A 144,179-nucleotide genomic window follows, 5' to 3' on the forward strand; every position below is an offset into this window, starting at 1 on the left:
AAATTCTTTAAGCTCAAAAGGTCAACCTTGTGGAATCTTTCTGCGAACGGCTTTGTGCATTGTGGCCGGCTCTGCTGGCCGCTGCAAATTGCGGCTGCGGGGCTTTAACCTTACCAAGAGTATGGGGTTGGGGGCGCAGCTAACAGTATTTTCTTTGTGTGCGTTGCGTTGCGGTTAGCTGTATTGGAAAGAGGCGGGGCCGTGGTCGGAATTGTGGTTGCGGAGGAATATGCTTTCGATGCTCACCTGCTGCACTTGCGACGCTTGACCAGAAGCACAATAACAATAGAAGGGCAAGAGATGAACGGGAGACGCTGTGCCGGTCGCCAGATACCCTGTAAACAGATTAGGACATTGGCTAACATTATCTAAGCAAGAAATTTAAACTATGATTATATAATAATAAATATGCATTCGATTTTATTGAAATGCATAGCTAACATGCTCACAGTGCTCTCTTATTTACAGGGTAGTTCCAGCCAACATATGACAACACTGGCAGCTGTTGCTGCTCCCACAATCTATTAGCATGCTCAAACATACATTTCGCAGAGAAAGCCCGCCCGCCCCCTCGCTCGCTTGCTTCAATGCTGTATGAACATTTAAAGTGCAAATGCAAATTTTGTTTGCTGTGAGTGTGGACTGCAACTAGGGCTATAATTAGATTAGAAAACATTAGCAACTAACTGGGCTTTAACAGAATTATAGTGTTGCAAAATATTTGCTGTGCGCCGTGAGCGCCTGCAAGTGTCAACATGCAGCAGACGGGGCCAGCGACGCGGGGATGCAACGTGGTTGCAAGCGTGAAATTAAATGATGGCTACTGAGCATAGCGATACAGACACACACACGCACACACACACACACACACACCCTTGCACTCACACTCACACCTACACCCACACTCATTCACATGGCAGTTGCGGCATCTGATATAAGCAACGTGGGTCGCACACTGTGCAACAAATATGAAAACATGATGCAAATTCATGTCTCAGCTCAGGCCCCGACAGTCGCTGGGGCGTGTGTCCACTGTACAGTGGGCGCTAGACTGGCAGGCTGGTGACACTCTGGCTGCCTGCGAAAGGGATTGGTTGCCCAGCCGCAGCAACCGCAGTCGCCTCTCATGAATGTGACACGCACGCGACACACGGCCCACGGCCCACGGCCCACGGCCCACGGCACACGGCACCGGGTCGAGGCCGAGGCCGAGGCCTCAGCGCAGTTCACCCAGAGCTGCGGCTTTTGTCTTCTGTGCTTGTCATGCGACAGCGATGCTAGCAGATAAATGCGATGGATATGGGCAGGGCTGTCGCCGGCAGCACTGATGGGAGTAGCATATCGATAGACGATTGTTTGCTGTCGATAAGCGAATAATGTCAGCAGGACTGCAGCAGGAGCAGCAGCGATAGTAACATATGAATAGATGAAAATAATGAATACATGCGGGATTATGTCAGCCAACTGCTACTAAATCAGTATATCGATAGGAAACTGATTGTTATCGATAAGCGATTAGTATACATTTGGCACTGCTATAGATAGATTATAAGTCGCAGGTAATAATTTTAGCAGTATATAGATAGACGTTTATTTGCTATCGATAGCCGATATATTTTGACATGAATTTTCCAACTGCGATGACTGCTTGTCATAGATTAACGATGAATATTCGAATAACTATTGCTGGCAAATATGATTATATCAGCATTCCGATAGACAACTACTGACTATCGATAACAAATCGAATAAATGTCAGCTGGGTTTTCACACGCAGCTCCAATAGTAACAGCAATATCAACAGGCAACTTCTCATAATAGATAAGCAATAGATATCGACCGTAATATTAGGCAACAGCGATGATACCAGCATGTCGATTAAAGACTGAGTTATCGATAGGTGACGATTGGCTATCGACAAACGACAGACATTGGCCTAAGCAACAGCGATGATGGAGGCAACGTCGATAGATGACTGCTTGAAATCGATAAATGACAAATATAGACAGGGTTGTCCCAGACGACAAGTGCCTAGGGCACTCGACCTGCTGCACTACTGGGCCCGGCCGACTAACTTTTAATGAATCACTAATTAATTGATAGCTGATATTACCTCAAGTATTTTTGCAAATTGACGCAAATTGCATGCATGGTTTTGCCCTGAATAAAAATAGCCCAGGCGCACGAAATGATGGCAAGGGATGGAACAGGAGGGGAGGAGCACATACTCAAGGATATGTGTATATAAATATATATACGAGTGTTAATATGTAATGTGTGCTGGCATTGCTTTCGCCTTTAGCTCAAGTTTCGGGGTCTTAGTTTTCATTACGTGGCTGCAAAACTTTATTACACTTAACATTGAGCATTACACATTACACATTACACATTACGCATTACAAATTACTCATACGCCATGTAGTCAGGGCAACGAGCTGGGGCAAGTTGTTTTCTTGCAAATTACTTGCAACACTCGAAGCCTCGAGTAATTATTATCTGTTTTGTATCGCCCGTTGGCATAATGAAGGATGTCAACAACTTTGCCGAGCTGCCTAGCCACTGAGCCACTGAGCCACCGAGCCACCGATTTCTCCTTGACAAAGTAATTTTTCGTTATTTGATTTTGTTTTTTTGTTTTTTTTGTTTCTGTAAAAATAGGTAAATTGAATTTCGTTTTAATTAAAAGACTTTCGGCGTCTTATTGAATTCTTGGCTATTAATAAATTTGATGGTATATCGTATATTCGTTACCAAGGTATTGCTTCTGTTCCGGCCCTCGTGCATATCGCAGGCATTTCAGAGTCACGGCGTGCGCTAACAATCGATCACGATATGCCATCAATCACGACTTTGCTTATCTATTCGAATCTCTGCCTGCTGCGCTCTTAATGAATATGAATAATAAATTTCTGCCCCAGCCAGACAGCAGCACGCGCCCATATTTTAGTCCAAGCACACACACACATACATACGCACACATACACACATTCACACATATGCGCTGCTAATTTACTCTGTCCGGCAGCATATTATTAAAGCTAATTATGTTGATTCATAAATTAGAAACACCTTTTGATTGTACAACAACTCGTGTGACAAATGCGAGTCGGAGTCGTCCTGGCTGACGTTCTCATTGCGTGTGAGTGAAATGGACGGGCGCTCACACCTGCGCGAGGCGCTATTTTTGTCGACCCAGTTGCCAGCTAGGCGAATACACAAATTGAGCCGCAAATTTGAATATGACAATCTGCAGGCATATAAGATATATAAATATGTAAAAATATGTACATGCATATATAGATGTATAAATTTATGGCTTTGGTAAACTCCAGCGCTTGCAGGAAATTAGTGTGATTGAAGCTCTGTTCAATAGATGAAAATAATATGGCTTGCGTAAGCCAACATTCAAGACTTTCCTAAGAATTCACTTTGGTGCAAGTTACATAGGAAATCATAATTATATATGCATATTGCCAATTAAATTCGAAAAACAATTTCAATTTGGGTAAACCGCAGAAATTATGCGCATATGATGTCAAGTAAGAGCACTCTAATCGGGGCTTTCCGACTAGCAGATACCCTGAGCTAAGCTGATGTACCGAGAATTTTATGCTTCTTTTACACAGACGGACAGACAGATAGTCGGACAGACGGATAGTCAGACAGACGGATAGTCGGATAGACGGATAGTCGGACAGATGAATAGTCGAATAGACGGGCTGACGGGCAGACGGGCAGACGGGCAGACGGGCAGTAGGATAGTCGGATAGACAAATAGTTTGACAGACGGATAGTCGGACAAGTGAACAGTAAGATAGACGGATAGACGGATAGTCGGACGGACGGGCAGATGGGCAGACGGGCAGACGGACACTGGATAGTCGGACAGATGGATAGTAGGACAGACGGATAGTCGGATAGTCGGTCAAGTGAACAATCGGACAGACGGACAGTCGGAGGGACGGATAGTCGGACAAGTGAACAGTGAAACAGACGGATAGACGGACAGACGAATAAATGGATAGGCGGACAGACGAATAGTCGGACAGACGGATAGTCGGACAGACGGATAGTCGGACAGACGGATAGCCGAACAGATGAATAGTCGGTTAGACGCATAGTCGGAGAGACGGATAGTTGATTAGACGGATAGTCGGAGAGACGGATAGTCGGATAGTCGGACCAGTGAACAGTCGGAGAGACGGATAGTCAAACAGATGAATAGTCGGATAGATGAATAGACGGATAGCCGGACAGACGGATAGTCGGACAGTACGGTAGTCAGACACGGGTAGACGGACATACGGACAGACGGATGCATAGCTCTTAATCGACTGACTTGGCGTCAGCTGTTTATGAGTATATGTTTACGCCTACGCCCTCTTCTGCCATTTTTACCAAACCAATTTACTTAAATTTCCCATTTTTAATGGACTTGAGTTGGGTATATTAAGTAATGTGAATTGGGAAAATTTGTGTAGCAAAATTATAGAGCAAAAGCTGAAGTAATATTTGCGTCTTCATTGCTGGCCAAAATGAGCTCTCGGGGCTCTGTTGTTTTTGGCCAAATGCATTAGCCAAGCACAAAAGGGCCGAATGTGCTGGTCATCGTTTAACATTATTTGGTAATGTCATGCCCGCCAAGAGTTGAATATAAATGATTGTAATCAAAGGATCTGACCCACTTATCAACCACTTGACATGGCAAGTGTTCCAGCAGCAGGAATATTAAATATGAAGTCTGACCAGCAAATGGCGACAGACCTATTAATATGGCGCAATAAAGTAAAAAAAAGGTGAAATCATATTTTAAGTTGTTAAAGAAATTTATGAAGGGGCTAAGTGTGGGAGAGAGCAAAGCAAAGTGAGGAGTGAGAATAACTAATTAGACTGGTTTTGGTAGGGAGCAGATATCCTGCAGTGCGTGTTTTGATTATTGATTTAGAGGATTGCTCAGCTCTGGCTAAAGTTTTTGTGCTCTACTGAAAAGAGTGAGAGAGAGAGAGAGAGAGAGAGAGAGAGAGAGAGAGAGAGAGAGAGAGAGAGAGAGAGAGAGAGAGAGAATCAATGAACGAATGAGCAGAAGAATGGAACAAGCTTCTACAGACTCAGCTATTGACGATGTAGTTTAAGGGATCGAGCGCGTTTGTCACTGCTTGAGCTCGATATATTATTAAAGGGAACATTTTAAAGACTTATCTGGGCTAGTCGTCCAGACCGATCATAGTTGACCGTTAGATTCATTACGCTCTCCTCGCTCTGAGCAAGTGCCTTCGGTTCTATTCGTTTTTATTTTCAGTTGAGCGTCCTCAGCTAAACTTTTCGCGTGACGCTCCATTTACGAACTTCATTTAGGGAGAGAAATGCTTGACGATCGCGCAATGAGACTCAAAAGTCCAATGGAAAAGGTCTTCACATACACATACACATGCACACACTGAATTCACTTATGCCATCGATGTGTTTAGCGAGCCTAACCACACCAAACGGCTTTTGGCTCAGCAACAATAAAATTTAAATTATTAGATTTTATGCGCTCAAATTATTTGCAGCTAAAATAAATAATGAAAACCACAGACTCTTACCAAGCCATAGTTCAGAGCCAGAAAACGACTTTTTAAGTTTTCGGCAAAATGAAATGGACACACAGACAAACTTGGCCTGGCCATTACACTATAAACTTCATATAATTCTAATAAATTTCATTCTAGGGCCAAATTAGATGAGAGCTAACCAAAATTTTGCGGATGGCACTCTTTGAAGTCCTTCCGTCTGCTCCACTGCCTCGGCATGTCGTTGCGGCAACTATTGATGGCTCTTTGGGTGCCAGAGAGAGACACAATGGCAAAGCCGCAAAATGTGCTACTGACCCTTTGGCCACACATTGTCGGTTGGACTCGAATTGGTGTCTTCTGGAACTGAACTGAACTGAACTAAACTGAACTGAACTAAACTGAGCTGCGTCAGCTGCAACGGGAGCTACTACATATCTGGTTGGACTTGAAGTGAGTTCTGTGTTAGGTTCAAATCGTTTCCATCATCCGCAGCTAATTATGTGCCAAAAGGTCATCCAAAGCACAACCGCATTTCACAATTGATAGTTCAGTGTGTTGGTGTGTGTGTGAGTGTGTGTGCTCCCTTTATGTTTGCCATGGCGGTTGCTGTTCGTATCGGGTTTTGGGGCTTTTGCAATTAGGGACAGCTGGACCAGGGTCAGGCGCAGCGCACCAACAACAAAGGGTCAGACAAAGCCTTCGCCCGACGCCCGACGGACGACGCCCGACGGACGACGCCCGGCAACATTTTAATTTAAATGCATGTTGCCATTTTATATACATTTGAGAATACATATACTATATACACATACATATACACACATACATTCACTCTTGTTGTTGTTGTTGTTGCGCCTTGCCATTTGTCTGCGGTTTGTCTGAGCGTTTTTGGGTCCTTGGGCTTTATGTTTAATTGCAAGGGAATTTTTGCCATTTGGCGTCTTTTTGGCATCCGTTTTTCCTTTTTTTCCCATTTTTTTGTGTTTTTTCGTTTTGATTATATTTTATTTAGATGATGTTAACGTTCGCTCGTTTTGTAATTTTTGTAATTTGCGCTAATAGCCCGGAGCGCAGATATAAAACCTATTAACACAAATGAAAGGCAGTTGAAGCTTTCATTATGCTTCAGCATCAGAGATATCAACTAAACAAAGCGAAAGCCCCAACTAAATTTTATTCATTAATTAGCTTTAAGACAGCAATTAGAGCTGGCTTTGCAGTACTCTAGAAATAGTCATGGAATGTGTCCAAAATGTGTCTTTGCTATTTTCGCTTGTATTTGCACAAAACATTTCTGCAAAGTGAAGATAGGCCTTTTTTTTTTTTTTTTTTTTTTTTTTTAAATTGGGCTAGCGGTTAATTGTTTGTGATAATTGAATTTTAGTGGCTGTTAAAAGAAATTGTTGTTTTTTTTTTTTTTTTTATTTATTTTATTTTATTTAATTTTTTATAAAATTTGAAGATTCAATTTAATTAAAAGAAATTGATTTTTTTTTTTTTTTTAATTTTATTATTATTATTATTTGTCATATTTTTTAGATTTGTATTAATTTTTACTAATACACGGGCCTAGATGCTAATAATATATCAACTTTAATTACAGACTTATTTAGCCTTAATTTGAGTCCTTTCTATAGTTTACTGTAGTCCAAGTTTGTTTCATTGCCCGACCGGAAAAGTGGATGTTAGAATTTCAGTCATAGGACGTCCATTTGTTATTTGCTCACATTTGTCATGCGGATGCACAAATGTCTACACTTTACACTTGTTTCTCTGTTTAACATTTTAAGCCGTTCCCGAGGCTCATTTGTCATGCTTATGGGCTGCAGCTGAAGGATGACATTTTTCATTGCTAAAGAGCGAATGGATAATCGGATCTGTTGGAATATTTTTGTCAAGGGCTTATGCTTGAATACTTCGCTATTGAAATATTTCGTTATGCAGTGACTTATATCACCTTCAAGATTGCGGAACTATTGAAAACTTAGAGCATGAGTACATGGTCAGAGGGTGTTTGGTAGGAAGTAAAGCTAGCATTGATTGAGAGAAGCCAAAGCCGATTCGCAGCAGATCAACTTAATAGAGAAGTGGCAGAGAGTCAGGCTGGTGCATCAGGCAGCTGGATGTGGGCTAATAGCTATTTTATTTTATTTTATAATTATTATTATTTATTTTATTTTTTTTTTTAATTTGCATATTTTATTAAATTTTTCTCTTACCTTTGGTGACATTTCAATTCAGTTTTATATTAAGAGAACTAGCAAATATATATGTATATGGAATTATATTAACATACATATGTATATAGACAAAGATTCTTTGTCCAAAATTAAATTAAATAATTTATTATTAATACATATATATGTATATTAATAAAAGCTATTGATTGAGCAATAATTTAGTGTGAGGAAATGCATAAACCTAAGTAGAATTTCACTGGAATTTCAACTGGTTAATAAATATCTGCCACAATCGACCTGAGCGAGCATATCTGAATGCCAAATAAACAATGCCGAGAGCTCTAAGTTCCTTAATGAATAGCTGGCAGCTGGTATTACTGTTACCAGCTGTGAGCGTGTGTGCGTGTGCGTGTGTGTGTTAGCGAGGCACCTAAATTCAATTCAAAATTAATTAGATACCTTTGCCGCTTGCCTGCCGGAGTGCAAAAACAATACTCAAAAGCCTAATTGCCTTTGATTATGTACGTTTATCGATGCTTGGACATTGCTGTGGGCTTAGGCGGAGACACACACACACACGCACACATACACACGCGCACAGGCAGAGATAGACACACAAAGCCACACACAGCATTAAATTGGCATTAGGTGTCGGCAAACAAGCAGCTCTGTGGGTTCTCTAGCCTTGGACACGGCTTATTTGTTAGGTTCGGCCTTTCGCCTGAGGCTGAAGCTGAAGCTGAAGCTGCTGCTGGGCGTGGCAGGCGTTTAGGTGTACCTTTCCTTTTTTTTTTTTTTTGTTGCTTCTCTCCTTTTGGCAACGGCTGTGGCAGCCTAACATGCCACATTGTCGCTTCGACTTTTATTTATTTTGTTAGACGCATTTTGAAAAGCCAATAAGCAGCTCCTGATTGATTATCTGCTGCCGCCCGTATCAATGTTGTTATTGTTGACTTTAATATGAAACTTTGCCGCTCACGCACTCATTGCGTGTGACCGTGTGTGCTTGTGTGTGTGCGTGTGCCTCAATCAATTCGGAGCGAAATAAATGGGGCATGTGCAGCATATTTGTTGCCTACTTTTTGGGGCCGGCTGCGTGCAAAGGCTTAAAACTTATCAGCTGGCGCTATTCTGGCTCGATTCGCTCCATCTTATAGCACATATATATCTATAAATATATACATATATTTTTTTTATGGCTCGGCTTACGCGCACACAAAACTGCAGCCATTATAAATAGCTCACGTCTAACGAAAGCCCGACTGCGGTTAGCCTTGCCACAGGAGCAGTAGCAGAAGCAGGAGTCGAGCAGGCCGCATGCCACATGCACAGCTGCTGGCCTAAGTTGAGTGGCAGTTGAGTTTGTGTGTGTGTGTGGGCGCATGTGTATATGTATGTGTGGCAACTGCACTTTGCTGGTTTTTCCATCAGATGCTAAGGACATTTTCTGGCTACGCACTGCCACCAGTACACACAAACACACACATACGCATGCACATAGGCACGCCCACACAAATATGCCAAAGGCTAAAAGCCAACAAAATCTCATGACTTTGATGAGAACTTTCAAGTGCAGCCAGCAGCTAGCACAATAAACCCAACCCACAGAACCACCCCAACCACCCAAACCACCCCAGCAACCAATAAACCACACAGCCATCCAACTTAGTGAAAAGTGCATTAAATTTGAATGAAGAAACGACATTGCATTTTGCTCATGTGACTCTGCTTAACTCTCTCTCTCTCGCTCCCTCTCCCTCCCTCTCTGTCTCTCTGTTGCAATTTTACTTGATAGTTGCCCATTTTTGGAACGCTTGCCCCGCCCTGCTCGTTGCATATCTCGCCTGCATTTTGTATAGCCCACACAGCTAAATGGCCCAGCCGCCCACATGGGCGTGGCGGCCATAAAGTAGCTAAGCCATTCAGCCAGAGCAGTCTATGCAAATGAGCTGAAGTCGCCATCAATTTGACACACGCTTTAGAACTTTCGCCTTATCATAGAAATGGCAGATAATGCTGACTGACTCCATAGATAATGAAATGAATGAGACGAAAGGCTTCGCGTCTACATTGTCCCTCGTCAAATGAAGGGCTTACAATTGGCCTGCTGGCCTTGGCTATTGTTGGGCCGAAGACAAAGGTTTGGGCTAATAGTTTGCCTTGGCTTATCATCAATATAAGCTCACACAAACACACACACACACACACACACACACATATACTTATATATAAATATCTTTGGCTGGCTTCTAAATTCCTTCATCAGGTGCTTAGACAACTAGTCCGAACAAATTTTTAGCTGCCTTCTGCATATTTAATGTATTCAACTATAAAGAGAGAACAACTTTGATTGCTGTAGCCAAGGGTCGGCAAGCGGCTTAAAGCTGACTCAAATCGAAAGTTTTATTTTGCACACACCACGGAATTTGGTTAACAAGCTTCAGATAAGTAAACGTAAACTGAAACTGAAATAAGTACAGTGGTTCAAGTCTTATTTCAAGCAACCCTATTTGAGCATCTTTAAAATCTGAAATCGAAATCATATAAATGTTAATACATGTTTAAATGTTTAACTCATTTATTTTGAAAGTATTTTTAAAATATTTTAGAATGTTAAGAAATTAAAAAATAAGAAAAAATTAAAATTATTAATCTGGTAATTAAAATAATTTAATCTAAGAATGTTATCATAACATTTTTTATGCAAGTTGTTATTAAAATATTTTAGCTTATAAAAAATTAAGTCGTTAATTTGAAATAAAAGATACAAAAATAAAATAAATAGATAAAAAAAAATAAAAATATAAATGCAAGTTTTAAATATTATCTAAAAGCGATATTAATGAAATTTGTATGTAACTTGTTAATAAAATCTTTAAGCTTATAAAAAATTAAGCAAATGAAGTTAAAAGGAAAACATTTTAAAAATATTTGAGAGTGTTTTAAAATAAAAAAAAAAAAAAAAAATTAGTATGCATGCCAAATTTCAGCTCTCTAGCTCTTATATCTTCTGAGATCCTTTTGCTCATACGGACGGACGGACGGACGGACGGACGGACGGACAGACGGACAGAGCTATATCGACTCAGCTCGTCATCCTGATCAAGAATATATATACTTTATGGGGTCTGCGATGATTCCTTCTGCCTGTTACATACTTTTCACAAAACCATTATACCCTGACTTCCCATTTTCAATGGGTTCAGGGTATAAAAATCGAACTAGTTCTTTTAAAATCCGATAACGAAAGCTCGCTTGCGCACCTCTGAAATATGTTCGTGCCTTGCTCAGCATCAAACAATCTAGTAGTCTGCGTGGTTGATGTCACACTTGTATGTCAACTCAAATATGCTGATATAGCTTCAAATATATTGTAAAAGTTAACCGTCTTACAATAAAATGGGAAAACGAAATTTAAAAGCTCAATTGGTAATTTTGTATATTTTTTACCTTTTTACATTTTCGAATATTAACGAAATGTAAACTAATTAATTAATTTAAATGTGAATTACTTAGATACTCGGCGGAAGGGTTTCTCCCGACAAGAATATGCAACGTAAGTGTTAAGTGTTTGGATATTTAATTAATATGTATACATTTATATAATATATGGATACATTTTACATATTTTGTCTTCCAACAGCGGTTTCTGCTGCCAGTGCTACTAGCGCTGCTGCGGCTCCATCTATTGCAGGAGCAGACTCCGAACCACCAGAACGTACTCTACCGCGTCGGCGGGTAAGTTTTCCTTTTTGTGTCAATGCGCCAGCTACCATTGATTCTTATTGCAGGGACGTCCACGTAACAGTCAGTTGAACTCGGTGGTTATGGGAGAAGACAGTGTCGGTCTCAAGCCAGAAATGATCTTAGCCGCATTTCCTTACGAAAATGAGCTTATGTTTGCCGTAAAATTTAAGAATCGTAAGCTGCCAGAGTTGATAACTGCCCAGCAGTTGAAGGTGCTTGACAAAACTCTGCTAATTCAATATTACGTAAACAATCTACGTTATCCACATAATGAGAAGCCTACGATGTAATATTGTTTAAATTGGCCGAAAATAAAAATATTAATAAAATACCAAACTCATTTAATAAAATATAAAAATATTTCGAAACAATTAAAAAAGTTAACATCAGTTGCATCGATCGGGAGATCGGGATTCGAACCGCGACTTCTCGATCGAGCGTCATGCAGCTAACACACTACGCCACCTCACTTCTGCTAGTGGCGCTGGCAAAACTCAAATAGATTCACTGATGTGATTCAACGAATGTTTCTAGAAGTTTGAATGTATGTGTGCACACGCATACGATGCTGTTGAAGCTGCTGCACGTGCGTTTGTTAATTGGCCAAATATTTGATTATTTTTTATTAATTTTTGACTGAACGGAATTTAATGAAACTTTCAGCATATGATCTACATATTATATTGAATATTTGAGAAATTAAAAAAAAAAAGAAAAATTCACAATTACCTATAGTGGCATCTGATTTGAACTTGAATGTTTTTACTCGATAAAAACATAACGGGATGATTTATCGAATTTTAATAGCAAACTCGACGTCCGCGCTTTATATACGGTCATTTAAAAAAAATAAAAAAAATTCAAGTCTCTAGCTCTTATATCTTCGGAAATCGACGCGTTCAAACATACGGACAGACGGACAGACGGACGGACGGACAGACGGACAGACGTACAGACGGACAGACAGACAGACAGACAGACAGACGGAATATATATACTTTGTGGGGTCTGCCACGCCTCCTTCTGCCTGTTACATACATTTCAACAAAACCATTATACCCTGATTTCCCATTGAAAATGGGTTCAGGGTATAAAAACTAGAAAATCAATTATAAGTAGTACTGTTATCCTAAATTATTAGTATACGAAGGGTTAAGAGAACACTCTATCAAAAGTTAATCATAAAATTCTCAGATCTCTCCGATTTGCCATGCCAAACATTAGGCAAGTGCAGTCTCTCGTTCCCTCTCTCTCTCTCTCGCTCTCTCTCTCTCTCTTTCTCTCTCTCTCTCCCTCTCTCTCTTTCTCTCACTCACTCACTTTCTCTCTCTTGGCAATGTGGTCTGCCCATTAAGTCACGTCAGATCGTGTAACACCTCAACAAACGGCGCTCACGGAATTGGGTCGATGACGTCATCGTCTGGCCGTGCTATCAAGCGGGCCATCTGTGTCAGCGTGAGCTGAGCTGCTTAGCTTTTCGCTCGCTATCAGCGCGTCGATCGCCAAACGATTTAGCGCAGTTCTCACGCGAATTCCATGTTCAACGTACGTGAACTGTGCAAGCTGCAGCTGTGGCTACCGCTTGGCCTGAGTCTGTGCCTGAGCCAGTGCCTCTGGCGGCCAATCCTCGCCAGCCATGCCCGGCTGCCCGTCTACATTCAGCGCCACATGAATGCCAGCGCCGATGCCTGCGTGGACTTCTATGAGCACGCCTGCGGGGGCTGGTCGCTGGCGCATGCCGATGACGTCTATGCCAGCCAGCTGGAGCAGCTGGACTACGAGTATCATGCAAGCCTGTCGGAGCTGCTGGAGCAGCAGCCCGGGCCGCAGGAGCCGCGCTTCGTGCAGCTGCTGCGCGACAACTATGTTGCCTGCCGGCGCCTCGACAAGCGCTACGATGCGGCGCAGTTTGTGCGCTGGCTCGCCGAGTGGAGCAGGGGAGAGACTGAGAGTGAGACTGAAAGTGCGAGTGCGAGCGAGAGAGGGAATGGCAGTGCGTTGATACACCTGCTGAAGGCCTACGGCTTGGGCGAGCTGCTGCAGTACGAGAACGAAGAGGAGGAGGAGGAGGCGGAGGCGGAGGCGCTCAGCGATGCAGAGCAGCGGCTGCTGCAGCTGCAGTTTCCGTGGCCCAATCCGGAGGATTACCTGAGCGATGCAGGTGACTATGAGATGCTGACGCACGCGAGCTTCAGGCAGTTGTACCGTGAGCTGCAGCCGCTGGGCGTGGCCGAGCGCAGGCTGTGGAAGCAGCTGCACCGGCTGGAGCAGCAGCTCTGCCGCTGTGCGCAGCAGCAGGAGCAGGAGCAGGAGCAGAGAAGGCCACTGATGCTCTGGCTACTGCCGTTGCCAGCTGCCAGTGCTAGGCCCAGTGCCACACGTCGGCCGGCCTATCTGAGCTGCGTGTCCGCGCTGCTGGCCGAGCAGCCGGCGCCGCTGCTGGCGGCCTATCTGCAGCTGCGGCTGCTGCGACTGCTGCAGCAGCTGCCCGCGCCGGCGTTCGGGCGGCAGCAGTGCGCGGCTCAGTCGCGCCAGCTGCTGACGCATGCGGCCGTGTGGCTGCTGCAGCAGCAAGTGTCGCACGCGCAGCGACACCACACGAACGACACAATGCACCAGCTGTTCGAGCAGCTGCGCCAGCAGTTCAAGCTGCAGCTGCAGGCCAATCGCAATCGGTTCGACAATGCCACGCAGAGCTTCCTGCTGCAGAAGCTGCAGCGCATGCGGCTGCGTGTGGGCGTGCTGCCCGGCGGCAGCCCGGAGCAGCAGCAGCAGCAGCTGGAGGCGCACTACGCCCAGCTGCAGCTGAGGGCCAACGACTACTACGGCAATCTGTTGGCCCTATTGAGGCAGACGCAGCGCTGGGCGGCGGGGGCTGAGGGCGAGGCAGCTGACGGGCTGTTTGTGGTGCAGTTGGACGGCTTTGGCAGCTATGCCTCGTGCTTCTTTCTCTTCTCGCGCAATCTGGTGGTGCTGCCGCACTCGCTGCTGTCGGCCAACCTGTACAGGTCGCATCAGCCGAAGGTGCTTACGCACAGCGGCCTCGGCTTCCTGCTGGCGCACGAGCTCTCCCACGGCTTCGATCTGAGTGGAGTGGTGTACGATGGGCGTGGCAAGCTGGCCAGCAGGCAGCAGAGGCAGCGCCTGTCCTCGAATGCGCGTTTCGCAAGCCAGAAGAGCTGCCTGAAGCGACGCCACGCCGAAATCGCCGACGAGAAGTTCGCCGACCTGAACGGACTTTCCTTGGCCTACGACAGCTACTTCACGGCCCATTGCCAGCACAAAGAGGCAACCGGCGCCAGGTGTGGCACGGCGGTGCAGCAGCACTTCTTCCTCAACTTTGCCCAGTTCTTCTGCCGCGACGATCTGCAGCCTGAGGACACCAGCGAGCACGGCAGCAGTCGGCAGCGGGTCAACGATGCCGTCGCCAGCTCCCAGCACTTTGCGCGTGCTTTCGGCTGCGAGCGCAGTCGCCACAAGCAGCCGCTCTGTCAGCTCTACTAACTTGTGATAGACTGTAGAGCACATTACTAATATAAATATATATTGTATATCATATTAATTATAAAAAACAAGTAAGAACGTTGCAGTCGGGCGATACCGATTGCAGAAGACTCATTCACAGCCCAAACGCTGTCAACCAGAGTATATAGTGCAATTTTCAAGTCTAGTGCGCAACAAAAAACAGGGCATGATCCCATTTAAAATGGGAAAATCATCGATAGCTATTGCTATGATCATTGCATAATTGCATTCAAATTACATGCATATGTATATAATTTATACAATTTTGACTTTTAATAATATACATGTATTTATATCCATATATTGGATACCGGCTTCAAGCTAGCAGCAGATCAGCGCGATTTTACTATACATGTGCACACACTCATCGTCTATTCTATGCGTACAGACAGAAGCGCGCCTTTTCTCACATTCTTAGAATTTCGATTGATTTCTGGACTTTCTAGCCGTTACTGTAGTTTTGTCTGATGACGCTCTCTTATTAAGCTATTCTATTTTAGCAGCTGAGTGCTCGAGCAAAGCAATGGCGCGGGTGCTAAGGGCGACGCAAGTAACGTTAGAGTAGGGAGGTTCGAACCTCTACTATGTTTTTTTTTTTTTTTTTTCATACATTTTTCGTTTTTTATAAAATAGATATTTTATTGGGAAGGTGCGAGCTTGACTGAATGGCACTTAATACTTTTCATTTTCTTAGTCGAATAATTTTATAAGTTTAAATTTGTTTCTTCTTAAATAGCCCTCAAATACATATATGCAAATACATACATATGTATATATGTAAGTCTGCACGCATAGCATCAAGCATTCCAGCCTTATACACGTGCTCATTTGTATGTGTGTATGTATGCACACATAAATGCGTACTCTAGCATATTCTAAGAATCTCGTTGCGATTGATTTGTCTTTGCATTGTTTTTGAATTTCCTCTGGCTTTTCTTTGCTATGTGGCGTCATAACAATAATGTGATTTCGTTTTAACTTCTATTGATCGAAACGACGCGGTGGTGCTGTAGGCTGAAGCGCCGACGACCATTATTTTAGCTATTTTGACAAACATGCTGTTTGGGTTGGGTGCGAGTTCAAATCCCGCGGAAAACACTTTTTTGTAAATTGCAAATTTTTGTTATTTTAGCTTCTTTTAAATTTTTTTAAATTCATAAAAATGTTTCCTTTTGTATTATGAATATCTATTAAGCTTATTTATATGTACAAATGCATAAATAGATGGCTGACGCATATAAATGTCGCGATACGGGCACTGTAAATGCCGATTGCCACGCCCCTAGTCGCCGTCGACTCCTCAATTTTAGCCAGTTCTTAGAACGAGTAACCGGTTACCTAAATGCAAAATTTGAATTCTTACGCTCAAAAAATGTGAAAATTACAGGGTATTTTTCGATATGCCACGCCCCTAAAGAGGCTTAAAAATTATTTTTGGGGCATCGATAGAGGAGGCTACCAGTAACTTAACTATCCAAATTTGAAGCTTCTAGCTCTTAAATTGTAGGAGATATAAACTTTTGCGGTTTGCCACGCCCCCTATGGGCGGACATATATCTACCATAGCTCGTTGGACTTGGGTGATCAACCCGCGTATATATACCAAATTTCAGATCTCTAGCATCAATAGTGCCTAAAATATAGCAGAATTCGAAAAATCACTATATCTTCAGGTCCGATTTGCCACGCCCCTAAGGGACGTAGATATATAATTTTTTCATCCATCTTCATAGAATTAAAACATTAGCTTACGTGCAAAATTTCAGCATTCTAGGTTTATAACTTTAGGAGATACAGTTTTGTCCGATTTGCCACGCCCCTAATGGGCGGAGATATATCCGCCATAGCTTGTGATCTTGGGTGGTTGGCGCCGACCTACATACCAAATTTCAGCTTTCTAGCTCTTCAACAAACATGATTTCTGGTATATCGGAAAATGCATTTTCCGATTTGCCACGCCCCTAGTGGGCGGATCGGGAAAATTTTAACACTTTATAAATCGGAGATATACACGAGTATGTGTTCCAAATTTCAAGTCTCTAGCTTCAATAGCGCCGAAATAGATTGCGTTCATACGGACAGACGGACAGACGGACAGACGGACAGACGGACAGACGGACAGACGGACAGACGGACGGACAGCAAGACGGACATTGCACAAAACCAATATACTCATTTCACTTTCGTGAATGAGTCTAACAAGATGAAGTAAAAGAAGTGTGATGAAAGTGGCAGGGGCAAAGCTAGGTACTTGAGTCGCTTAATGAGCTTTGCAGAGAGTCTTGCGATAATTTTAGCCCTCATTGCATCACTTGGATTCTAGTTGATATTTTCAGAGCTTGATTGAGGCGTTTATGTATTTAAATATAGTTTTTATATCATATATGTATATTTAAGGTAGAGTGGACGAAGGTATCTGATATTAAAAATATTATTCATCTGTGAACATGAATCTACGTTTGTTTTCTGTTGCTCTTAGGGTCCTCAAGTTGACCTTAAAAAATATTTAAAATATTTAGAATATTAAGCTAATATTAACAAAGGAATATCTCAAATCTCTCGAAAACTGGTGAGTGAATTGGACCATTCATAAAGGCGTTATAGTCATAAGAAAAAGTACGTTGACACGATGTCCGAGCGGAATTCATTTCTATAATTATATGTATATAGTCTCTAAAAACACATTGAGTTGATCAGAACAAGAATGGAGAACAAGCTGAGATTAATATTTAAGGGTTTATGTTAAAAAGCATCTTCCAGCCGGAGTCATCGATCAGCTACAGAGTCTAAGCTGTGCACCCAGCCTTACTTACTTGACAAAATAATATAGTCTAGCGCAAATGTAAATGGCAATTAGAAAACCATTTAAAATTAAAAATGAGTTTCAAAAATTAAAAAAAAAAAAAATAAAAAAAAATAAATAAATAAATAAATAATAATAAATAATAAATAAATAGACAATATTATAAAACAAAAAATTGGTTACTTATCAGCAAAAAAAAAAAAAATAAATAAATAAATAAATATATAAATAAATTATAAACAAACTAAAAAAATAAATAAATAACTTTACAAAAATATAAAAAAAAAAACAAGTAATAAGGCTCCAGTCGAGACTGCTCGACTAGGAGATACCCTGAACCCTCCAAGCTAATATTCTAATCATTCTGGACTTCTTTTATGCACACATACCTACACATGCACTTATAAGCACGCGCTCTGCTGACTGCGCAGTTAGCAGCGGCTGCGCTTGGGCTGCGCTGCAATGTGAGGAATATTATGAGAATTTATTTCTTGAATAATTTCTTTTATAGACATACAATCTTATTGAAACTTCAGAGCGTAATCATATGGTTAAATATGGTGTGCACATTCCAAAGCACAAGTCTCTAGTACTTTTTACAAATTGGTGGCGAAGGGGGCGTGGTATATAAACTCTGTAGATTGCAAAATCTTTGTATCCATTAACTTTATATACAACGCAAATTTGAAGTCTCCAGGTCTAAAAGTGTTCAAATTAGGCTGAACAAACAATGTCGATTTTTCGATTATTCTCGATAAAAAAGTTATTAGACGAGTTATCGAAAAATAAGATAAACTTGTACTGCCTATGGTATACATGAGTATGCATGCCAAATTTCAGCTCTCTAGCTCTTATATCTTCTGAGATCCTTTTGCTCATACGGACGGACGGACGGACAGACGGACAGGGCTATATCGACTCAGCTCGTCATCCTGATCAAGAATATATATACTTTATGGGGTCTGCGATGATTCCTTCTGCCTGTTACATACTTTTCACAAAACCATTATACCCTGACTTCCCATTTTCAATGGGTTCAGGGTATAAAAATCTAGTACTAGTTCTTTTAAAATCCGATAACGAAAGTTCGCTTGCGCACCTCTGAAATATGTTCGTGCCTTGCTCAGCATCAAACAATCTAGTAGTCTGCGTGGTTGATGTCACACTTGTATGTCAACTCAAATATGCTGATATAGCTTCAAATATATTGTAAAAATTAACTCTCTTACAATAAAATGGAAAAACGAAATTTAAAAGCTCAATCGGTAATTTTTTATATTTTTTACATTTTTACATTTTCGAATATTAACTAAATGTAAATTAATTAATTAATTTAAATGTGAATTAATTTAGATACTCGGCGGAAGGGTTTCTCCCGACAAGAATATGCAACGTAAGTGTTAAATTTAGATATTTAATTAATATGTATACATTTATTTAATATATGGATACATTTTACATATTTTGTCTTCCAACAGCGGTTTCTGCTGCCAGTGCTACTAGCGCTGAACCGGCTCCATCTATTGCAGGAGCAGTTTCCGAACCACCAGAACGTACTCTACCGCGTCGGCGGGTAAGTTTTCCTTTTTATGTCAATGCGCCAGCTACCATTGATTCTTATTGCAGGGACGTCCACGTAACAGTCAGCTGAACTCGGTGGTTATGGGAGAAGACAGCGTCAATAACACGAATGTCACAAAAAAAGTAATGCTGCGTTCGATAAAGAAACACAAAAAGCTTGTTCCCACTGTCAATAATGGCTTCGAACGCGGTCTCAAGCCAGAAATGATCTTAGCCGCATTTCCTTACGAAAACGATCTTATGTTTGCCGTAAAATTTAAGAATCGTAAACTGCCAGAGTTGATAACTGCCCAGCAGTTGAAGGTTCTTGACAAAAATCTGCTAATTCAATATTATGTAAACAATCTACGTTATCCACATAATGAGAAGCCTACGATGTAATATTGTTTAAATTGGCTTTAATTATTGCCCGAAAATAAAAATATAAATAAAACTCATTTAATAAAATGTAAAAATATTTCGAAACAATTAAAAAAGTTAACATCAGTTGCATCGATCGGGAGATCGGGATTCGAACCGCGACTTCTCGATCGAGCGTCATGCAGCTAACACACTACGCCACCTCACTTCTGCTAGTGGCGCTGGCAAAACTCAAATAGATTCACTGCTGCTGCGCCATCTACCAAAACTAAACGAAACTAACAGCTGATGTGATTCAACGAATGTTTCTAGAAGAAGTTTGAATGTATGTGTGCACACGCATACGATGCTGTTGAAGCTGCTGCACGTGCGTTTGTTAATTGGCCAAATATTTGATTATGTTTTATTAATTTTTGACTGAACGGAATTTAATGAAACTTTCAGCATGTGATCTACATATTGTATTGAATATTTGAGAAATTAAAAAAAAAAAGAAAAATCATTCACAATTACCTATAGTGGCATCTGATTTGAACTTGAATGTTTTTACTCGATAATGATTTTTTACTCGGGATGATTTATCGAATTTTAAAAGCAAACTCGACGTCCGCGCTGTATATACGGTCATTTAAAAAAAATTCAAGTCTCTAGCTCTTATATCTTCGGAAATCGACGCGTTCAAACATACGGACAGACGGACGGACGGACAGACGGACAGGCGGACAGACAGACAGACAGACAGACGGAATATATATACTTTGTGGGGTCTGCCACGCCTCCTTCTGCCTGTTACATACATTTCAACAAAACCATTATACCCTGATTTCCCATTTTCAATGGGTTCAGGGTATAAAAAGTAAATAAATAAATAAAGCTAATTAAAAACCATTTAAAAATGAAAATAAGGCTTAATAGAACTAATAAGAAAATACAAATATAAATAAAAACACAAAAATGCTTATTCAACAGCAAAAAAGAAAAAATAGTTAATTAATTAAAAAATAAATAAATAAAATTAAAATACAAAAATTAAAAAAAAAAAAAAAAAAAAAAAACGACCATACCACCTCAGCTCATCCGCCTTCTGATCAGGATTAAATATTTAGCTCAAGGTGCCACAGCTTCTGCTGCCTGCTATATAATCTGAGTAGTCTTTCCTGTCTACTCAGCTTTGGCATGAGAGCATCATCAATATGTTCTGCTATTTTCTATAAATTCAGTACTGGCTGGATATCTGTGAGTAGGTGAGCATAATCCTCGGTAACAGGCTAGCTGTGGGCTAATATCTTATTTTAAGTGCAGGAGAATTCTTTTTGGCTAGGTAAGTGCCCTCCCGATTATTTCAATGAGGCATACAAAACAATTTAAAGTTTACACAGATTTTTTATTTATTTCCATTCAGACAGAAAACTTGAAGTTTTTTTTTTTTTATTTTTTTTATTTATACTTTCTCTTACACCGCTAATACATACATTTAAAACATTTAAACTTGAAATTTGTTGTTTTATTTGTTGTTGTTTAAAATAAGTACTTGTACACAGACATATCAACATTGAATCGCTTTTTTACTTACACAAATGTATATATGTATATAGGTATGTATGTATTTGTGTATATATGTATATGTATCTAGGCAAAAAAAAAAAAAAAATTACTATAACTATTAAATATCAATGAATACATATATGTATATGCATACATATGTTTGGATATTCATATATGTACACATACATATATCTTTAATTTATATTTCATATATATATATATATTATTTTTTTCCATACCTTCTTTCATCCATTTTGTATTCGTGAAACTTATTGTTTGTCAAATTTCGAAATTCGTTTTTCTTTGAAAATATTTTGACTGTCATTTAAATTCGTGAAACTTTGGGGCTCAAAAGGTTTACGAATTTAAATGAGTTTCAGCGAAATATTTTCGTTCGTTGGTTTTTTTGTTTTGTATTTAATTATTTATTTATTTATTTATTTTTTTTTAACTTAGTTCAGATTAGTGCTTAAACTTTAATTAGATTCTCGTTTTGTTTGGACAACAACTCGCACAAAAATAAACTTTATCGGATGTAAATACATTAGAGCTATGTATATATAGGTCAGTTTGTTTTCCTTTTTGGTTTCTCCTCCATCTTCCGTGTCAATTAATTCCTGTATTTCATTTTTGTTTTCTATTTATTACAATAATTTAACTTAATTTTAAATATTTATTTTGTTCTCTATTTTTGAAGAATTTCAAAAGATTTCTGATAAGCTATACGTATATACACATATGTATATGTTTGTATGTAAGTACATAGCTAAGGTTTGTGTATATATGTATATAAGTAGATCAGTTTTTATTTCGTAAACATTTTTATTTCAATTTATTTTTCATTTCTAGTAGAGTGAAATGCATTGTGAAACATTTACAGTTTTATTCGCTTTGTAGTATTATAAATATTTTTGTTTTAATTTTTATTTTATTATTTATTTAGTTATATTTAAAGTTAATTTTATTTTCTTGATTTTTTATTTGATTATTTTAGTTTTAATTTATTAGACTCATTCACGAAAGTGAAATGAGTATATTGGTTTTGTGCAATGTCCGTCTTGCTGTCCGTCCGTCTGTCCGTCTGTCCGTCTGTCCGTCTGTCCGTCTGTCCGTCTGTCCGTCTGTCCGTATGAACGCAATCTATTTCGGCGCTATTGAAGCTAGAGACTTGAAATTTGGAACACATACTCGTGTATATCTCCGATTTATAAAGTGTTAAAATTTTCCCGATCCGCCCACTAGGGGCGTGGCAAATCGGAAAATGCATTTTCCGATATACCAGAAATCATGTTTGTTGAAGAGCTAGAAAGCTGAAATTTGGTATGTAGGTCGGCGCCAACCACCCAAGATCACAAGCTATGGCGGATATATCTCCGCCCATTAGGGGCGTGGCAAATCGGACAAAACTGTATCTCCTAAAGTTATAAACCTAGAATGCTGAAATTTTGCACGTAAGCTAATGTTTTAATTCTATGAAGATGGATGAAAAAATTATATATCTACGTCCCTTAGGGGCGTGGCAAATCGGACCTGAAGATATAGTGATTTTTCGAATTCTGCTATATTTTAGGCACTATTGATGCTAGAGATCTGAAATTTGGTATATATACGCGGGTTGATCACCCAAGTCCAACGAGCTATGGTAGATATATGTCCGCCCATAGGGGGCGTGGCAAACCGCAAAAGTTTATATCTCCTACAATTTAAGAGCTAGAAGCTTCAAATTTGGATAGTTAAGTTACTGGTAGCCTCCTCTATCGATGCCCCAAAAATAATTTTTAAGCCTCTTTAGGGGCGTGGCATATCGAAAAATACCCTGTAATTTTCACATTTTTTGAGCGTAAGAATTCAAATTTTGCATTTAGGTAACCGGTTACTCGTTCTAAGAACTGGCTAAAATTGAGGAGTCGACGGCGACTAGGGGCGTGGCAATCGGCATTTACAGTGCCCGTATCGCGACATTTATATGCGTCAGCCATCTATTTATGCATTTGTACATATAAATAAGCTTAATAGATATTCATAATACAAAAGGAAACATTTTTATGAATTTAAAAAAATTTAAAAGAAGCTAAAATAACAAAAATTTGCAATTTACAAAAAAGTGTTTTCCGCGGGATTTGAACTCGCACCCAACCCAAACAGCATGTTTGTCAAAATAGCTAAAATAATGGTCGTCGGCGCTTCAGCCTACAGCACCACCGCGTCGTTTCGATCAATAGAAGTTAAAACGAAATCACATTATTGTTATGACGCCACATAGCAAAGAAAAGCCAGAGGAAATTCAAAAACAATGCAAAGACAAATCAATCGCAACGAGATTCTTAGAATATGCTAGAGTACGCATTTATGTGTGCATACATACACACATACAAATGAGCACGTGTATAAGGCTGGAATGCTTGATGCTATGCGTGCAGACTTACATATATACATATGTATGTATTTGCATATATGTATTTGAGGGCTATTTAAGAAGAAACAAATTTAAACTTATAAAATTATTCGACTAAGAAAATGAAAAGTATTAAGTGCCATTCAGTCAAGCTCGCACCTTCCCAATAAAATATCTATTTTATAAAAAACGAAAAATGTATGAAAAAAAAAAAAAAAAACATAGTAGAGGTTCGAACCTCCCTACTCTAACGTTACTTGCGTCGCCCTTAGCACCCGCGCCATTGCTTTGCTCGAGCACTCAGCTGCTAAAATAGAATAGCTTAATAAGAGAGCGTCATCAGACAAAACTACAGTAACGGCTAGAAAGTCCAGAAATCAATCGAAATTCTAAGAATGTGAGAAAAGGCGCGCTTCTGTCTGTACGCATAGAATAGACGATGAGTGTGTGCACATGTATAGTAAAATCGCGCTGATCTGCTGCTAGCTTGAAGCCGGTATCCAATATATGGATATAAATACATGTATATTATTAAAAGTCAAAATTGTATAAATTATATACATATGCATGTAATTTGAATGCAATTATGCAATGATCATAGCAATAGCTATCGATGATTTTCCCATTTTAAATGGGATCATGCCCTGTTTTTTGTTGCGCACTAGACTTGAAAATTGCACTATATACTCTGGTTGACAGCGTTTGGGCTGTGAATGAGTCTTCTGCAATCGGTATCGCCCGACTGCAACGTTCTTACTTGTTTTTATTTTTTATTTTTATACGTGATACACATTCAATAATACACACGGCAATAGGTTTCTAACTTAATTATTTTCATTTTTATTTTTATCCCTATGTCAACTAGAACAAACATTGAACGTCTATAAGATCTGTACTTGTTGCACTTGAATAGTAGAAATTTTCTTTTTGTATTAAACAGTGATCAAAATTGTTTATGGCATTAGTATTGGTATTTAGTTTAGCTGGTTATCCCATCAGTAGAGTCCATTCCATTTCCCATAGTCAGATATCTCGCTGCTGCTGTTCGGTTGGCTCAACTAGTACCTAACTAACCAAATGGTACTTTATCGCTTTTATTTGTTATTAGAGTTGGTTTGAAACCAGAGTATTCGCACTTTTTGTTTATTTATTTTCCCTCTCTCTCTCCCCCTCTCTATATTTTCACAAATCTCATTTTTCTTAGACAATTCGCTCCTCGGCTATGATTTCCATGTTGCTCGTGCGACGCTGCTGAAAATGATGATGATGATGTTGATGATGTAGATGCTGATGCTGATGCTGCGGCGCTTTGCTGATTGCCTCCGACGCGCTTAAGCCGGAGCCATCGGCAGCGGCTGCGGCTGCGACTGCGGCAGAGGCAGCGGCGGCGGCGGCGTTGCACGTACAGACCGCTGCGCTGCGATGCTGATCGCTGCTGCCACGCCGCGGCACCAACATCACCAATTACTAGAGGACAGTCTCGTTGGTGTTGGTGCAGGTGCGTGGGCCATTCACGATCGAGTACTTCGACGAGCTGTCCTTCTTGCCGGCCATGCGACCCATGAAGATCTCCTTGAAGGTCTCGCGAAACTGGCGCGACATGCCGCAGTAGATGCCAAAGTTGATCGGATAGCTGAGCACCAGAAAGAAGTTGGTCAGCAGAATGAATACGTTGGCGATGCCATAGTCGAGGAACTCGATGATCAGCGAGCTGACGATGTGCATGGAGGTGACCACGGCAATGGGTATTTCGGCAATCAGAAAGACAGACACAACCACAATCAGCATGAGGGTGGTGCAGTTGGAGTCTCTCAGCTTTTTGCACTCCTTCTTGCGGTTCTCGCGGAAGAGCAGCTTGCGCCGCTCCTGCGCCTGCCGCAGCGCCGCAAACAACAAAATGTTCAGGGTCACCAAAATGATGCACGGCAGCAGATTCACGAATAGCACCCGGAACAGATAGTAGCTGGTGTAGTACAGATCGACGCCGATGTAATCGTGCACCCAGAGCGACGTCTCCAGGTGGCACACCTCTGTCTCGTTGCCGTTCCACTCGATCTGAACGGGTATATAGGTGCGGTCGAAGAAGCGCGGCAGCTGGTGCAGAAATGCCAGCAACGCAATGTAGAAGGTGCACCGCTTCACGCGCGGCATCGTGCACCAGGTGCGTGCCATCGGTGCATGGCACACGTAGATGTACCTGAAATGCAATTGATTGTGATGAGCATACATGAGATTTTCTTATAGATGTCGACAACTTAAGCTAGAATGTGGTGTGGCTGTATTACGGCCAAGCATTTCAAGGATACTCAAGAGAGCACTCAAATGGGTTTATATTTACAGTATTTATTTATTATTTATTAGAGATTGAAGATATCTAAAACTGAGATTAACTTAAGAACTAAGCACAGGCAATTGAGGTCTTCGGCTTGGCGTCTATATAAAACTGAGTTTCAAAGAAAGGTAACTCTAGTAGATTTATTAATGATAGACGAATTTGAAGTCTGTAATTGTTCAGCTTTAGCAAGATATATTGAAAGTTAAATTGTAAAGTACAGCAGTATCCGGTTATGACGACTTAAGAGACCTTTACGGTTATAGCGTCTTCCGTGTGTAACGACGGTCCCTTGAGCGTCCCTATAACAGGATTCCACTGTGTTTGATTTTGCCTGAAATGACCTGTTCGCCCTTCTTAAGTGTTGCCTGTATCTGTGATAATAGAAACTAATAGCTAATAATAGATATTTGCCAGCTATGGTGCTATAGCATTCGTATGCCGTTTTTCTGGTTATTTTCCAGTTTATAGAAACAGCAGAAAAACGAAGACTTATCCTTATCAAGTTATATACAATATAATATATGTATTTAACTAAGTGATATATAATATATATATGTATATATATTTCTTAGCTTTTCAGTACAAATACATATAAGGCTTATACTAAGTACAAGTATCTCATGCTTCAAGCTTGCTCCAGCTTATTGGCTAATCAAGTAAATAATCTGTAATGGCCATCGAAATTGAGCTGGAAAGTGCGTGAATGAAATTATCTTCAGGCTTCAATTATCGATTTAAGAGCTCCGTTTCGCATAATGATCAATGCCTATCGATTATTCCCTGCCATAAACCTGCATGGAATGGAGCTGAGTTAACAGACTCTAAAATCTAAATGCGATGCACAGATGCTTATTAAGTGCTTCAAGTGCTATTCTTCAGCTCTTGGCCAAATTTCGGGAGACGCTTTCAGAGCTGTGAGCTAGTCGCATGCAAATTTGATACATTACATTCGTAGCAACACGCACACACCCACACACTCAGACACGTGCATATATGTATGGTGCTTGAATGTGAAATGGTGTGTGGCGCATGCATCATGTTGGACTTTATCTGACGGCCATTAGAGTGTCTGGCAATGGATTTTATTCATGAAATGTTATCCGAGCTGAGGCATAAAAGCGCCAGGACTGCCTCTGCACATTTGCCTAATATAATTTGATGGCCCAGCCAGCGCCAGCGCCGACGCCGAGGCCGAGGCAGAGGCCGAGGCAGAGCACTAACCCAATTTGGTTCGCCTCGGATTTATGATGGCAACGTGTTGACAATGTTCCCACGCAGCCCCCACGCAGCCCCCACCAGGCCAGGCCCCATCAATTGACAGCCAATTGACTTGGCAGGTGAGACCGCACCGGGCAATCAAAGCCAGATCTAAGGCCAAACCTAATCAACTCTTGGCGCTTTCTAATTTCATAATTTCGTAATTTCCTAATTTTAATCATTTTAATAATTCGCGTAATTTTCGCAAAGTACTCTCGCTCGCTCGCCATGCCAACGATGAGCGCGCATGTTGCCGAGATTAAGAAAACTTTCGGTCGCGACTTTTGGGCAGCTTTTTAGTTTTAGTACTTGAAGGTCGTCCCCCCGCACCTACCTCCCCATTCCCACCCCCCCTCTCTTTCTTGTAAGTTATTGTTGTGAGAGTATGGCTGCGCTGAGCTGCCACAGCTTAAGCTAGACTCTGTCTCTAAATGCTCTGCCTTTCGACTAATTTATGCGCATAATTATGGGCACGCCCATGCCCACGCCCACACCCACACCCACACCCACACCCACACCCACGTCCATGTCCATGTCCATGCCCACGCAGTCTCCTTTGCCGGTGCCCGTCTCGTTCTGGCTGCCATTTCAAAATGGTTTTCAATCAATCTTGCATTGAACCTTTGTCAAGCGGGGATTTCATTAAAGTTGAAAGCAATCGTAAACAAAGGACGAAACGATTGCGAGGCGTTTAGCCCTAAATGGAATTGATATTAATAATTGAATGAACAGCATTTAGCCACGCCCCACAGCCACGCTTGTGCCTCTTCGCTTGCCGCACAAAAGGCTTGGCCCGGGCATTCATCTGCGATGCGGAATAATAAATCAACAGAGTAAACGCAATTCATCCAGCCAAATAATTAGTATGAGTAATTAGCATATTCCATTGAAGATGGATGAGCACAAATGTATTTAAAATGTGCCACGATAAACTAACACAGGACAGTTTCTCTCACAAAACGCCTGGCAGCCGGAGTAATTACTCAACTGATTTACGTTCAATGCGTCCTGATTGCGAGCGCTCAATGGGTACTTCGAAGCACTCGGAGCTGTGCTCATTTGATTGAAACTTGAATTCGTTTCGTGATTTAGTCAACGACTCAGCTGAAATGGCTGTGAATGATGGCTTGCCACGCTCAACAGCCAGCAGTTCATAAGCCTTCCACTCTATTGAGTTGCTCGCGATTTTACGAGCCAGCAGCCAACATTGTTTCTAGCTCGACTATAAAATAATGTTGCTGCTTTTATTTTGACAACGATAAAAACAATATTAAAGAACTTTCACTCCGGATGCACTTTTTTAATACAAAATTCAGTAGAGTCTAATATATGTAGATATATGTTTGCACATACATATATAGTAGGTAATGTCTATCCTTCCGATATCAGAAGTAATCTGTGCTATCATCATAGAAATGCTAGGAATGTGGTATGATATCTACAGCTTTTGTGTTCCCCTAGAGAATGAGGACCTGAATATGCTTGAGTATATTCAGTATTTAATATACAGGTATGTGTATTTAAAAATATATGTATTTTGAATACATATTTCAATTTTTGAAGGGGTTTACTTTTGTAGCTTAAGAGATCACAGCATTCATACGGATTGATATGCGGGTGACCACTTTACGTGTCTTAAAATCACTTTTATTTGAGGAGTTCAGGCAATGAGAATTATATTTTATTAAACTCTACTCGCATTTTAAGTCTATAGCTAAGCTTTTAGAGCTTTCAGTTAAATCCGAAATTCACTATTATTACTTACTACTGCAAATACTACTATTTCTACTACTATTTAACCAAACTACTACTATTTAGTGGTGCAAACCCTTCTAATTCTATTACTATTTTTGATTGCCCTAAGTATAGTTTACTACTACAACTAGTATTATTTGTGCTAATATTTCTATTTTACTTACTACTATTAAGCAGCACTACTTTTACTACTATTTCAATATTATTAACTACTATTCACCACCACCGTTTCTACTATTATTTCTATATTATTAATTACTGCAAAGACTACTATTTCTACTACTTTTTAGTAGTGCAAACCCTTGTAATAGTACTACCATTCAAACTAGTACTACTTCTACCACCATCACTTCTACTACTATTTTAATATTATTAGCTACTATTTACCACCACTATTTCTACTACTTTTTCAATATTATTTACTACTTTTTACCACTACCAAGTCGACTACAATTTCCATATTATTTACTACTGCAAGTAGTACTACTTCTACTTCTATTCACTAGCGAGACTACTAATATTTAGTACTGCAGTCACCTCTAAGCGTATCAATGTGTTCTACTACCCTTACTAATGCCTACTACTGCAACTACTTCTACTTCTATACTTCTTCTACTATATTATTTACTACCACCACTTGTACTACTATATCTTTATTATAGACTACTGCAACTACTACTAGATCAATAATATTGTCTACTACATTTATCTATTATTTACTACTGCAACTATTACTTTTTCTACTACTATTGCTACTACTACTACTAGACTATATACTTCTACTACTATTTATTCGACTAATAATATTCATACTACTGCCAAATTATGTGCGCTGTTTTTATTTTTATGAGCGCCTAATGCCATTAATAATGCTACTACTATATCTTCTACTTATATTACTACATACATATTTTCCTTTATATGGCTAAAGCTTCCATATTAACTTTGCTGTTAATCAATTTATCTTATCTCACATACTTACATACACACTTAAGGACACACACACACATACACTTAGCTGGTTGTCACAGCGTTCAAATTGTTCTATGATTCTTAGTTCTTTCAGTTAGCACACAAAAATCAAGTGGAATACCAAAAAGTTGACAGCAACGCAGCTGGACAACAAAAATAGCAACAACAACAACATTAACAACAACACCTACAATAACAACAATACTAACAGCAATAATAACAATAAACGTTGACTGTTTTATCGCGCTATTTGTCCTCGGGCAATTTTCAACGCATTTTACAAAATGTGAGCTGAGGGATGTCAGCTGAATGTGTCCCCAGCTACCATAGCGAATTATTTAGCTATTTGCTGCACACACACACACACATACACACTCACACACATGCACACTCACACCGCCAGACACAGCGACCACTTGAAGCGGTCCACATCGCATAATGGCACAAATATTTATGACTATTTTTATATTGTAGAACATTTTCTTTTCTTTCTGTTGTTGTTTTTCTATTTTTTTTACTTCATTTTTTTTTCTGCTGCTGCTCAAAGTCCGTTTTTTTTTGTGTGGCTCCAAAATTTTCGGTGCTTTTTTTTTTTGTTATTTATTTACAGGCTGTAAAATTTATGATCCCACACATGAGTTAATAGAACAATGCGCCAGCCTTCAAGTGGCCCTTGCGCCGCGCTCGAGAGTTTTTAGATGTGAATCCGAATGGTTTTATACACAATTCACAGAGGTGCCTGGAAGGGGGCGTAGTGGGTGGGGTACACATTCACGATTTATGTTGCCAATTTAATACATATTAGTTTATTGTTTTTCATTCGTTTTTTGTTTTTAATATACATAGAGGCAATATGCATATAAAACATTTACAGCATTGACTGACCCTCGCACACGGGCTGAGTTTATTTATGGCTTTGCATCCAAAACAATTTGAGCAGCCTAAGCCCAGTTGACACTTGGCTTTGAGCAGCCAAAATATAAAGAACTTTTTCTTGATTGCATTATGTGACAGTCAGATGTCATAAATTTGCAAAATTAAATTATAGACTTCACATTTTAGTCGTAGAACGTTTGCTGTTGCCTGCACTATCCAAAAGCTATATGAAATTGGCCCATGGACATTGGCCAACAGTTTATAGCATGCAAATTAGAGGCAATTAACTGTTGGCAAAATAATATTTACACATTTTTGATGGGGATGCAAAAATATGTTGCGCTATATCAAATGCCATTTAGTATTGTGCTGTGCTTGGGTTGAACATATTCATTGGCATATATTAAATTATGGAAAAAATAAAAAATAAATAAAATAAAAAATTGGTAGCTGAAAGTGTTAAGACACTGTAATCAATCAGAAGAAAAAAGGGTACAAATATCAAGTAGGCCGAAATTTGTAGCTAATAAATTTGAAAGTTACTTTTCTCAACTGCTCGCTTTAAATTTCTGCTTTCACTTTGACTAGAGAGCAGAAATTCGAAGCGAGAAATTGGGAAAATATATTTAAGTAGGATTAAATAAAAAATAAAAATTTGCTAATAAAATATATTGTTAAATTTATTTAATAATACTTCAGAAAAAAAAACAAGTAAGAAGGCTCCAGTCGAGACTGCTCGACTAGGAGATACCCTGAACCGGCTGCGCTTGGGCTGCGCTGCAATGTGAGGAATATTATGAGAATTTATTTCTTGAATAATTTCTTTTATAGACATACAATCTTATTGAAACTTTCAGAGCGTAATCATATGGTTAAAATGTGTGCTCATTCCAAAGCACAAGTCTCTAGTACTTGAAATGCGTTTTTTGCAAATTGAAGGCGAAGGGGGCGTGGTATATAAACTCTGTAGATTGAAAAATCTTTGTATCCATTAACTTTATATACAACGCAAATTTTAAGTCTCCAGGTCTAAAAGTGTTCAAATTAGGCTGAAAAACAATGTCGATTTTTCGATTATTCTCGATAAAAAAGTTATTGGACGAGTTATCGAAAAAATAAGATAAACTTGTACTGCCTATAGTATGCATGCCAAATTTCAGCTCTCTAGCTCTTATATCTTCTGAGATCCTTTTGCTCATACGGACGGACGGACGGACGGACGGACAGACGGACAGGGCTACATCGACTCAGCTCGTCATCCTGATCAAGAATATACATATATACTTTATGGGGTCTGCGATGATTCCTTCTGCCTGTTACATACTTTTCACAAAACCATTATACCCTGACTTCCCATTTTCAATGGGTTCAGGGTATAAAAATCGAACTAGTTCTTTTAAAATCCGATAACGAAATTTCGCTTGCGCACCTCTGAAATATGTTCGTGCCTTGCTCAGCATCAAACAATCTAGTAGTCTGCGTGGTTGATGTCACACTTGTATGTCAACTCAAATATGCTGATATAGCTTCAAATATATTGTAAAAGTTAACCGTCTTACAATAAAATGGGAAAACGAAATTTAAAAGCTCAATCGGTAATTTTTTATATTTTTTACATTTTTACATTTTCGAATATTAACTAAATGTAAATGTGAATTAATTTAGATACTCGACGGAAGGGTTTCTCCCGCCCAAAATATGCAACGTAAGTGTTAAATTTAGAGATTTAATTAATATGTATACATTTATTGAATATATGGATACATTTTACATATTTTGTCTCCCAACAGCGGTTTCTGCTGCCAGTGCTACTAGCGCTGAACCGGCTCCATCTATTGCAGGAGCAGTTTCCGAACCACCAGAACGTACTCTACCGCGTCGGCGGGTAAGTTTTCCTTTTTGTGTCAATGCGCCAGCTACCATTGATTCTTATTGCAGGGACGTCCACGTAACAGTGAGTTGAACTCGGTGGTTATGGGAGAAGACAGTGTCAATAACACGAACGTCACAAAAAAAGTAATGCTGCGTTCGATAAAGAAACACAAGAAGCTTGTTGCCACTGTCAATAATGGCTTCGAACGCGGTCTCAAGCCAGAAATGATCTTAGCCGCATTTCCCTACGAAAATGATCTTATGTTTGCCGTAAAATTTAAGAATCGTAAGCTGCCAGAGTTGATAACTGCCCAGCAGTTGAAGGTGCTTGACAAAACTCTGCTAATTCAATATTACGTAACCAATCTACGTTATCCACATAATGAGAAGCCTACGATGGAATATTGTTTAAATTGGCTTTAATTATTGCCCGAAAATAAAAATATAAATAAAATATAAAAATATTTTGAAACAATTAAAAAAGTTAACATCAGTTGCATCGATCGGGAGATCGGGATTCGAACCGCGACTTCTCGATCGAGCGTCATGCAGCTAACACACTACGCCACCTCACTTCTGCTAGTGGCGCTGGCAAAACTCAAATAGATTCACTGCTGCTGCGCCATCTACCAAAACTAAACGAAACTAACAGCTGATGTGATTCAGCGAATGTTTCTAGAAGAAGTTTGAATGTATGTGTGCACACGCATACGATGCTGTTGAAGCTGCTGCACGTGCGTTTGTTAATTGGCCAAATATTTGATTATTTTTTATTAATTTTTGACTAAACGGAATTCAATGAAACTTTCAGCAAATGATCTACATATTATATTGAATATTTGAGAAATTAAAAAAAAAAAAAAAATCATTCACAATTACCTATAGTGGCATCTGATTTGAACTTGAATGTTTTTACTCGATAAAAACATAACGGGATGATTTATCGAATTTTAAAAGCAAACTCGAGGTCCGCGCTGTATATACGGTCATTTAGAAAAAAAAAAAAATTGAAGTCTCTAGCTATTATATCTTCGGAAATCGACGCGTTCAAACATACGGACAGACGGACGGACGGACAGACGGACAGACAGACAGACGGACAGGGCCAAATCGACTCAGCTCGTCGCCCTGATCAAGAATATATATACTTTGTGGGGTCTGCCACGCCTCCTTCTGCCTGTTACATACATTTCAACAAAACCATTATAACCTGATTTCCCATTGAATATATTCAGGGTATAAAAATAAATAAATAAAAAACCTTTAAAATTTTAATTTAAATCTACATATATAGTAATAATATTTTTAAAATAAATTGTGTAATTAATTTGTAAAATATTTCAGAAATATATATACAAAAAAATTATATTTACGAATGTCTCAGAGTTATTTAAAAAATTAAAAAAAATATTATTTATATTTAATATATACAATAATTTCTTTGATTAATATTCTATCGCTTTTTCCTTCTTTTTTTTTAATCGTGTAAGCTGATGAGCAAAAAAGTAGGCAACAAAGGCAAGTTAAAAGAGATTTGTAAAACAAATGCGATTGATTGACAGACACCCACCCACATACACACACACACACACACCCACATACATGTAGAGGAGTATATGTCATGTTTATAGCCATTGGCAGCGACAACACGCACATTACTCATACGACGCGTTAACTGGACGAAAGACGTCTCTAGCGAGTCAGGCCGGATTTTCTTATATTTCGTTCGTTCATTTTTTGTTGTCTCGCGCATAATTTGTATGGCAAAGACAGCGCTGAGTGTATTGGCAACACGACAGCCAACGTGACCGACTGAGCACAGCTGATTTATTATCCCCTTGACAAGTCAAGAGCTCTCACAGTCAGTCAGTCAGTCCGTTCGTCCGTCCGTCCGGCCGGCAGTCAGTGAGCCAGAGTAAGTCAGTTGTTGGATGGCCCGCACCAGAGTATGAGCACGAGCATGACCGACGACAGTTGATGAGCGAGTGATATTTAAACATGTGCGAGTGAAGGAAAGAAAGTCAAAGTAAAAGTATTTATTACATATTTACCTTTGCACGGCCAGGGCCAGAGTCAGCCAGACGGAGATGGTGTGACACATGGCGGGCATGATCTGTAAATAAAGATAAGAGAATAAAGCCTTAAGAACTGGCAGCAATTAGGCTGAATACATAAAGCTGGTCATGCTGGGGAATATGAAAGTAATTCATTTGAAGTAAAGTCGTTTGCAAAATTATAATTTTATGATAGAACATTATAAAAGTTTCTTGTTTTATGCATCATTATCATGTATTTAAAAAACTCTTGACTGGCTTTGCTGGTAATATTTCATTTATTTATAAGTTAGCTCCACATATCGCGATTTTCATTATTCGTATTCATTTATTCACATTAAATTAAACATTTCTTATAGAATATTTGGAATATGAGACTCGGACTTTATTGCTTTTTCTATTGTACTATGTATATACTATATTTATATGTATTGTATACATATTTGTATCCCGATAATATCCCCGATAAAATCCCGAAATAGCAAGGGGAACAGTTTTCTCTCGAGAATTATTGAAAATGAATTACATTCGATTTATCGAAATTTTCGATATAGTGGTGTACAAATTATCGAAAATCGACTGTATATGGTTTGCAGTTTCAAAACAGTCTGCATTGGAGGAAAAGTGTAATAAAAAATACAATTAATGAAAATAAGTAGGGAAATCTTTATCTTCTATAAATCCATTGCAGACAGCTTAAAGCCAAAGCGATTTATTTGTATCAAATGTCGATAATAATATTCAAGTGCAGTTTCTATATTCCACCTGCATATCTAGGAGTCATTGAGTTACCATGAGGATGCCAAAGCAGGAATTTTCATTAATGATCTAAATACATTTTCGGGCTTAGATATCTGATAATCAATTGGCAAATCCTGCTGAATATTTCACGCACCAACTGTTATTGATAACTGAAAAAAGTTTTGATGTATGTGTAGTTATGGGAAATAGTATCAATCCTTCTATCTGTTCAGGCCAAATTTCAACTTTTACATTTCTCTATGAATTGAGCTCTAAATCGCGTTAATTAAATTGCATCAAGTTCAGTGCGCGAGCATTTGAAATGCTCTTAAAGCAGTACAGCACTATTCTCCGTCTCTGTCTCTCAGTCTCTCGGTCTGTCGGCATAAAGTGCTGGCAGCGAAAAGCTGCTGTTAGTCAATGCATGTTGCAGCTTACATGTTGTTCAACACGCACATAACTGAGTGCATTCTGTGCAGCAAACTGTGGCCTAATCCGATTTATGTGGATTTAGCCAACAACTCGGCGAGAGATAAACACAAGCGCAACTGCAATTACAGCTGCCAGCGAGTCTAGTATCAGTTGTTGCTGTTGTTGTTGTTGTTGCTGTTATTGCTGTTGTTGTTGTTGTTGCTGTTGCTGTTGCTGCTGTTTGTGAGAGCTTGTTAAAGAGACGAAGCAGCACTCGGCTGGCACATTAACATGACCATTAAAACGCGCCGTCCGTGCCTTTTTCGAGGGGCACATAAATTGCGAGGGAAATGTAACGAAGATGTCTTCAAGTTTAGCTGCAATGGTCGCCTGGCGGTTATTACAGCCTTTGTGTATGTGAGCTGAATTTTATGGCCGTCATACGCAGATAGCCGGAGACATGGCCGGAGACACACGGCCACTCCAAGTCGACGCCGCCAACTACTCAAGTCAACCCCGAATCCCGAGCCCCGAACCCCAAAACGCCTCCGTCACATGCTCATTCCTATGCTGTTTGGCTGGGGCAGAGCATGGGATTTTGGCTGCTACAAATCCCCTGGGAGTCAAGTCACAGCACGTAGCAGCAGGAGCAGCAGCAGGAGCAGCAGCAGCAACAGCAACGGCGACAACAATGGGACACATCTTATCAGCTCGACACTACTCCATTGAAATGAGTAAACAGTTTTGCTTTATGCCGCCATCTTTCAGCATCTCGGGGCCCAACCCCTTTAGCCGGCGACACACCTTCATCAGCTGCTGCTGCTCTAAACGAGCGCCATAAATTGAAAATGTTGATTAATCAAGGCAAACGTGCGACAACGGCAACTTCGCGGGCGAAAAGGAAAAAAAAAAAGAGAAGTGAAATGAGCGAAAGCGTGAGCACGGAGAGTGCAAACGAAGGAATGAGGGAATGAATGAATGACTGAATACTTTGAATGAGCGGGTGGCTGGCTGGCTGACTGACTGAGTGGGTGAGTGGGTGGGTGGGTGGCTGACTGGCTTGGTTAGTTTGTTTGGTACTCTGCCCACTCGCTTTTGACACTTCAGTTAGTTTGTGGCAGTTGGCAGCTTGCATAAAAACTTGCGCCTCTATCAACTTTTGGTCTTTCATTATGCTGACAGAAATGACACGAACGAGCACACACACACAAACACACACACACAGTGAGAGAAACAAACATAAACAAAGTGCAAACGTAACGTAGCAGCAAATGCGATAACGATAACGATAACGATACAACTAAGGGTGGCTGGCTATAATAACGGTATTCGCAGCACTGAGAATGCCTACGCGTCATACATCAGCAACATCTACAGCAGCAACAGCAGCAGCAGCAGCAGCAGAGACAAAGGACGCCAACTTGCAGTCAAGCATTTTATTTAGGTCAATGAGCGTCTATATGAGCCCCTCTCATTGCCCCGCCGCTGCCCCGCCCCACCACTGTTAGCCAACCTGCCATCCTGCCGAGGGGTCACCTTTCGCTGCCGCCCTAAACAAACCCCACGCGTTCTACTCCAAAAGTAACCCTCTTGAACTTGCCCAAGCAATTAAAAGATGCTGCTCTTCTTCTTCGAGCTCCTCTTCTTCTTCATCTTCATGCCCATCTTCGTCTTCTTCTTCAGTTTCATCTTCATCTTTTTCTAGTTCTATGGTAAACAACACGAAACTGAGCCGCGTGCCCATTCCGTGTTGTCGTTGAGGTTTTTGTTTTTATGTTTTTTTCTTTTTTTTCTATTTGTTCTATTTTTTTTTTTTATGTTTTTTTTTTTGTTTTGTTTACCTCATTGAAAATGCTGTAGACCAGACACATGGAGGCCGGATGCATGGGCTTGTAATGATTGCCAAATGTGTACATATACCAGAGGCCAGGAGCGGGAAATGCCACCGTCAGCAGATCGCAAATGGCCATGCCTGCAAAGGAGAGAGAGAGAGAGAGGGAGTGAGTGAGAGTGAGAACAAACAACAATGTGACAAATTGGATTAGAGTGTGGATAAATGAACAATGACCAACCCATAGTTTGGTTTAAAAACACGTTTGGCCTTTCCTAATTTGACCCCTTGGCCAGGGTTCCATTTAAGCCATTTACTGTCCGCTTTCTGCTTAAGTTAACTAATTTAGTTTTGATGTTGGCCATCGGGCAGCTTTGTTTTGCGAATAATCAGATACTTAATTGCGTAGAAGAGCAGAGCAACATTAATAATAGACCATAGACTCTGTTTATTGATATCATAATTTATGAACTTTTCGGCATTAGTTTGATCCGATACTCCATCTCCAAATGTGAGAGGAGTATATTGGCTTTATGGTATGTGTGCTCTGCTCCATCAACTTGCTTCTCTTAAAGCTAGACACTTGAAGTTTCAATTATATTATTGTTTATCTAAGCCCAGGCTTGTATACATTACAGAATATACATACATATATACATATGTGTGGGGCATGGCAAGTTAAGTGAGGTTATGCTGCATCTGCCACAGCTTACGAGCTTAACTCGAGTACGTTATTGTTCAAGAAACTACTATATTGAATAGAACTGCAGCTTGCAGCTTACTGCTGCTTCTTCCTTTATATTTGACAACGCCCCACCGCCTCGAGTTACAAACTCAAACTGATTTTATTGCAGTTGACGAGGAGAGCAGGAGAAGCAGGAGGAGCAGGAGGCGCTTATATGCATGCTCTTTCTCTCTTTTACTTATTCTATAAGCAATGCAGTAATTGAATTGACTTAAAAGTTAGTTTAGACTTCTATTGATTAGCTCAAGCTGGAAAATTTAGCTCCTTCATTGGGGCTTCAATTATTAAACCTTTTACATTTTATCATTAACATTCCTTTAACATTTCAGTCATCTATAACAGTTTTGCTCCTCCGAATTTTAAATAAAATATTTCTATAATTTTATAATTTCAGAGTTGTTTCATTAAATTATGCCGACCAACTTGAATCTTTCTTATTTTCTTCCGTTTACTTTCCTTCAACTTTTAACTATAACATTTTATCTACAAGTGTTTCTCTCTCTCTCTCTCTCTCTCTCTCTCTCTCTCTCTCTCTGTCCCTTTGTCACCCTCTAATTTCGAAGTACTTGTTCTACAATTTAGAGCCTTACTGGCCGTCTATCCGCATGGAGCACTTGAATAACAGACTTATCGCACAAGTGAATTGACCGCAAAACAAGTTTTTAATGCCATGTTGTGACAGTTACAGGAACCAAAAAAAAAAAAAAAAAAAAAAAAAAAAACTAAGGAAACTAAAAATAAGTTAGTTTTGCAACTAAAAAGCTGCTGACAAGGCAAACGTGACGCGATAAACAAAGAGTCGCATAACTGAATAATAGAATAAAAGACTCGCTTTTAGCATTTTCTTGGCAAGGTTGGCCAAAAGTGCTCGACGACTGCATTCATGCTTGGTTATTCCATGCATACATAGTTACATCATTTTGTCGAGAGTTGAAATAGTTTTCTGTAAGCTGCTTGTGAAGTAGTTTATGAAAAAATCGCATTATATAGCAGGTAAAACTCTTTATTTTTGTAGGGAAACTTTCGAACGCAGATTTTTTATATATTTTAAGTATGCTGAGTGCTGATTTATTTTGATATTTTTTTTTAATTCAACAACGAGTTCTCTCTTTAGAACAGACTCTGTTCAGCTTTTCACATTGTGAGTTGTCAAGTCATTTGGGAAGCATCTAATTTGCCATGAAGTAATTTTATGAAGTAAAATTATGAAGTAACGTGTAAGAGTGACACATGGAGCATTAATTTGCTGACCCTACACTCACCCTCACTTATTGTTAATATGCTCTCCCTGCCTTCAGCCTTCCTCATGGTACGCTCACTGCAGCTGAGTGGTTGAGCAATAAAACCACTGTGAAATTGAATGAGCGAGAGCTCAAGCTGCTATAAATACCTTCAGAGGTTTGATTGCCACTCTAACAGCTGGGCTAGATAGGCGACTTGGTATTTTTCTGCCCGTAACGGTACTTAGAGAAGACTTAGACGCCTTCAAGACGTGGTCAAGGCATGGTCAAATAAATAAATTATGTTAAATAAAAATATCTCAAATATAACAATTAAAAAATTAATTTAATAAACAAATAAAAAAAAACAAGTAAGAAGGCTCCAGTCGAGACTGCTCGAATAAGAGATACCCTGAACCCTCCAAGCTAATATTCTAATCATTCTGGACTTCTTTTATGCATACACATGCACTTATAAGCACGCGCTCTGCTGACTGCGCAGTTAGCAGCGGCTGCGCTTGGGCTGCGCTGCAATGTGAGGAATATTATGAGAATTTATTTCTTGAATAATTTCTTTTATAGACATACAATCTTATTGAAACTTTCAGAGCGTAATCATATGGTTAAAATGTGTGCTCATTCCAAAGCACAAGTCTCTAGTACTTGAAATGGTTTGCAAATTGAGGGCGAAGGGGGCGTGGTATATAAACTCTGTAGATTGCAAAATCTTTGTATCCATAAACTTTATATACAACGCAAATTTGAAATCTCCAGGTCTAAAAGTGTTCAAATTAGGCTGAAAAAACCATGCCGATTTTTCGATTATTCTCGATAAAAAAGTTATTGGACGAGTTATCGAAAAAATAAGATAAACTTGTTCTGCCTATGGTATACACGAGTATGCATGCCAAATTTCAGCTCTCTAGCTCTTATATCTTCTGAGATCCTTTTGCTCATACGGACGGACGGACGGACGGACGGACGGACAGACGGACTGGGCTATATCGACTCAGCTCGCCATCCTGATCAAGAATATATATACTTTATGGGGTCTGCGATGATTCCTTCTGCCTGTTACATACTTTTCACAAAACCATTATACCCTGACTTCCCATTTTCAATGGGTTCAGGGTATAAAAATCGAACTAGTTCTTTTAAAATCCGATAACGAAAGTTCGCTTGCGCAGCTCTGAAATATGTTCGTGCCTTGCTCAGCATCAAACAATCTAGTAGTCTGCGTGGTTGATGTCACACTTGTATGTCAAGTCAAATATGCTGATATAGCTTCAACATTGTAAAAATTAACCGTCTTACAATAAAATGGGAAGACGAAATTTAAAAGCTCAATTGGTAATTTTTTATATTTTTTACATTTTTACATATTCGAATATTAACTAAATGTAAATTAATTAATTAATTTAAATGAGAATTAATTTAGATACTCGACGGAAGGGTTTCTCCCGCCAAGAATATGCAACGTAAGTGTTAAATTTAGATATTTAATTAATATGTATACATATATATAATATATGGATACATTTTACATATTTTGTCTTCCAACAGCGGTTTCTGCTGCCAGTGCTACTAGCGCTGCTGCGGCTCCATCTATTGCAGGAGCAGACTCCCATCTAGACTCCGAACCACCAGAACGTACTCTACCGCGTCGGCGGGTAAGTTTTCCTTTTTATGTCAATGCGCCAGCTACCATTGATTCTTATTGCAGGGACGTCCACGTAAAAGTCAGTTGAACTCGGTGGTTATGGGAGAAGACAGTGTCAATAACACGAATGTCACAATAAAAGTAATGCTGCGTTCTATAAAGCAACACAAGAAGCTTGTTGCCACTGTCAATAATGGCTTTGCACGCGGTCTCAAGCCAGAACATATCTTAGCCGCATTTCCTTACGAAAATGATCTTAATGTTTGCCGCTAAAATTTAAGAAATCGTAAGCTGCCAGAATTGATAACTGCCCAGCAGTTGAAGGTGCTTGACATAAGTCTGCTAATTCAATATTACGTAATCAATCTACGTTATCCACATAATGAGAAGCCTACGATGTAATATTGTTTAAATTGGCTTTAATTATTGCCCGAAAATAAAAATATAAATAAAATATAAAAATATTTTGAAACAATTAAAACAGTTAACATCAGTTGCATCGATCGGGAGATCGGGATTCGAACCGCGACTTCTCGATCGAGCGTCATGCAGCTAACACACTACGCCACCTCACTTCTGCTAGTGGCGCTGGCAAAACTCAAATAGATTCACTGCTGCTGCGCCATCTACCAAAACGATGCTGTTGAAGCTGCTGCACGTGCGTTTGTTAATTGGCCAAATATTTGATTATTTTTTATTAATTTTTGACTGAACGGAATTTAATGAAACTTTCAGCAAATGATCTACATATTATATTGAATATTTGAGAAATTTAAGAAAAAGGAAAATCATTCACAATTACCTATAGTGGCATCTGATTTGAACTTGAATGTTTTTACTCGATAAAAACATAACGGGATGATTTATCGAATTTTAAAAGCAAACTCGACGTCCGCGCTGTATATACGGTCATTTAAAAAAAAATTCAAGTCTCTAGCTCTTATATCTTCGGAAATCGACGCGTTCAAACATACGGACAGACAAACAGACGGACGGACGGACAGACGGACAGACAGACAGACAGACAGACGGGCCAAATCGACTCAGCTCGTCGCCCTGATCAAGAATATATATACTTTGTGGGGTCTGCCACGCCTCCTTCTGCCTGTTACATGCATTTCAACAAAACCATTATACCCTGATTTCATGGTATAAAAATAAAAATATTTCCAGTACACATTTATTTTAAAATTAAATAATAAATTAAATAATACAAAAGCATTAATTTAGCATTAATTAAATTATTTAATAAACTAATGGAATGCAAAAAAACTAAAATATAAATAAAATAAATTAAATTAATAATAATTTGTAATTGAATTTATATAAAAATATTTTAAGTATATATATAAATAATAAATACATAAATAATTTAAAGTGAATAAAATATAAAAAAATAATGTTAATAATAAATTTATAACTAAATTTATATAAAAATATTTCAAATAAAATAAAATAAACAAAATTGCCTCAAATTTGTAAATAATTTAAATAAATACAAACATTCCATTTTTTAATCATAAATATCATATTTACATATGTATATTGGCAAAAAGTTTCAGAATGCAGTGGAATCAAATATTTTCCACGGAAGCCGAATGACAGTGTTTGCGTGGCTAAATAGTGGAATCTGTAATTCAATAAGAAAATTGTCAACTAACAGTGTTCTAAAGGTGTCAATTAAATAAATAGATGCTTTAATTGGTTGCAGCCACCCTTCAGCAACAGCAGCAGCAGTCGCCACGATGGGCTAATCAACTTTGTGTTTTATTTGTATTACATTCTACTTGGCTGCTGCATTAAAGTTCAAGTTCATCATACGCCCCGTGTGACGGGAACGTTAACGACAAAGTCGCTCCGCTGCCACTTCAACTGCTCACGAACGGCGTGACTGACTGCGTGACTGACTGACTGCGTGACTGACGGACATTGTCTCTCGACTATTCTGCAACGGCGACCTTTGCTCCACGGGGGGTTTCATGTTCAATTCCAGTCAACTTCTTGTTGCCGTTGCCGTTGCCGTTGCTGTTGCTCTGCAGCTAGCTTAAGTCAAAGTTCATTTCATGTTTGGACTGCTGTCATTTATTGTCGCTTAGCTCGCCTCCTGCTTGTCACCATTGCTGGCAGCCAAATGCGATTAGCCGCGTCCGGCTCTGCACAAAATCCCGGCCCTTGCCCCTCAACGCGCATTCAATGCGATTAACCCATTGACAAGCAGCGAGGGATGGCATGCCACAGTTGACAGTTGTTGGTTGTTTATTTTATTTATTTATTTTTTTTTTTTTTTGGTTGTTTTGCTATGAAATGCGGGCATGGACGAATATCAAAAGGCAAATGACACGGCTTATGAGCGGCTGTTTGTGGCTTACATTGTCTTATGCTCAACAGCGAACAAATTTCTTCTCTTTTTCATTTCGCGAACAGTTCTGAGCGCTTACGTAATCTGCGGCTACAAATTGCATTGCACACAGTTCAGGGCCGGAAATTGAATTACCTCGCCACTGATATCTCTTGTGGCCCACACACACACACACACACACACATTCACACTCACAGGCAGGTCCTTAACCCCACTGGCACCCGTTTCGCTGGCCAAGTCAGCGACTTTTCATAAATCAGTGGCAAGTGCCACATAGCACAAAGCTCCCCGATTGCCAGCCAGGCAGACAGGCAGCCAGCCGCCTAGTCAGTCAGCCATTAGCATTACACACGCTATTAGAATATCTCAGCATTACTTGAAGTTGCGGCACGCGGAATGCGTGCCACAGACAGCCAGCTGGCCGTTGAGAGGGGGCGTGGGGGGCGGACCCAAATGTGGCACGCACATTGCCAGCTATTTTGAAATCTCGCAAAACTTCTGCCTGATTTAACATTGTGACGCATTAAATGGATCCGCGCGTGTGCTGGGACAGCGATGAGGGGCCCCAGCACTCCGCACAGATGAAATGACATGGAATAAAAAATAAGTAATAATCATAAATATGTTTAAGAGGCCGAGCGGGGCGAGAGGGCTGCCTGGCTGGCTGGCTGGCTGTCTCACTGGAACGAGCTTGAAGCGATTACACTGGCGCAGGCCTTGTCCTTGAAGGACAATAGCAAGCAAATCCTTTGCAATCACAATATCGATTTATCGATCAGTGTGCGTTAAATGCTTTTTAAGACTCTGCCAAGCCTCGTCGTGCGTAGTGATTAACAATGTATTAAAACTGAATCAAATCAAATAGTAGATCTATATGATTAGGTCTTAGGATGCTGGCCAGGCACAGGGCTGGACATCGTGGTCTGGCTTGTCATGTGAGCCGGCAGTCCAAAACGACTCCATCCAATTATGGCAGGAAGCATTTCAAGTCACTTGAGTTCGATATTATTTACTTCAAATTGTATGCTGTATGAAGAACGATATCAAACTCGTCCTGTTCCGGCTCACAGCTCTCTATAAAGCTCCATTCGTATTCGTACTGTCAGCACCCAGTGCAACTTCCTTTACTTTATGTCAGAATGTAAACACATCAAGAGCATCCGATTGAGACATAACAGAAAAAAGTTTCCTCTCAGGCATGCAAGCAGACATGAATTAAAGATTGACTACCTGACTGAGTCAATTTCTAATTATTTAAGCTGTTTTGCTGGTTCTCGATTTAAATTTCTTTTCTCAAATTCTTTTCTTTGCTATTTTAAAGTAGCTTTAATATTTTTAAGAGCAAAGTTCTTATTTCAAATTTCTTTCTGTGTTAACAAGCTCTTCCCAGTTGTTTTTTTTTTTTTTTTACCTGTAAATTATGCCTCTTTCCCAGCAATTCCCCCTCTTCCTTTAATGATTCACCATTAGCACGCTTTATTAATTTATGTGTACTCACGTTGGCATGTGCTCCATATATTGCATCAGTAAAAAGTCTTGGCAATATTTTTGAGTACATTGCCTTTAAATACGAGTCAAGTAGACGCTTTCTATGCGATTCTCATGAATCTTTATGTGGGTTAAAAATATTGTATATTTTGTAAACTTGAACTCTTATAATCTGTAGCAGATACAAAGCTTCATTCATTCTTGTTAACGGTGTGCCGTTATAAATGGGGTTTCCATGTATTCCTCTTCTATGCGATTCTCATGAATCTTTATGTATACCAAAATTTTTCAATATTTTATATACCTCAGTAGCAACTTTAGTAATTTTTGATAAGGCACTGTCGTTAAAGCATTTCCTCCTTTCTATGTGATTCTCACGAATTTTGATTACTCTAAGAACATTGAATATTCATATGTGTTCACACTATGACTAATTCTTACTCTATGACTAACTCTTCTATGACATTCTCTTACACATCAGCCCTTCTTTCTATGCGATTCTCATAAGGATGATGAGCACTTCATGTATTTTCTATAGACTTCAGCCGTGCTCATAGTTTGAGTATGTTTCTTGCATGCTATTGTCGCTCTATCGCTAGAAATGAATTTAGACCTGTCAGATTTCTATGCGGTTCTCATATATATACCATTGACCTCATACCAATTCTATTACAAACCATCCCTCTACAATTTTTATCGCACGATCTTCAATCTCTTCCTCTCCTCTTTCGCCAATAATTCAATCTATATTTGTTTCTTTCCCATTCCTCGTACTCAGCTGAGACTTGACAACCTGTTTGAATGCCTCTTTGAACTCTAAACGCCAATTACGCTCGCTGATATTAAATAACCCACTCAAAGCGAAAAAAAAGTCAGTTGGCAAAATTCAAGCATTTTGCCGCACTGTAATCAATAATTGAATATCGTGTTTACTTATGAGCGATGATGATGGCTTATAAATTGCTGTGGGTGGCGTGGCACTTACCCATTAGCACAAAGTTGGTGGGCGTGGCCATGCTCTTCTTGCTGAGAACGAGCACAATCAGCGAATTGGATATGATGGTCAAGAAGAGCAGGAAGGGCATGCAATAGCCATAGAGCGGCAGGGCATAGTCCAATGGCGAATCGCAGGTGAGATTCCAGTAGGTTATATTACTGTCCATTTGGCGGCACTCGGTGCTCGCCAGGTGCTGCTGATAGGAGGCATAGTCCAGACTGTCGTTCATGCTGGTCGCATAGTCCACCAGCAGAAATTGCGTCTCATTCAGGCTGCCCGAACCAACACGTTCGGTTGCTGCTGCTGTTGCTGCAGATGTGTCCTGGGCGACGGCACGTGCTCCGCTGGCCGAAGCGCTCCACTGATAGAGCACGTCCGTGGCGGATATATCGTAGGAATAGACGGTATTGTTATCCATGCTGGATGCCATGGCAACAGCTCTTTAGATATGCGCTTGCTGCCGTTGCTGACCTTGCCACTAGTTCAATTAGCAGAGCTCGATCCGCGCTTCTGGCCATATGCTATGGGCCATCATATCGAGTGCTATATCCAACTTATCTCACTCACGCAGAGCAGAGCTGTTCACTGTACTCGTTGTTGTTGCTGTTGCTGCTGCTGCATTCATTGAATGTGGCCAAAAGATGCTTTTATCTTTCTTTTATTTTATTTTATTTTATTTTATTTTATTTTATTTTTGTGAACTGCGCGCTGTTGTTGCTTCCTTTTGTTCGTCTGCAAAGAAAGAAATCAATTTCGGTTGAAAATACTTTTCACAAATAAAACTCGATGTCGAAAGTTTTACATGTACGCATGTCTTTGGATTTGTTTGTGCTCGATGCCATTGCCGCAAGTCTGAGCCTCGCTCTCTTCTTCTTCTTCTTTTTCTTCTTATTCTTTTCTACATCAACTGCTGCTGATTTAATGACCCTTTCAAGCCAAAACTTTTCCCATAACCATGCCATATCGGACGCAGTAGCTTGAAATCTGCGCCCAGTCCAATCAAGTTGATAAAACTAAACCAACAAATTCCGCCTGCCCCGCCCACATTAATTGTTCACATTGTGGTGGATGTCGCTTATAAGTATATTCCTCATTCAAATTATGATTCATGTGGCTAAGGAACACACAGTTTCGTCACAGTAGATTAAATGTGTGGAGTAGAGCCTGCGCTGGCTATAGCTGGGGGCTCTGCTTCACACACAACGCGATGATATCGAAGGGAATTTTTGAATGTGAAAGCTCTGCTCGAATCAGCTGACAAGGTCGTATAGAAAATCTTATAGAATAGAGATCTCAAACATATAGAAGATAGACAATAATAGCTACAAAGTCACACTCAGCCTAGGTTCCAATGGAGTATATATAGCGAGTCGCGGTCTCTCACCAGACTCCATTTATAAGTATGATGTGTCAATGTGCAAGTGCGTAGATTAGATAGAGAAGACTGCGCCGACTGTCAGCCGAACTAAAGCGAGCAGAGCTAGCAGCTAGCCCAAAGTACAGAAATGATACCTATACTCAGCAGACTGTGCTCTCGTGATCAGGGCATTGAAATTCTCTCACTTACAATAAAAGCTAAAAATCTCCGCTCGCTGCAGCAGTCATTCAGGAGTCAATCAGCTGAATTATCCTGGCTATTTGCCAGGCATATTCGCTGGAAAAAATGGTCAAGACCATCCTAGCTCCCTGGCCTGCTCTACGCCATTCAAGTGAAGGGTAGGACCGCCAAGACGCACTTGAATAAACTGCGTGTATTTCAAGCAAGATCTTTGAGAACAAGTAAAAAGGCTCCAGTCGAGACTGCTCGACTAGCAGATACCCTGACCCCTCCAAGCTAATATTCTAATCATTCTGGACTTCTTTTATGCATACACATGCACTTATAAGCACGCGCTCTGCTGACTGCGCAGTTAGCAGCGGCTGCGCTTGGGCTGCGCTGCAATGTGAGGAATATTATGAGAATTTGTTTCTTGAATAATTTCTTTTATAGACATACAATCTTATTGAAACTTTCAGAGCGTAATCATATGGTTAAAATGTGTGCACATTCCAAAGCACATAGTACTTGAAATGCGTTTTTTACAAATTGGGGGCGAAGGGGGCGTGGTATATAAACTCTGTAGATTGCAAAATCTTTGTATCCATTAACTTTATATACAACGCAATTTTGAAGTCTCCAGGTCTAAAAGTGTTCAAATTAGGCTGAAAAAACAAGGCCGATTTTTCGATTATTCTCGTTAAAAATGTTATTGGATGAGTTATCAAAAAAATAAGATAAACTTGTACTGCCTATGGTATACACGAGTATGCATGCCAAATTTCAGCTCTCTAGCTCTTATATCTTCTGAGATCCTTTTGCTCATACGGACGGACGGACGGACGGACGGACGGACAGACGGACAGGGCTATATCGACTCAGCTCGTCATCCTGATCAAGAATATATATACCTTGTGGGGACTGCGATGATTCCTTCCGCCTGTTACATACTTTTCACAAAACCATTATACCCTGACTTCCCATTTTCAATGGGTTCAGGGTATAAAAATCGAACTAGTTCTTTTAAAATCCGATAACGAAAGTTCGCTTGCGCACCTCTGAAATATGTTCGTGCCTTGCTCAGCATCAAACAATCTAGTAGTCTGCGTGGTTGATGTCACACTTTTATGTCAACTCAAATATGCTGATATAGCTTCAAATATATTGTAAAAGTTAACCGTCTTACAATAAAATGGGAAAACGAAATTTAAAAGCTGAATCGGTAATTTTTTTTATTTTTTACATTTTTACATTTTCGAATATTAACTAAATGTAAATTAATTAATTAATTTAAATGTGAATTAATTTAGATACACGGCGGAAGGGTTTCTCCCGACAAGAATATGCAACGTAAGTGTTAAATTTAGATATTTAATTAATATGTATACATTTATATAATATATGGATACATTTCACATATTTTGTCTTCCAACAGCGGTTTCTGCTGCCAGTGCTACTAGCGCTGAACCGGCTCCATCTATTGCAGGAGCAGTTTCCGAACCACCAGAACGTACTCTACCGCGTCGGCGAGTAAGTTTTCCTTTTTGTGTCAATGCGCCAGCTACCATTGATTCTTATTGCAGGGACGTCCACGTAACAGTCAGTTGAACTCGGTGGTTATGGGAGAAGACAGTGTCAATAACACGAATGTCACAAAAAAAGTAATGCAGCGTTCTATAAAGAAACACAAGAAGCTTGTTCCCACTGTCAATAATGGCTTTGAACGCGGTCTCAAGCCAGAAATGATCTTAGCCGCATTTCCTTACGAAAATGATCTTATGTTTGCCGTAAAATTTAAGAATCGTAAGCTGCCAGAATTGATAACTGCCCAGCAGCTGAAGGTGCTTGACAAAACTCTGCTAATTCAATATTACGTAAACAATCTACGTTATCCACATAATGAGAATCCTACGATGTAATATTGTTTAAATTGGCTTTAATTATTGCCCGAAAATAAAAATATAAATAAAATACCAAACTCATTTAATAAAATATAAAAATATTTCGAAACAATTAAAAAAGTTAACATCAGTTGCATCGATCGGGAGATCGGGATTCGAACCGCGACTTCTCGATCGAGCGTCATGCAGCTAACACACTACGCCACCTCACTTCTGCTAGTGGCGCTGGCAAAACTCAAATAGATTCACTGCTGCTGCGCCATCTACCAAAACTAAACGAAACTAACAGCTGATGTGATTCAACGAATGTTTCTAGAAGAAGTTTGAATGTATGTGTGCACACGCATACGATGCTGTTGAAGCTGCTGCACGTGCGTTTGTTAATTGGCCAAATATTTGATTATTTTTTATTAATTTTTGACTGAACGGAATTTAATGAAACTTTCAGCATATGATCTACATATTATATATATATATATATATATATATACTTTGTGGGGTCTGCCACGCCTCCTTCTGCCTGTTACATACATTTCAACAAAACCATTATACCCTGATTTCCCAATTGAAAATGGGTTCGGGGTATAAAAATCACTGGGGCTTTTTGGTACAAAGAGCCATTTATATAGAAAGAGAGCTCAAGATTCCTGAAATTCAAGGCAAAATTCCAGGAGACGGTCAATTATTATCTAAAAATATTTAATTCACATACAAATAGCCTGCCCCGGTACCTTGGCTACAGTAAGCCCAATATCCTCTCAGACTCCGCACTAATATGAGGAAAAGACCTAAGTCCATATCTGCTGGATCATGTCTGGACCTAAACACCGTCCTCATTCTTTTAGTCTTACCCATATTTTCACACTCTAAAAGTCTTCTAAGATTTTTCTCTTAGATATGACTCTTATTTTAGAAATATTATGGATTTTAGTAAATACATATTTAACTTAATAAACTTTTCTTTAGATTGAGTAAGTTAAAATGTAAAAAAAATATTAGTTTAAATAAAATAAAATAAATAAAAAAGAAAACTCAGCTTCAATCAGCCAACTTAAAATCAGCAGAGCGCATTTCTCGACATTTTCTGCATTCAATTGCAAATCACATTCTCTATGTAAGCCACGCCCACTTCTGCCCACCACCAACAGTAGTTGCCTTAAGCGCTGTGTGTGTTTCTGTCGCTCATTTGTTATTGTTTACGTGGTGTTCGCTTAATTTGAAATTGAATTAACATATCTGAATGCGCATTAAGTAGCTGTATGTGGAGGGGGGAGCCTGCAGTGCTGCGGCCTCGATAAGCCGATGGCTCGTCGTGATTGTTGTTCGCGGATTAATGTCCGGCATTAATATTAATGAGAAATATCATTTGTATATCGCATGCTCGGATTAAAATCAACACATGCCATGCCATGCAGTCGTCAGGGACTCTGCAACTATTGAGCTGGCGCAAAGCTGCGATTGGCCATGCAACATGTGGCAACATGTGGCAGGCTTATGAAACGAAACGAACTCCAATCGAAATTAAGCTCTGGCCCATTTAATGCTTTATGTAATCCACGATTAAAGCCATAAGCCCAGCCAAGCTGTCTCCGTTCCGTACTTTCCGTACTCCTTCCCTATACTCGGGCAATTCGTATGTTTATGCTTTTTAATAGCTTTATTTGTCGCAATCGAAATGGCAGACGCGCACAGCGACCAGCATGGCCAAGTTTCGTCCTGGACCCATTAACCCACATAAAAACAGACCCAGAATCGGCGACAGTCGTGGACTTGAAAACAAAATTGAAATCGTAGGCAGGGGCAGATACATTTGCCCGGCCATGTTGTACATGCCTAATGCGATTTAGTTGTCCATTGATAACGAAATGATAAATATAACGCATACGCCGCATTGCCCACTAAACAATATTTAGCTGCCCAGCCGAATTAGGTCAGCATTGAATGAATTTTTAACGATTGAATTTCTATTGCGTGAAAGCATAAATCTTGTCGTCGCGATTGTCTATTCTTTTTGCAAGCGTAGGAAATGTGCTTAAAAGCAACAAAATTGTGTTTTAATTTAAGAAAAAATATATACATATACATACATATATCAACAAAGTAAAGCAAAAATAATGGTGGAATAAATTCTGTTCAAGGCATAAGAGGCATAAGGTATAAGAGATGCCGGTCTGGATATATTTGGACGAGGGGCAGAGGAGAAGGAATTGGGATAGCGCTGAGAAATGCCATAGATTGAACTGTGTAATATTGCTCTCAAAGATAATAGTGATAGCTCCAAGTTATTATTAACTATTTCTTGATATTTTTCTATTTTCATAAACTTATTTATTTAGTTATTCATCCATCCATTTAGGCCAGATGCGACATCTCTGGATACAACTTCTCTGCTGCACTTTGAGTAATTGTTTAACCTCTAAGAATAGCTAATCTCCCATTCAGAAGCGCTGTCTGGGGTAAGGCCCAGCTTAGGCATTCAAAGGATTTGCTTGTCCTAGTCAAGTGTCTCAGAAGTTTCCCCTCATTGTCATTTATATTTATATTATTGCTCTTTGATCGCCCTTCACAAATATTCACATAAAGCTCTCAGCCACTAAGCTCTTCGCCCAAAGAAAAACACGATTTTAACTTATAAATTCGCGTTGAGTTAATCATAAATCTATAAAAAAAAAAAAATAAATAAAAAGGAAAGAGACGCCGTCAGACAGTCGCCCGTCCGTCCGCTCAAGAGACTGAAAACATTTTACCCAACTCAAGCAGCTATTGAGTAGGCCAGGGATAGGGAGTCTATCAATTATGCAATTGACAAGAGCTATGCGCGGGCCATTAACTTGAGAGAAGAAAATGAAAAAAAAAAAAAAAAAGAAATTGAAATTGAAAAAAAAAAAAAACGAAGACAGCTGCATTATGAATTCAAGAGATTTTGTTGCTGTAAAAGTACTGGAATTCCGTGGCTGCCTGATTGGCCTGTCAATCCAGCGAAACCAATTTGCTGTCCTACGACGGCCTGCAGTGTTTGCCTGCGAGTTTTGTTTAGCGGTTAGCGAGCCGCCTTAATTGGCCTTAAAACTGTACAACGTCAATTGGCATAGGCCAAATTACCATGAAGCTCGATTCCCAATTCCGGGAACTTGCCATTTAGCCAAAACAAAACGTCAGCCTGTCAGGCGTCTCTCTGGCTGTTTGTCCGGCAATCGAAGAAGTTGTTTACTCCATTTGTCAAATTGAGGTGAGCAATTGAATGCAATTGTTAGCCATTCAGCAGATAATTTGATATATTGAATATTGATTGAACTAGTTATGAATTGTTGGATTTAGTTGCTTGCTCTATAAGGACTCCAACTGACTTTACATCAGCTGTCGATTGCCGAATATAGTTTCATCAAGATGTTGACGCCTCTGGCGTGTGGGCTTTGGTTGCCATTTTAATTTGTAGTCAACATAAGCCAGCCATTAGCCGACTTTGATCAGGCACTACGTGAGTTGTTTTCACATCAAAACTTTAACTATCGCCCAGCTGTTGGCTGTGCATGCTGGCAGCATCTAAGAGTTGCTCGACAACTAGACCACCTGCTCCACATTCCTGATGTGCTGCAGACACCATAAAGGCAGGCAGACAGACGCACACGCAAACACACACACCCACACACACACACACACACACGCACACGTACACTCAGAATCCGCAGAGAGACATTGTGAAGACATCATCATAAAGCGATTAGCGAAACTAAAAGTGCCACAAACACAGACTTGAATGCAAAAAGGCCTGAAGGACATTTGCCATTCAGTTCGCAGCGTGCTCAAATGAATCTCTGAATGAATATTCAATACTTGACGTTTTGGCATCGTAATATTGTCTATTTGTTGGGACTATATGAGAGACTAGATAGAAGAGAATTTCTGCTGACAGAGCAGGTGACTAAGCATTTTAGACAGGTTTTTAATACACCATATCTAGTCACTTGGAAAACATGTTTTCTTTTGTTTTTTGTGCAGGGTATATTGCAGTCGTGGCTTGTGCGCTTGCTGTATGCCATCAGGCAACGCCCATTTGCCGCCCAGTTTGAAGCGCTTGTTTTCATTCCGGCCGAGCAAAACAAGTGTCAACAGAAACTAGATCAACTGGGACGAGGACAAACGAGGACAACATGAAAACGAAAACAAGTCAGTCAAAGTTTTCGACGTTCGATTGCCGAAGATGGAATACACTTGAGTTGTTTGAAACAATTATCCGATCTTAACCCAAATTTCGAAATGCTGCACAACGAATGAAGAAGACCTTACTCTTAATAATGCTGATGGTAACGGTAATGACGGTAATAGCTGTTTTTTGTTTTGTTCACAATGCTGTTAATAATGATGGCAATGATGACGTAAAGAATTACAGAGAAATTTGTAATGTAGTAATTATTAGAATTTCAAAATTACAATAAATTTTATAAGAATAATATATAAATAATTATTAAAATAATAATAATGATCAGAATAGCGTTGATAGAAAATAGTATTATTATGAGCGATATTAAAAATTAAATGCTAATACCAAATATTACTAATTATTATAGATGAAAGCTTTCATAAAAATACTTATAATAATGCGATAATAACAATAACCATAATGAATGCTAAGCATGATAATAGAAATAAAAATAATAGCACTAAGAAAAACTAACACAAATAATAATGCAAATAATTTTTTTTTTTTTTTTTTTTTAATTTATTAATATTGTCAATAATTCTTTAATTAATTAATATTTATTGAAATGATAATTCTGAAAATATTAATAATATGAATTAACACTACCAGTATTAATAAAAATAACCTATAAAATAAAAAAAAATAAAAAAAAATAAAAACAATTAAATAAATAATAAAAACAATAATACACAATATAAAAAATAAAATCAAATAAAATGTAACTAGTAAAATTTCCAATAATTTATTAATACAATTTTAGAAAATTATGAATATGAATACAAATAATATATGCATAAAAATAATAATAATAAAAAAACAACGATGCTTACAATTTTATTTCTCAATGCTAATGCAGAAGAGAATACAAATTAATATAGAATAGCTGTAATGTGCAATAAAAATGAGAATAAAATTAATAGTAAAAACAATACCATGATTAGGCTATATTCGAAAACTGAAATAAGTATATTAAACAAATGGCAGAAATGCCTTAAATTAACTCAGTTATGAGCTGGTATTTATAGTATATACTGTACAGACAAAACCAATATACAATCTGTATATACATACATATATATCAGCAGCTCTATTAATATAATCTAAACATAAACAACGATACTCTTGACGTTCCAGACAAGATTAAGAAAGTATGCATAAACTTTATTATATCGTTTTTTTTTTTTTTTTTTTTTTTTTTTTTTCTTGAGATAAATTGTTGATGGCAAGATCTGCTGGTAGGGTATACGCAGCTTAAGTGTACTTTTTGCCGCTGAGCCAAAGCGGCGCGACATGGAAGCAGCATTTTAGACACTTCACAGGACTCCGACTTGGCGTAATGCGCCCGGAGGGGTGTCTGGGGGTATGGTAGTGCCCGAACGGCCTGAGCTGGACTGGACTGCACTGAACTGTCTGGGAACTTTTAAGCAGTGGCCATTGAATGGCTTAAGTGAGCGTAATTCGCCGTTTTGGCAACTGTAAAGTAAAAAAAAAAAGAAAAAAGAAAAGAAAAGAAGAAGCCAAAAATATAACCAAAAATTTGAATGCTTCGCGCTTTTGTGGTCCAATGAATAAATTTCACAGCCAGTGGGCGAAGCATAGAGCAGAGCGTATGTGCCGTGGGGGGAGTGAAGGGGAAACGAGTGAATCGCTTGCGTGTGTCTGTCAGGCGAGGCACAGAATTAATTCCCTAAATAATAAATGAAAATGAAGAAAATTTGCTCGGCCCGCCTGGGGAATCGAATGCGGTTAATTTCCATTCTGTTTGCATAGCCCAGGTCAGACAGACAGACAATCAGAGCATGGGTGTTGCCAAGGGGATGCGGGGAGCGGAGGGGGTGGAAGAGGGGAAGAGGGGGGATTGGTAAGTAAGTAGTTGTCCTTTAGTTGCGGCACTGTTGCAGATACAAACGCTCAGATTAGGCCAAATTGCATTTAATGCTCGACGACCCCCAAGCCCCGAGCTACCCGAGTTACCCGAGTTACCCGAGTTACCACGAACAGCTCCGCAGCCCTCGCGATTCAGTTGAGATATGGCAACACGATGCCGAACAAATTTCACGCCAAGTTGTTGACTTAATCATTTGTAATCGTTTAATGCTGCATGCTTATTGCCAGTCAGCCATTCAGCTAAGCCACGCCCACTGCCTACGAAGCGTCCCCAAATGTTCGTGCCGCAACTGCGGCTCACATTTGGCATACGGAATGAGTTCTGAGCTAAGTTGAGCTGGAGTTGGAGCTCGAGCAGGAGTTGGAGCAGGAGTTGGAGGAGCTGGAGCTTTTAGCTGCGGCAATGGCTAAGGAAACTTCCCAGACATGCCAAATTAGTAGTTCACATACGCACCAGCCCCGGCCACGCCCACCGGCAACAGCAACAGCAACAATAACAATAACAGCAGAAAAAAAAATAAATAAATAAAAGGGGCGCTCGAAGCCGATTGCAGAATCTTTTTGGGTTCGGGTCGCTTAGAGCGTTTAGAGTTTTAGTGTAATCGCAATGGCAAACTTTTTCGATTTGGGAATTAAAATAAAAAGCAACAGCCATGGGTAGAGCAGTCTGAATAGAACACCCCAACCTACCCCCATCCCTGCTGTAAGTTTAGCGCGCCGCGCACGTACCCCTGCCCCTGCCCCCGTCCAGAAAAAGTTTTCGCTTGCCGCCCTAAACGCATCGCTGACGCTTTTCGCTTTTCGCTTTCACTTTAATGGGCAAATCCACAGCGTAACCTCCGTAACCTCCGGCAGCTCCCGCTCCGGCTCGAGCTTTGGCTCCGGCTTTAGCTGTGCGCCTTTAAATGTTCATGGAGGCCCTCCCTCGCTGCCGCTAGATAAGTGATAAGCCGCCATACAAATTGCTTGCGCCAGACGCCAAGTTGGCAACACGCAAACGTTGCCTACTTTCGGGCGGCCCTCGCCTCGCCTTGCGTGGCTCGGCCAAATAAAAGGATTGACCAGCTGAACGTGGCGCCCGTAATGCGCTCCGCCAATAAACATTTGAATGCTAGGCCAACACATCAACTGCCACGTATGTACATAGGCGCTGCCTTCGGTGCGCCTCTGCATTATTCACGACATTTGATGGCCACTAAAAACTACATTCTAAACACGAGCTGCACCTACGGCTTATCCTTTGGTAATTTGCCAACAGTTTGTTACTTTTTTGTTGTTGTGGTATTTAGGCTTTGATGCTCAAGGATATTCCATTACAAATAGTTCAAATGAATAGATATGTAAAAATGAATATTTCTAAGGTTCCCAGGCAGCGCTCTCTTTGGAAAGCATATTTTATTGCGAAGTGTCTGAAGCAGAGAGAGTGAAAGACAGAGGGCGATATATATTTATATATATATAGAAAGAATGAGCGAGAGAGAGAGAGAGAGAGAGAGAGAGAGAGAGAGAGAGAGAGAGAGAGAGAGAGAGTGCTTTTTTATTTTTATTCAGTTCATTTGTTGTTATTTTTTGGCTGTATCAGTCTAGACAGGCTCATATGTTTGTCTGCTTGCGCTACTGCTCATTCTTCTCTAAAATCTATAAGCTGCCTGGATGGATCACCTTATCATATATAACAAAAAATCTATCACTCTGTCTTCTTCTTGCTCATAATTTATAACAAGCGTACCCCACTTTTCCTTTGGCTAACATATTGTTTATCCAAGGCCTCGTCTGCTTTAGATGCATGCAACCTTTTATATGAACTGCAAAAAGATGATAGCAGGAACTGTTAACAGCAAGAAAATAACATTAAGTGTTAACTGCAATTCGATAGCATAATATCTTAACAGCCTGATGATAGCATTAAGTGTTAACTGATATTTGTTAGCATAAAATGTTATCAGCTAGATGATAGCCTAATATGTATATATAATAGTAAGATGATAACATAAAATGTTCATAGCAAGAGGATAGCATAAAATGTTAATAGAAATTTTATAGAACAGAATACGAGCCAAAATTGTATAGCATAAAATATTGACAGCCAGATGATAACATAAAATTTTAACACCAAGATAATAGATAACATAAAGTACTTATTAACAGCCAGAAGATAACATAAATTTTAAACATAAAATACATAAAATATTCACAGCCAGATGATAGCATAAAATATTAACAGATAGAGTAAATAGCCAACCGAGCAAGTTAACATAGCGCACACCTGGGCTCACCTGTCTGCCTGCATGCATGCTGGTTCGCGGTGTATTTGCAATGAAAGTTTATTCGCCGTATTTAACCATTAGTTGGCTGACAAATAGCTAAAGTTGTAGGAGGTCAGCCGGTTCATAAGAAATCATGGTTAAAAGTAGAGCGCGTTATGTGGCAACTCGACCAAAGCAAATATATCAGTGGAGATTATAGAGTGGAGCCACGAGTTGGGGTCCTGGCGCAGAGACTGTGCCAACTGCAGCATTTATTGTAAGTAGCTGCAGTGGCATGCGCAGCTATCGTATGCCGCATTAGCAATTCAATTGGAATGCGAAGCTCTGACTGGGGTGAAGATGTGCGCAGATGTGCGCCGGGGGGCGTTGACGGGGTGGGGGCGATGAGTTGAAGTCAGTTAAGGCAGGCGAAGCGCCGGAAATGAAGTCCAAAATGTTCGTTCAACTTAACGTGCCACATAAAATGGGGTTCAACAAACTGACGACAGGTGTGCTAGTGCGTGGCTATAGGTGTGTGGGTGTGCGTGTGTGTATGGGGGGGCTGTGCGTGGTTGTGTCTACGTGGGCGTGCGTGTGCGTGTGCGTGTCCGTGTGGATTTACGTGTCTTGGCAATGCAGGTTTGTTATTTGAAAACTTGGCGCGATTTACATAGCAAAGCGAGCGAGTGAGCGTGCGAGTGAGCTGGCAGGGCCAAGGCATTACTTTTACGGCAACAGTAACAGTTAGTGCAACTAAATATGCAAATTGCCGCCAGACAGAGAGGCAAACAGAGAGCGATAGAGAGAGAGAGGGAGAGGGCGAAAGGGAGAGCGGTAGAGAGAGGCGGGCAACGTTCTAGACAAGCCACGAGCCAAGGCGCTGTGGGTCGCCTTTTAATATTTAATGCGGCGTCGCATTAAATTCCATTCAGCCGCAAAACGAAATTATAAATTGACATAAAACGATAAATAAAGCAATGGCAGCGGTTCGACTGTTCAAGGGGTAATGCAGCCAAACGCAATTTGCTAGATTTATAAATCTATTTAGCCCGAGAAAAGAATAAAATGCTACAAAACACGCGCTCGCTGTGGGGCGAAGGGCATGTCAGCAGATAAGAGACCAAGATGTGAGATTTGAGATTTGAGAAGCAGACTTTCACTTACCGAAAATCGAGCATAATGAAATTGAAAACCGATTTGTTGATGAGATATATAGTGGATAGATAGAGGGGGAGGTGGATATAGGCAGAGATAGATAAAAGAATATGTGGAATATAGGATAGAGAGAGAATTAGAGATATGTAGAGATACTTAAAGGTATGTGAGATATATAGGAAATAAATAGAGAGGGAGTTAGATATAGGTAGAGATAGATAAAGGAATATGAATATGTAGGGAAACGATAGAAGGGAGTTAGATATAGAAAGATATACGATATATATGGGATAGATAGAGATGGAAACAGAGATAGGTAGTGATAGATAAAAGTATATGAGATATATTATGGATAGATAGAGAGGGAGGTAGATATAGGTAGAGATAGATGAAGAAATACGAGATATATAGGAAATAAATAGAGAGGGAGGTGGATATAGGTAGAGATAGATAAAAAATATTAGATATAGAGGGCATAGATAGAGAGAGAATTAGAGATATGTGGAGATATATAAAGGTATATGAGATATATAGGAGATAAATAGAAATGGAGTTAGATAAAGGTAGAGATAGATAAAGGAATATGAGATATATTATCGATAGATAGATAGGGAGGTAGATATGGGTAGAGATAGATGAAGAAATATGAGGTATATAGGGGATAGATAGAGAGTGAGTTAGATAGAGGTAGAGAGAGGTAAAGATATATGAGATATACAGAGAGGAAGTTAGATAAAGATAGATGTAGATAGAGAAAGGTAAATTTGCACACACCTATTTTATGTTTGACATAGCTTTGAATTTAAAACTGATGGGAAATGTTAATTCCTGTTCTTCTATATATGTATATGCGTCCCAACTTAGGCAGTAGCTGAAGAGATCGAAAAAGAATTAAAAATTGCTCACTGAATCCTAGACAAATGAGGGAAGCTTCAGTCTTATGAGAAATTTATGTTGAAAATGAATGAATATATAACTAGAACTAATCTAAGACAGTAAGTACATATCTATTTTATATTAATCCCCTATACAAAAGTGCAGGCCATAACACTTTATTTAACCTGATTAGCCTGTCTAGTTCAAGGCATTTCGAATACAATAATTTAGGCTTTAAAGAGCATACAGCTGGCGGCATTAGTTTAGTCTTCCTGCTGCCTGCGCTTTATGTAACAGAGCGCTGGCATGCTGTCTGGCACCCATATATATATATACATGTATATATATACAAAATTTATATATCTATGTTTGTGTGTCACCAGTACAGAAGAAGCTGGCGGCACGTGCTGGCTGCGCTGTCAAATAAGAAGCAGAGCTCCAACGGCAGCATCAACCATAGGCAATCGCGTCGTTAACATATGTTGTGTTCAAGTTTCTCGACCAACTTGCATGCGTACGTGTGTGTGTGTGTGTGTGCCCATGTGTGTATACGTGTGTGTGTGTGTGTTTTTTTTTTTTTTTTTCTTTAACAATTTGGCAAATGTTTGTTGAAAATATACGAGCTTTTCATGCATACACAGACATTGGCAGGACCGTGAACGGGTAGGCAGCCGAGACACGCTAGCCTCGACTCAAAAGTGACTAAAGTGTTGGGCCCCAAACGAAGCATACAATAAAACACTAGACAACACAGCAGCAAAAAAAAAAAAAATAAATAAATAAATAAAAAAAAAAAATAAAAAATATACACACATATATATATATATAGAGAGAGAGAGAGAGAGAGAGAGAAGACGACAAGAGATGAGTACTCAAAATGAAAACAAAAGTCAATATGTTTAGAGTGTCTGATGCGCAGCTACCCTGTAAACAAATGTAGACAAAGTGCTCGCACACAATGGAGAGATTTTATATGTTTAAATTTGTAGTTTGCAGTACATAAAATGTAATATTCACAAGGGAAAACAACAGGGAGAACGAGAGGGGGAACGACAGAGAGAGAGTGTGAGATAGAAATAGAGAGTGAGCGTAAAAGTAAGCATACCCTGCATATTGTGCAATATTTTGCTCAGGACTTGAACAAATTTTAAGAGCCCGAGCACATGGCTCAGAAAATATATGCCTAAAAGCTATTTACGCTTACAAGCACACACACCCTCACGCACACACACACACACACACACTTAGATAGGTGTACTTGTGTGTGGGCGAAAATATGCTGAAAAACAATTTCATTTGCGGCGCGTCGTGTCAACCATTTGTGGGCAAATTATTTGGCCCATTTTTGTGTTTGGAAAATCGGCACTTGAGCAGCTCAACGAGAACTGGGACGATCTGGCCGTGGTGCAGCAGCTCACCCAGAGCTGACCTTTCGCGAGCTGCCGTCAGCATTGCGGCCAACTTTCTGATTAACACATCAGCAAATCAAACGAAATCGAAATTTAAATTGCCTGAACTTTTGGCCAACTGCAATCGGGCCATAGAGAAGCAATTACTTTGGACGGCCTCTCGTGGCCCAGGGGCAACAATTGAGAATCGAGAGCCGAGAATTGAGAACATGCTCAAAACTTTTGCAGCTACTCAATGCCCATTGAGTTGGCGCTTGAAGTTTGCCTACTAAGCTGGCTGAATGATTGTGAGCAAGTCAAAAGATTTCCGGCAAAATCAATAATAATAAAGCGTCAAACGCAAGTCTCGAGTTTCAAATCAATTTCCAGCCTCAAGATGCGGTTCACGTTTCCAGTTTGGCCAAGTTTCCATGGGTGAGCTGCCTATTTGCCTGTTGGGCTTCCATAATTATCAAGTTTGTGCTAGGTGCGAGTGCGAACTGTGCTTTTGACAGAATCGAATTCATCATAACCGCATTTCACTGTACCAGAAAAGCTGTTAAGCTTTGTAGATGTTGAATGTGACATGCAATCGAATGCCGATGCAGTGAAGAGAGAAACAGAGACAGAGCATTGCTGGCGTCGACAGGTGATTGTGTTTGGAATTGACACTGGCTCTGTCTCTGGCTCTGTCTCTGGCTCTGGCCCTGTGTAAACCGAGTTGACAGCCCAAATAGGCACAGCTGTGGCATTGTCCTGCTCGCCTGTCAAGTGCTTGGATTTCGCATCGATGTGGGGCCCAGCTAGCGCCATGGACACACTGTTGCCAATGGCCAATTGACCATTGTTGGCATACCTCTTAATCTTTGGCCCATGTCGGAGGCAGTCAGTGTGACCTGATAATTGATATTGAAAAATCTACGAGAAACTTAATACCACAAATCGTCTGGCATTTATATTAATATATTGAATCGTCTAACCACTCAGCAGCCACCCCACCCCACACCGCAGCACTTCAGGCCTTTTTATGGGCCACTTGGTGGTTGAGTGGCTTTATTAACGCCTGAGACGTCATTTGCTGTACATGGCCGCAAATTTAATAACAAATAGTGTCCATCAGCCAAATGCCAGAGCAACACAAAAACAAGCATCTGTATGTCTAATGTGACAAACAGCGCTGATATGAGAGCCGAATTGCCAGCTGCTGCTGTCTGCCGATATTTATGGCCCATGTCAGAGATATCGCAGCTGGCCAGCAAGCAGGAGTTCGAACATGCACATGAATTGTGCGAAACTAGCTTATCAATTCCGTAATTATGTTAATAACATTACATATCTATATTACTTGATTGCCGGCCATAGATTACAGCTGGCATGCCCACTCGAATCCATAGAGCTCATAGGTAATACTCGAGTCTGTGGAAAATCTGTCAAAATTAACATTATTTGTTAGCTGTTAACTGCTAACTCTTAACTGCTAACTGTTAACTGCTAACTGATAACTGTTAACTGCCAACTGTTAACTGCTTGCTGTTAGCTGCTAACTGTTCATCAGTGCTGCCATTTTAGCCATTAAGTTGCTAGATCTAGCAATTTTGAATTTGAGTTTGCAATTTTTTTTTTAAATTGCTATTAGCCACAAATATAGCTATTTTTAAAAAAAATTATGCAACTTTTAGCAATTTTGTGATTTTTGTGATCTCACAATAACATCATCTTAAAAAGAACTCAACTTGTTCAAAATCATAACAATATCGATAAATGCACAAACTTGTGAACAATAGTTCAATAGTTGTGAACAATAAGTAGTTTACAAATTCATCGAAAGTGATCGAGTGTCATTAGTGCGCTGAGCTTTAAATTGTATGCTGTTTTGTTAGATTCATTAAAAGTTTTATAAAATGCGCCAAAAACGTATATCCAAAAATTTCGGGATGTGTGGTTGAGTGGCGAGTTTAAAGAGTGGATTCGCAAGGATGACACAGACTCAACAAGGGCCTATTGCGCCTATTGCAAGTGCACTATTGGCGCGAAGCTTTATGATGTGCGCCACCACGCTGCCACAAAAAAATATATAAGAGCGATGGGTGCGTGTACACAAAAAAACAAGTTGCCTTTTGTTGTAAAAAGTGACAAGACGGAGGAGCATGAGGCTGCACTGTGCCTATACATACATTGCAAAACACGCAGCAATAGTGACAAGCGATCATTTGTCGCAATTATGTGCGCACCAATTTGCAGCTTGCCAATCGGCAGCAAACATAAAATTGGGCAGAACAAAGTGCAGTCATATAATAAAAAATGTTCTTGCCGAGCACTTTGCGGAAAATTTGCGGGCTGATATTGGTGACTCGGCATTCAGTCTTTTGCTAGACGAATTGTTTAAATTTTCTTAAATCTTTAGGAGTTGCTATTAACTATTTCAGCAATAGTAAAGGCACAATTGTCTCAACATTTCTAAGCCTTGAGCTTATTGAAGTGGGCGACGCGATATGCATAGCAGATGCAGCTCCAAATATGCTATTAATGATGAAGAAAGTATATTGGAACAATTGGACGACATTTTAACTATCATTTAAAAACTTAATCATAAATAAAAGTAATAAATTTAACATATAAAATTTTAACAAAATTTGGCCATTTCTTTTAGCAATTTTAATAAATTTTTTAGCAATTTTAGCAACTTTTTTTTGAAATTCTAGCAATTCTTGCCTTCAAAATTCTGGCAGCACTGCTGTTCATAGGTAGGGATCAAAGGAAGCATACATTGAATGTTATGTCAGGTCTGAACTCTGTTAAGTTGATATTAAAACTAATAGTAACCGTAACAGTTTGCAGGCACTTAACTATCTTAACAGTAGCTGTTAGCTGTTAAACAGAGAGCACAGGCTTGACTTCTGTTAAGCTAGCTCGCCTAAGATATATAAATATTTTAGCATTATTCTATAAGCAACTGAAATCAGATTTTCTTCCTTTTATGTTTACTATCTAGACATGGAAGCTGACAGAGAACACATTACAGTTTATAATAAGAATGTTAACAGCACTATGTAAGCTGACATAGAGAGTATTACAGATAACTGTTAAACACAGCGCTTGATAGATATCGTTATGTTTTTTATGCTAGCTACAATTCACATAATAAGTTCTGTTTTCCTATAGAGAGTTTACAGTTTACATAATAAGTTTTGTTTTCATATGTGTAGAGAGTTTACAGTAGGCTACAACTATTTTTGTTTTTTTTTTTTTTTTTTTCTGCTAGACCCATTAGCTATTTTAGTTACGTTGCATAGCCTTGAAATCTTGAGTCAAATGATAACATATTGACTTTATTTTGAGAAATCAATCCATTCAGCCTTCTGTCTTTAATGCCGACTACAGGCTGAGCTTAATTATGAGCTGACAGCCTACTGAAACACTTCGAAGTCTAATTTTAGACAGAGAGCTCAACATGAAATTTCCATTAAGAGAGCTAAAAGAAAACAGCCAAATGAAATAAAGCTCAGGCTCAAAACTCAGCTGGCTCAGCCTGACATAGAATTCATTTCACCAGCTCGACAAATTGCAACTGAAAACAAAAAGCAAAGCCATCAACAATTCATAACTCTCTCTGTCTCTCTCTCTCTCTCTATCTCTCTCTCTCTCTCTCTCTCTTTCAGTGCACTGGCCAAGGCCAGTTTCATTATACACAAAGTTAAATTTAAGTGCAAGGCACATAACATTTATTGCATCAGAGCAGAGTTAAGGAAACGAATCGACACAATTGATCAAACTTGTTGTTTTAGTCTAAAAACTACTCGAATTTAAACAAATTGTGTCAATTACTCAACCGCAGGCCAACAGCTCAACTGTTCACTCTGCCATGAGATTTTGGTTTCCCTTTGTTCGTTTTTGTTGTTCATTCAGCTGAATTGTTGTTGTTTACATATTTCACAAATTTTATGGATATATATTTTTCTTTGCCAAAAAAAAATAAAAATAAAAATAAAAAAAAAATAAAAATAAGTACGAAAAATTGAAAACTCAAATACAAAGTGAAAGCTTAAATAAAAGATGCTGAGCCAGCGCATGACATGGATGTCAGCCAATCAGCCAGAGACTAGCCAAAAGCAATGGAACAAATACACAATAAAATAAAAATGAGTAGACAATATATACATATATAATTATGAAATATATCAGAGAGAGAGAGAGAGAGAGAGAGAGAGAGAGAGAGAGAGAGAGAGAGAGAGAGAGAGAGAGAGAGAGAGAGAGAAAGGGAGGCCTTTTGAAGCAAATTTACATTCATTTTAGCTGCATTCCAGGTGCCCCACAAATCAATAAGAGTGAACTGGTCCAAACTAGGAACTAGTTCCAATTGATAGTTTAACAGCTTGTGAATATTATTTAGGAGCAAAGAAAAATAATATTAGCTTATGGCAAAAATTCCATTGAACGAAGATGACAATTGTTTTCTTTTTGGCTGCCAACTGAAGAGCTGAAGTAACTGCACAGCTCAGCTGCAAACGTTGCTGCTAAAATTGTGATACATGACTCATTTTAAGTTCAAATACTCACTAAAATATATATTTTTTTAATGGAAAATAATAATCAAGCATCCGTCTTTATTTTTTGTTAAGCTGAAACTGAGCAAGAACAAGAAGAAGAGCAAGTAACGCTGCTATTTTGTTGTTTTTTTGTTCAGCTGCTGTCATAACTACCCACCCTCTCTCGCTCAAATCAACCTTAAATGAAGACCCCAAAGAGTGCTTAGTACAAACCCTTTTCAAATTTGCTCTTTGAAAAGAGACTCCGGTGCTCAAGTACGAGAGGGCATCTGGGGCAGCTGCTAAGTAAATTCAACAGTTTAAAAAGGGCTGCGCGGTGCGGAGTGGGGTGGGGAGGGCAGTGCTTTAAGCTAGTGTATACATATATATTATTTGGTAATTTGTTGAAGCGCGTTTTAAGTGCGGCTGAGGCTTGCCTGCTGTGGCCGAGCGTAAACCATAATGAGTTGAGATGCAGATTAAAATAATAAAAACAGGTCGGTCTATGAAATATGAACAGGCAAGAGCTTCTTTGAATACTTTAATTAAATAATAATAATAAATTAACAATTTTTATTATTATTATTTTTCTGTTTAAGCTTGAACAACATTTTCATGCGGTTCCTCGACATCTTCATCAGAGATAATCTTGGATTGCAATGACTTAAAGACTTTTGAATGCAAACAAACTGTTAAATCTTTCCGCTTTATATAACTGTATATATATCTATCGCCACATATCTGATGAGCCACGGTCAAATCTTTAATTTCGCATTGTCGCATTGTTGTTAAATTGTTGGAGGAGTTCTCTGATTGTTTATCGCGTTGATTGGGTCAACAATGGAAAGTACATGAAGATGCTTGATTTCATCTAATATTTTTTTTCTTTTTTTGTTAGGAGTGCAGCTAGATTGCGTCACTGAGGAGCGCAAGCAATGGGGAAAAGCGGAAAAATGAAAATGGGTTGCGAATCCAGAAATGAAATTGGGATGCAGAGGGCGCAGTACGTGCGTCGTATAAACAAAACCAAAAACATGTTTTTCTTTATATTCCTTTTTTCTTTTTTTTTTGCCCCATGTGCATACATATCTATATATAATTATATATATATATATATGTATTGTTATATAAACACGCACTCATATCTCTATTTATACGTGTAGAGAAAGCGAAAGAGTGAGGGACAGAGAGCGAATTTGGGTCGGGGGCGCTAAGCGATTTACGATCTTGTCAAAGATATATGCGGCTGGTGAAAGTACATAATTGAATTTAATTAGTTTATGCTTCGTGCGCCAGCTTCCAATTAGTCTTGCTCTTTGGCGCTTCGCTTAGTTATTGTGTGCGTGGGCCATGCCCCAATCTCTGGGCTCCATGCAGCATGCCGCACGCTGTTTGGCTCAAGTTTTGATTGACATTGTGTAAGAATCTGGCAGTGCGACTGGCCTGGCAGTGTGTTTCCTGCTGCTGCCCACAGACAAAAGCTTAAAGTTTTAGCACAAATTGTATTTAATTATGCGTTGCCTCCAACACAGAGAGACAGAGACAGAGACAGAGAGAGAGAGACAGAGAATGTGGTCGGGCAGTGTATCATAACGACAGCGAATTCGTCAACTCTCTAATGCCCATTGCGCTGCCAGTGAAATTGCTTTGTGGCTCGCCATGAGCACTCTACTCAATTATGCACATTTGACGAGAGTTTGGAGTCTGGATGGAAAGACATCAAACTGCAAAAGCAATGGCTGACAATCTCAGCGAAAAATGTGGATAATGCGACAAGCATTAAGCGCAATTACAAACAACATTTCCATTCAAAACTGGGCGTGAATAAATCTGAAAGCAGCCAGAAACAAAAAAGTTCCATCGAAAGAAGTCCACAAATGAGAATTCCTCTCTCTCTCTCTCTCTCTCTCTCTCTCTCTCTCTCTCTCTCTTCCATCTCTTCTCGCCTGCCTTATGACAGCTGACATCTCTGCTGATGTTTATATCTCAATGCTCCAACAACTCTTTGGCTAATCTGATGTGGGTATGCCATGTGCTTGGCATTTCGGTGCTATGCCCCCATAGGGAAGTATAGATCTTGTGAGGTGTGGAGGCCATTAGGCACGTGTCGAATGGCAGGGCTATAATTAAACCCAAAGTAAAAATGCTAAGATGTCAGCCAAATAGAAACGAATCAAAATGCCAGCCAGCCGGACGAGAATCATCCTTGTCGCCAGGACATCCTGGCGACTCTTGTTCTTACAAGGACTTGAGCGGCTGCCGCGCAATGTTTATGATGCGTTCATAAATACCTGGTGCTCGCCTCTGCAAATGGAAATAAACATGAAAATGAAAACGAAAATGAAAATGGAAACGAAAACGAAAACGAAAATAATAATAATAATAATAATAATAATCCAAATACAGTTCAGCAGACACATCAAGCAAACGGCACGTCAAGAAACGGTCAGAGCAGCCCACCCCCCTCCACCCACGCCAAATATCAAATGTCGCCGAACGGCATCGGCATCGCTGTGCTGATAGCTGTGCTTTAGCCTCCGATTCTGGTCGCCCATTGGGGGCTACCAAGTGCTCCAATGGGGCGACGCTTGCTTATTGCGTATGAAATCACTTAAGTCTCGGTAAACAGCTCCCAGTGGCAACATAAATATGAACTTAAAATAGCCAAAGAGCGAGCGGATACATTGGGAGTGAGAAAGAGAAAAAGACAGAGTGAGAGAGAGAAAGAGAGAGGGAGCGAAGCGTTGGCCGTAAGAATATAATAACAATACAGCCCACTTGGCGGGTGTTAGCCAGAATTCGAAGTTCGAGTCGGAGTTCGAGTTTCAGCTGAAGTTTTGGAGCTGTCTATTCATGCCAGCCAAATGTCCAACAGCGGCCATTTGACTGCCAGTCCCACGCCTCCTGCCCCCGCCTGCTGCCAATTGGCCAATGTCAGTGCCATTAACAGTTGCCCGTAGTTGACAATGGCCGCACAGCAGTTGGCCATGGACAGCTTTTGGCCAGGCCAAAGATACAGTTGATAAGCAGAAGCTGCCGACAAAGATCTGGCCAGTTCACTATATATTAGACTGATATCTGGACATGTTAATGGACCGACTGATATCAAGGCATTCGCCTTTATGGCCGAGCATATATAGATGGAAGTATAGTTGCAGCTGAAGAACTTTATCTAACTATATCTTCAGCCCACACCTCGAGGGTGCACAGAGGCGCCTTAATATCTTCCATAAATTTTAAGCCTATCTTGAATACAGTCGAAGGGCTTTAAAAAACAAGTAAGAAAGCTCTAGTCGAGACTGCTCGACTACGAAATCCCCTGAACCCTTCTATGAATTCAATAATTATTCGCGCCTTTCTGCTTACACAAGAAACACACACATAGGCATGAACGCATAAACACGCATGGACTGCAGTGTGGGATTACTATGGGAACTTAATGCATGAAAGTAGATCATAATCATAACATTAAAATGCGCTTATGTGCCAAATTAGATGTCTCTATTACTTGAAATACACCTTTTACAAATATGTGGGTGAGGGGGTGGATATAGAGGTGGAGGTTAATTTGAAATTGTGTAAAATACATATAAGTCTACATTCAAAGTTTGAAGACTGTGGCTCTAAGGGTGTAGGAGATATAATTAAATAACTACTTTTTGATAAGGTTTTTGATCGATGACAAAATATCGGGAGTAGTAATCGATTTTGTGAGAAAAGCTCGATATGCGCGTGATATACACGGACCTAGGAAAAAAAATTGAAGCCTCTAGGTCTTACATCTTCTGAGATCGACGCGTTCATACATATGGACCGACGGACGGACGGACGGACGGACGGGCGGACGGGCGGACGGACGGACGGACGGACAGACGGACAGAGCTATATCGATTCAGCTCTCGTGCTGATCAAGAATATATATACTTTATGGGGTCTGCCACGCCTCCTTCTGTCTGTTACATACTTTTAGCAAAACAATTATACCCAGATTTCCCATTTTCAATGGGTTCAGGGTATAAAAACTGTGTTGCACAAAGAAAGTTTTCTCAACTGGCCCTTTGCCAAGGTCAACTATAAATTCCGATCTGCGTCTAATATATATCTGCATGCTATATACAAAGCGAGCAACTGTTCGGTCTGCTGGTAACGAGCTAATTGAATTGAGCTGAGAGCATCGTTACGGGCTCTCTTGTCAGCCGACATCAGTGTTGGCCATTCTTGGGGCGACGGACACAACCTGCCAGAATCAATCGAAGTGAATCAATTTTGTGGCATTTGGCAGCACTGGCGGCCCCGATGCTGACTTTCGCATATCCCATGGGGTCGTCGAACGTTCGCTTGGGTGTCTTGGGCTACTACGAGGCGGTACGATTATGTCCTGCCATTGCTGCTCCTAATCGAACCCAATTCCCTTGACTGATGGGCACACGCACACACACACGCACACACAAATTCATATACACATGTATATATATACAGATAAAGATACATATATTTATAGCGATTCCACTTCATTGAAGCGTCGCCAAGTGGGCATAATTACGTGTTGTATGTGCCTGTATTTATGTATGTATGCGTGTGTATGTGTATGTGTGTGTGTGTGTGTGTGGGTCCATGAACTCTTAATTTCTGTAGAAATACAATAACCTCCTCTATTTATTGTTCTTTCGGATGTTGGCTTAGAACAAGCACCCTTAAAGCGAACAGGAACTCGAAATTTAGCTGGACTTGACTTGATTTGCATATTTTAGGGAAAGTAAGAGATTAATAAATATGTAAATCTAAGATAAATTCTTTCATTTATGCAGATCACGTAAGTCTAAGACTGATTTTATTAGAAATCGAGAAACCTACTTGAGATAGAGTTGCTAAAGAATATGAAAATTCTATTTTAAAGTGAATTCACTATTGAGAATGTTGAAAGTAGTATTGTAGAGGCCTGTAAGAGTAATACAATTGAGTATTGAAATTTTTGGCATTGTGATATCTATAATCTAATATTATGGAATTGATTTCGTAGTGAATGATGATTAACAGTTAGTATCAAGTAATATAGTCTGTAGTGCCAAGTACCTAGTATTATGGTCTGTAGTATCTAGTTATTGAACCGTAGTATATATTTATTATCTAGTATCTAATATTAGCATCTAATATCGTAGTACCTAACACCTTGTATCTACTATTATATAGAATATTGTAGCTAGTTTTACAGTACCTTACTCCAATTATTGAAGTATTTATTACTAAGTATTGTATCTAGAATCGAGTATAGTATCAAAGCATCTATTATCTAGTATAGTACAGTCGAGTCTCGATAATTAATACCCCGCTAAATCAAAATTCGCGATAAATACAAAAAAAAAAAAAAAAAAACAAGTTTTTATATCTTTGAAAACATTCGTTCTTGACAATTCTCGATAATTTGGATCTCTTATCCCCTTGCCATTTCAAATTATCGAGAATCGACTGTAATAGTTTCTATGCGTGTACTTCGTACACTCTTGTGATTATATTAATAAGTATTGTAGTGCCTATATAATTGCTGGAAACTTGAGCATATTACTTATGGTTGCTATACGAAGTGTCTAATAAATAGTGAAATGCCCTAATACCCAACAGAATGGTAAGTAGTATTGCTGTTCCTGCAATATAACTGTGATTGCAGTCCAGAGTCCTATAATTCCGAGCACTTAACTGTGTCTTGCCTCTACTACTTAATACTGCGGTACCTAGCACCGAGCATAGATATATTAATCTATATATATATATCGATTTGTCGATTTTGTATCGCATTGCCAAATTACCGATAGTGTGGTACGCAGCACCGTATCGCCACGTGCTCCACGTGCGCCATATGCAACTGTTATTCTCGGGCCAGAGCAACTGTTATGCCGGCACCTACGCTAGTTTGTAGGGTATTAATGTAATCAGCTTACGTTCGCCTCTAGTTTAGATGCAGCGTTGACTGTTCTTGACAGCCTCTCGACGAGGACGAGCACAAAGCCCCACAAAGTTGGCGCCCATTAAATTGAGTTTTATATTGAGATGGCTGGCACCCCGGCTAACGGTTATTGAATTAAATGTCTGTCTGTCTATCTGGGCAATTCCTCTGCTCCCTCTCTCCCCATTCTACCATTCTCTCTGTGCCTGCTATGTTGTCTTAGCTGGTCGTTATTTTCGCAGCAATTAAATGAGAATTTGGTAATTCAAATGCCTGCAAACTAGTCCAAAAACTATTGATGGCACATCAAATGAGCAACGCGTGTATATTGTCTATATAATATGAGGCGATAATCCTAAGCGGATGCCAACTAGCCATCAATTGCCACGGGCCATTGGACAGCTGCTCTCTGGGGGTCATTGAATGCTGTGGGTCAACACTCAGGCGTCGGCTTTGTCTCAAGTGCCGGCTAATTAATTAATTATTTAAAAACAAAAGAAACAAGAGCAACCCTCAATGTTTAATCAAATGAAATAAACGTGTCTAAGCTGCCAAAACTGCAAGACGTAAGTCATAAAGCTGATTCATTGCTCGGAAAGTTGTGCACTGTCACCCTGAGACTGTGATTCGAAATCAATTGATGTACTCATTCATCTGTTTTATGCGTTATGTGCACATAAAGATTATGGCTCGTCGTCGACTGTAATCAGTATTTAAGCAAAGTGCGTTAAATATTATGGACAAACAACTTGAATTGAGCTTCAGCTTGCTGGACTTGCTCAAACTTTTGTTAGCAGTTGGCAAAGAAAGTGGGAGGAAATATTTGAGCATGAATACCAAATAGTTATATGAACTTGAGCTGAACTTGCGCTGTTTGTGGCATAATTGAAATACATTTAACAGAGCTCCCAACTATCTTAAATTATTTTGTACATACTTTTTGCTCAACAAATTCTGTTCTTTGCTTCTTTCATTTTGTTGATCGAAACAGCTAGATTAACTATTACAATATAGCGAAATGTTGCCTTTGTGTTGCCCATCACTATCAGCTTTGCACATGGAACAAGTTAACAATACTTGTCTAAACAATTGAGGTCGTGCTAGGCGGAAGTGCACGACTAGAGCATACGCTGTAGTTTTTTTGGAAAAGCTACAAATTAACGCTAAGATAGAAATGAGAAACGTAAAGAGAGAGAGAAGAGATGAAAGAGAGAAAGAGAGTGAGAGGGAGTTATATATATATACAGCTAGAGCATACGCTGCAGTTTTTGGGAGAGTTCTTGCCGAAATTGACTCTAAGATAGAGGCTTAGAAATGAGAAAAGTAAAGAAAGGGAGGGAAAAGAGAGAAAGAAACTGAAAGAGTGAGAGGGAGGCATGTATACACAGTAAAGTCCCGATAATTCGAAATGGCAGTTTCTTCGAATTACTTCGAAATTCAAATTATCGAGAATTATCGAGAATGAATTTTTTTCAAGGGGACAGAATTTATTTTTTCGATTTATCACTATTTTTACTTGATCGGGATAAAAATTAATGAGACTCGACTGTATATAGAGAAAGAGCTAAAGCATACAATGAGAGTGAGAGACAGACATTCTATATGACATTAAATGTGTCTCAAAAATGAGCCCAACGCTCAAATTTCAGGTTTAAATAATTATATAAAATATAAAAATTGATTTTGGGCAGAATTGATAGCTCTTTCAGATATTTAGACATGTATTTCCATTGAAATTATTTTTTTAAATTATTTTCTATATGACTTGAAGTCTGCTCAAAACTCTTGCTGCTCGGTCAAAGCTCCTGGTCAAACACTTCGTCGAAATGCTAATATCGGATGTGGCTTGGAGCACATCAATATCCTTTTTGATTACTTAATCCTGATGGCTCGCGCTAATGGCTAGCCAGTGAGGATGCAGCTTAGTTAGCCTGGACGAGACTTTAAAATTATGATGGCTGGGCAAGGGTATTTAATCTTGCGGAACCTAAAACTGGATATTCTTTTCACTCTTTGGCTTTTGCTGTTGTTGTTGCTGTTGTTGTTGGGTAATGCTTGCACAAGCCAGCTGTACGCAAAAGATAGCAGACGAGGTCGCCCCTATATGGCGGGCCACTGATATGGCGGGGTTGGCATAGCCGGGGGCTTAAAACAATAAAGCAATATTGTGCGCGGCTGGACAGGCATTGTCATCTTTTGATGCTACCCCAGCTGTTCTACACATACGCACCAGGGTGGTGTGTAGTATGTGTGTGTGTGTGTGGTGTGTGTGTGTATATATGCTTAGTGAGATTTGGCTTAATTAAATTCCGGCACAAAAGGATTCATTTGGCGCTTTAAGCTGTGCTGTGTGATCGTCTTTTTATGCCTTTTAACAAAAGTCTTAACGGCTTATTGTGGCGAAACGCACACACATACACACACACACACACACACACATATATATATATATTCAGATTCTTATGCACAATTCTCTGTGGAGCTGAGGCGCGCATAGATTTTAATTACAACTATAAATCATAGGCGAACGAAGAAAACCCTTCGACTTATATTAATGACACACACATATGTGCTTCTCATTCTCTCCCCCTCTTACTCTTTCTCTCTCTCTCTCTGTGTGTCTGCTGGCCAACAGTTCGGTAGTTTCAGTTACCATTAAAGTAGAAACATACGAGCATGCATACGTAAAATTTCCATTCTCATTTCTGATTACTTCTTGGCATTGTGGGCCACTGCCGCAGGCCGCTGCTGGCCGAGATCGGTTCATTGTTTGGCCATTGTTAGTTTTGGTCTTTCATTGGTCGGCGCTCGTAATCAGTTGGCCCAAATTTACAGCCAGCCGCTACATAAAAGTTGTGCATTAAAAAGTTAAGAGTTTGTTAGTTAGTTCACGGCCAGCCGAGCCCCATTGGCAATTCGTGCCAATCTGCAAGGCGGCAACCCTTTACCTCGTTACCCCCCCTTGCAACCACATCCGCAAGCCAACATCATATGCCAGGCAGGCTAATGCTGCTGGCATGCTTTATGGCATCGTCTTTATGGTTTATTACTGCATTGTGGCCACACCAAGATAATTGCGGTAATGCAGCGTACGGTGCCACTGGGAGCAAGCCGAGCAACCAAAGAGCCGCACTCGAAGCGCTGTAATTAAACATCGGCCAAATTTGTGGATTCCTTTATGGCATGCGAACTAGTCGAAAAGTTTTCATAAGATTTGCTTATTGAAATTGTGGGCCTTGTATTAGAGTGGCGAGTGGAAGGCAAGCTAAATTGATTTGGACTCGCCGCCTTTAGACAGGTGAACTTTGAATGCCTCTTGAATGCTTCATAAATTTGATTGATAAATGGTTTTCCTTACGCCTGACTTTACCTTTTCATACTCGAACTTAGCCTTTTACCTATTTGCTTTTCTAATCTGGCCTGTGGGCTGTATGCCGTGTTAATGGCTTGTTTAAGTTTTAAATTATTCAGCAGAAGAGTATGCAACTTTTTGAAGTTACAATGTTTCATAAAATTAAATAATGTTGAAAATTGTAAAAATATTCACACACAAAAAAAGAAATTTTTTCATTCAATATTTTACTTCACTAAAAAATTATGCGACTTTTTAAAGTTACAATATTTTATAAAATTAAATCTTAATTTAACTTAAATATGGAAAAATGATCTGACATTGTGTATTTTAAGAATCTTTCATTCAATGTGAAGTAAAAACATTTTTCGCAGCTTTTCAGAGCTACAATTTAATAAAAAAATAAAAATGTTAAAAGCTTAGAATACATGAAAATTAATTTTATAATTTAAATGGGAAGAAAAAAAATATTATTAAACTCTTTAAAATACATGAAATTAGGTTTAATAAATTAATGTGAAGGAAAAAAATATTTCACTCTTTTATTTGATTTTAAAATATCTGATTACAAATATAGGAGTATATTAAATTAAACACTATAAAATTTAAAATATATACATTAATATATTATTAAAGAAAATAGGAAAAAAAAGAGTGACTCTTTTAAAATTGTAAAAAAACTCATTTTTATACATATTAAATTTTAGCGCCAAGCGAAAAAAAAAAAAAAATCATTTGACTATTTTTTTTATTGGATTTAACTATTAAAAAAAAAAAAATAATTAATAATAATAATTTTAAAAACATATATATAAAAAGATATAATTTGTAACTCTCTAAAATATCACACAAAAATATATTTTATAGTTTTGGCAAATGATTGAAAGCCCGATGAAAAATGCAATGTACCAGGACTATTCAGCTCTCAGTCAGAACTTTAACAGCCTGTAGCCAACTAATTTAACTGCGAATATATAAATGAGAAAGTCTTCTATATACTAGTGAAATATCATCAAAGCCTGAAGTTAATCTGCGTATTCTATATACGCATTCTCAAGAGCTCAGAGCTGTGGCTCGTTTACTCCTGCTCTAGACCCAACAAATCTCTATGCAGTTGACTCCATTAAATGATAATAAAAAGCTTTTTATTCATTTTGTATATTCAGCGTGGGCTTAGCTTGACCCCTAGCTCTCTCTCTCTCTCTCCCCCGTCTCTTTCACTATCCTATCTGTCTATCTTTATATGTGCAGTGGCAATCGTCACCTCGTAAAGTTCACCAGACCGAAGTTTGCTCCCAGGAGTGAGTGGCGAGTGCGAAAGACATAAACACGAGCAACTCCCACTAATTGCGCTGGGCTGTCGATGGCATTAAAAACTTGATTCCCGTGATAATACATAGTGTCGCCCCCTAGTTAGTTAGTTAGTTAGTTAGTTTAGATTTTGAACGGAGCTACTTCAGAGTCTGAGACATCAATGGCCACATCCCATACGCCATTCGCCATTTGCCATTAAGAGGCCACCAAATCTCGGCCAGACGGGCGCGTGTGCTACATAAATTTGTTGTCCTTTGTTGATGTTGCTGTTGTTATTTATTATTTGTGATTTCAGCACTTGCCACTTGTTTGTTAAGCATTTTAAAATCGAAAAAGCAGCGCTCGTCAACCAGCAACAATAGCGCCAAAGGTCATATTGTTCATTGTCCAGTGTTGCTGCTGTTCATTGTTGTTGTAGTTGCCATTGTTGTTGTTGCTGTTGCTGTCGTTGTCGCCCTCAACCTAAAAATGAACGCCCACATCTGTCGCTGCTGTTGAAAGACACACCAAGTGGCATTCAAAATGCCAATCAAGATACGAGCTCACAATTTACGATTGGCCAAGGCAAGCACAACAACAACAGTAGCAGCAACAACAACAACAACAACAACAACAACAAGAGCTACAATAATGTGCTTAACAACGACAACAATAACAACAGTGTGAGTGCAGCCAAAGATTGTTAATATACAATATATATCTCGGACGTTCACTTCAGCTTCGATTCGATTTATCTGCCGCACAAATGCTGCAATTGAATTTCTGGCCATATTTCATTAATCCAAGAGCATTTCTTATAGCCACACTGAGGGCCCTCGCCTCGACTCTCGACTCGGCTCCACTTTGTATGCCTGCATAATGAATATTACAAATAATCTTTTGTTTTACGAGCCAAGTTTGCCAAAGTTGTCTGCCGGATTTTATAATGCGGAATCATGCTTTGCCTTGATTTCTTTTTTTTTTTTTATTATGATTTATTTAATGCGAATATATACTTACGCGTGGCGTTGTAGTACTCGCTCTCCCAGGATATTCGGCTACGGTTCAATTGACGTTGGCTGAAACGATATGCAAAGCATTTTAGTACATATGCAGTTCGGGCCTAGTTTGAGTGCGTCTATGGTAATTTATTATTGATCCCGGGCTGGCTGACGGGCTGACTGGCTGTCAGTCTTCAGTTTCGCAGGTCGTTTATCACGCATACGCCCGATGGGTCGCGCTGAGCTGATAAGACGAGGCATTTATTCAAATCAATGCATACGCAGACCCTTTAGGGTCAGCAGCCGTGTTAAGTATTTAATATTGCTTCTGCCTCCTTTTTTTATTAGAATTTTAATTTTTTTTTTTTTTTTTTTTTTTTTTTTGGTTTTTTGTTTTTGCATAATTTTTTGTCTGATCAACTGCTGAGCGATTTCTGTGGAGTACTGGGTCGGCGTCTGATTTCTAATTGCTTTCGGCTACATGTTGAGCTCGAGTTAATTGCAAAAGCTGCGGCTCAGTTTCGCGCGCGACTCATTAAATTTGAACTAAGGTCAGCCGTTGGGCAGCTGTTGCTGCTGTTGCTGCTGCTGCTGCTGCTGCTGCTGTTGCTGCTACTGTTGTTGCTGCTTACTAATTGCGCGCACACATACAGACATAAATATGCGCGACCCTTTCGCAAATGAGGGTCAATGTGAGGACATTCGCATAAACATGCAAAAAGTGGCCACAAAACCCAAAATCGTCAGGCAAACAACATTCCAGCCCACAGCTCTGATCCTGACAATGTCTTGTAGCCTTCTGGCATCGCTGCCCCGCTGGGAGTGCATTGCACCGCCTGTTGCCAGCTGCCTGTTGCCTGTTGTCTGACAGCCACAGCCACAGCAGGAGGAGCAGGAGCAGCAGCAGTAAGAGCAGGAGCAGCAGCAGCAACCGCAACAGCAGTTGTAGAATTATCTAAGCTTTCGCCCAAGGACTCGTCTATATATAGAAAGAGAGAGTGAGAGAGAGAGAGAGAGAGAAAGGCTACTTTGCTGATTGCAAGGCTTTTGGCTCGATATTGTCGTTGTTCTTTATGCCATTCAATTGACTGATTGGAAATCCCTTTGACTGCACTTTACCTTTTATCAGAGCCCTGTATACCCTGTATTGAAATGTTGAAGAGAGCGTGCACTCATTGGGATAGAGCTGAGAGTTGATGAGATGAGGATATTCACTGATCAAAGGAGAGAGAGATGGGATATGTGAGAATAGCCGTAAGCTAAAACTATCCTGAAGAGAGTATTGCTCTATAAATATATCAAGTTGAAGAATGCCGAGAGATTTATTACAAGAGAGATGGACTTATATAGGCAAATATGGATAGAAAGAGAGAGAGAGAGAGTAGAACAGAATTTGATGCTCCAAGGAATTCAAGTTGAATATAACACAGTTGAGGGTATAGGCCAGTCGAGTCGTTCATATTCTCATGAGTATTTATACTATATATATCACATTTTATTTAATTAGTAAATTGATGTAAGCTGCCCAAAGCTGCTTTGCAGGCATGAATATAAATGCTATGCACATATATTCTGTTAATATATATAGTATATATATGTATTCATCTATTTAGTTGACAGACTTCAGTTGAAGAACAGAGCCTCTGTCGCGACTTGCGTCGAGTCATTGAAGTGAACTCTGATCTGCTGCTGCGGCAGTCGGCTATTATAATTATTGATAGCACATAATCAAATTATATATTTAAAGCTATTTATTTGATAATTTTGCTGATAGATGTTGAGGCAAATCAGGAGATGGCGATGTCGAGTCGATTTCGGCGCCTGTATGAGTTCAGTTCTTTGAGCTTGAACTTGAAAGGCTGCTGCCACTTGGCCACTTAATTTGAGAAGGAATTTGTGCAATTTCATTGGCAACGCTTGGCGTTGCGATAGCAGCTCCTTGGCCGCTCTCTCCCTCTCTCTCTCTCTGTTTGCCGCCCTGCTCGCTCGCTGGTCGTTGGCTTTGATATGCTGTGCCTTAGCAGGAAAGTAATTGCACTCGCTTGACTGTCGACTGGACAAGGGGTCGGTGCATTATATTGAAGCTGGCAGCTAGACAGCACAACAGACAGACAGACAGACAGAGAGACAGATAGACAAGTAACTTGGCTTGGGTGACAGAATATCCAGCTGGAGGGGTCGGCGCTATCAAATCTGTGTGCGGCGGAGATTAATATGCAGACGCTGCGCTTTGATGGAGCTGTTGGGCAAACAGAGAGCGAACGGAGGCTGACAAGTAAACAATTTGAATGAGGGGCTATTAGGCGCCAGCACGCACACACACGCACACGCACACGCACACATGCTTAGACACATGAGCAGCTCCTGGCATCTGCTGACCTGCTCCCATTAGCAACATTTGACCAAGCATTGCCTGGCATCTCGAATGTGTTAATAATACAATTTTATTTATCTTCACACACACACACACACAAACACACTCATAGAGGGAGAGACGCGCGTGTATGCAAATTGCTAGCTGAACGAGCCGAAAATTTACGATGAGTTTCGCTCACTGTAGTCTGGTAGTCAGAAATGTTGGCTGGCGTGTCTGACTATTTTTGAAAAGGGTTTGACATTTAAGGCACACGTCCAGCACTTAGCTCCCTGCCCCCTACCCACCCAATCAACCATGACTGGCCAGCTGCTGGCCTAAGCTCGGCGGGTCGGTGGGTCGGGGGGTCGGGGGGTCACGGCTGTAGCAAAATGACAAAACGATGTCTAAACGAGCGTTCAACGAGCAGCAAAGAAATTGACCAACAGAGGAAATACACGCATACATGTATAACAAATAAATAAAAATAAACCAAAAATTGTCCAACTTGCTGCCGGACACAGCGAGGCGAGTGGGCGGGGCTGGCACGACCCTTTAGTTGGACAGTGCTTAAGGCGCATGCATGAGCAGCTCATAGAAAATTTGACACTAAAACGTAGGGACGGGTAAAAAAAAAAAAAAACAGAAGCAAAATCTGTGCACAGTGGTGTGAAAGCATTCGAACAATAGTTCAAAATAATAAATAAATGAGGGAGTAAATCTAAACTTGCTTTTGCCTGGGAAAAATAGAGCTTAGAGCACTGTGCCGGTTGGCCTGGAAAGGGCGCGCTATACATATATTACACATGCTCCCACACACACACACACACACACACACACACACTCACACGCACATGTGTGTGCCGAAAAAGGTAAATGGCAGCGTCGGCCTTTTGTTAAATGTCTCAATTGATGCAAAGGCGGCACACGGTGCGTATGCTTAATGTTTTATGCGCCCAGAATGTAATAAAATGAAATAAAAATAAGAAAAACAGCAAAAAAAAAAAAAAAGAAGAGAAAGGGAAACAAATAAATAAAGACACAAAGAAATAAGACACGAACACAAGAAAACAGAGAAACCTGTTCGAAATAAAACACTTAATGCATTCCCACAGCATTCCGAGCTGACCAAAAGTCGCTTTAGTTTGCATGAGCATTCGCTCAGACGTCTCTGGGAATGCCAGAGCGAGAGATGTCTCAGATTTGAGACATGCCATGTGAGCATTAGACGATATTAAGTTATTATCTCATTCAATTTGGGTATAACGAAACTTATTTAGTTTGATTTGAGCTGTGGAAAATGAATGGGGCTATAGTATTCAGACGGGAACTTCATTCCGATTTTTACATTGTTTTCTTCTGTATTCGATTTCAGCTGCTCTTAATGGCGAAGTCTGTCATTGTCATGAATTGAGCGCGTGATCATGTCGATTCGCTGAGATGCCTGTAGAACATTTATTTGAGTTTAAAGGAGCTTTAAAAGAGAATGATGCAGTTCATTTCAGTTCAGTTTCAGTTCTACTTGAATTTCTGCCGAGGAATATTTGTAGGCAGCTTCTACAAAAATCTGTTTCACTATCGAGATATGAACACAGCTCACATTGTGTTAGTTAGAAGTCAGCTAAATGATATATTTGCAATTTAGGGAAGCATAACATATACCTGACTATATTTCAGAGAGTTACTCTTATAGTAGTTTCTACACAGTTCTACAAAGAAGAAGAGCAAGAAGACACTAGAGTCTTAAAACTGAGATTGAAAGTTGCTCTGGATGGGGCTATTTATTGAATATTTTTAAAGAGTTATTCAATGAAAGCTTAAACAGATCTCTCTCTCTCTCTCTCCCTCTGACTCTCTCTCTCACTTTCTCTGTCAACATGCCATAGAACATCTAAAGGTGTATAATGGTATATGATAAATTTATATTTTCAAGAGTATTTCTATGCCAGTTCTTTGTCTTTCTTTGCTGAGCTGATGGGAGAGCTAAGGACATTTAAAAGCAGCTTAGTTGTCAAGGGAAGCTCATTCGCATAGCTCTTAGAAGAAAGGCACTATAGCACACTGGAGTATTTATATGGGATATGACTAGATATGACTCTTCGTAAATGCTCAGCTTGCTTCAACTCAGATAGATCTTCATTTGAAAACAGCTAAAAGAACCATTTGGAATCGCTTAATAGATAGAAAGGAAATGGAATAAAGAGAGCCTATCTCAATGGCATTGCTCGGCTTCCAAGAAACTCGCTTCACTTTCTTGTCCCATGCGATTCTCGCCTTCAACACTCAGAAGACATGCGATTTCATGCGCTTAGCCATTCGATTCGTTTTCTTTGAGCATGCGAACTGAATAATTTTTTGATAATTTATGCTGGATAGTCGGAATAACAATTCAGCTGACCAAAGAGAAGCGGAAAGGTTCTCGGTCACGCAGCCATCAATATCCATGCTTGGGGCGTTGGCAAATGTGACAGGCTAAATTACAGGACAGAATATTTTTGAATAAAGCAATTTGTATCTGTGCGCCAGTTACATCGATCCTTGGACCCACATTCACGTTTATTTTGCAATAATGCCAATAATAACAATGGGCGCGCGTTTATTTGTTTGCCACTTGATAAATGAGAAGCTGGGCGAGCGAGCAGAGGGCAACGGCTTGTGGCCAATGGAAGGCAAGGTTTCACTAATGACCCCAATACCATTGGCTGACCCTCTAGTCCGAGCTCCCTCCTTACCTATAACCCTTAGCCACCTGGTCCCTTTAGCCCGTTTAGCCCCTTTAGCCCTATGCCACAAAAGGTGCTAACTGTCCATGGTCGCATTTGTATTTGTATTACTTTTAGTCTTATTGTTCGCTCTCTTGTTTTCGACAGCGGCCCTGCCTTTGATTAAGTTGTTGGGCGTGCCCCAGTTAGCATCTGCTCGTTCAGTGGGCGGCCAGACTGCGGCACTAGCTGGTCATACATTTATGTATATCCCTAGCCTTGGAGCACACTACAATAACAACAACAACAACAATAATAAGGACAACAAAATAATATATATAAGAGCGAGCAGTGGGCAAGTGAATGCGAGCAACTAGCCAACAAGATGAATGTATTGGATACTAGCTATAAATTAAGCCCATTGGAGTCTGTAGGTGACACAGAAATCTCTCTATCGTTCGCCTTCGCCATCCAAATTCACGCAATGCCCACTCACAAAGCATCTCTGACATCATGCAGACAAAGTTGGGAGCCAACTTTGTACCCATTGCTGTTAACTGTGTCGTAAGCCATAAAGGAGTTACCGCAACTTTACTGGAAGAGCACATTGTAATTGCCGTCGAATCGGTGTTAGTTGGAGATGAAGACGAATATGTCCAGCATTATATGGAATTATGGAAAGGTTCTATATGTAATGATAAGCTAAACATGGCGAGGTGGCTATAAAATATGCTCAGCTAATATGTTAAGCAATGCCTGATAAGATAGTAGCGCGACCATCGCCTGATTGGCATTGATTGTTCGACTGATTTGTATTCAATTCAATTTAGCGGCATTTGTTAGCATTGAGTCAAATTGATTGTTAACTCTGACAGATGGCTGTGAGTTTAACAACATTTTAGAGGAAATCCAGCACTATGTTAAAGCGAGGCTATTAGCATGTAAAGGAGAGTTAAACAGCTGATTGGAGTATGTGAAATACTATGTTAAAGTGAGTTTGACAGTTTACTGGAGTGACTCTAACAGCATAGTAAAAAAAACGAGTCTAACAGCATGTAAAAGATAGCATAACAGCAGAGATAGCAGATTAGAGATAGTTTAACAACGTGTTAATTTGGACAGCATGTTAATGTGAATCAACACTATGTTAATGTGAGCCTAACAGTATGTACGATAAAAGGCAGCTTAACAGCTGATTGGAGTATGTGTAACACTATGTTAAAGAGACTTTGACCGTTTATTGGAGTGACTCTAACAGCATTCTAGAGTGAACTTAACGGCATGTCAAAATGAGCTTAACAGCATATTAAATTGAGTTTAACAGCATGTACAAGAAAGGGCTCTGTTATTAAGCTGTTAATGTACTGTTGTGCACTAGAGTTTGACAGCATATTGGAGTGACTCTAACAGCATTTTAAAGAGAGCCCAACAGCATTGAACATAACAGCATAACAGCAAAGTGGAATTAAAAGTATTTTACAGTTATGGAAACACTATGTTAAAGTCAGTTGAACAGCATATAAAATGTAGCTTAACAGCATATTGAAGCTAGTGTAACACTATATCAAAGTCAGTTTAACAGCATGTTAAAACGACTATTGAATTTGACAGATCCATGTAAGTTGCTTGTGATAGTTAACTTCGGCTAACAGCAGCTCTAAGGCACTTTAACATTAACAGCTAATATTTTCGGCCTCTTATTTAACAGCATGTTAAAGTGACTGTTCACTTTGACAGGCAGTTAGTAATATAATCTGGTTATAGATCTATAAATCAAACAAAACTCTAGCATATTTTGAATGCGCATATTCAACGAGCCAATCTTCATTATAGCCTAAGATTGCGTACATATGTATGTATGGCTAATTATATGAACATGTGCGTATGTGTGTATGCGTGTGTGTGTTTGTATTTGTGATTATTATTAAACAGCCAAAAAGTGGCATTTTTTTTTTCGTTTCGTAATGTCGCTGACGCACATTTTAATGACAGCCTTTGGCTGTTGTTCATGTTGCTGTTGGGGTTGTTGTTATTGTTGCGGTTGCTGCTGCTGTTGCTGTTGCTTTTGTTGTTGTTGTTGTTGTTGTGATTATTGCTGCTGTGGCTGCGACTGTTGTCATACATAGCTAATGTCGATTGTCAACGTGTCGCGTCATCAGTTTTACGCACCACTTGTTTCCCGGCTACATATCGTGTATCGTGCGCTCTCTGTCGCACCCTTTGTCTCCGACTCTCTCTGTCTCTCTGTCTCTCTCCCTCTCGCACGCTTGCTGCATATAGACATTTTATGTCAGTGTCGGCAACAAAAAGAACCAAAGGAATTTACATATTTTTATGCTGTTCAATTTAACTAAAATTTGTTTACTCGCACTCGCTGACGGGGTCTCCGCTCTCCACTCTCCACTCCCCCCTCTCCGCTGCTCTCATGTCACGGCTCTCGGCCAAATGGCAAATGGCAAAGCGAACTGAACGAAATTGTGCGCTGTTATTGTTGCTCAGCTATATACAATTCAATTGATTTTGAGAAGCTCAATTGTTTCAGCCGCAACACACAAAAGGATGCCCATAAGCATAAGCAGTTGAACGCTGTATGAGTGACACTGAGATACCCTGTAATAAAATGGCAGCCGAATGGATTGTGAGGAGTAGAGTGGGCAAAGAGTGAACTCACCATGTAGCTAGAGATAAAATATATATAAAATATATAACTATAGTATATAGTATTTAATTTATGTATATTATGTAGGATTATATGTATTTCATCTTTGATTTTTTTCTATATATGTAAATATATTATATATGTTATTAAGCTTCAATAAAAAAAAAAAAAAAAAAAAAAATCCCTTTTTCGCTTTGAGTATTTTTTATGGCTTTGTAGTAAATCGCAAAAGTAAAAAAAAAAGTATATATAAATACTTTATACAGCTGTATTCCGTTATATAGTATATATGTCTATTTTTATCTACAATTTCAATTGAAATAACTTTTCTGCAACGATTTGATTTGGTTTCTCTTGGCTCTCTTTAAATAAGTTTCCATAACACTCCACTTACTTCTATGGCTTCTGCCCCTGGATTCATTGATTGATCTTCCAGCATCGTAGTGTTTTCTTGGGTTTTCCTGACTACAGGGTATTAAATATGAGGGCCTACATTAAGCGCGCTGCTCAGCCAATTTATTCAGCAAACGGAAAAATGTTTCATTCTTGGCCTTATCTGTGCCAATCAGCTTCAATTGCTTTTTGTTGGCACTTAAGTGGCACACAGCTTACAAAATACTGCTGCAGCTGCAGCCCAGACGCACTTGAGCACTATTGTTATTGTTGTTGTTTCTACTGTTGCTGCTGTTGTTGTTGTTGTTGCTGCTTTTGTTTTTGCTTTGCTTTTGCTGCCGGCCACACGCTCATTTAACAGCGCTTCCACTCAAAGTTGTGCGTAATTTTTCAGCTGGTTTGCTTCAGCTTCCGTTGCAGGAACTTTGCAAGGATTTAGCTGCATTTCCACTTGGCCCCAAGTGTTTCCTCTCAATTGTTTTTCATGTGGCGTTGGCCGGAGCGACTGGGCGAGCGCCCAACTGGGATGTGAATGTGAATGTTTTATTGTTGTTGCTCTGCCACAGTCGGCTACTCGTGTATTAGCTTAATACCAGTGCTCATCTGGCTTATGTAGCAGCTAAAATCTTTTCACTAACTCTCCTCCCACACGGTCACAGTCGCCGTCGCAGTCGCAGTCACGCTCACAGTCACAGTCGCAGTCACTGTGATTGCTGTTGTCCCGGCCTTTGAAGCTCATTAATTTTTATGGCACAACTTGAATTCAAGTGAAGTCAACTTCGAAATAAACGACGACTCACCAATGCAAATCTCAGGTTTCGAGTCCCTTTTGTTAAGCGATAATAAAAAATAATAAAAAATACAAATAAAAAAAAAAAATAATAATAATTCACACTAAAGCAAAGCAGGAATAATTCTGTTGAAGTATTCTTTTATTGTTTATGCGCTTGTTTTATGCTGCTGCCGTTGGCCCCTGCCCGCTGGGCAATATATATCAAGTGTATGTAAATATTTATGTATCTATGTACGCGTGTAAAATGCGCGTGGCAATGGGCATTAGAGTCGTAGCTAAGAAGCCAGAATGCACACACAAAGCCAACGCAATAAATTACAAACAAAAAAATAACAAATGAAAATAGAATAAAACAGAATGCGAATGGCAGCAGCGCAGCCAGTGTGGCGTATACGTAATGTATGCAAGCACTTGGCACGGATGCAGGAGCTCAGGGGCGACTGCCAGGGCGGACTGCAAGGTGGTTACGGTCTGCTTGAGCTAATGCCAAACGAGAGCAAAGAATGGATTGCTCTGGCCACATAACATTTGCATTGCATTGCATTGCATTGCATTGCGGCTATCTGCTCGGCTGAAGCAGCAAGCTGAAGGCAGTAGCCGTCCGTCCATTGCTAGGGTGAATATTAAGGCACCTTATAATAAACCTATCCATTTTTCCTGCTGCGGCAGCATTAAAAAACATGAGCTGTCAATGCTCCACTAAAATGCATAATAAGCTCTTGTCTCCTCCTATTTGACGATGATGCTCAGAGATTCTCAGAAATGTTTGTTTTGGTATTTTATTTATATTTGTATTTTCTTCAGTCTATGAATAGTCGGATAATTCATTCAAGTATTTGCTTATTATATTTCTTAGTTTACAATGGGAGTGAGAGCGGGAGTTAGAGAGAGAGAGAGAGAGAGAGAGAGAGAGAGGGAGAGACAATTAAAATTGTCATTCTGCTGCCTTTTTATTACTTTTTCATCGACTGCGATTTAATTAAAAGAGATTCCTAAACTTAATGATGATAATGTCAGGTATTTATTAAAAATATATTAAGGCTATCTTCAGTTATGCGAAACAGAATAAAAGATTAAAGAGCACGTAGTAAAAAGCTTAAATTGAAATGAATTACGGTTGACATCCTGTTGGGAAGGGTGATGCCCTTTAGTAGCATGGCGTACACAGTCGAGTTTCGATAACTTGTAAACCGTTAGATCGAAAATCGCGATATATCAAAGAAAACAAGTAAGAAGGCTCCAGTCGAGACTGCTCGACTAGGAGATACCCTGAACCCTCCAAGCTAATATTCACACATACCTACACATGCACTTATAAGCACGCGCTCTGCTGACTGCACAGTTAGCAGCGGCTGCGCTTGGGCTGTGCTGCAATGTGAGGAATATTATGAGAATTTATTTGTTAAATAATTTCTTTTATAGACATACAATCTTATTGAAACTTTCAGAGCGTAATCACATTCCAAAGCCAAGTCTGTAGTACTTGAAATGGGTTTTTTACAAATTGGGGGCGAAGGGGGCGTGGTATATAAACTCTGTAGATTGCAAAATCTTTGTATCCATTAACTTTATATACAACGCAAATTTGAAGTCTCCAGGTGTAAAAGTGTTCAAATTAGGCTGAAAAAACAATGCCGATTTTTCGATTATTTTCGATAAAAAAGTTATTGAACGAGTTATCGAAAAAATAAGATAAACTTGTACTGCCTATGGTATACACGAGTATGCATGCCAAATTTCAGCTCTCTAGCTCTTATATCTTCTGAGATCCTTTTGCTCATACGGACGGACGGACGGACGGACGGACGGACCAACGGACGGACAGACGGACAGGGCTATATCGACTCAGCTCGTCATCCTGATCAAGAATATATATACCTTGTGGGGTCTGCGATGATTCCTTCTGCCTGTTACATACTTTTCACAAAACCATTATACCCTGACTTCCCATTTTCAATGGGTTCAGGGTATAAAAATCGAACTAGTTCTTTTAAAATCCGATAACGAAAGTTCGCTTGCGCAGCTCTGAAATATGTTCGTGCCTTGCTCAGCATCAAACAATCTAGTAGTCTGCGTGGTTGATGTCACACTTGTATGTCAACTCAAATATGCTGATATAGCTTCAAATATATTGTAAAAGTTAACCGTCTTACAATAAAATGGGAAAACGAAATTTAAAAGCTGAATCGGTAATTTTTTATATTTTTTACATTTTTACATTTTCGAATATAAACTAAATGTAAATTAATTAATTAATTTAATGTGAATTAATTTAGATACTCGGCGGAAGGGTTTCTCCCGCCCAGAATATGCAACGTAAGTGTTAAATTTAGATATTTAATTAATATGTATACATTTATTTAATATATGGATACATTTTACATATTTTGTCTTCCAACAGCGGATTCTGCTGCCAGTGCTACTAGCGCTGCTGCGGCTCCATCTATTGCAGGAGCAGTTTCCGAACCACCAGAACGTACTCTACCGCGTCGGCGGGTAAGTTTTCCTTTTTGTGTCAATGCGCCAGCTACCATTGATTCTTATTGCAGGGACGTCCACGTAACAGTCAGTTGAACTCGGTGGTTATGGGAGAAGACAGTGTCAATAACAGGAATGTCACAAAAAAAGTAATGCTGCGTTCGATAAAGAAACACAAGAAGCTTGTTGCCACTGTCAATAATGGCTTCGAACGCGGTCTCAAGCCAGAAATGATCTTAGCCGCATTTCCCTACGAAAATGATCTTATGTTTGCCGTAAAATTTAAGAATCGTAAGCTGCCAGAGTTGATAACTGCCCAGCAGTTGAAGGTGCTTGACATAAGAATGCTAATTCAATATTACGCAAACAATTTACGTTATCCACATAATGAGAAGCCTACGATGTAATATTGTTTAAATTGGCTTTAATTATTGCCCGAAAATAAAAATATAAATAAAATACCAAACTCATTTAATAAAATATAAAAATATTTCGAAACAATTAAAAAAGTTAACATCAGTTGCATCGATCGGGAGATCGGGATTCGAACCGCGACTTCTCGATCGAGCGTCATGCAGCTAACACACTACGCCACCTCACTTCTGCTAGTGGCGCTGGCAAAACTCAAATAGATTCACTGCTGCTGCGCCATCTACCAAAACTAAACGAAACTAACAGCTGATGTGATTCAACGAATGTTTCTAGAAGAAGTTTGAATGTATGTGTGCACACGCATATGATGCTGTTGAAGCTGCTGCACGTGCGTTTGTTAATTGGCCAAATATTTGATTATTTTTTATTAATTCTGAACGGAATTTAATGAAACTTTCAGCATATGATCTACATATTATATTGAATATTTGAGAAATTAAAAAAAAAGGAAAGATCATTTACAATTACCTATAGTGGCATCTGATTTGAACTTGAATGTTTTTACTCGATAAAAACATAACGGGATGATTTATCGAATTTTAAAAGCAAACTCGACGTCCGCGCTGTATATACGGTCATTAAAAAAAAAATGAAGTCTCTAGCTCTTATATCTTCGGAAATCGACGCGTTCAAACATACGGACAGACGGACAGACAGACGGACAGACAGACAGACGGACAGGGCCAAATCGACTCAGCTCGTCGCCCTGATCAAGAATATATATACTTTGTGGGGTCTGCCACGCCTCCTTCTGCCTGTTACATACATACTTTCAACAAAACCATTATACCCTGATTTCCCATTGAAAATGGATTCAGGGTAAACAAATTCGATCTCCATAATTTTTGATAATTTGAATTTCTGTGTAAAACAAGTAAGAAGGCTCCAGTCGAGACTGCTCGACTAGGAGATACCCTGAACCCTCCAAGCTGATATTCTAATCAGTCTGGACTTCTTTTATGCACACATACATACACGTGCACTTATAAGCACGTGCTCTGCTGACTGCGCAGTTAGCAGCGACTGCGCTTGGGCTGCACTGCAGTGTGGGCAATATTATGAGAATTTATTTGTTGAATAATTTCTTTTGTAGACATACGATCTTAATGAAACTTTCAGAGCGTAATCATATGGTTAAAATATGTGTACATTCCAAAGCACAAGTCTCTAGTACTTGAAATGCGTTTTTTACAAATTGGGGGAGAAGGGGGCGTGGTATCCAAAATCTGTAAATTACAAAATCTTTGTATCCATTAACTTTATATACAACCCAAATTTGAAGTCTCCAGGTCTAAAAGTGTTAAAATTATGCTGAAAAAACCAAGTCGATTTTTCGATTATTCTCGATAAAAAAGTTATCGAACGAGTTATCGAAAAAATAAAGCAAACTTGTACTGCCTATGGTATACACGAGTATGCATGCCAAATTTCAGCTCTCTAGCTCTTATATCTTCTGAGATCCTTTTGCTCATACGGACGGACGGACGGACGGACGGACGGACGGACGGACGGACGGACGGACGGACAGACGGACAGGGCTATATCGACTCAGCTCGTCGTCCTGATCAAGAATATATATACTTTATGGGGTCTGCGATGATTCCTTCTGCCTGTTACATACTTTTCACAAAACCATTATACCCTGATTTCCCATTTTCAATGGGTTCAGGGTATAAAAAAAAGCGGATCCCTTTGCCATTGGGAACCATCAGTACTCGACTGTATTTCAATGGTAAGAGTATTCAGCACAATAAAATTATAAATTTAATATAACATGTTTTTTAGACTCCTCACAGGTCAAAGTTTGAAGACTGTTCTACAGCTGATATTCTCCATTGACGTGGAGCTTTTTATCGATAGTTATATTGATATATATACATTGTTGGAGACAATATTGAATGCTTTTCATTTATTTTATTTATTTTTACTCGTTTTCATTTAAGATTGAACAGCATAAAAACTAATTAAAAACTAAAAAAAAATAATAGTTCTGCCCACAAGAATTCAACTGTAATTAAATATAATGAAGTTCAGCAGCATTGCAACTAATTTTGAATGACAAGAAAGGTCAAAACAATATATAGAACTCAGTTTATAATTAAATAGAAATATTTCCGAGCAGCAAAGTTAAATCAGATTCGCAAATGCTTAAACCTGCCAATGCGAACATTTTCAACGCATATAAAATTATAAATTCACGAACAAACGGTCAGACGGATATACAGTATATAATATTTTTTTTTCTTTTTTTTATATTGTGAAAAATATAAATATTTATTGTGAAAAAATAAATGCAATTTAAAGTAAATTTAATTTGAGTTTTGCAATCCAACTGAAATGACATTTTTATGGCTGGTAATTGAAATTTTCTTTTCCCTTTTTTTTTTTTTTTTTTTTGCAAACAGAAGGCATACATTGTGATACATGTGGAGTGTCAATTAAATTCGCAGCGCAAGTTATTTGGATGCCGGCGATTTATCGACATTTGGCAGCTGTTTCGAGCGAAAAGTGTTGCCTACTTTACGGCTGCCTCTGCCGCAGCCGCCGCTTGAGCTCTATGCATAACGGTATGCAGCGAGGCAGCCACAGACAAGTTGTAAAACTCGAAAGTGCTAGTTGTACCTTGCTGACAATGACACGCAACAAATGTCGCTCAATTGCAGTAAAAAGCGACAGCAATAAACTGACGAGAATAGCCGACAGAGAGCGAGGAGAGGCAAGATTTTGAAGCTGTCACAGCATGTGTGTGTGTGTGTGTCTGTGTGTTTGTCTGCTTGGGGCTCGTATGCAAATTGTGGGCCAAAGCTGAAGCTGCCTTTAATAAGCCACGCACATAATGTTTTACAATGCCCAATACAGATGGCTATAAAGGCAGCCAAAATGAGATGGAGCAACAGATAAAGAAAGAGGGGGAGGGTGGGAGAGGGGGGACCATAGAGTGGAAGAGGGTGGGTGGGCGAGTAAGAGAGGAAGTGACACGAGTCACGGCAGACGAATGGATATATATGAATGAATGAATATGTGTGTGTGAGTGTCTGTGTGTGAGCGTGTATGAGTGTGTGCGTGTGTGCGTGCTTATTCATAAGCTACTTTTCCACCCAAGTCGAATAATTGTTGAAAATAATAATGTTGCAACTAATTGGCGTGGCTAATTGTCTCTCTCCCTATATATGTATATGTGTGTGCTCGTATTGGAGCTGGCCTGGGGAGTGGCCATAAAGGCAAAACTGAATAAATAAATAAAGTACAAAGGAGCCGAAAATTGTTGCAGTTACGCACAGTTTTACTGCTGGGAATGGCCCGAGCAACTACAAAAAATAATTGAAGCCATGCCGCATAAAACTTTTGCCAGCCTACCCACAAATTAATATATGAACTGGCCACGTGTGTGTGTGCATGTCTGTCTCCCTTTTCGTTTCGTTTCGTTTCGTATTTTTTTGATGTTTGCTCAGCTATAATATTCGTAATACTCATTACTTGCCTGCTGGGCAGCAGCTACTCAAATGTTGCCGCACTCCTGAAAATTTCCATCGTATTTTCCTTTATTTTTATTCATTTTTGTTTACTTTTCTTGCAGTTGTTGTTGTTGTTGTTGCTGTTGTTGCCTCTGCTGCTATTTCTTTTTGTTTTTGTATTTTAATGAGCCTCCAATGCCTTGGCAACATAAATTCCTTAGTGTGGCTGTTGCTGTCCAATCAAATGTCTCCTCTGCCCTGGCGTATCAGTTTTTGTCATTAAAATTTAAATGCTCTAGCGAAGTTTCACTTGGATACGTAGACGCGTAAGCAAGACATTGGCGTGACATAATTTGGGCAGCATCATCATCATCATCATTAACATGAACATCATTTGGGCGGCAGCCAGCACCACTAAGTCTTAATCAAGTTGTGGCTGCTCAGTCGACAAACTTTTTATACACACACACACACACACACACACAGAGTGAGAGAGAGAGGGAGAGTGATTGTGAGGCAGCTTAGTTTTATGCAGCAAACTTAATAACTTTGATAAAAAGACAAACAAGTTGCGTGCGCAAGTTTATGAAAACAAATTAAAATGCCCAAACGGCAAGTGGCAAGTTCAACGTGGCCCGGAGTGTGGCTGACTTAATGCTGTGATAACTGCACAATGGCAGGCGGCCAACAGAGTGCTGCTGGGTGGCTCTAGGTGGTGCTGTGTGGTGCTGGAGCATCATAAAAATGAGTGGCACCTGTGCACGCAGCTCGTAAAATCAATGAAAGTTCGCGCATTACGTATACGCCAGCTAGCCCCAAGGTCAGCGGCAGATAAAACAACGCTTAGGCGCGCTGCGGCTCAAGATTGCCGCCTACAAAGCAGCGCAGCGCAGCGCAGCGCAGCGCAGCGCAGCGCAGCACAGCGCAGCTCTGGCATATTTCTCTACGTTTATAATGAGTATTCATTACGCGAGGCGACAAAGCGGCGAAGCAACAATGTGGCCAAGCGACAGACCAGGCGAGCCGGCGTAGGCGTGTTATATATATAAAAAGAGAGAGAGAGAGAGAGAGAGGGATAGAGTGAGATAGAAAGAGTGGCTAGTGGCTTTTGTTAGATATTTAAGTCTACAGCACACGCCAAGGCAAATGTTACACATACGCCATGTGGGCCACGCCTGAGCATAGCCTTGCAGCCAGTTGTTGTCGCAGTTCTCACTATATATGTACGTGTGTGTATATGTTGCTTATCGCTCATTGTTTTCTACTTATCGTTTATTGCATATTATCGATGCTGAAGCTAAGGAAATGTATGTATATAAGGATATGACTTTCAAGTCCCCTTAGCAGTTCTTCAAGTTGGATATTTGATGAAGTATATAAATATAATATGCATTGATGTAGATGCGGTATATGAAATATGATTAAAAGCTCTTTAAAGATCTCTTGCTGGCGGCAGTGCACATACATATGCATATCATATATATATTTCTGTTACCATGCAAGCAACTCCTTCTGTTCTTCTAGCCAGCCATCTCGAATGAATTTTAAAATGCTCCAGGCATTTGCAGTGCTTAAGACAATTTGCATAATGCAGCTGTGCACTTGTTAATGGCATTCAGCTCGATTACGCCTGCTAACATAATTAATTAAGAGAACATTCTGCATTCTCGCCTCGCATACGAAATTAGTCGAGTGATAAACCAATGGTGCACACACACACACACACACATTTATATTTATATCTATATTTAGACTAAATTGATGGGCCAAGCAGTGGCTCAATGCATAAATCACATTTGGCCATCAGCCGAACGCACATCGTCAATAAATCAAAGCTGTTGACCAGTCATGTGCGGCTCTGCACTGCGATTAGCTGCCATAAGCCACCACAGCGCAGCGCATTAAACCACAAACAATCGAGGCAATTGAAACAATTGAAACAATGAGCAATAGCCAATAAGCAATGACAATTAATTCGCATTTACAGTCATCAATCTAATTAGTATTTACGTTTTGCCTGGCAACAAATGCAGAGCAGCGCAGCGCACTTATTGTTTTCTTGCAAATGCTAAAAGGGTTTCATCTATAAACATATACATATATATATTATATATATATATATATTTTTTTTTTTCCTTTTTTGTGTGTTTTTGTTGACATTCTCGAGCAACCGAGAAACACAATAATCAAACAGCAAATGGGCCACAAAGCAGCGAAGGCAACAGCAAAATCGAATGCTTAAATTCAAAGAATATTTTTTGCTGCTATTTTTCTTCATTCCTCTTTTTTTTTTTTAGGTGACGAAACAACTGCTGTCGATAAAGTTGCCGATAAAAAGGGTTCGCCCGGCACATGCGACAAGGAACACGACAGCAACGAGCTGAATAACAAGGAAAATGTGAGCAAAAACGATAGAGCAAGACGGCTAAAAATACCCTGTAATGTGTGCTGCAGTCCAGCCAAGAGATTCACTCTGCCACTTGATTGATTAATGTACATCTATATATGTATGTATATGAATTCATATATATTTTATATATTTATGATTACTTAATGCTATCTATATAGACTCTTATTACTGGGTATCCAATTCGCGCAGCAAGCCGGCAGTTTATTACGCTCGATTTATGTGCGCGCCTCATATCAGCATGGGCGGCGCTTTATGGGGCGTGAGCCAGTCAGAATGACAGACAGTGGCAGCCAAAAATGCGCATATCAATATGCGGCCGATATACAAAAAACAATATACATATATATTTACATATATATAGATGATATATGATATGCATACATATATAAATATTATACATGTATATCTCTATATACATATATACAACATAAGGTAAGATTATGTATGTGTATATGTATGTGTATTCCGTTGTACAAGTGTGTTTACATAATCAGTAAATTTGATTATATAAATGATTAAATAGAATTGATGGATGTACAAACAACAGCAACAACAACAGAAACAACAACAACAATAAACCAGGCCGCAGTCCGCAATTGCAGCTGCGTATTATTTTCTTGGGTGTGGCTCTCGTTTGTGGCATTTTAATGTCTATATACCCATTAAAAAAGTGCCGCAAAAGGGTATCATCATAGGGCTATGTAAATTTGCCTGTAAAGTGCGAGCGGTGCTGGCTGCATGATACTCTACTGCATAGGCAATAGACCCAGAGTCGAAGAGCCGAAGAGCCATTCGATATAGTCTGTAAAGAGCAGACATGCTGATCCTATACACAGATTGAATGTATTGCCTATGTATGGCTGCCGCTTGTAATGAGATGATTCGCTTGCTTTCACTCTCACAATGCTCTTATAGCTCAGCTGTTCAGATGCAGTGAGCATACAAAGTAGAAGAACTGGGAGACCTCATTAATGTCGTTCTTACTTCCGAGCTGGAGGTACGGTGCTCAAATCTGGCAAGTGTCGTCAGGCATAAAGACAAGACTATATACCAAATAGTTGACTGTCCCAGGCTCTTAGGAAATTAACGTCTACATAATGATCTCAGTCTGCCTACAGCGCTGTACCATTTCTCTCTTTACTCGAGATCGACTTAAGGCTTAAGCAGAACGGCTTGCCAGAAAGTCGCCCAATGCCCGACCCGCAAATAGAGGGCGGATTGATTAGATTCCTAGGTAGATTTATCCGCTGATCAGTAGCAAACCCGCTAAGCCTAAGTCAATGCTTAAATTGGTAGATAACCAAAATTGTAAGTAGAAGTCAAAAGCGAAGATGGAACAAACAAAAAATTGTTTTCGTGCTCCAAAAAAAAATATATATATATTAAAAAAAAAAAAAAAAAAAAAAAAAAAAAAAATTGCTCTAACAAATTACATCATTACATCAAAAAAAAAAAAAAAAAATAATAATAATAATAATTAAAATGTTTAAAAAATTAAAATAATTTTATACAAATTACTTCATATTAAAAATATAAAAATATTAATATTAAAAAAACAAGTAAGAAAACTCTAGTCGAGAGTGCTCGACTAGATACTACCCTGAACCCAACAAATAAAAATGCCCATTTAGTATGGCTGAAATTTCAATTTCGATGTATTTAAAAATATAAATAAAATACCAAACTCATTTAATAAAATATAAAAATATTTTGAAACAATTAAAAAAAATTAACATCAGTTGCATCGATCGGGATTCGAACCGCGACTCCTCGATTGGGCGTCATGCTGCTAACACACTAGGCCACCTCACTCCTGCTAGTGGCGCTGGCAAAACTCAAATAGATTCACTGCTGCAGCGCCATCTACCAAAACTAAACGAAACTAACTGCTGATGTGATTCTAAGAATCTGCTAGAATAACCAAACTATTAAAAATGCACATAAGGTATAGTAAAAATTTCAACTTCGGTGTATTTAAAAATATAAATTAAATATAAAACTCATTTATGAAAATATACAAATATTTTGAAACAATTAAAAAAAAAATTAACATCAGTTGCATCGGTCGGGATTCGAACCGCGACTTCTCGATCGAGCGTCATGCAGCTAACACACTAGGCCACCCCACTCCTGCTAGTGGCGCTGGCAAAACTCAAATAGATTCACTGTTGCTGCGCCATCTACCAAAACTAAACGAAACTAACAGCTGATGTGATTCAACGAATGTTTTTGTTGTAGCTGCTGCACGTGCGTTTGTTAATTGCCAAATATTTGATTATTTTTTATTAATTTTTGACTGAACGGAATTTAATGAAACTTTCAGCATATGATCTACGTATTATATTGAATATTTGAGAAATTTAAAAAAAAGAAAAATCATTCACAATTAGCTATAGTGGCATCTGATTTGAACTTGAATGTTTTTACTCGATAAAAACATAACGGGATGATTTATCTAATTTTAAAAGCAAACTCGACGTCCGCGCTGTATATACGGTCATTTAAAAAAAAAATTCAAGTCTCTAGCTCTTATATCTTCGGAAATCGACGCGTTCAAACATACGGACAGACGGACAGACGGACAGACGGACGGACGGACAGACGGACAGACGGACAGACGGACAGACGGACAGACAGACAGACGGACAGGGCCAAATCGACTCAGCTCGTCGCCCTGATCAAGAATATATATACTTTGTGGGGTCTGCCACGCCTCCTTCTGCCTGTTACATACATTTCAACAAAACCATTATACCCTGATTTCCCATTTTCAATGGGTTCAGGGTATAATAACAATAATTAAAATGTTTAAAAAATTAAAATAATTTTATACAAATTACTTCATTACTTAATGTAACTGAAAAATTAATATATACTGAAATGCCTGAGCCTGCTCTATAAAACTAATTACCCAGGCCAGGCCTACGGCTCTCCAACATAAATTCTATAAAGCCAATATGCTCTCTTCTCAGCTCCGCAGCGGGTATGGGTACACAGCCAGAGCCACATCTAGATCGGTTCATATGCTTTGTGTTTTATTGGACTTGTCAATAAAGGAAATTTGTTTTATGTGCTCTTGAGACATTAAATGCCGCAAAAACACTTGCCAGAAAAAAAGCGAAGAAGCAGAAGAAGAAACAGAGAAAAACTCATCATAATTTGAATTTAATCTGGGAAAGCCAATTCTATATTTTTATTCTCCCTTGAATTGTTTCGCATGTGCGTGGGCTATGTGTGTCGACACTAAGTCTTTCAGCAGTAGCAAAAAAAATAAAAATAAAAAAATAAATAAATAAATAAATAAATAAATAAAAAAGAAAACAAGTAAGAAGACTCTAGTCGAGACTGCTCGACTAGGAGATACCCTGAACCCTCTAAGCATATATTCTAATCATTCTGCACTTCTTTTATGCACACATACATACACATGCACTTATAAGCACGCGCTCTGCTAACTGCGCAGTAAGCAGCGACTGCGCTTGGGCTGCGCTGCGGTGTGGGCAATATTATGAGAATTTATTTGTCGAATAATTTCTTTTGTAAACATATGATCTTAATGAAACTTTCAGAGTGTAATCATATGGTAAATATGTGTGTACATTCCAAAGCACAAGTCTCTACTACTTGAAATGCGTTTTTTATAAATTGGGGGCGAAGGGGGCGTGGTATCCAAAATCTGTAAATTACAATATCTTTGTATCTATTAACTTTATATACAACACAAATTTGAAGACTCCAGGTCTAAAAATGCTCAAATTAGGCTAAAAAAACAAAATCCATTTTTCGATTATTCTCGATAAAAAAGTTATCGGACGATTTATCGAAAAAATAAAGCAAACTCGTACTGCGTATGGTACTCACGAGTATGCATGCCAAATTTCAGCTCTCTAGCTCTTATAACTTCTGAGATCGACGCACTCATACGGACGGACGGACGGACGGACGGACGGACGGACGGACAGACGGACAGGGCTATATCGACTCAGCTCGTCACGCTGATCAAGAATATATATACTTTGTGGGGTCTGCCACGCCTCCTTCTGCCCGTTACATACTTTTTCACAAAACCATTATACCCTGATTTCCCATTTTCAATGGGTTCAGGGTATAAAAAATATATGTGTATATTTATATACATACAATAAAAAAAGCCAGGAAATAAACCATATCGAACGAGTTGAGTGCTTAATGGCAAAATATGCTCCACCATAAATATTATTAACATTCTTGAAATGTTCCAGTGGAATGCGCTGGGCAGCGTCAAAATCATGAGTTTTCCAATTGATGAATAACAAGTGAATTAAATATTTGTGGGGCTTACGCTGCGTATGCGTAACCGAAGATGGCTCCAGCCAGAGCTCTATGAAATGAGCAAAGGTTAAGTGTTGCTATAGCCAGGTTGATTTGTGCTCTGCACTTAATAATGTTGCAAGAATTATTAAATATAACCGAAATAGAGAGAGAGTGAGTGAGAGGGGGTGGGGAGGGGGGTAGATAGAGAGGGAGATAGCAGCTTGTCTAATGATGTGTTAATTATGCTCGCAACAAGAATTGTGAATTATAAACGTTTCATTGCGCTGCGTTTGGTTTCTCTCTCTCTCTCAACACCTACGCGCAGCAGGTGTGCTAATTAAGCACAGGTGTGTCAGCAGCTGTCTCTATATCTGTGTGTGTGTGTGCAGACATAAGTAATTGCAGTTATTAGTCAAAACTTTTGATCGCAATTATTTGCCAATATGTATATTTGACACACTGACACACACACACACTCACAACTCTATTGTTACTTGTGGTTAATACTTAAATACCTGTCTGTGCATGTCTGAGGCCAACAATATAAATTACAAAAGCCAGCACATAAATTACACAGAGACAGAGACAGGACAGCGCCAAGAAATGTTTGCAAATCAAATCGAATTGTTTTGGCTTTCAAGTCGAAACTTTTGGCACATTCTTTGCTCAACTCGCATTTGCATAATCGGAGATATTTCAATGAAGTTGTCCTTTGTGTCCTGGCGCCTGCCAATTGCACTCGGGCCACGCAACCAGATCCGGCCGAAGACAAAGAGTTCGACAAGGCAATAAGTCATCATGCGAGTAAATAGTCTCAATAATTTATGTGCATATGCTCAGTTCCAAGCAATGCGGAAACTCAAAGGAAATTCACGAACAGCAAATACCCTAGGCAGGCAATTGCTTCGGGCATGCCGACTGTTGGTAAGTCAAAAATGGGTTTGAAGGTTTTACATGCATACACGACATGGCCAAAAACATGATTATAGTCAGCTTCCTTGACTCTATCCAAGAATCTCTGTGCGAGCTTCTTTTACTTCTTTGTATTTTTACTCTCATATGTAGTGAGCATGCCCGTGATTCACTTGTCAAATTCCAAATCTAGACGTATAATATATAAAATATATAATATATATACCATCTATCAAGTGTCTAATTTTAAGAACTTGAATTCATAGAGACAGGAATCTCTATACACATATCTAGTATAATATTATTTGTTTTCTATTTTTGGCAATGCATTGAAGAGCATTTCATTTCATAGAAAGCTGCAATGCTTATAACAATCCTTAAATATATCAAAGTTCTTGCGGCTAGATAAACTGCTTAAAAATACATTCAGCCAACAATTGGATATCATATATTCAGATATTCAGAAGGTGGCCAAGAAATAACTCGAGATTTTAGATTCTCAGCCAGAATGACTGGACTAAGTAATTCAGATCAGAATTCTGCTAGGATCCGCAGTAAAACTAGGCGAAGACACAGATTCAGATGCGTGCATACAAATAGATGATAAGAAATATGAGTGGAAGAATGAACTGCTGGGCTGAGAGACAGACAGGTGGGCAGCCAGATGGACAGCCAGATAGACAGACAGGCGGACTGACAGATGGACATTCAAAGGGATGGGCAGATACCGCTAAATCGAGTCGGCGCATCGTTCTGATCAAGCATATTCAGTCGAGTCTCGATAATTCGTATCCCGATAAATAAAGAATTGGGACAAATCGAACAAATTCTATCCCCTTGAAAAGGATTCGTTCTCGATAATTCGAAATTTCTGTGTAAATTGAAAAAATCTGAATTCGAATTATCAGCGCTCGCCTTACATATAGTTTATGTGACACGCCACGCCTCCTTCTGGCATTCGCATACATTCAAATAGAGGCATCATACACCAAACCCACAAACCCAATGGGTTCAGGTATGAACAAAAATAAATCATAATGCTAGCCTCATCTTCTACATATTCACAAGACATAAGACCTGATGAGGATGCTTCAATACATGACCTTGCATCCTTTGTAAGAGATTTCTCCTTCCCGATTGCTGTGCAGGCATTGCTGAAATGCGTTGAGCCTTTTGGCAAGATTTCTTAAATTTCTGAAATAGTTGGGCATGATTTAAGCGGCGCCTCAAATATTTCAGGGCAAGTGCAAGTATTTAGAGTACTTTCCGTTTGTTTGGCTTGCTGTTTTAGAGTGTTAAATTACGTTCAGCACGGCGGCAAAAAGGAAAAGCCACATCCCAGTGGGGCAGGACTGCCGCAGTCTCCGGCATCCGCTCGACCGCAGCCGCCCGTTGGATGGATGGATGGCTGGCTGGATGGATGGACGGGGAGGAGCAACAGCTAACCTGTTGCTGGCACAGGCCACAGGCAGCTGGCAGCTAAATTAGAACTTGAAGCAGCAGGGCGAATGGCAGCGACGACGGCAAAGGAATGCCTGGATGGAATCCTTTCATTGTTTGCACACCATTTGTATGTGTGTGTGTGTGTGTGTGTGTGTGTGTGTGCGAGTGTGTGTGTGTGTTTGCCGTGCGCACCCTGGGGCCATTTCTGGGGGCATCAAAGGAGTTGATGCCTGCTGATACGTCGCTTGGCTCTGGGAGCCAAAAGCTGAGAACTCTAAGGCTACTTTCTTTTCATTATTGGACGCATACGCTCCCCGGACGCATCAGCTGGCCAGCTGTTGTCGTTCGCCCTGTGCCTGGTGCCTTGTGCCTTGTGATTATTGTTTGGATCGTAATTGCCTCTGAATACATTTACATAAGTTGCGCAGCCCTGCGGATGTTGATACGGCATCGCATGACGGAGACACTAAACTGACTAAACTGAAGCGGCGCCTCTGCCCTGTTCCTCTCTAACCCTCTTTCTCTCTCTCTCTCTCTCTCTCTCTCTCTCTCTCTCTCTCTCTCGCTCTCTCTCACTCTCTACTCGCCCACTCTCTCATTTGTTATTTTTTCATTTGGCACCAGATGTCAACGACCTTGCGTCGGCATGATTTTCACTTCCTCGCAGCCTGTTTACACTTTTTCTTTCTTTCTTTCTTTTTTTTTTGTCGACAGAGCCAGCAAACAGCAAGGAGAGAAAAAATAAAGAAAGCCCCATAACACATCACATCACTGGATGCCGATTTCGCAGCGATTCAGAGGCGCGATACTAAATCCAAATTCAATATGTTCTCGATTTAACATATTTCGCTGCATCGTGTGTGTGCGTGTGTGTGCGTGTGCGTGTGCGTGTGTGTGTACTCTTCCATTTTTTGCTAGAGAGTAAACAAAGTGTTGTGCCAATATTGACATAGCCCATGAGCCATGCTTACGTCTGCAACTACGTCATCCACGCGTATGCCACGAGCCGTAAGACGAAAACCAAATCGAAATCGCAATCGCATGGAAATCGAAATCAAAGGCGAAGCCCAGGCGCTGCTTAGGCCAATCGCTGCTGACCAGTGAACGGCGAACGGCGAGCAGCACAATGAAATTATTGAAATGAAATATTCGGCCGTCTGTTTATTGTGGTGTCGAATTTTCGGGCGATTATATTACCCAAGGCCACCATCAACTCGGGATCGAGACGGAACGAAACTGAGCGGCACGGATGGGCACTCTGCCAGAAAGGAATCCAATGTTTAACAATCTCAGCTGTGAGCTTTGTCACTTGATATGCCATTGGGCAAGTCTCACACTTTAATGCTCTTCACCATATGCTCAAAGCAATTAATGAGGCAATATATATTATATATATAAAGTAAAGATATATATGTATTCTTATATTAGGATTACAAATCAAACAGGAATATCTTGTCCTGCCTCAAGTTATGATTTGCAGCTGTGATTATCTCTTGTATTCATTCATATATCTCTTGAGAAAGGACCTATAAATACTATAAGGCAGTATGTAAATAAATACCTTAGCAGAAAAGGCCTATGTATAAGCCTAAACTCTTAAATTATTGTAAAATGCCATTCACAAATTCCTGTAGTTATAACAAAGAGTGAAATAAATGTAAATGAAATGGAATGAAACATAATCTGATTGGATTTTAGGTTTAAGCTAGCAGCAGTTATACTGATCAAAGTTCACTTGATTTCTAATCATGAAACACTTCCATAATTTCGCCCCGATTGGGAAGCACAGTGCAGCTTCTCTTCCTCCACTGACTATCATAATGAAACTCTGCCCTTTTTCATATAAGTATGTAGCTGTTATTAGATTCCAATTAAATGCTCTCGTCCATTGGTATGCAGAGTAATTTTATATATTTTTATAAGTTTTCTTAAATACCATTTTCACTCAGCTGCAGCTGGCCCTATGCTCATTAAGAGCTCTCGTTTGTCTTTAGTTAACGAAGTGAAAGAAGAAATGAAAGTGAGATAAACTCACTCGGATCATATATTACTAACAACCCCAAATAAGCTTTAACCCTGCACTAATACAACTGCAACAATTCAAGGCAATTGCAACCAAGCTAACCGAATTATAAACATTTTTTTTTACTAAACAAAAAAACAAAACAAAAAAAAAAAAAAAAACAAGTAAGAAGGCTCTAGTCGAGACTGCTCGCCTAGGAGATACCCTGAACCCTCCAAGCTAATATTCTAATCATTTTGGACTTCTTTTATGCATACACATTCACTTATAAGCACGCGCTCTGCTGACTGCGCAGTTAGCAGCGGCTGCGCTTGGGCTGCGCTGCAATGTTTCTTTTGTATACGTATGATCTTAATGAAACTTAATAAAATGTGTGCACATTCCAAAGCACAAGTCTCTAGTACTTGAAATGCGTTTTTTACAAATAGGTGGCGAAGGGGGCGTGGTATATAAACTCTGTAGATTGCAAAATCTTTGTATCCATTAACTTTATATACAACGCAAATTTGAAGTCTCCAGGTCTAAAAGTGTTCAAATTAGGCTGAAATAACAATGTCGATTTTTCGATTATTCTCGATAAAAAAGTTATTGGACGAGTTATCGAAAAAATAAGATAAACTTGTACTGCGAGTATGCATGCCAAGTGCAAGCCAAAGTTCGCACCTCTGAAATATGTTCGTGCCTTGCTCAGCATCAAACAATCTAGTAGTCTGCGTGGTTGATGTCACACTTGTATGTCAACTCAAATATGCTGATATAGCTTCAAATATATTGTAAAAGTTAACCGTCTTACAATAAAATGGGAAAACGAAATTTAAAAGCTCAATTGGTAATTTTTTATATTTTTTACATTTTTACATTTTCGAATATTAACTAAATGTAAATTAATTAATTAATTTAAATTTGAATTAATTTAGATACTCGGCGGAAGGGTTTCTCCTGCCCAGAATATGCAACGTAAGTGTTAAATTTAGATATTTAATTAATATGTATACATTTATATAATATATGGATACATTTTACATATTTTGTCTCCCAACAGCGGTTTCTTCTGCCAGTGCTACTAGCGCTGAACCGGCTCCATCTATTGCAGGAGCAGTTTCCGAACCACCAGAACGTACTCTACCGCGTCGGCGGGTAAGTTTTCCTTTTTGTGTCAATGCGCCAGCTACCATTGATTCTTATTGCAGGGACGTCCACGTAACAGTCAGTTGAACTCGGTGGTTATGGGAGAAGACAGTGTCGGTCTCAAGCCAGAAATGATCTTAGCCGCATTTCCTTACGAAAATGAGCTTATGTTTGCCGTAAAATTTAAGAATCGTAGGCTGCCAGAGTTGATAACTGCCCAGCAGTTGAAGGTGCTTGACGTAAGAATGCTAATTCAATATTACGTAAACAATCTACGTTATCCACATAATGAGAATCCTACGATGTAATATTGTTTAAATTGGCCGAAAATAAAAATATTAATAAAATACCAAACTCATTTAATAAAATATAAAAATATTTCGAAACAATTAAAAAAGTTAACATCAGTTGCATCGATCGGGAGATCGGGATTCGAACCGCGACTTCTCGATCGAGCGTCATGCAGCTAACACACTACGCCACCTGACTTCTGCTAGTGGCGCTGGCAAAACTCAAATAGATTCACTGCTGCTGCGCCATCTACCAAAACTAAACGAAACTAACAGCTGATGTGATTCAACGAATGTTTCTAGAAGAAGTTTGAATGTATGTGTGCACACGCATACGATGCTGTTGAAGCTGCTGCACGTGCGTTTGTTAATTGGCCAAATATTTGATTATTTTTTATTAATTTTTGACTGAACGGAATTTAATGAAACTTTCAGCATATGATCTACATATTATATTGAATATTTGAGAAATTTAAGAAAAAGAAAAATCATTCACAATTACCTATAGTGGCATCTGATTTGAACTTGAATGTTTTACTCGATAAAAACATAACGGGATGATTTATCGAATTTTAAAAGCAAACTCGACGTCCGCGCTGTATATACGGTCATTTAAAAAAAAAATTGAAGTCTCTAGCTCTTATATCTTCGGAAATCGACGCGTTCAAATATACGGACAGACGGACGGACGGACAGACGGACAGACAGACAGACGGACAGGGCCAAATCGACTCAGCTCGTCGCCCTGATCAAGAATATATATACTTTGTGGGGTCTGCCACGCCTCCTTCTGCCTGTTACATACATTTCAACAAAACCATTATACCCTGATTTCCCATTGAAAATGGGTTCAGGGTATAACAAAAAAAAAAAAAAAAAAAAAAAAAAAAAAAAAAATACAAATTAATAAATAATATCTCACAAATTTATGAAAAATTTATTTATATAAAAATATATACAAAAGATAAGTATAACAAGAAAAAAATTTCTCACAATTTTATGAAAATTATATATATAGAAATATACATATGTATATGTATATGTAAATATAACTTAATAGTTTAATGTAAAATTTAAAAAAAGCAATTCACTTTCAAGAAAATTGCAACGTGAATTATGTATAACAGAGTTTCCTTAGTTAAACCAAAATAATGCTAAACAAATTTTGTAAAAAATTTTAATTTTAATAAAAAAAAATGTCAAATTAATGCCAGCTAATACGAAGTCTGAGATTTGAGAGAGTATATATGATGAATATATAATTTCAATTTTGAGTACTATTTCAATTGTCTGTCAGATCGGCCCACAGACAATCTGCTTAAGTAAAATGGCCCGTCTGTTGGTCTCCTTCAGCTGCAAAGTTGTCAGCTATCAGGCCTAGGCCACGCACACATCCACAGAGTGAGAGGAGTCCAAAGTTTGCGTTTAGAGTTTGAAGCAAATGTTTAAGGCTTGACAGGCGACGACAGCAAGTTCTGCTAATGATGGAGCACAGAAGGTCAAGTCTGCTGATGACTGAGCTCAAATGCCCAAGAACTTATCCACAAATATTTGTGCAACATATTACGAATTTGCCTCCGATGCTCTTCGAGTTGTGGCAATTAGCCGGAATCCCTTCTGAAATATTCTCGTAAACATTTTTCGTAGACTCGCTTAAATTTGCAACTTTAACGGCGCGGCGTAACTCACTCGTGTTTGCCCATTTGTCACATTGTGGCTTAAATATGTGCTCAGCACTCAATCAACACAGTACAGGTTGTTCGGCCGCTGGCCAGATTCTAATTTTTGGGCTGAAGCATTTCAAAAATTAATTGCAGCCCGTGGGCAACGGCAGCAGGAGGAGCAGGAGCAGCAGCAGCCGAGGGAACAGCAACCTTTCAGCGAGCCACTCGCAAACACGAAATCCGTCCCAGCCGGACTGTGGCCGGGGTCGGGGTCGGCTGAGCCGCTGCTGGAGGTCATTAAAATCATGATTAGCAGCCGGCAGCCACAGGTGCCATTAAACGCAACCAGTCAGGGCACAAAGCGGCGGGGACAAAAGCGCACGCACACACGCTCACTTGCGGGAGGGCAGGGGGGTGGTCATGAACAGCAACGAACAACGAGCAACAACAAATGAAATGGCCAAAAGCAAGTAAGCCAACAACTGACCGCAAACAGGCAAGAAAGTTATGAGCCAAGCGGCAAGAAAAGCCAAAGTTATTTCTTCTTAATGTTTTTCTTTCAATAATTCGCGCCCCCAGAGAGTGAAGTGAATGAAGGGCGGGGGGGTGGTAAATGGGGGCAATGGGGTCAAGGTCAGCCAACGAAAAGGGTTTGCATTGCGGGCTTTGGCAACGCTTTGCTTAAATTCAGTTTCGGTTTCTCGCATTGGTTTTGCTCGATTTTCCAGCTGCCTTTGCCACAGTTTTTGTGCTGCAGCTCTGCGTAAAGAGGAAAATATGCTTGCCAATTGGGTTTTCCCCTTTCGATAGTCCTGCATATTTCATTGGGTTCGTGTGCGCCGTATGGCTTAGCCGCAGGTCAAACATCAAATGCTTATATACAGGTATTTGTTGATTTTGTTTCTTGATTTTTCAACGGCTCTTGTTTTCGTTTTTGCTGTAGTTGTTGTTTTAGTTGTTGTTGTGTTACCTGTGGCAAAGCTTTAATAGGTAATAGCATTCGTACTTGAGAAGATAAACTAAGCTGTTTCGGCTAATAGGCTTACATTTCTTCTAGAATTTGTATGTTTGAAAAGTAAATACTAGGTGGGAATTGGGAGATATGCTTGGAGATGGCAGATGGCCGTGGGGAATATGATGGATATATGTTATTTATCTTCTATCTATTTCAGAAGCCTGAGATGTAAAGTTTTAATCTGAATTTTGACACCATTTCACAAATTGAAAATCCTGCACAATAATGACAAATGCGAGCTCATTCCCATTGTCACCTCTATATATATCCTTAAATATAACTCATATAATATTGAGTGAATACTATTCATCCATTTAATTCTTAAAGACATCTCAGTCTGAGGATTCTAGTCAAGTGGCATATCTTATACTTATGGAAGTATTTATGATAGGTGCTGAAAGTATTGAGAAATTAGTTCAGTTAGGCATTCAGGTATCATCACTTATTCGTCTGAATCGAAAGATTGTTTTTAAAATATTTTAGTTACGTCTTTCAGTTTTTTCCGCCCGAGCTTTATGTATGTCTGTGGTATAAATCTTTATCCGTCTTTATTTTTGTTTATCATTATTTATCTGTCTATCAATCAATCGATGAATCTATCTATCTGTCTAACCAGCTATCCATCCATCCATCGACCCAGCTCTTACTCTCTCTCTCTCTCTCCCTCTCTTAATCTATCGCTCTTTACTCTAAACTTTTACAGGGTATTCACCATGTATTATTTATTTAGCTGAATTTCTTTCGCTTTTGGCCAACAGAGTCGAGGATGCCGAAGGTCCTGCCAAGCAGTTTAACGCCACTTGGTTCATTAATGTTAATGACCATATTGATTTAAATGTGCGGCACGTGTGCCACTCGAACGTACATACATATATGAACTCCGTTATGGTACACTACGGTTCGGTTTAGTGCGATTCGATTTGGTTCGAATCAAATCGAATTTTGTGCCTTCATTCAGCTGGCGTGGCAATTGGATTTTGGCAGCTTACTTCGTCCTAATTGCAACGTAAACGTATTTTCAGCAAATGCATTAGAAATAATTTAAATGAGATCTCAGCTGGCGCAAAAATCGATGAAAATACTCGATTGCATCGGATGCAAATCTAACGGGGCACTAAACGGCAACACTGGGCAACATCCTGCCAACATCCTGCCATATGAATTGTGTCCTTTCGACACTTTTGCACACTTTTGCCCACATGACACGAAAAGCTACAGAGCAAAAACTTTTGAAGCGGCTGTGTGCGCCAATGGCAAGTCGAGTGCCTCGTTTCCCTCGCATGAATAATTGAGTGTATATAAATTAAATGTATATAAATATTAAATATTAAAAAAAAAGATAATATAACTATATTTTGTAGAAATTCCTAATATATATGTATGCAAAATTATTTAAAAAATATATATATTTATTTAAATATATTTTTATTTGAATTTTAAATCAGCATTCAATTGAATATTCGAAAATCACTTAAAATCATTAGAAACTAAAACCTATTCGAAAATATACTTTACGATTTTTAATAAATTTTTAAATTTTAATCAGCAGAAAAATGAATAAAAAAATCTTTTATATATATCTGCCAATTATGTACATACATAATATGCACATAGAAACCTCATATATATACAAAGCCATAAACTTAACTAAAAACATTCAACTTTGCTCTCGCATCATTTCACCATTTCATTACAGCAAAAAACATAAAAAGCTAAGGAGACTATTGAAAAAAAAAAAAAAAAAAAAATTATATTAAAAGTTGATGTTGCCCACCCATAGTTTGGTTAGCTAATGGAGCCGAAGGCAAAGCAGAGAAGCCCCTGAGGAAAAGTCAAGCAAATATTACTGCCAGGCAAGTTTTTAACTGAAGATTCTATTTTATTTTGCGTGAGCAAAAATAATATAATAAAAAAATAAAGAAAAACTCATAAGTTTTATTACTTGCTTCATGCATTTCAGACTCGTTTTCTTATGCGTCTTTTCAGTGGCACAACGCTGGCAGCTCGGGGGCTGCGAAAACCTCGTCAACTAGAGAGAGATTCTCTAAAAGTTGCAGCTTCCACGGCCAGCTGCAACGCAGTGCCAGATGAAGTGGATGTGGCAGCGACTGCGACTGCGACTGCGGCTGCGGCAGTGAATAAAAATTAATTGAAAAATTTGCTATTTTTTCATTAAGATCTGCTTAGCGAACAAATAAAATAATAAGCGTGGACTGTGTGTGCCATGCACTTGAAAGAGCCTTCAGCCAAGAGCTCTGAACTGTGGCTGCATTACGTTTATTTTCAAGCGAAACTTGAGTTAACATTTGAATAAATTACATTTCATAAATTTTAATAAAGTGACTTGGATTTTAAACAGTTAAGCTGAACGGAAATGCAGCTGAAAAAAATATATTTCATATACATATTGTATTATATATAAATATATACACTTATAGTATATATATACTTATAGTACAGTGTGCTGTATATATGCATTATTCTTAACCCTTAATAGTTTTACCCCAGCAGACAATAATTTATTTAATACAATTTCCTCTATATTCAATGCTCATTTTTTGTTAAGTATTGAGAATTTTTTCGTCTTGGAGCTGTTTTAATGCCTTTTGCCCATTTCCTGGTATGCAGCAAAGAATCTATAGCAGATTTGAGTCCAAAAATAAATCACTTATTTTGCTGCATTCGGCGTATTGCCCAGGCTCATTCTGCAGAAGCCTATGAAAGGCGGACTCTGTGCTAGGATATACTGCAAGTGAGCAGCTAAAGAGGATATCGAAGCAACAGCTGAACAAAGACGTAAATAAAACTGGGCTTTAAATGGTTTCGTGTGTCGTATAGCAAAAACTTTGCTGCACTATTAACGATGCATGATATTTATTGTAAAATAACGTCTCACTCACGCGTATGCAGACCACACACAGGCAGTAGCCTCTGCTTCCTCTTCTGGTTCCTTGTGTTGCTTCCTGCCGTGCATTGACTTAATTTCAAGCATAGTTTTTATTTTTAAAATATAATGTTCTTTAAATTCTATTTTTAATATTTTTTCACCAGAAGTTGTCACTTTAATTGAAACAATAACTATGTAGAAATAGAGCTCGAATCTAGCTGAGTTGTCTGAACCTTTTTTTTTTTCAATATATGTAGATATACCAGATATACCGAAGACAAATATATTGCACATATTTATTAAGACAAATATCTTTCCTAATCTGAATCTAATCTTTCCTAAATTTATATTTGAATTTCAGTTCTATTACTATATGAGTACGACCATATCAATACGACCGATATCTAAGGATATAGTTTATGCTGCCTGCCTGCATCGAGTTTCCATTGAGGCTTGTACGCAAAGCATTCATTTAGACATCTTTCTTTGTGCCCATAAAGCTGGTCAAAATTAACAAAAGTAAGTGAAGAAGAAGAAGCAGCAGATACAAGCCACATAGGTGGGGAGAAATGATTAAAAACAGGCGGCCGCACGTTCTTGCATATATTACATGAAGTCGCCTTTGCGCGCTATAAAAACTTTTGTTTTTATTAAAGTTTTTAATTGAATTAAGAAACCTTTCTAGGCGCGTGCCTCGGTGGAAAATTGAAAATGGAAAATGCCTGTCAAAAAGGCATTCTAATAATACATTTTTCACGAAATTAACTGAAAATCAAAAAACAAAAGCAGACAAAGAGACGTTAATTAAAAATAAATATTTGGCATTTGCTAATTAGTTTCTGCTGAATGTGAATTGTGTTGGCGATATTTGTATGGAATCTATGTGTGTGTGGTAGTCTTTGTATGGCTCTCTAACATAGCAGCGATAGTGGAGGTGCCAATGGCAAATTCCTTTCCGCTTTGAAGACAAAGCATAAAGAACTTTACCTGCCAGGTAATGTAGCAGCAGCCCACACCTCACTCCGGAAATAGTTGTCTAGAGATTTCATAAATAGCATTAGCTAAATATGATTGCGGTTAGACAAGGGCAAGGGCAGGGGCAGGGGCAGGGACAGACAGCGACAGCGATTGTCTGAGCTGCCAACAATTGCGACTGCTGTGGAAATTTTTGGAAAAATATTCGTAATAATTTACCTGTGAATAGCGTTTTCAGCTGCCCCTCGAATATTATGTGAAGCACTGCACTTTAACACCAAAGAAATACAAAAAAAAAGATCGAGTAAAATATTGTCTTGTTTTTGTTTTATTTTTTACAGATTTGAATAAATTCGTTTTTTCTTCTTCTAGCAATTGTTCGAAAGATTTAAACAAAAATAAACATTTTGAAAACATTTATTTTTGTCTAGTTTTTTTGATGTGCCGCATTTGTGGGGGGCCGCAAAAAAAAAAAAAAAAAAAAAAAAAAAAAGCATAAATTGAAAGGAATTTTTGACTACGCACTTTGTTAGAAAAAACTATGTGTTACTTTGTTAGAAAAACTATTTATGTGTTTCTTTTATTTTTTATTTATGCTTTTTTGTTCGTTTGGCTTTTGGTTTATTTGTTTAATGTTAATGCCGAGTGGGAGAAACGCCTTTTACGCTGAGCAGCTCGCTCCTGGCTGTCCGTTCGCCTTTAAACACCCGAAACGACTGAATCAAAACAAACAAATTTCGTTGGTTATATTCGAAACGGTTTTCTAGGCGACGATTTTGGTTGTGGCTGCTGCTGCTGCTGCTGCTGCTTCTACTGCTAGTGCTGCCTCTGCTGCCTCTGCTGCTGCTGCTGCTGTTGCCGCTTTCGCTGTTTTTAGCGCCTATGCTGCTGCTGCTGCTGCTGTTCCCAGCAGGCTAGCACTGTTTTATCCGCAACTGCTGCTTTATCCGCTTATCCGAAACGTTGGCGTTATCCGTGCGTCTGCGCATTCCCATTTGTTTACATCGCCCCTGCAGCCGACGCGGTTTGCATAGCTAGTATTACTGTTACTGCTGCTGTTGTTGTTGCTGTTGCTGTTGTTGTTGCTGCTGCTATTTGCTTTTCATCATATGAGCAGTGGGAACGGCGCTTTGTTGTCCACTTGGCCTCTTGCATTGTTGGTCCGCGCTCAGCTGTTGCTGTATTCGACCCGGTTGCTTTGGGTGTTTGACACTTTAGCGCAACACTCACGAAATATTCATTCACTCACTCACACACTCACACTCTCACTCGCTCGCTCGCTAGCTGGCTACCGCTTAACCAAGTCAGTCACTCAATCACAACTTGGCGCTGCCCTGCCGTTTAGGCAAGCATCGAATCTCTGATGCTCTTTGGCCTGAAAGAGCATCGATAATTGATAAAATAAATATAAATGCTTATGGAATATTTTCCAATTCCTCCTAAAATTTCTTGAAACTTACTTTTGTTAATATTTTTCAAAAAGTATATTCTCGTAATTATGATTCAAATGTAGACTTCATAATATGTAATATGTACATCATTTATAAATTTGGTTTATACTTATATTTTGTATATATTTATATTATTTTTAGTTTATTATTTTATTTAAATTTAGTTTAATATGTAATTATTTTTTAAATTTTTTATCCATATTTAATTTAGTTTAATGTGTATATAAATTTATAAACATATATTTATATATATTTTTTTTTTATTTTTTTTTTTTATTATACTTAATTTAATTTATTTTTTATTTCAATAATTTATAAGTTTGGTTTATAGTTCTCTTTTATATTTATTTATATTATTTTTAATTTATTATTTTATTTTACTTTTATTTAACTTGTAGTTTTTTATTTTCTATCAATATTTAATTTAATTTGTATATAAATTTTTAGAAATATTTGTTTTTATTCTTTTTTTTTTTTTTATTATTATATATTTCTCTATCATATTTATTTATATTATTTTTAATTTATTATTTCATTTAATTTCTATATTTATTTAATTTAATATAATTTTTATTTAATTTGTATATTTTTTACATATTTTATTATACTCATAGAATGTTTGCTTATATTTATTTTGTATTATTTGAATACAATTAATTATTATTATCTTTTATATGTTTCAATTTAATTTAAATATCTCTATTAATTTGTATACACATTTTCAAGCCCATATTATGGTATATCTAATGTAACTTGTATATTTTATGATCTATCAACAAACTTTGCAACAAATTCGCCTTATCCCCGCTTACTAAAGTGCAATATAAAATTTGTTTTATGGTCTTAACTACGCGTTTTGGTTTTGTTTCTTGTTTTTGGTTTCGTTTTTATGCTTTTTGATTTAATTTCTTGTCTTGACTTGCGGCCATTGACTTGCAGCGAAAGATGTCAAAAGTCATTAACTTTTATGCGTGCTCCACATACACACGTACAAATACACATACATATGTTCCATATCTCATATGATATATAGATACACTGCTGGTTGCCATTCCTCCAGCTGCGCCTACACAAATGCAATTTCCTTATCAGTTTCATAGATTTATTTATGAGCTTTGTTGTGTCTATTAATTCCTGCGCTGTGCCATTGGCTCCGCCGTGGTTATGATTTCGATTGTGTCCTTATTTGATTATGAGTATCTATATATATAAAAATATATATAATATATATATATATATATATATATATATATATATATATATATATATATATATATATATATATATATATATGCAGTGATTGTTGCTTTGTCCTCGTGTGCCTTGTTATCGTTGCTGTTCCTTGGCTCCTCCTGTGATTCGTCCTTTCGTCGTTTGGGCAACAATTAGTAGTTCACTTCACCTCGGCTTCGACTCAAGTTGAATGACTTTAAGCGAAACACCGACTGTACGGTCACCCTCCTCCGCTCAGCCCAGCCCGGAAAATTCTTTTGTAAAATTCGGCTAAATTGATTTCCTGCCGTCCATTGAAGTTTTTTCTTTATTTTTCCTCTTGTTTTTTATTGGGAAATGCTCAAAACATTCTTCAGACAGTCGCCATATCCGTGAGTACCACTCAATAATATATAAAATCTTCTAATTTGACTTGCCATAGCAACGACCTGACTTCAAATCATCTACTATATACGCGGAAATATGCTCAAGTAGCTACAGATAGGCAGTTGGAACACGAATTGAATACTCCGATGAATACGCTCTCAGGCCAATTAGATGTTGTTGATTTGGATGTACTCTACTCTAGCACAGCGCAAATGAAGTTTAGTTTCGAGTTCAGGCTATTATATAGATACCTACTATATTGGCCTGACTACGAATCATTTCAAGTGGCTTGAGATACATAGAGAGACTCGGCAATGCTCTACTTTAACACACTGAAAACCAGGCGGAACGAATTGATTTAGCCCCACTGTAACGTGGATAGACATTGATGTGTTTCGCTGGAAGCAGTAAATATCTGTCATATATTTTCATATATTAGTTGCGAATGGCATTGATGACAGTCGACTCGTTGGCCACTGTATGCATGATAAAATATAAGGATAAAGGTCAATTTGGAAGACTGCATTGGAAGGACGTTGCCCACTGAGCCAATTAGCAATAGGTCTGCCATACGTTACTGACGTACATAGAATATATTTTCATCTATCGCATACAAAGAGAACAAATAAAACACGCAAGAGTGCGCTGGTCGGCAATGCTCGACTGGAACATGCACTCGGCTCAGTCAATATGAATAAGAGATAATGAGGCTAGTTATTTAAGAGCCATCGATAGGAGAGTCGATAATAGTGGGTTGAATAGTCGAGAGTATCAAAAGTCAAGAAGAGAGAAGATGAAGAATTTTTCCTATATAAATCAGGAAGTTAACGAGAAAGTCCCAAAAATTGTTTCAACTTGGGATGTGAAAAGATGATGAATAAGAATTAAAATTGGAACATGAGCTAAAACAACCCTTTGACTATCAGTGATAGTTGATGAGCTAGAATTTTTGATGTGCCCCCATAAATTGACAATTTCCTACAGTTCCCAGTTGCCAGTTGGCAGCAATCTCTGCATTTCAGCTTTGTGCTCAGAAGAAAAGAGAGGGAGAGAAGGAGAGAGAGAGAAAGAGTGTGTGGGAACGAGCTGACAGATATGTGGCTCACATGCAGGCATTATAATTGCATTTTTGTGCGTTGGAACGTGATCAAGAATCAGTGGACGGGCAATTGAATTGGGCACGGCTCGAGCTGTCATGTGGAATTCGGGGGCTCGGACTCAAGTCGCATGCGGAGCACCTGAAGTGATTTATATTTATGATGTAAGTCAACACCGCTCGCCACAGCAGTGGCGGCAGCAGTGGAAGCAGCCCTAGGCAATTGCCCAAATTCATATTTAAAATATCAAAATGGCCAATGGCTTTGCGTGCGGCGCCAGGTGCAGCCAGGTAATGCACATTGAGTGCTCGTTAACATATGAACTTGCTGCTAATGGCATGGATAAACTCAGCTCTTATTCAGTTACAGTTACAGCTACAGCAGCAGCTACAGCTAGAAGCACTTCCGCTTCCGGTTAGATGTGTTTGCCCGCCTGCAGGTGGGTTAGCTGCTGCGTATTCAAATTTTACTGTAAATCACTCGAGGCAATAACAAAATACCAACAGCTTGATACAAATACACACGCACAAACACACACACACGCGCTCGTATACGCATTTATGTGTATTTGTGCACGCAGTTTGATAACGCTGGAAATATCCTTGACTCACATGTGCTCTGCTATCCTTTTTCGACGATTTGGCCTTGCCTTTGGCCTTACCTTTTCCACGCAGCAAGGCACAAAGACTCTGGTCGGGCATGCACGACTGGCAGATGCCCTTGACTAAAGTTGAACCAAAATGGTAATCAATCTGGAGGCTCTACTCCAGTTGTAAGCTGCCGGCTCTGTGGATCGGGCCTGCACGACTGTTGGTCATGCAAAGAAAGGAGAGAGAGAGAGCGCGCGAGAGAGAGAGAGATAGAGAAAGAGAGAGTGAGTCTGCTCTGTATATAGGGTACTTATTAGCTTCGTATTTGAATTTCCATTCCATTCGCCATTGCTCTTTCGCTTCTTTCGCTCTATGCTTTCGCCTTTGAGCTGTTGGCATGCCCATTGGGTTTCTTCAAAGATTTCGCCCTGCTGCACGTAAATGGCTTTGTTGTTATTTCTTTCAGCTGTGCCCCGAAGCCCCATCCTCAGCCTCCTTTGTTGTTTCGCTCAATATGGTGCTATGGCTCGGTTCTGGGTGGTGGGATGGTGGGAGGGTAAAAGGGTGGGGGCCAGCGCACAAATATCTGCCGTAACGCGCCTATTTTGTTATTGGCATTTCTTTGCGGCCAACTGCCTGCCCGCCCAGCTCTTCCAGCACTCCCATCCGGCAGTTAACCCCAGCATGTGCGTGTGCGTGTGTGTGTGTGCGTTAGTTACAAATTGAATTTATCGTATTTGCTTTAAACGCCTTTATGGCCTTTGCCCGTTAAACACTTGAAAATTTCCCGCTTGCATATTTAATATGCAGCCGTCGGGGGATGGGGGCTGGAGGGGGCGGGCCTTCTGGTAGCGTTCGCTGACCCTGGACCGCTATCCAAACTTAAAGGCGCGACACTTCACGGCTTGGTGCATGCCATGCGAAGACTTTCATGTGATTTACTTGAACTTCAACAGCACGTAGCGCACATATGAAGCGTGTGTCGGAAAATTGAAGTCGAGCTAAAGCGATGGGGCGAGCATCGAGCGTCGAGTGTGAGGATATAAGTGGAAAGGAGCTTAGCGCTTAAATCATGATTACCGCAGCAGCAGTAGCAGCAGCAGCAAACGCCGCATGACTTTCCGCAGCAGTAATTAGGAGATACATATTTGTGGAGCTCAGTACGTGCAGTCAGGCAACCAGTAAAGCCGACAAAAACCGACAGAGCGAACAACCACCAATAGAGGCGGCACCACTACAACCCCCACCAGCACCACTAACACCAACAACAACAGCAGCACAACTGGTATAACTAGTCGTAGGAGTGCAGTCGGGTATCTTGCGTACGAGGCATTCCACATTGCGGACTTGGCCAGAAATTTGCTATTACTTATCTTGGTTATTGTTCCCTTCGTGTGGCTGTGCGTGTGCGTGTGCGTGTGCGTATGTTTGTGTGTGTGTGTGTGCATTTGCCTATGCTGTTTCTGTATAAAAAGCGAACAGGAACTAGACTAGACTAAAGTTTGCCTGGGAGGAGACGGAGCAAGCCGGGTGTATGGCATATTTGTGCTTGGCTCAACAGCGGTAAGAGCTCAAGTGTAGAGGGGTATGCACGACTAGTAAACATATCGATAGCATATGTAGTTATCGATAGACAGCTCTGCCACTATCTCTCGCTTTCAGTGGGTAGTCTAGAGCTCAGGCGTATAGGGGTATGCACGACTAGCCGATGCACTGTAAGCTATACAGTTAGTAAACATATCGATAACAAAGCTATCGATAGCAACAAAAGCAGCTCTGTGGCTATCTTTATCGGGTGAAATCGCTTCCAGTTAAGCCATCGTACGCATATACCCAGCAGCAAGTAACTGCATACTTACAGGGTAGCTGGAGCATATATTTCCGCATTTCATATGAAGGTTCATGCAAAAGCCAAATGCTTAAGCAGACGTTAAGCGAATTTTAATTTAATGTCCTGGGCGTCCAGACAAATTCACGCACGATAACAAGGGGCTGTATGCTTCCCCCTCCCCCCTTCCACCCGTTTGGCCAGCAAGGGGTATGCCCTACGAACAGCAATTATATCTGTCTTGTTGACAAATAATTTATTTAAGTGTTTGCCTTCGCCTTACATTGAAGCCAAGTTTTATCTTGTGTGCGGCAATGCAATGATTTAGCTTAGTTTTTGCTATCTCGCAATTCGCTTGGTAGTTGGTGGAGCCGCATTAAAAATGCAGAACAAATAAAAGCTCTAGAAGAGATCTGATTGTAGTTGAAGTGTAGTTCAAACATAATGGGAATCAATCGAATGGGTTTGGTACGCGCTGCTCGTTCACTCTGCGAGTTCAAAGTAGTTGACAAAAAAAGGAGATTACAATGTTTTTTTTTTTTTTTTTTTTTTTTTTTTTTTTTTTTTTTTTTTGCAACGAGCAAGTTATCACTGGCAAAAGGTTTTTCAGAAAGGGTAAAGTTAAAATCGCGGCACAGACAAAGCCGGATAATGCCCGCTGTGCAGGTGCTTTGATACAAAATTCCGCTGAGGCTGATGCCATGCTGCGCCGTCAAATACAAAAAAGAGAAATCAAGTTTCTTCATGCTGCTCTTCTATGCGCTTCTCACAGTGCTTTCAGATTAACTAATTTGCAGTGACAAAGTATTGAGGTGCATGGGAGTGCTTAAAAGGCTGGTGAAACAAAAATGAAAATGCAATCGTATTGAGCAAACAAAGTAGATACGAACTTATGTTATGAACTCATTATGAGAGCGTGCAGTACTAGACAGAGCAGGGCAATTAAAGGTTGCAAGAGATATGTACGAGAGTAGTGGATATTAGATGAGAAAGTCAATTTGAGAAAACAATTTTTATTATTATTATTTTATTTTATTTATTTATTTTTTTTTTTTTTTTGTTACCATATACATTAAAGAAATACAAGTCTTGCAGTCGATTGCTGAATATCTCAGAATACTCAATCGAAGAAGGAGGACTCTTCGCTAGTTTAACTGTTCCATTGTGAAGCTTAAGGAGTGTTAGGTGGTTGATATCCATAATTATCCATGACATATTTTTCACACCCCCTAAAGAGCTTAGATATAGCCACCGCATTTTGTTAGTAATCAATGCGATTATCCACTCCAAATATGAAGTTCCAAGAGTTCTCAAGGATAGCAGCTCAGCGATATTAGATAAACCATTTCCGAATTGGTCATGCTCTTAATGGGCGCTTTATCAGGTTGTGGCGTATATCCTAAATTTCAAGCAGTCAAAGCGGTGCTCTTCAGCAATATGATAATTGGGCATGAGTATAAAGAGCTTAACCAATTTACCCCGATTTGTACATTGGAAAGGTATTTTTCTATTTATCTGGGGGAGGTTTGGGGGCATTACAGCAATCCCAATTCCATCGTCCTATCTCCATCTCTAGCTTTCCCATAATATATCAAAATTCTCTCGCACTGGAACTTTTTCATTATAAACAGCTGAATCTAAACAAATTGCTAATTTTTTAGCCACATAAGAGTTGGAGTTATTAAAAAAGCTAGTTTTCACCCACGAGCTCACCGCAGAACTCTTAGAATGCAAACCGTGAGCCGAATATTTTAATTTGCTAGTTAGTGGCAAAAGTTGTAAATGTTCGTTGTTGAAATTTTATTATAATTATAATTTCAGCTGCAATGGCACAAGCGAAGCTCGCTGCGAGAAGTTAAATTGCCAGCACAAACAAAAGTAAATTATTTACGCTCCGAAAGTTACATAAATTGTTATGAAAATTGCAAATTTAAATTTTAAATGAAAAGCAACAAGCAAGAGATGAAAAAAAAAAACCAAGTAAGAAAGCTCTAGCTGGGACTGCCCGACTACGAGATCCCCTGAACCCTTCGAGCAACTGATATTTCAATAATTATTATTATTATTATGCACACACACACACAGACATACGCATGCACGCATAAACACGCATTGGCTGCAGTGGTGGCTTACTAAAATTTTGGCGACTCCAACTTTAAAAATGTAGGAGATATAAATTTATTACTGGTTTTCGATAATGATTTTAATCGATAACAAAATAATGGGGCAAGTTATCGATTTTTAAAACAAAATTCGATATGCGCATGGTATACACGGACCTAGGAAAAAGTTTCAAGTCTCTAGCTCTTATATCTTCTGAGATCGACGCGTTCAAACACACGGACAGACGGACTTATGGATGGACGGACAGACGGGCAAATCTAAATCGAATTAGCTCGTCGCCCTGATCAAGAATATATATACTTTATAGTATATCTGCCACGCCTCCTTCCGCCTGTTACATACTTTTCACAAAACCATTATACCCTGTTTTCCCATTTTCAATGGGTTCAGGGTATAAAAAAAAAAAAAACCCAGCCGACGATCATATTTCAGACATGCAGGAAGAAACTCAATAAAGACCAAAAAAGATGAATGAGAACAGAATATAATGCAGACATATATAATATATGTATATATGTGTATATATATGTATATATGTACGTAGGCCCTCGGCTGCTAACGAGCTAAATTAAAAGCATTAAGCTTGAGATTATATCAATATTAGCGGCACATAATTGTCTGATTAAGTAGATGCTATGCCATTTACAGCCCACAAGCTGAGTGATACACTCACATACACACGCACACACACACACACATACACGCGCGCGCAGACATGTCTGGGTGTATGTGGCGTATGCGTGACGCTGCGCTCGGCAAACGTGTCGTATGCGTAATGTAATTGCCAGCATTTCGATTTGGCCGTCGAGGAGGAGCAGCAGTAAGCGGTAAGCAGTAAGCGCAGTCTGTCTGCCAACTGAGCAAGGATTTCGCTTTGAAGGCTCGTTCACGTTGGCAATTAGCACGTGGCTCACTTTGCCTGCTGCCATCTGTTAAGCTGGCTAAGCAAATACGATATACATCACTATATACAGATGTCGATCTCTATGCACTCATAAGCCAAATATAGTTCAGAGTCAATTAATGAGCTGGAAGTTCGATCGATTACGGAATTTGTTAATGACTCTTATGAATCTCGAGTCGATTATCAGCGCAGCAGCAGCAGCTCGACGCCTTCAATGTATGTGCGCTACAGTGTATTTAAGTGCGCAGTCTTTCACATGCGTCTGGGCGCTCAGTCTTTCGAAGCATGATAAGTATGTCGCCTCAATTATAACTTCAAACATTTGTTTAGTCTAAAGGACGAACCCGTCATAGACTCGGCCCACATAATTGAAAGCAATTTCCCCATAGCTGCTGCCACTCCCACTTTTCCTCTGGTTGCCTTTCTGAAAACCCGAAAAGAAGTACACACACAGAATGAGAGGCAAAAAAAAAAAACAGCAAAAATAATAAGTTAACGTTTTAAGCGGCTTGGTAAGCGCATGACCTTGTCCTTGCCATCGGGAAAAATGGAAATTGCTATGCGGCTGCCTCATTACAATTTAATGTCCTTTGTTTCGACTGTTCGCATTGCAGGCTTAGTCAAGATTTAAATGAAATTATGTACTTAAATGACATGTTCCAACTTGCGCCTAGGAGCCGAGACCCAGGACCCAGGACTCGGCACTTGGCACGCGGCACGCGGCATCCGTCGGCCTGACGATCCAATGCCATGTCCTGTGTCCTGTCATTAAACAAGCGCCCATTAAAACGCTTTCGGTTAATTAAAATGCCATCCGAGCTGTCACCCACATCCATATGAGTCCACTGGGATCACTGGCAACGCGTTTGCGACAACTGATGTGGCTCATCTCCTTGATTAGCTGCAACTGTAATTAATCACGAATTCGTCTGTTTGATTTTGGGGGAGCATATGGAGCAATAGATTAGCGCTTGCAGCTGAGCTCAAACTCACCCTCGAGGAAAATCTGGTGGAATTTATGCATTCCCGAAATATCGCATTGACCTCTGCTGGCTGAATGCCAAGGCACAAGCGTAAAGCAGGTCAACTATGATTACACTCGCGAAATAAAGGAAAGAAAAGACTCTCAATTGGCACTTGAGTACAAGAGAATCGCATAGAAAGGCAATATTCAGAAATGTGAAGTGCTCTGCGAGTAAGCAGTGCGGGATAAGATAATAGGTAGAGAGAGTGAGAGAAACGTCGACAGCTTGAACAATAGTTAGTAAAATAAATAAATAACGAATGATATAGAGTAAGAGGGAGGAAGACAGAGATAGAATATATAGATGAATAGTAAGAGAGAGACTTAAAGCAAGGGATAGAGACAGAACTAAAATGGAGAGAGATAGAAAGATCGAGAGCGAGACCTACATAGAGGGATAGGAGAGAGCGAGATGAGGAGAGAAAGGAAGAGGGAGATAAATGACAAGAGACAGATATATAGACATAGGCAGAGATAGATATAGAGAAAGTGAAGGAGATAGAGAAAGACAAAATGAGACACTTGAAGCAAATAAACGAAACGAGAGTTAGTAAAATATTTTAATACGAAACAAGAGAGAAAATAGCGAAGCTTAGAAAACAAGAGTCAAAACTGTGTGAGCGACAGACAGTCCGCGGGTCTATATTAAGAGCAAGTAAAATGGAAAATAGAAAATAGAAAATGATTATCACTTTATAGTAATAATAATATATATATATTATTATTATTCAGTATTATATTCTATGCTGCACCTAACGAAGTCATATTTGAAAGCAAAATGCTTCCAGAGTATCTCCCATAAGTGAAGTCTCACACCTGAGACGCAAATAGGAAGGCTGAAGGACTGAAAGTAAACCTGAGCTAGCACACCTGCAGCTGCATGATGATATTGTTCGCCTTACTATGTTCGTTGGGGGCTGTAATTCGCTTTGAGCAATATCATAAAACTTGAAGCAAAGTGCTCTGGCCACCTGCTCCCATTTCCCTTTTCCTGCTCCCCAGTCAGCTGCTGGCCGGCTGTCTGTCGTGTGGCGTGGCCACTCGACCAGGTAATTTATGCCTGGCATTAGGAGTCGCAGCCTGCACCTGGCCGCCCTTGGCAAATGCAATTGGGGCATTGGCACTGGCTTGGCCACAGCACAGCACGATTGACTCGCAGGTCAAATGTTGAGCATTCATCACTGCAGCCATGTCACATGTGGGCGTGGCAGCAGGTGAGTGCGTGTGCGTTGTCTTTGAGCTGCAAATAAATTGCAATTTGTAGTGCAAACTAATTGAATAATTGGATTTCTATAAGCACTCAAATCGATGCAGTTCCTCTTAATAATCATAAATCCCGGCAATGAATGCAACTTCATTGGATATTTACCCCCCACCTGGCTGTACGGCAATCGTCATTCAGTGCACATCAATAGGTAAATCATAGGTAAATAATTTAATTAATGCAGCCACTCGTAATACGGAATTCAATTTGACGACAGACAAAAGCAGGCATTGCATTGCCCGATGCACTTTACATAAGTCACAATTAATTGTGTTGTGTTCTTAATTTCAAGTGAAGGAGCGAAGCTGAAAGAGAGAGCGAGGGAGAGGAAGGGAGAACGAGAGCGTTGTCAACACGTTAAACAGTTTTAATTACAATCAGTCAGGTAGGACAATTGGCTTATACATATAAGGGAAGCGCAGCAACAGCAACAACAAGCCATGCATCCACTCAATCAATGTGCTGCACATACTGCGATAGGTGGCATGTAATCCCGGCTGGTAAACACTGAAAATAAGCCCTTTGACAAGGTATATGAACATAATGAAGCTCCCGTAAATCAACACGAATGGCAGCCATAGTTGTAGCTGTGGCTATATATATGTACTATACATACTTATATTACATCATATAGCACATAGTTATATACATAGTTTCCTTGTCCATTTGCATAACTGTGAAGGCAAACAGCTTTACATATGTGAAATTAATAAAATAAAACTTGTGATTGCCTCCAACTGTCTCAAAAGTCTCGCTGATATTAAAGTTTTCCATTATATTTAAGCAGATGTAAAAGAGAATTGAATTCATTCTCATAATATTCACTCTCAAGTAGCCAACTGCAATTGTACGGCTGATGTGATATATTTATGTTTTATATGTAGATTAGTGTGTATCCATTTACTATATATAATATATGACATTGTGACGTGATATTGTTTTATGCATAAAATATTCAATTTTCTTAGTCTTATCATTGCTATAACCATCAACTAAAGGGTATAACGTTCAGTCAATATATTGTGTCACTTTGTCATAATAAATGCAAATATACAAATACCCATATATACATTAAAAGACCACATAGAAATATATAAACACACCAGCGCATATGTAATACGATCCATCGCCGATCGTAGCGCGTTGGAAACTCTGTCAATACCTTCTGCATACATACATATGTACATATACACCAACATACATAGCATATATGTAGATATAGGCACCCTGTGTTTGACTTAAGCGGAAACGAAATTGAATAATAAAAATCAGAGATATATGAGCAGCCGAAATGAGCAGAAGCTCAAGGCAGAAAAATATAAAGAGTTCATCAAAATATTACAGTAGTCTGAGTGTTTGCTTAGTTGTTGCTTGACGGTTAACTGTTATTCGAGTGAGTTTGCATCTTGGCTCACCGATTCTGATTTCTGGCTTTTATTGTCTTATTATTACTACACGACAGAGAGAGGACGAGAGAGAGAGAGAGAGAGAGAGAGAAAGACGAGTATAATTATGTGAGAGTGAAATGGACATTATGGAAGGGTCGTTATGATGATCAGTGGATGCTGTTGTAAAGTATTACTAAAATGGTGAGTGACCCAATCGAAATCGATCCCAAATCTGTCTCTCTTTAAGCTACATACATATATATGTATATTTAAACATGCATGACTGCCGCATAGCATTTGGACAATTAAATAGCCTGCCATAGCAATTAAATGGTCGCAAAAGCAATCGAAAAGCAATTCGCTGGCACCATTAAAAGCCAGCGAACACAAATTAAAACGATTACAACTAAAGTTTTTCCCAATTATACGAGAATATGCTGCCAGTAAACGAAGGCAATCAAAACGACCACGTGGCACGAAATCGGCTTTCTTTCAATGAGAGCTGGACTAAGTAACTAAGTAAACAACTGCTTGCATTGAAATACCCTAGTCAAAGCAAACCGGTGAGCGTGTCTAGAGAATCGATTGATTAAATATCATCGATAGCACCATTTACCTTTAGATAGATACATTCTGCATACATATGCATACAATCTTGTATGCATAGTTCATCTCAAGCCATTCGACTCTTCACATTTACAGGGCATCAACAATAAGCTAAGCACTTGGCACTTAAAAAATCATTTAAATGACAGCGCTAATTGCTAATGGCTATTGATATAATGAGCTTAGGTATATGCGTCAATTAACCAGACCGATGCCAGTGCCCAATAGATCTGATCACGAATGTTCGGGCAATAAACAAAATTGTTGCCCTCCCGCATTTTGTTTATGCTTTGAGTGTTCTTGCCTAGAGAGCATTCCCATTAGCTGTGACGAATCGCATTTCACAATTTTAGAGAAAAAGGGATAGACAGGAGAAGTACATAGAGATTTTATATACAACAATAGATATTTACTTATACAGATGGATTTGTGTATAATTTAAGAAATTCAAATGAATTATTCATTATACAAAATATAGATACAGATACAGATACAGATACAGATACAGATACAGATACAGATACAGATACAGATACAGATACAGATACAGATACAGATACAGATACAGATACAGATACAGATACAGATACAGATACAGATACAGATACAGATACAGATACAGATACAGATACAGATACAGATACAGATACAGATACAGATACAGATACAGATACAGATACAGATACAGATACAGATACAGATACAGATACAGATACAGATACAGATACAGATACAGATACAGATACAGATACAGATACAGATACAGATACAGATACAGATACAGATACAGATACAGATACAGATACAGATACAGATACAGATACAGATACAGATACAGATACAGATACAGATACAGATACAGATACAGATACAGATACAGATACAGATACAGATACAGATACAGATACAGATACAGATACAGATACAGATACAGATACAGATACAGATACAGATACAGATACAGATACAGATACAGATACAGATACAGATACAGATACAGATACAGATACAGATACAGATACAGATACAGATACAGATACAGATACAGATACAGATACAGATACAGATACAGATACAGATACAGATACAGATACAGATACAGATACAGATACAGATACAGATACAGATACAGATACAGATACAGATACAGATACAGATACAGATACAGATACAGATACAGATACAGATACAGATACAGATACAGATACAGATACAGATACAGATACAGATACAGATACAGATACAGATACAGATACAGATACAGATACAGATACAGATACAGATACAGATACAGATACAGATACAGATACAGATACAGATACAGATACAGATACAGATACAGATACAGATACAGATACAGATACAGATACAGATACAGATACAGATACAGATACAGATACAGATACAGATACAGATACAGATACAGATGGCAATTCATTTCTTTCATTCCATTCCCTTGGCTAAGCCCAACAACAATTATCTGTTTGTACCCTGAACCCATTCTCAATGGGAAATCAAGGTATAATGGTTTTGTTGAAATGTATGTAACAGGCAGAAGGAGGCGTGGCAGACCCCACAAAGTATATATATTCTTGATCAGGGCGACGAGCTGAGTCGATTTGGCCCTGTCCGTCTGTCTGTCTGTCCGTCTGTCCGTCCGTCCGTCTGTCCGTCTGCCCGTATGTTTGAACGCGTCGATTTCCGAAGATATAAGAGCTAGAGACTTCAATTTTTTTTAAATGACCGTATATACAGCGCGGACGTCGAGTTTGCTTTTAAAATTCGATAAATCATCCCGTTATGTTTTTATCGAGTAAAAATATTCAAGTTCAAATCAGATGCCACTATAAGTAATTGTGAATGATTTTTCTTTTTTTTTTTTAAATCTCAAATATTCAATATAATATGTAGATCATATGCTGAAAGTTTCATTAAATTCCGTTCAGTCAAAAATTAATAACAAATAATCAAATATTTGGCCAATTAACAAACGCACGTGCAGCAGCTTCAACAGCATCGTATGCGTGTGCACACATACATTCAAACTTCTTCTAGAAACATTCGTTGAATCACATCAGCTGTTAGTTTCGTTTAGTTAGTGGATCTATTTGAGTTTTGCCAGCGCCACTAGCAGAAGTGAGGTGGCGTAGTGTGTTAGCTGCATGACGCTCGATCGAGAAGTCGCGGTTCGAATCCCGATCTCCCGATCGATGCAACTGATGTTAACTTTTTTAATGGTTTCGAAATATTTTTATATTTTATTAAATGAGTGGTATTTTATTTATATTTTTATTTTCGGGCAATAATTAAAGCCAATTTAAACAATATTACATCGTAGGCTTCTCATTATGTGGATAACGTAGATTGTTTACGTAATATTGAGTTAGCAGTCTTATGTCAAGCACCTTCAGCTGCTGGGCAGTTATCAATTCTGGCAGCTTACGATTCTTAAATTTTACGGCAAACATAAGATCGTTCTCGTAAGGAAATGCGGCTAAGATTTTTTCTGGCTTGAGACCGCGTTCAAAGCCATTATTGACAGTGGCAACAAGCTTCTTGTGTTTCTTTAAAGAACGCAGCATTACTTTTCTTGTGTCATTCGTGTTATTGACACTGTCTTCTGCCATAACCACCGAGTTCAACTGACTGTTACGTGGACGTCCCTGCAATAAGAATCAATGGTAGCTGGCGCATTGACACAAAAAGGAAAACTTACCCGCCGACGCGGTAGAGTACGTTCTGGTGGTTCGGAAACTGCTCCTGCAATAGATGGAGCCGGTTCAGCGCTAGTAGCACTGGCAGCAGAAACCGCTTTTGGAAGACAAAATATGTAAAATGTATCCATATATTCAATAAATGTATACATATTAATTAAATATCTAAATTTAACACTTACGTTGCATATTCTTGTCGGGAGAAACCCTTCCGCCGTGTATCTAAATTAATTCACATTTAAATTAATTAATTAATTTACATATAGTTAATATTCGCAAATGTAAAAATGTAAAAAATATAAAAAATATAAAAAATATAAAAAATTACCGATTGAGCTTTTAAATTTCGTTTTCCCATTTTATTGTAAGACGGTTAATTTTTACAATATATTTGAAGCTATATCAGCATATTTGAGTTGACATACAAGTGTGACATTAACCACGCAGACTACTAGATTGTTTGATGCTGAGCAAGGCACGAACATATTTCAGAGGTGCGCAAGCGAAGTTTCGTTATCAGATTTTAAAAGAACTAGTTCGATTTTTATACCCTGAACCCATTGAAAATGGGAAGTCAGGGTATAATGGTTTTGTGAAAAGTATGTAACAGGCAGAAGGAATCATCGCAGACCCCACAAGGTATATATATTCTTGATCAGGATGACGAGCTGAGTCGATATAGCCCTGTCCGTCTGTCCGTCCGTCCGTCCGTCCGTCCGTCCGTATGAGCAAAAGGATCTCAGAAGATATAAGAGCTAGAGAGCTGAAATTTGGCATGCATACTCGTGTATACCATAGGCAGAACAAGTTTATCTTATTTTTTCGATAACTCGTCCAATAACTTTTTTATCGAGAATAATCGAAAAATCGACATTGTTTTTTTAGCCTAATTTGAACACTTTTAGACCTGGAGACTTCAAATTTGCGTTGTATATAAAGTTAATGGATGCAAAGATTTTGCAATCTACAGAGTTTATATACAACGCCCCCTTCGCCACCAATTTGTAAAAAAACGCATTTCAAGTACTAGAGACTTGTGCTTTGGAATGTGCACACATTTTAACCATATGATTACGCTCTGAAAGTTTCAATAAGATTGTATGTCTATAACAGAAATTATTCAAGAAATACATTCTCATAATATTCCTCACATTGCAGCGCAGCCCAAGCGCAGCCGCTGCTAACTGCGCAGTCAGCAGAGCGTGTGCTTAGAAGTGCATGTGTATGTATGTGTGCATAAAAGAAGTCCAGAATGATTAGAATATTAGCTTGGAGGGTTCAGGTCATCTCCTAGTCGAGCAGTCTCGACTGGAGCCTTCTTACTTGTTTAATTAGCTATTGCTGAAAGGGAATTTGTATGCTTGACTTGGAACGTGAGCAATCCGAATTGTTACAGCTCCATGAATATATGAAATTGAATTCGAGTGCATCCGGCTTTTAGTTAATTCAAATGCAAAACGAAAACGAGCAAATGCAGCAGGCAATGCTCTAGCACAGAAATCGTTGCCTTAAAAACAGTTTCGCTCCGTATTTCAGTTTTTGCACACACCCAAAAATGTGGTTCATAAAAAAGTTGGCGAATTGACAGAGAAAGAGAAATAGACACACCTCCACACACACATACAAACACACTCACACAATGTCTGACTGCTTTACAATGCGCTTAAAGTGCATAACCAAGGCAACGTTTTCATTGCTCATTGCCCATTCAGTGTACTAACTTCATTTAGACCACACTTGGCAGGCTGCCCAGAGCCACTCCCAGAGCCACTGTTTTGGACTTTGGACTACCAATTGAATCCGTGCTGGCTCCCATTTCCATTGCCAGTTTCAGTTTCAATTTCATTTTCATTTTCAGTTTTTCACTTCACTTCCAGGTACTGCAACTGGGCGCCCCTTCATTTGGCTCTGGCTTTAATCGTAGCTCGGCTTCCAGCCATGTTTTCGCTTAACATGCTGCACACACACACACGCACACACAGAGAGACAGGGAGAAAGAGAGACAGAGATGCAGGCAAGCCCACAGGCTTGTATGCGGAAATGTGAGCAAACGAATTGCCGAGGGCTGGGGCTAGCTGCAAATTTGTCGTAAATATTAAAATTTTTCATACGTTTATGCAAATTTACTTTCGACAACTTCACTTCCTGTCGCCGCCATTTTCTTTTGTCATGCGTCTACCTTTCAGCATTTCCTTCGCCATTCGCCAGCGCCGGCTTCCGTAATGAGGCAGCCCGTGCAGCTGTCTCGACTGCCTGTTTAAACACTTGGCCAAGTTGCTGAGCTGCCGAGCAGTATGTGCGTGTGAGTGTGCCTCTGTGTATGTGTGTCTGTGTGCGTGGCTGTCTGTGTGTGCGCCAATCGGTTTGTAAGAGAACGTGTCGTTTTTATATGACAATTTATTAAGTTGAAATTACGTTTCAAATAATTTTCATATTATTGTAATGCATGGTAGAAAGTTACATATGTATTTGCATAGATTAAGGTACACACACACATACATGCAAATACACATAAGTAGCAAACACACACACAATCTGTGCCTTTGGCTGTGTTAGTAATAGCCGTGTAATATTTATGTAAATATGTAACTGTTGCCTACACCATCTCGGCCTACATTCCTGCTCCTGCTCCTGCTCCTGCTCCAGCCTATCTCGCCTATCTCGTCTAGGCCGTCTGGGCTGTCAGTCAAAGCCTCTTTTGCCACTTGCTTATTTATTCATTTGCATGAATGTTTTCACAACGATTTTCATTTCATTTCGGCTCACAATCTGTTTGAGCAGACGAAACAAAACAGAGGCTATAGCAATCAATGCCTCAGCTACTTCAGGCCCCTGCTGGGAACTCTTTTATCACTTATATCTGCAACTCACTAACTTATTGAATTGAATTAGCAAACAAAGGTAGAAATTCAATTTCAATTAGACAATGAAGCAATTTCTGGCAATTGTTAGGATCTAATTTAATTATTTACGTCTCCTCAAATGTTTTTTGCTTCGTTTTAGTAAATTGTGCAATCATATTTGCTTTAAATCTAATTTAGTTGCAATCGCAATAATTTTCATGGCAATCGGATTGTTTTTTTTTTTTAAATTTATAACCGTCTTGTTTTAATTAAGCCTGTTGTTAATTCCACACGCTGCGGTCGCCATTTACGCTGCATACAAATTAATTAGCAATTATTCATCAGAGACAATTTAAGTCAAATATTTATTGGTCTTTTAAATGCAATTTAAATGCAACAAGGGTAAGCGCACTCGCTCCTCGCGCCAATTGAAATGGCATATAAAAATATCAATAAGGGAGCAAAAGTATATTTTATGTGACAGCCATGATCGAAATTAGAATACCCTATAAGAGAATAATATATAAAATTAAAAATATAAGAATATAAAATATAAAATATAAAATATAAAATATAAAATATAAAATATAAAATATAAAATATAAAATATAAAATTTAAACCATAAAACATAATATTAAATTATATATTTTAGTCTGAGCTGCCCGCTTTCAGCTTTTCACAGGACAGGGTTGAATGAGCTGCTTGAATACGGCTGCATTTAAAATGTTTGCCACGATGCAGCAGCAACACGCCTATGCTGTGGCCGGTGCCACGCCCACAAGTGACGCCCCCTGCCCAGAGAGAGAGAGAATAAAAATAGAAGCAGGAGTTGCGTTCGCACGTCCGCAAGCTCTTGCATTGTTTGCGCTCACATTGCGCATACGCAGCGTTGTCCCGGCAGCTGCACTTTTTGTTGCCACGCACACAGAACAAAGCCAGTTGTTGTTGCTGAACTGAACTGGTCGTGTATTGGTTTGTTTTTGTGTTTGCCTTCGCTGGCTGACACTGTTAAGGTTGCCGGACAAGTGTTGCATACCAAATGCGTCACGAGCTCTGCTCTGCTCTGCTCTGCTTTGCTTTGCTTTGCTCTGGCCTGTCAGGCAGCTTCACCCAGACACCGCAGTGTTGTTGATGCAACTGCCACTTACCACACGTAGCATACCCTGTACGGCCACTCTCCACCTCATTTGTTAGCTAGCCCCAGTTAACCCCATTTGCATGGCACGAATCTCCTGACTTCTCTGCTGTTGTTTCAATTATGTGCTGCTTTTTCGCTTTGTTTTCTTATCTCGCACAAGGGGCTTTCATTGAGTGCTGCATACTTTTTGGCTGCACGGAGAACTTCTAATTAAGGCCAAATGCTGAACGCCCAGCTCGACAATAACAACTATCTTGCCATTGTTATCAATGTCTCACCTTAGCTTTCAATTCAGCGTGGGGAGAGGAGAGAGGAGGAGATGGGGAGGCTATGTGGCAGCTTATGCATTAGCTACACTTGCCACAAAATTACTTTTAACACTCACGCACACACAAAAGATTCATAAAACAAAACGAAGAAGAGATTGTATACAGACACACACACACACACACACACACACACACTCATAAAACACAAATGGAGCAGGAAGAGAATCGTGCACTTATATTGAATTTTAAGCTGTTAGCGATAAAGGCGGCTGGCTGACTCCCTGGCTGACTGGCTTTGAGCCACCGCCCGTTGCCCATAGACCGGCTGGGTGGCCTGCTGGCGCCCGCTCACATCACAGCATCTCCAGCTTGGCTTGTGTTTATTTGCCAACATGTGGCAAAATTATTTCCGCTCAAAAATCCACTTCCTGCATTTCATTTTATGTGCCACCGCTGCTGCCGCAATCGCTCGCGCTGGTTTCACCATTTTTTTTATTTTTATTTTTATTTTGTGTTTTAAGTAAATTGGAAATAAAATGAAGCAGTGCGCTTAAAATAAATCACGGATTGGCAGTTTTCCTACAGCTCTCAGCACAGTTGATGTCGCTGCCGCTGACAATGAAGCCCCATTGCAAAAAATTCCAAAAAAAAAGAGCAAAAAACACAACAAAAAAAAAAGGGCTCCTGCTTCTGTCACATTGTCACAGAATTGAATTAAGTTTCGCTTTGAAATTTTTCATTACTAAAGCACACACACACATATCCCCACGCACACCTGTTGATGAGGCATACCGGCAAAAACAACAAGAAAAGGGAACCAAATTGATAAAAAAAAAAAAGAAAGTGCCAGGTGAAACGCGAGCAACGTTCGCAGCTTAGCTCATGACCGTAGCACCTTATCAACCCTTAACCCCTGACCCCTTGCCACCACCCACCACACCCACCTCTATACATTATACATGCGGTGGCTGTCCACAGCCGCGTTGCTTAGTTTTGCTTGCGCACATTGCCTGCAATTAAAATGTGAAATCTGAGAATTCCTAAATTGTATTTACATTTCATGCTGTGAACAGGTCAGTGTAACGGTGCGTCGTTGTCTATGTGTGAGTGTGTGTGGGTGTGTGTGGGTGTGTGTGGGTGTGTGTTGGTGTGTGGCTGTTGCATTATTAAGCTCCACTTGGTCCAACCACCAACAGCCAAGCATAGCGAACAGCAAACAGCTGGAATGCCTGTGCCCACACAATGCCAACAAGCTGTTCCCAAAGGGGAGCTGTTCCCAGCATTAGCCAACTGTTCCCAGTATTTGCTCTCTTACGCGCGCTCTTAACGCCAGTTAAGCAAGGCACAGCGAGACACAACTGTACCCAAGCACATATGAGTGCACTACAAGTGAAATCACTTGGCATTGAGTTTGTGAATATTATTTAAAAAATTAAATAAAATGATATTAAGTTTAATAATTAAATAAAGAATGTAAATATAAAATAAAATTTCATATATATATATATATATTTATTTTTACATATATCAGTATATATATTTATTATATACTCTCTATTACAATCCACTTTCTACTCAGTTAGGTGACTTGCTATGTCGACTAGGCAGCACAGTTGAGTACAGTTTTCCCCTCTGGGAACACTTGGGTATGCCTATGCCCCTCCAACATCAAGTCGATCTGAACAATGCACATTGTGCAATGGGTGTGTAGAGGGTATACAAATATACAACTAAAGCAACTCAGCGATTGATTTCGACTTATCGAATGTGTTTTTCTGCGATTTATCATGGTATTTGGGAAAAGCCCGTTTCCCGTTTGCGATAACGAAAGCAAGCGCCAGCTCATGTATTGTGTTTACTCAGAGTGTGATAGCACTCGATGGGAATGATATTACGAATGTCTTTTTAAAGTATATATTCATATAAATTATTGACATGATATTAATGAATGTACATAAGCCCATTCATGTTACTTATATACTCAAAACGATTGATGTTATTGTTAGAGTATTTATAGTTCGGGACTCCCCTCGCTGCTTTAGCTCTTATCTATCTATTTGACAAAACACTCAAATTACAATGCAAAGCAATGCGTAATTGAGTTTGCTCTATTTTCCATTATTATGTGCTATAACAAAGGTCTGTAATCACAGCTAGTCGTCATTTGATTTAAACAGGACACTCAGCAAATATGTGAATGGGCTTTTGCCACTGTAATTAAGTACTTATCGATAAGTTCTAATACAAATGAAATATTACTAATACTAATAACACATTACACAATTTAAAGCGATTATTATGCTCTTTCACTTAAGTGAAATGAGCGTATTGGTTTTATGCTGGGTAACCGTCCGCAAACCATTTCGACATTGGCACATCAAAAAATTCATTTTCCAGTATCTTAGAAGCTATTTAAGGTAAACTGAGTTACTGGTTATGTCCTCTAAAGACATCCTCCGACAACGTTTGTGCTGTGAATGAGCATTCTTCAGTCGGTAACACCCGATTGTAACATTTGTCTTATTTCCGTTTCGAATCTCAGAAACTTGTAATATATTCTTAAGATGAACAGAAATTGTTTTACTAAATGTGAACTAAAAAGAATTTAAAATGGGACTTAAGTTAGCAGTAAATACTAAGCATAAGTTTAGATCTGAAAAACTGCATTAGAGCCTGTTAGATATATCTTAATGTTAATGACAACAATTATTTAATTGATATATGAGAATTCAAATTATTTAATTTTTCTTTTTAAAATTTGTAAGATTCCTCAAATATCTGAAAAAATAAGAAATTGGAGAAATTGGAAATGTTCGATTCTCAAAACTTAAACGATTCTCTCTGCCTAAATCACTCTATTTCATAAATATTCCATATTTAAATTTTGTGTGTTTTAAAATGAAATGAAATAATTATTTAATGTGGCATACTATATAAAAGTATGGTCAAAGCTTGAAATACTTTGGGTTGGCAAATGCAGAATGCAAATTGCGTGATTAAGTGGATTATTTTGGAGCTTAATAAGCATAAAACTATTTTAGATAAATAATTGTCTATTCAGCCTGGGGCTCAGCAAAAACTGAAAATTGATTTAAAATTTGCTGTGAAAAGTATGTATAAAGATATACATATTTATACATACATTCATACATATATGCATATATATATATATATATATATTTATGCCCATTAATATAAACCCATTTCCCAAATGAAGCTAAATTATTTGCTTTGTTTTTTTTATAATATTTATTTTGATAAACATTAGATTATAATTGCAAAACAAACCTATATATAGATAAATAGGATTTTTTTTTTGTATAGTCTTTCATATCATATAATTTTTTTTTTTATTTTATTTTTATTTTTTTTTTTATATATAATTATATACATGTTGTATACATATTATTTTTAAATATAATTTTTTCGTTTTATTGAAGATATATATATTGTTGATATACGCGAAATGTGTGAAAAATAAGGTCGTAATGCGGCAGTTTTTCAGTAGATATCGTTGGGAATCAGTGGAGTCGGAGGCAGTGCGTCAGGCCAACCATTTCATTGCTTGTCAGTTCACTTGTTCTTACCCTTGCCCTTGCCCTTTCCTTTGCCCTTTCCCTTGCACTTTCCATTGCCTCTGCCCTTTCCCTTGCCCTTGTCGTTGCAGTGCTTGCCGTGCTTCTTGGACTTCTCACGGCACGGCGAATCTGAACGGAAAAGCTGTTCGAGGTCAATAAGCTCGAGGTCGAATTCTTTCCGATGTGGTCCATGAGGACCGCGACGGTGGCCGTATCCTTGACGTTTCTGCTTCTTTTCACTAGCAGAGCTAGAGCTAGAGCTGGAACTGGAACTGGAACTGGAACTAGAACTGGAACTGGAGCTGGAACTGGAACTAGAGCTGGAGCTCGAGCTGGAGCGACTCACTCGACGCTCATGGTGACCACCCTTGCGGCCATCTCCGTGTCTGTGTCCGTGTCCCTGACGGCGCTTGCCCCGTTTGTCTGCCCTGCTCTGTCGGGCACCCGATTTGCCAGGTGAAATGGAGCGCGAGCTAGATGTCGATCGGCTCCTCGGCCAAGCCGTGCTCGCATCCAAGGCCCACGGCAGGCCGCTGCCCCGAAAAAACTGCTTCTCCATTATTGGCCAAGGGTTGCCACCGAAGCCACCGCCTCGGGCCATTAAATTGTGCGGTCCAAAGTGATGGGGTCCGAAGTGATGGGGTCCGAAGTGATGGGGTCCAAAGTGATGGGGTCCAAAGTGATGGGGTCCGTGATGAGGACCGCGGTGCGGACCATGAGCATGACCATGGTGCGGACCGTGGCCGTGCCTATGGCCATGGTGGCCATGCTTGCGCCAGTGCGATGGCGACCTGGAACGCTCGCGTCGTCCATGATGACGATGGCCGTGTCGTCCAGGCCAGCCAAAGAGTCCGTGGCCAAAGTCCTGCTCCGAGCTGGAGCTCGAGCTGCTCGATGAGCTGGAGGAGCTCGAGGAGCTCGAAGAGCTCGAGGATGTGGAGCTGACACTGTTGCTGCGGTCGCGTTTCTCCTCGTTCGGATCCTGGCTCTGGTTCGGCTGCTCCTTCTGCTGCTGCTTGGCTTGCTTCTTGGCTTGCTTCTTCTCGGGTTTCTTGGCCCGCTTGGACTGACGCTTTTCATCCTTAGCATGCAGCTCCATCACCGCCTGCAGCATGCACTGCGCCTCATAATTAGCCTGCGCTTCGGTCAGCTGTTCCATAGCCTCAAACAGCATGCTCTGCGCCTTGTGCGCCTTCTTCAGAGCCTTCTTGATGAGCTTGTTACTCTTGGGCAGCACGGGCCGCTGCGTGGATTCCGGCTGCTCCTTCTCGAGCTCAATGTCACAATCGATGACCTCCTGAGCGTCCTGCAGCTGCTCATTGCGTTTAGCTTCCTCAGCCATGTTGGGCAAATATGCTTCGCTTATCCTTGTTGATGTGTTTGAATTGCAATACCAATAGCTCTGCTCTCCTGTGTTGTCTTCCTAGCTCTATCTATTGTTCTCTCTATTGCTCTCTCTCTCTCTCTCTCTCTCTCTCTCTCTCTCTTGCTATCGCTCTTTGAGTGACCCACAAAGCTCCAAGCTTCTAACTGATGTTGAACGCTTTCCGGCTGGCATCTTTTATACGCGCCGGTCAACGTTTGTAAACGTTTAACGCTGGCAGCGACGCCGGCCGCAAAGAGAGAGAGAGAGCAAGATAATGAGCGAGAGCGAGCTAAAGATAATGATAAACAGAGAGAGCGCGAGAGGGCGCGCGCTCGACTGAGCTGTGGAGTCAGTTAATGCGTCACAGTCAAATCGTGAGAGCTTGGGCTTATAAAAATAGCCCGTTTTGATATGAACAACTACATACACACAGACACACAGACATATGCATACATAATATAACAAATATATATACAGAAATACATATATATATATATATATATATATATATAAATATATATTCCCATATATAATTACATACACATTTCCTCCTGTAGACTTTGGGTTTCACAATATGGTGAAATATGCAAGTGAACTCTCTAGCAACCTCATGAATCAGTAAACGAACCTTGTCGTTTGCGTTTCTGATGAAATTCTATTTTAAGCCCTCTTAGTTCTGGATGGTTCTATAGCCCATACGTCGCTTAGTTCTAATTGGATGATCTCTCTGTTAATAATGTAATGTTCAATGTAATGCTCCACAGTTCCATATGCGAAACGGTTCATGCACTAATTGAACTGGTTCATGTTCATGTTCATGTTCATGTTCATTATTCATTGATCAACTTAATGCTCCACAGCCACAATATATTGTGCATTGGGCTATTCATGCATTAGTCAATTGGTCAATATATTGATGGTATTGTATTGCTGAGACTGGGTTGAACAATTGAGGTTATGTTGAAAATTTTAGAGGTTAGGTACATGAACTGAGTCTAAGTTGAGCATGTTACTCTTTTGAGCATGTTATTTATTATATATGCACTTAAGTTGATCAGTCCCAAGCAATATTTTAGCTATTTACTTTATTTCATAAACATTTTTGAAACATTTGTGAGAAGCATTTCAAAAGTTTCACATAGACTCTTCAACGCTTATTCAATTTAGTTTTTGGACTTTCATTATCTTCTAAAAACTAAAATTATTTACATATGTCTGAGTCAGCTTTATTTTGAGGTTATAAAAACAAAAGTTGAAAAAAAAAGGTATAAAAATAAATGATAACACTAAGTCCTTTCTAGCTATGGCATTCATGACAGATTGAGGATCCTTCACTTGATCGCATATTTTTATGTATATATGTATACATATTTATATATTTTAATTAGATCACTTCACAATTCGGATCAAGTGGAGCATAATTCTAAGATTTCGTTCAAACACAACTAGATATACGTTTACTACAGGTATATCTCAATGCTTTTCGCTTGTCTTTACTTTGGCCTTTATGTACATATACAATAGTGGAGACATATCAAGACTCTTCAATACTTTGGGTCCACTGAATTGTAGAGACAACAGCTTTGGCACACTGTAGATAAGAGACTGAATAGCACAATCTTTCCAGATAGATTTATTGCAACTCAGACAGCTATATACACATATATATATATATATATATATATATAGTTTGGATGAATCACATAGATATGTGAAGCAGGGGCTCAATTTCAGGCACACATGCATAGATTAATGCATCTACTATAAATATACTATATTAACATAGCGATATACTATATATTGTGATATAGTACGTTCTATGCAACCACTGCGCACTAGTTGTCATAATTTCATCACAACATGAACAACGAAAACAAAAAAGCAGACAGTCCAAATCGAACTAAACAGCACGTTGCTCACTGCAGTAGCCGAACAAAGTTTCACAAACGTTTGCCTCGGTTCAGCTGGCGTCACTTAATGAAATCCCCCTGAAGCGGGCAGAGGCCCCAAAGCCCCATAAGCTGACGGCGTCGGAGCGCTAGCGACACGAGCGAGAGCAAATGGTGAGAGACAGAGAGTGGGAGAGTGGGAGAGAGCCACAAAAAGATTAACTCGCAAAATGTTCAAAGAGCTTTGACTGTGCAAGTGTGCATACTAGATAGTAAACAACTGCCTACAGTAGTGGCTATAAAAGTCGAGCCAGCTCTTATGTTAAGCGTATTGCGCATTATAATACTTCCATGAATCAAATTTAAAGTCTTTTTTGTGAATGGCAAAAAAAAAAAAGAAGCTAAAAATAAATACTTAGAAAGGAAAACATGATATGCATTAAATTTCGACCTTTATTAATAATTATAAAATAAATAAATAAAGTAGTTAAATATATGAAAACATTTTTATTGTTTTATATTTGTTTTTGTTTTGTTTTTTTTTTTTCAAACTAAAGCTTTTATTAAAATCATATATGTATGTATGTATTAATATTATATAAAAAAAAACAATTATTTTTATTTTAAATATAATATATTTATATATTTTAAATAGACAATATATTTTTGGTTTAAATAATTTTAAAAACATTTTTATTTTATTTTTTTAAATTAAAATATTTTTTTTTATAGTTTGAAAAGTCTGCAATTTCTTTTTTTTTTATTTTTATTTTTTTATTTATCAGACTCAAAATATATAATTTATTATTATAAAATTATTTTAATAATTTTTTAAAATAAATCAAACTTTTTGTACCCTGAACCCATTTTCAATGGGAAATCAGGGTATAATGCTTCTGTTGAAATGTATGTAACAGGCAGAGGGAGGCGTGGCAGACCCACAAAGTATATATATTCTTGATCAGGGCGACGAGCTGAGTCGATTTGGCCCTGTCCGTCTGTCTGTCTGTCCGTATGTTTGAACGCCTCGATTTCCGAAGATATAAGAGCTAGAGACTTCAATTTTTTTTAATGACCGTATATACAGCGGGGACGTCGAGTTTGCTTTTAAAATTCGATAAATCATCCCGTTATGTTTTTATCGAGTAAAAACATTCAAGTTCAAATCAGATGCCACTATAGGTAATTGTGAATGATTTTTCTTTCTTTTAAATTTCTCAAATATTCAATATAATATGTAGATCATATGCTGAAAGTTTCATTAAATTCCGTTCAGTCAAAAATTATTAAAAAATAATCAAATATTTGGCCAATTAACAAACGCACGTGCAGCAGCTTCAACAGCATCGTATGCGTGTGCACACATACATTCAAACTTCTTCTAGAAACATTCGTTGAATCACATCAGCTGTTAGTTTCGTTTAGTTTTGGTAGATGGCGTAGCAGCAGTGAATCTATTTGAGTTTTGCCAGCGCCACTAGCAGAAGTGAGGTGGCGTAGTGTGTTAGCTGCATGACGCTCGATCGAGAAGTCGCGGTTCGAATCCCGATCTCCCGATCGATGCAACTGATGTTAACTTTTTTAATGGTTTCGAAATATTTTTATATTTTATTAAATGAGTGGTATTTTATTTATATTTTTATTTTCGGGCAATAATTAAAGCCAATTTAAACAATATTACATCGTAGGCTTCTCATTATGTGGATAACGTAGATTGTTTACGTAATATTGAGTTAGCAGTCTTATGTCAAGCACCTTCAGCTGCTGGGCAGTTATCAATTCTGGCAGCTTACGATTCTTAAATTTTACGACAAACATTAGATCGTTTTCGTAAGGAAATGCGGTTAAGATCATTTCCGGCTTGAGACCGCGTTCAAAGCCATTATTGACAGTGGCAACAAGCTTCTTGTGTTTCTTTATCGAACGCAGCATTACTTTTCTTGTGTCATTCGTGTTATTGACACTGTCTTCTCCCATAACCACCGAGTTCAACTGACTGTTACGTGGACGTCCCTGCAATACGAATCAATGGTAGCTGGCGCATTGACACAAAAAGGAAAACTTACCCGCCGACGCGGTAGAGTACGTTCTGGTGGTTCTGGTGGTACTGCTCCTGCAATAGATGGAGCCGGTTCAGCGCTAGTAGCACTGGCAGCAGAAACCGCTGTTGGGAGACAAAATATGTAAAATGTATCCATATATTAAATAAATGTATACATATTAATTAAATATCTAAATTTAACACTTACGTTGCATATTCTTGTCGGGAGAAACCCTTCCGTCGAGTATCTAAATTAATTCACATTTAAATTAATTAATATTTACATTTAGTTAATATTCGAAAATGTAAAAATGTAAAAAATATAAAAAATTACCGATTCAGCTTTTAAATTTCGTTTTCCCATTTTATTGTAAGACGGTTAGTTTTTACAATATATTTGAAGCTATATCAGCATATTTGAGTTGACATACAAGTGTGACATCAACCACGCAGACTACTAGATTGTTTGATGCTGAGCAAGGCACGAACATATTTCAGAGGTGCGCAAGCGAACTTTCGTTATCGGATTTTAAAAGAACTAGTTCGGTTTTTATACCCTGAACCCATTGAAAATGGGAAGTCAGGGTATAATGGTTTTGTGAAAAGTATGTAACAGGCAGAAGGAATCATCGCAGACCCCATAAAGTATATATATTCTTGATCAGGATGACGAGCTGAGTCGATATAGCCCTGTCCGTCTGTCCGTCCGTCCGTCCGTCCGTCCGTGCGTATGACTAAAGGAACTCAGAAGATATAAGAGCTAGAGAGCTGAAATTTGGCATGCATACTCGTGTATACCATAGGCAGTACAAGTTTATCTTATTTTTTCGATAACTCGTCCAATAACTTTTTTATCGAGAATAATCGAAAAATCGACATTGTTTTTCAGCCTAATTTGAACACTTTTGGACCTGGAGTCTTCAAATTTGCGTTGTATATAAAGTTAATGGATACAAAGATTTTGCAATCTACAGAGTTTATATACCACGCCCCCTTCGCCAACAATTTGTAAAAAACGCATTTCAAGTACTAGAGACTTGTGCTTTGGAATGTGCACACATTTTAACCATATGCTTACGCTCTGAAGTTTCAATAAGATTGTATGTCTATAAAAGAAATTATTCATAATATTCCTCACATTGCAGCGCAGCCCAAGCGCAGCCGCTGCTAACTGCGCAGTCAGCAGAGCGCGTGCTTATAAGTGCACGTGTATGCATAAAAGAAGTCCAGAATGATTAGAATATTAGCTTGGAGGGTTCAGGGTATCTCCTAGTCGAGCAGTCTCGACTGGAGCCTTCTTACTTGTTTATTTTAGTTTATCAATCAAAATAATTTTATTTTATAGTATGGAAAGTCTACAATTAATTTTTTTTTTTAGTAATCAAGCATACAAAATATAATATATTTTCTATAATATATAATTTCTATAGCTTTTATAATATTAAACAAATTCCGTTTAGACAAAGAATTGTCTGTATATATTATATTATATTTTATTAAATATTGATCATACAAAAATATATGAAAAATTACAATGCTTAATAGTTTGGTTGTTATACATATAAATAAAATAATTTGCAATTAATTTTTAAAAACTCTTGGATCACATTTCGTATACACTCATAACAATTCATAATTCCCTTGAAGCTAGCTGCTTATTTCGCACGCTACTGTAATTTGAGGCACATGCCCATTCCTGCAGAGAGTGACTCTGTGTGGGAGCAATTGAATGAGTTATATGCCGCATATGAGCTTCAGATTGGGCAGGTTCTGGCTGTTGCGGCAAAAGCGTTGCCAGCCATTCCAATGGCGAAATCCGTCGGAAGCCAGAATACGTTTCGCACAGGCAGCGGACTCACGCAGATTCTCGTCGAGCAGGTCTTGAATGAAGTCAGAGCATTAATAGGGGCAGAGCATTAGTAGGGCGTGCTAAGCCCGGCTCACCTTCACACTTGACATTGCAAACGCCGCCACGTCGACTCTCCTGGCAGTAGCGTTCATTGATCTGGAAGAGGCCGTAGTTGCGCGACCCATTCGGATTCGTTGTCAGCTTGGCTGTGTCCAAGTCGCTCTCATGCTCCAGCAGACATATCCCTGAAAGTGCGGAAGTTAAGACTCTCTCTCTCTCCTCCTCTCTCTCTCTCTCTCTCTCTGTCTCTCTTTCTGTCACTCACAATTGCTGAGCAGGCTGCGCTCGAAGCTGTGCTGCTCGAGCAGCTTCCTGGCCAGCTCGCAGCGCATATAGCGCTTGCCCAGCACCTGAGCTCCCAAACTGAGCCACAAGCCAACGTAGAACAGTGCAAGCACTGCCGATCTCATATTGCGACTGCCAACCAGCTGTGCTCCACCTTGAACGTGATCTCTAGGCCCAGCTGCTGCTGCCTCTCTCTCGGCCTCTGCTGCTGCTGCTGTAGACAAACGATTGCTGATAAGTCGCATTTTGCGTTGTGCCGAATGCGATTCGAATAGATCTAATTACTGACGGGTCTAATGGGTTCGCTGTTGGCAGCAACAGTTGCCGGGCTATTCCCATGAAATTTCAGCTCTCTAGAATTGACCTTTACCTGATGAAGACCTCATATTTTATAATGC

The 144,179-nt window shown here is 39.3% G+C and overlaps 5 protein-coding genes and 2 long non-coding RNA genes across 9 annotated transcripts in view; 2 read left to right on the forward strand and 5 right to left on the reverse strand.

Moving 5' to 3' along the window:
• Window positions 1-12,978: 12,978 nt before the first annotated feature.
• Window positions 12,979-17,436, forward strand: frma (fra mauro). The gene has a single exon (XM_018004833.2). It carries the CDS (start codon window positions 13,019-13,021, stop codon window positions 14,984-14,986), a length of 1,968 nt encoding a protein of 655 aa, XP_017860322.1. The 5' UTR covers window positions 12,979-13,018; the 3' UTR covers window positions 14,987-17,436.
• A 6,799-nt stretch (window positions 17,437-24,235) lies between these two features.
• On the reverse strand, window positions 24,236-112,696 carry SPR (G protein-coupled sex peptide receptor). The gene is made up of 6 exons (XM_089473456.1): window positions 112,093-112,696; window positions 77,588-77,646; window positions 46,253-46,996; window positions 37,806-37,936; window positions 34,810-34,871; window positions 24,236-25,888 (listed from the first exon to the last, which is right to left on the reverse strand). Exons 3-6 carry the CDS (start codon window positions 46,692-46,694, stop codon window positions 25,159-25,161), a joined length of 1,365 nt encoding a protein of 454 aa, XP_089329582.1. The 5' UTR covers window positions 46,695-46,996; window positions 77,588-77,646; window positions 112,093-112,696; the 3' UTR covers window positions 24,236-25,158.
• On the forward strand, window positions 41,390-41,641 carry LOC149267938 (uncharacterized). Its single transcript, XR_016270905.1, has 2 exons — window positions 41,390-41,430; window positions 41,484-41,641. It is a non-coding gene; the product is annotated as an uncharacterized LOC149267938 (long non-coding RNA).
• Window positions 112,697-128,004: 15,308 nt separating the features above from the next.
• LOC149267939 (uncharacterized) lies at window positions 128,005-130,540 on the reverse strand. Its single transcript, XR_016271060.1, has 3 exons — window positions 128,791-130,540; window positions 128,645-128,684; window positions 128,005-128,559 (listed from the first exon to the last, which is right to left on the reverse strand). It is a non-coding gene; the product is annotated as an uncharacterized LOC149267939 (long non-coding RNA).
• Window positions 130,541-136,054: 5,514 nt separating this feature from the next.
• Window positions 136,055-138,133, reverse strand: LOC108619885 (uncharacterized). The gene has a single exon (XM_089473159.1). The coding sequence runs from the start codon at window positions 137,631-137,633 to the stop codon at window positions 136,287-136,289; it is 1,347 nt and encodes a 448-aa protein (XP_089329285.1). The 5' UTR covers window positions 137,634-138,133; the 3' UTR covers window positions 136,055-136,286.
• Window positions 138,134-141,181: 3,048 nt separating this feature from the next.
• LOC149267940 (uncharacterized) overlaps window positions 141,182-144,179 on the reverse strand; it is a 293,596-nt gene continuing 290,598 nt past the window's right edge. For all 3 annotated transcript variants that reach the window (XM_089473160.1, XM_089473162.1, XM_089473161.1), the window contains 2 exons: window positions 141,613-141,835; window positions 141,182-141,559 (listed from right to left, as the gene is read on the reverse strand). In XM_089473160.1, coding sequence (XP_089329286.1) covers window positions 141,224-141,559; window positions 141,613-141,744 — 468 coding nt within the window. In that variant the 5' untranslated portion in view covers window positions 141,745-141,835 and the 3' untranslated portion in view covers window positions 141,182-141,223. The remainder of the gene's footprint in view (window positions 141,560-141,612; window positions 141,836-144,179) is intronic.
• On the reverse strand, window positions 143,056-144,041 carry LOC108619886 (lysozyme). The gene is made up of 3 exons (XM_018016702.2): window positions 143,762-144,041; window positions 143,532-143,681; window positions 143,056-143,467 (listed from the first exon to the last, which is right to left on the reverse strand). Exons 1-3 carry the CDS (start codon window positions 144,024-144,026, stop codon window positions 143,322-143,324), a joined length of 561 nt encoding a protein of 186 aa, XP_017872191.2. The 5' UTR covers window positions 144,027-144,041; the 3' UTR covers window positions 143,056-143,321.

Source organism: Drosophila arizonae, chromosome X, assembly GCF_054131065.1.
Source record: "Drosophila arizonae isolate 15081-1271.41 chromosome X, UAZ_ARI_1.0, whole genome shotgun sequence".
Lineage (NCBI taxonomy): Eukaryota > Metazoa > Arthropoda > Insecta > Diptera > Drosophilidae > Drosophila > Drosophila arizonae.

Bases quoted from the DNA above. Each gene is read 5' to 3' on its own strand.
- frma (XM_018004833.2), top strand. From the start codon at position 13,019: ATGTTCAACGTACGTGAACTGTGCAAGCTGCAGCTGTGGCTACCGCTT.
- SPR (XM_089473456.1), bottom strand. From the start codon at position 46,694: ATGGCATCCAGCATGGATAACAATACCGTCTATTCCTACGATATATCC. The intron at 37,937-46,252 runs GTAAGTGCCACG...TCTCCTTTGCAG, and splicing joins CACCAACTTTGTGCTAATGG to GCATGGCCATTTGCGATCTG. The intron at 34,872-37,805 runs GTAAACAAAACA...CTTTATTTACAG, and splicing joins TCTACAGCATTTTCAATGAG to ATCATGCCCGCCATGTGTCA.
- LOC108619885 (XM_089473159.1), bottom strand. From the start codon at position 137,633: ATGGCTGAGGAAGCTAAACGCAATGAGCAGCTGCAGGACGCTCAGGAG.
- LOC108619886 (XM_018016702.2), bottom strand. From the start codon at position 144,026: ATGCGACTTATCAGCAATCGTTTGTCTACAGCAGCAGCAGCAGAGGCC. The intron at 143,682-143,761 runs GTGAGTGACAGA...CCGCACTTTCAG, and splicing joins GCGCAGCCTGCTCAGCAATT to GGATATGTCTGCTGGAGCAT. The intron at 143,468-143,531 runs GTGAGCCGGGCT...ACTTCATTCAAG, and splicing joins TTGCAATGTCAAGTGTGAAG to ACCTGCTCGACGAGAATCTG.